Source organism: Sceloporus occidentalis, unplaced genomic scaffold (genome assembly GCF_023333645.1).
Source record: "Sceloporus occidentalis isolate IW3139 unplaced genomic scaffold, rSceOcc1.0.p SCAF_129, whole genome shotgun sequence".
NCBI lineage: Eukaryota > Metazoa > Chordata > Lepidosauria > Squamata > Phrynosomatidae > Sceloporus > Sceloporus occidentalis.
Genome location: NW_028317109.1, coordinates 1,330,312 through 1,474,490, shown reverse-complemented (window position 1 = coordinate 1,474,490; position 144,179 = coordinate 1,330,312). Strand labels below are relative to the sequence as shown.

Sequence of the window (144,179 nt, the reverse complement as noted above, 5' to 3'; positions counted from 1 at the left end):
ACATATTTTTGGGTAGAAGGTGGAAGGAAGGGGACTGGTAGCACCAATTATTGAGATAATAATGAATAATAGTGAAAATAATAAATTAATATATATTTAATATTACAGAATATTAATATACCCCATAAAATATTTTGTCTGCAGTTAATGTTATATATTAGTCAAACATGATATAAATCAACCATTTCGTTTAAGAAATCAATTGACAAATACATTTTGCACAATTTCTAGCAAATGCACAGATCAAAACAACTTCTTGCCCAGAGGCAATGGGTATTCCAGCTTCCAATTACGCCCTGAATGCTCTCTGCCCCCTTGCAGTTCATCTTCTTAAACTTTTTAAACACTTTGGTATTCATATTATAGCCAGGCAAAAAGTTTCTTTCAAATGCAAAAAATGGCGGAAGGCAACAGTTTTTAGCCGGTGGAAGAGCCAACGTTTTAAGTCATGTTCGCGGCTATGTTAGGTCATGTGACGGATGTGACCTCTTCTGAAGCATCTTAAATTATGTGTCTTTACTTCACTTGTTACTTGCAAAAAGTGAGGATTTAGTGATAACTCCAGTAACCTGTGATAAACCCTGACAGTAGACCATGAGGATTCCCAGTGCTACAATTCCGGTTTCTGTGTGGCTCATATTGGATATTCTATTTTTTTTCCATTAAAGGATCAAGTAACTATGAAGAGCCAATATCTGTGCCCAACCATGCCAGAAAATGAGGTTCACAATTTCTTTGAACTCACTTTTTTATATACATATAAAGCTGCCTTGTGTTCAGACACCAATACCATGACTTCTGCAATTTAAATTTTGGTCTTTTTGGTCTTCTTGGTCCCCTGTACTCCTTCTCACGATCATCGACCTTTTTCCACGTGCTTTGTAATGTGGTAGATGTTCATGCAGGGCTCCAAGTATTTCACCTCTTTGTTAAGAAAGAAGTTCTATCGCCATGGTCCTTTGTGACGGTAGACAGCATAGAACGTCCTCTGTTCTAGAGTCCACCTCAAGTGCGACGAGTAATCCCAAATAGATCAACGTTGTCTCATGGCAGCCTGGTCTACCCTCTGTCAGTAAGAGTGGATACTCTACATGAGTGAGAACGAAATCATAGTTGACCAAAGTACTAAAAATGCTTTGGTCTGTAGAGCATGAAACGTCCTTGGTCATTAAGGGTTTAAGTTCTATGTTATATTACTATTGTTGCCTGCTCTTGTTGCCCTGATGAAGACCCTTGTTGTTGGGTCAAAATGTTGTTGTTGTTTTACTTAATTTGACAATCTTCATTTTCCTGAATTATTGTAAACATTTTGTTTTTGTGTATTTTGGCCGCATTATCTGCTTTCTGGTCCTCCTCCCACAAAAGATGATATTTCCGTGTTGTCTTACGGTGCCTGCATCCGATATTATGTATTGTTCTATGTTAGGATTAAACGTAAATGCAAAATAAACCAGGGATTCCAACCTTTATTGTACTTCAATGCTGAACATTAGAAGCTTCATTTAACCAAACCAATGCAGGATTTCCCACCAAACTCACAAACATCTCGGCAAGTCAACGTCAACGAGGACTACAGGGTTATTGATTACAATGTAACCAATTATTGTTCATAGTTTGGATAAACGTTACAGTTTCTGCCGAGTAGCAGGTGCTAATTGAGGTAGTTACGTGGAGTAAAAATACCAACTGACACAAACTGGGGAAAGATTAAAGACGCGAGGGACAATTGGGATTAATGTAATTGAGTTAGAACTCCTGAGGACAGCTGTTGTAATTACGATGGGATTCAGTGCTTTACACGTTAATATGCATCTCATCGGTCCATCGTTTTAAGGATGCATACTGGAACATATATATATAATTTACATATAAAATACATATTATATATATATAATATATATAATATATAATATACTGTAGTCCAAGGTGCTTGCACTCCCAGACAGGAACTAACCCTTCGTCATAGACCACGTGGCCACCAGTCTTCCATCTGAACAGGAGATAGAGATCAGAACACAGACAGACCTTTTGCTAAGCATGTTTTATTACTCCAGCACCAGCTTCTTTCATTATGGTTTGTGACCATAGACCAGATTCCACCTTTACCCAGAAGAGGTGGCCGAGGAAGGAAACCACCTCAACGAGAGACATTCTAGGAGAAGGCTAATTGATGGTTAGGAAACCCTTTTGTAATTACGTTACAGCCATAAATTTCCTTGTTTTCCATGAAAACAGCTGAGTGACCCAAAAACCTTTGAACGGTAGTGTATATTACTTATTTTAGTCTGTAATCACATAGATTTCGTTAATGTAGAGAACTCAAAAGTATATTATTTGGGGAAAAGTGACCAATCTGCTTTTAATTTTCTTTGAACCTATAACCACGCAGCATCTAAAGGATATTATTAATTCCATTAATTATTATAATAAATATTATTATAAATTTAATCTTTTTACATTTTTTCTCCATGGAATCTTGTGTTTTCATGCCCCAAAGAGGTTCAGAAGATCATCGGTGTCCTTTGCTGTACCAGGGGTATTGCTGTCATCAAATTTAGATTTCTTGTCTTCCTTTTGAATTTATGAATGAATCAAGCCTTTAATTAACATTCCCCTGGGGAGAAATGCATATTTTTTTCTTGGTTTTATTTTCTTCAAGTGCCTGGAACCTGATTTCTTACACCGCACAAAGCCATTTAGAATCAGTGTTAAGAACCGCGTTAAGGTTACGGCTCTCACGAGATCCGTGGAGCGGCGTCTCTATGAAGACCCCCCACCGAATGAGAAGCCGTGTAACTAAGGTGAACTCTTCCATTGCTGCCTCTCCGTATACGAGAGCTAATCAGCTCAGACAGGTTGGGATGACGTTAAATGAAGCATCATGTCTGGAAAGCTAAAGGACGCGGAAAATAGCGGAAAATAGGACAGCGAGTTGATTGGTCAATAAGATACTGTCAAGAAGTCTGCAAATACCAGTAAGGTATTAAAAATTAGAATAAAATAACAATAAGAAAAGTTAACGCAGCAATTGTTGCTCTGATATCTAAATTAGCTGGAAGAGCTTCAAATTTTGAACTGAATATAAATCGTCGGTGTCACGGAGCTGGCTAGTCCGACCGACTATCTCCGCTGTCTTGTGCTCCCTTAGTCTGGGACTCCACACTTTCCCCGGTTCCCCAGTCACTCGCCGAGACTCAGTGTAGGGTAAAACCAAACGAAGACTGATTTATTTTAGACACACAGAGCTGGATATATCCAGCAAAACACACATTAACATAAAACAAGATATTGGGACACAAACCGCCCCCTTAATCTGCCTCTCAGAGACAACAGGGGCAGTAACGGGATTAACAATACAATAGGGGGAGACTGATTTATACAACATTAAACATCAAAGAATGGTGGTCACTCCCTGGTGGCAGATCCTGGCTGTCTGCTGGAGATAATCCCCTCAGCCAGTGATGAGAGGATACTGCTGGGGGTAGCCACAGAAGTCTTTACAAACCCAGGGCCCATAGTCAATAGGGAGGAAGCTGGCAGTCAGGCTTCTCCAGTGGCCCCAGTGATGGAGGCTTCCGTCACAAATCTCCCCCCTTCGAATTGGACTGACATAGGATGAGACCCCAAACGGGTTGACTCCGTAGTCAGTCAGTTTATTTGGCCCATTAATGCCCTCCCAAAATTGGTGCTCCTGCTGCTGCTGGGGAGATGGGCCGGCTGCGCCATCTCCCGGGTACCGCTGGGGAGTGATGCCGCCTGCATCCCCTCCCTGGTGCTCCTGTTGCCGTTGAGGAGAGAGTTCCGGTTGATCCGGTCCTGGAATTAGGTTCTGCTGCTGGGGGGGCGGGTCGGCCGCTGTATCTCCCTGAACTCCTGCAGCTTTGGTAGGTGCTGGGCAGAGGCCAGCGATGCTCTGCCTGGTTGCCAGCACTTCAGCTGGGGTTAGGGAATCTTGTGGGTCGGCCTGCCGCTGGGGAGGGAGGGCCGGTTCCTCTGCTCCCGGACATGTGAGCTGCGCTGGGAAGATGGACCGGCTGTCACATCTCTCGGTTCCTCCCACTGCCGCTGGGGAGGAAAAACAAGTTCCTCCGCTCCCGGACATGTGAGCTGCCGCTGGGGAGAAGGGCCGGCTGCCACATCTCCCTGGATCCCTGTAGTCATTGCAGATGTGGGGCAGAAGCCAGCAGCGCTCTGCCCTGTTGCCAGCTCTTCAGCTGGGACTAAGAGATCTGGGCAGACTGCCCAGCATTCTGAGGCCCCCGGTGTGGAGACCGCAGTGTTATCCACCCCTCTTGGGTTAACATCCTCAGATGTAAAATCAGTTAGATCCACAATCTCTGGATCTGGTTGTGGAGCACAGTCGCACAGCTCCAGTATCGGATCTGGATTAGCTGCCCAGTATCCCTCTGACTCAGGGGTGGAGAACGCAGTCCCATCCACCCCGCCTGAGTCAACATCCTCAGGTGACCACTCAATAACATCCACAAAATCCACACAATCCCTGGACACCGGGGCATTCTGTTGAACTCGGTCAAATAGTTTTTTACACGCCTTTTCCAGTTCCCACTCCTGCATAATTAAAAAGTCTAAATCACCTTTAAGTCCTAGTGCATCTGGGAGGTCCCACTCCCTGAAATCCCGGATGTCCTCAATCCGCCACTCCGCTGTACTGCCGAAGTCCGGATCCTCCTGAAGACTATCCCATAATAATCCCGGGCCACCAAAGTCATAGCCCTCTGGAGAACAATCTTTCGCAGTTCCCCAATATGCTTGCTCTGTATACCACTGCAGAGCCCTATAGTGATCTTCCAGCTCTACCTCCTGTTGGACCAGCTGGTCCAATTCGGATACCCATTGCTCCTGGGGTTGCTGTCCCAGGAATGACATCCGTAGTTCCCGCTGGTCTCTAATCTTTTGTTCGGAGCTTGGAAGACACTGACCCCGGCGTATAACAGCCCTCTGCCATACTGACCGTCGAACCACTTGCCTCAGGTTCTGGTATTGTTCTGTAGGCAAAGCAGTGGTGTAGCAGGAGAGGATGACCCGCAGCAGCCCCTGGAATTCTGATACCACATCCATGTCCTTGTCAAGGCGACCGAAGTCTGCCGTCCTGTCGGTCAATCCCGGTAGAAAGTAAGTGTCCCTCAGACTAAGAAGAAATCCCACTGCTGCCACCAATGTCACGGAGCTGGCTAGTCCGACCGACTATCTCCGCTGTCTTGTGCTCCCTTAGTCTGGGACTCCACACTTTCCCCGGCTCCCCAGTCACTCGCCGAGACTCAGTGTAGGGTAAAACCAAACGAAGACTGATTTATTTTAGACACACAGAGCTGGATATATCCAGCAAAACACACATTAACATAAAACAAGATATTGGGACACAAACCGCCCCCTTAATCTGCCTCTCAGAGACAACAGGGGCAGTAACGGGATTAACAATACAATAGGGGGAGACTGATTTATACAACATTAAACATCAAAGAATGGTGGTCACTCCCTGGTGGCAGATCCTGGCTGTCTGCCGGAGATAATCCCCTCAACCAGTGATGAGAGGATACTGCTGGGGGTAGCCACAGAAGTCTTTACAAACCCAGGGCCCATAGTCAATAGGGAGGAGGCTGGCAGTCAGGCTTCTCCAGTGGCCCCAGTGATGGAGGCTTCCGTCACAGTCGGTAATGGGTCAAACTCACTGGGAAAGGGTGGTCAATGCCGCCAGAGCACAATGTCACTACTAGTCTCTGCGTTAATCCAAGGCAGCGCCACCTGCCCCCCCTCCGCACCGCTGTGCTTACTGCTGGGTGTTAGGATATGATGTCATCGCTGGGAGGAAGGAAACTATGGGGGGCTGCAATAACTCACCACAGCCCTCCATAATGTTAATGGACTATGATGTCATATGCCATCACTGGGAGGAAGGAAACTATGGGGGGCTGCGATAACTCACCACAGCAGTCCATAATGTTAACCTGCCTTTTACTGGCCCATCGAGCAGTGGTGCTAAAGGGAGCATAATTGCCCAATAGGGCAACTGGCTATCTATAATAAGGCAGAGGGGCTGCTGCCCCTATAGACCAGGCTAGGCCTGAATATGCCATTGGTCACAGCGGTGCCACCACGGCATGACCATGGTTCACGTGGCCCTAAGAGGCAGAGCCTCCCAATGTGGCGAAGTGCAGTGATGGGGACTCTCGTTTTCGTATAAAAAAAATAGTTTCCTGCCCAAATTCAGAAGCCTCTTTCGATTCCGAAACGTTGTTGCCACTCACGCTCTCTAACGTGTTCCTATCTCCTTTCCTGGGTCTCTTCTTCCTCTCTCTCTTCTTGAGAGTGAGTGAGAGCAATAAAATGCAACCGAAAACTCGGCGCTCTCTGCTTTGTTTTTGTTTTCTCTATTGGGGGTCCTTTTTCATTTCCGGAAATTTGTATGAATTAACAAAATTGCCAGATTTCATTAAAATTTAAATTTGTATGAATCCGAATGCACCAGTTATTATTATTTATTGTTTTATATAGCGCCAACAAATTCAGTAGCGCTGTTCAATGGGTCAACTAACTATCCTGAAAGATTATCTCCTATTCATGTAAACTTTTCTTGAGGAGCGTAATGTCATTAAGACTCTGTCATTGGCTTCTTATAATTCCCAATGACTGGTAATTGAAGGAGTCTTGGGATATTGCTTTTCTGCCTTGTAATTACTTTGCAGTCCTCTGCGATAAGTTTTTTAATAAGTTACCCATTTGGTATTCTGCTTGTGTCTCGATGATGATAAAATCTTGGAACTGACAGGGCCTTTGATCGGGTTTTGATAACCTATGGGGTAATATATAGGTGCTGACGAACAATGTTAAACTTTTCACACTATAATGGGAAGAATGAGATAGTTGCGTTCGAAATATCAAAAGAAGTGTTAAAAAAATGACTCAATATTAGTACATCTATTATAATACAAATAATTTTTAACTTTACTGGGAGAGCGGTAGATCAATGGAACAGCCTCTTATCAGAGGTGGTAGAGGCTAATACAGAGAGGGCATTTAAGTGAAATGAACTCCAACATCCTTTAAAAAATAAATATTTCATATATATATATATATATATATATATATATTTAGAAATATTTTTTTAAAAACCCTATATATATATATATATACATTTAAGGGGATCTAAATGTAAATTTTAGTTTGCAATTTTGATGATGGTCTATTTTTGAAAAATGTTAGTATTTTTTCGTTTGTTTTTTTTTCTTTTTTAGATTTTTTTTTTTTTTTTAAATGTACAAAATAAATAAAAAATTATGCAGTGTTGAGGATTAGACTTTTAATGTTTCTAACACAGGTATAAGACGGGAAACACTCGCTGGCGAGTTTGATAGTCTGCATAAAACCGTAATACTATCATGTAATAAGTACAAGATATCCACATGTAGCGTAAACAGTGTATTTTATTCTACAAGGATGACTTATTCAGCCAATATTGTTCGACTCAGTAACTGAAACTAAAACTAAATGAAAAAGGGCAAAATCCTTCTGAAATCTGGGTTATTCCGGAAAAAACATCGCCGCGTTTGTTGTCAAATTCTCCAATCTAGGTCACGCAGATGCGCGATTGTTTAGCTGTATATGGCTTGGAAATATCCCGTGAGCGCTAACAAGAAGTCAATCTAAGCTCCTTGAAGACAGGACTTATACAGAACGCCGAAGCTTGTGGAAAAGCCTTAAGCCGTGTTATGAAGAAAGACGCGGAGCTGGGTGGAAGGGAGGCTGGAAGTTCTAAGGGCTCTCGCAAGCTGCCCAGCTGCTCCACTAAATTAGTTCCCTCGGGAGATAGAAAGTCTAGAATAGGCACAAAAAAATGTCTACAGTCCAAGAATTTCCTTAAAAAAAATAAAATAAATTGTTTAAACATTCTAGGACCTTTCAAAACAGTAAATAAAAATAAAATAATAATTAAAGGTCATAATAAAAAAAAATATTAATAAAAATACAGGCGCAGATTTCTTGTGTTCCGCTCATTTTTTTATTGCCTATTTTTTGTTTTATTAATTACCGTATATCCCAAAGCACAGTGAATTTGAGATACTGGATTGGCAGTAACAAGCTATAAAGGAGTGTTTTTTTTTATTAGGAAACATAATAAGGAATTAATCATTAATGAATAACAATAATAATTAAGGTGGCAGTTACAGAGACGGCAGCTCTTCTGCCCCATAACTGGTTGCGTCTCGGCCTGTTGGGAGATCATACTGCCTGGCATGCACATTCTCCTTGGGCTGGTCGGAGAGAGACATACGTGGGAACTCTCCAGGTTTGACCCGGAGATCTCTGGGTGACGCACCGCTTCTCCTTTTCCCCCGGGTCAAGACTCGATTCCTCTGGGCCACAGGAGCATTGATGCTCCACTCTCCCCGCCCATTTTCACTTTAAATGGCTGTGTTTCCTGCTGACATCAGTGGGAACGCCCCGACATCAGCGAGAACGCCCACCGACATCATGGCTCTGCCTACTGACATCAGCTGCCCTTGACATCATGGCTCCGCCTACTGACATCAGCGGGACCACCCGCGAATTACAAATAAAATCTTCTATAATAGTAATAATGTAAATAAATCTAAATTAATCTAATTCAACAATAACCAAAGTATTTAGTTTTCCTCCTTGAAATGATCAACGTGCTATACATAGCAAAAAATAACAATTACCAAACCATAAGCTCAAAATGCAAATATCTAAACTAAAATATAATATCAAAAGCCAGGATGGGAGCGCAGAATTAACAAGCGCGTCCTCGTGGCCTTTCAATTGTTTTTGTAATCTGGGAATGTTTATCAAAGCCTAGAAAAAAATTCTAAAAATGTTTTTTTTTTATATTTTTTTTTTAGTCTGATGTATGCCTAAAACTCAGGAAGCAGAACGTTAAGATGGTGTCATCGTGACACTTTTTTTTTCCTGTTCCTGTTCTTGAACAACTGGCAAGTATCACCTAATGTTGACAAGTATGAAGTGTCTGTTCGGTGATGAGAAGTTATTTCTTTTTCTCGGCGTGAGCCAGCGGAGATATCAAATTGTCATTCAGGAATGGATCAGGAATCTCAGCCTGAAAAACCTTTTCTTTTTTAGTAAAAAAAAAAGTGCTCTATTAGATGAATTGATAAATTGTTCAATTTTGTAATAAAATAGCAAGGTCTTGTCTGAGATTAAAGTAAAACGTCCGTAACCTTCGTTAGTGAATAGCTGGACAGAGATTGGACTCTCCCAGCCGGACCACTGAACGTTGATGACATCATGTGCTGATGTCATGCACGCTACATTGCATATGACATCATCGCTGCAGTGTTCTGAGTTTCATGGGCTTCCATGTGGCGGGAGAAGATGCCGAAGAGTGACAGAGGATTATGTGTAGGTGACTATTCATGTTAAAGCTTCAGGTGAGTAAAAAAAGATTTTAAATTAGACTAAAATATTTGGTATATATTATCTAAATACAAAACATTTGGTTGAGACGGTGGGGGCCAGGGCTAGACTGAATTGCTGAAGGTCGTGATGAAACCTATGGTAACCTACTGTAGAATAAGTCATTCCCGAATAACTTTTAACATATATATAGAGATTTTAAGGGTTCTCAGTTCCGCCAGATCTGTTGAAATTAAGAATTGTGTTACTAATACTGCCTTCCGTTACAGATGTGTTAAATTCAACAGGTAGGTGGAACTGCGGCTTTAAGAAAAATAATTACATTTACCAGCGCCAAGGGTTCACCAGATGAATTCCTACAGCTATTTCCCTCTCCCGTCTAACATTACCGAGATAATATCGGACGGGCTGCTGTTCGTGGTGCTGCAAGCAGATCCTGTCTGCTGTTCGTTATTATTTTTTTCCCCAGTAAATCTGTATTTCTCAGCCTATTATACTGGTATCCATGCAGTTCTTCTGATAGGTCGAGAAGATAATTTAAAAATCCATTTTATTCCAAAATTAACTTGAATGCCTTTAAATTCCTTACATAAAAATTTCTTAAATTTAAATTTTTGTGGTGGCCCCTTTGCAATATATATAATATGAATATATATGTTAATAACAATTGGCATTTAAAAATGGTAAGAATTGGGTAATCTGCTGGAAAATCGCACCAGAATTGCTTATGTAATATTTTTAATTATTTGTAATTTTTACCATTTTTAAAGTGTAGATGTGCATGGAATATGATGGTGCTTTATAAATCAATTAAATAATGATATTACTAATAATAATAATAATAATAATGAGCACTAAGGTGCTTGGAAGGGGTATAAGCACAAATGGGCGGCAGGATATGAAAATAAAATGGACAATAAACGGGTGACAAAATGGGTGGGGTTCAGTAAAAGTGGGTGGGGTTGCCATTAAGTCCCACCCCCTCGGCTTCTAGGCAGTCTGTCTATCCTGAAATCAAGCCTTGCCGATTATATACAAGGCAGGCACCATGTTCATTTAGAATGATGTTTTTATACTTATTTTCTCATTGATGTTTGGGGGAGATGAAAGAGTCAGCACTAGATCCTCCGCTCTACATAGTTTCACGAATACCCAAGTAGATCAGGAAGCAATTCACCCACCCCTGGTCCTGATTCTTCTTCTAAATGCCCCCCTCAGTTACATAAATAGCCAGCAACAGGGCACAAAGTCACATAAAAAGTCTGGCTAAAGCCCCACCCCCACCCACGCCCCTAACCACACCCCCTAAAACTAAAGTGCCCATTTGAAATTTTGGGGGAGGGGTAAATGGATTCCAGTAATGGCTGAGCCCCAAGCTTTAGCGTTGCTCCGTCTCCCTCGGGTCGCACTGCGAGCGGCGAGTGACTTCATTATTCCGCCGGCTGACAGATCCTGACAGGTTCAGCCGCTCAAAGCTGCAAAAGTTGCTGTCGTGTTATATTTTCTGAATACCTGAGTTGGGAATACGGGGGAGAAAAAAAGCTATTTTTATGCAAAAGATCTTAAAGTGGGAAAACCCTGCATTAACCCTTTGAGAGTCAGAGTGTTTGCTGTACTCTTTTCTTGTGGTTTGAGAGGACGCACTGGGAAATATATATAAAAAAGGGGGGGCATTCTTTTTGGTTGCTATGGTAATTGCACCTTGTTAACATCTTTGCACCAAAATTTCTCTTTTTTGAAAATTCTGTTTTCTGTTTAACTCATTTAAAAGATATACAGTATTTAATATATTTTATTATTTTTTTATTATTATATTGTGATAAAATTAACCGTCTCCCGTCCACCTACATTTTCGATTTCCATATGGCGTTCCTACTTTGATTAATTCATTTGTGACACTTATTGATATTCACGTAGTACAGTAAATCAATCTATAATGCTGCAGACTCCAGTCTACTGAATATTGATCTTTTGGTGTTTTAAAGGGATTTAACCCTTTAGCATGCGAAAAGTAATCCTCATTAAAGGAAGACGCAAAAGTAATTTTTTCAAGCTAGTAACAATTGCGCTTCATTTTCATTATTACCAAATATCAATATTTCATTTTATATGAGACATACCTCTCAAGTGCCCCTGTTTAGTTTGGCCAGTCTCTCTTTGGGCCCCTGTAGCCTCTCCTGATGCCTTCTATCCTCCCCTGTGTCCCTTTTTCCTCCCCTGAATCCCTCTTTTCTTTTTCTTAGAATGTCAGTGGGTCACAAAGTCATATAAAAAGTCTATAAAGTCATATCCACACCTCTAACCACACCCCTAAAACAAAAGTGTCCATATTTGGTCATTTAAAATGTTGGGAGGAGGAGTTTGCATATGAAATAGAGTTTATCGACACGTGCTTATCGGATTAAGGTGGCACAAGGAAAAGTCTCTGTTGGTTTCTTCCTAGGGGCCAGGACTCCGTGTACATTCCTTCCACGACTGATCTGATTCCTTTTAGTTTGGGATTAAAAACTAGAATTTAATTGTTCTGTTAAGTGAAGCAAATCATTATATTCTTCATTTCCCATTAAATAAAATATTACCTTTAACTCTAAGTTCACCCTTAACCTACTCTGGTATTGCAGCTATTACTACTTAAAAGCCTTTGCCATGGCAATGAATGAGTTAAGAAATCTGGGAAATTTGGGAAAAATGTCCCAATTTTGATTTGATATATACTGAGCATTTTTTTTTTCTTTGCTTATATGGAAGGGATTATCTTTAATGGCATTTTAAATTACTTCGTTCTGCTTAAAACATTAAAGCCCTCTAACTATGATTCATTTAAACTCGCCCTAGAAAAGCAGGCTGGTTAAGAAATATGAGGCATTAATATTGCTATGACGTGGGTGTAGAAAAGATTATTTGGCAGACAATTTATTTACCATAATCTTTTACCCTTAAGCCCCTTTATAGAAAAATGTAATATAGGTTTTTCGAAATCAGATGCTGAAATTTCATATTTTTTTGGAGCTTTTACTCCCTTCATAACCATACCTGGGAAGACTCCAGGTTTGACTCAGAGTCTCCGGGTGAAGTATTACTTCCCTGAGTCTCTATGCCACCCTCTTTGTTCTCCAGGGCAGGGGAGTAATGCTTAGCCATGCCCACTCTCAACTCCTTTAATGCACTCTGGGGTTAGCCCCTCCCTCATATGTGTCTAGCCCCACCCACTCACAAATCCACTCCCTCAGAAGAGGAAGAGCTCCGAGAGCCTACTTTCTTAAGTTCTTAAACCATCCCTAAATGCTCTGGAAACATTATTATAGGTAAATAAATGGCGGTACAGCTATATTATTTGTTTGTGCAACGTTGTTGAATCTTACAGCTAGGCTTCTAGGGATAACATAATTTTTCTGGGTGTTCTGGATAACCCTTAAATATTTGGCGATTAAACATAAAATATACAGAATTATGCAGCTTTCACACAAATATACCAGAGTAATATATTTTATGTCTTCAAGACTTTTTCTTCTAAGGAATGCTTGCTAGAAGAAGGCCGGAGTTTATACTCTACCCTGATACACATTATCTTCTATGTATGTGTTATCATCATACTTATAACTTCCCAGGGTTGAGTACCCACAGCTCTTCGTCTTCTGGGGGAGTGGCTTTGTGTAGGAGACAGCCTTAAGAAGGTGGAAACTGTACAGGAAGTCGGGAAATGTGGGTGGTGACTGGGCACGGCCAAATGTGGCCAAACTCCTTGGAGAAAGAAGAAATTCACCCAGAGACCCGGGGAAGCACAGTCTCTCCTGGAGACTCTGGGTCAAGCCAGAGATTTCCCAGTTATGGTCACAGGCAACTTTAATATATAAACTGAAGTATATGGGAAAAATTTTGGAACTTAGTTCAGTAATTGACAGACATGAATTCCTATTTTAAGGATTCTGCAAATGTTCCACTAGACCAGAAGAAAGCAAGTATAATGCCGTTATTTTAAAATAATCACTTTCCGAGCATGGGAATTATAGGGCAGTAAGCCTAACATCCATAGTGGGAAATTTGTTGGAAGGATTGCTAAGAGATGCTCTCCAGGAATTGATTTTGTGCAACAGTATCAGTAGACGTCAGCATGACTTTGTGAGTAACAGGTCAGGTCCACCTAACTTGCTGTAATCCACAAGGTGCACCAGAAATATTGTATCTTTAGATATGTTTGTTACGACCATACTTTGGACACCATCTTCATGGAAATTCATGTAGGGCAGCTAATATGTAGAATGGACTGCCAAGTCAAGTGGTTTTGGTGGATTAAGTTAATACTTGGCTGTCTAGTGAACAAAAAAATTTAGGGTTATGACAATTCAATGTCAGTATATTTAACGTTGATCTAGAGAACAATCGTATTTTGAGTCTCATTAGGTTTTTGTGTCTTCTTCTGGATCAACAGGTATTGGTAAATGGAAGCATTTGCCTTGATGGAGTCGGGATGGATGCCACCCATTAGTGCAACCATCCATCTAATTCCAATTTGTGTTTTAAATTGCGATATCACTATTATAAATCATCTCCCAAAGTTCTATTTCAACCTATGTAATAAAGGTTGTCCCTGAAAATCCGGTCCTGTTGGCAGCTATGTATCATAGATTATATAACATGTTCACTCCTCTTTAAAGCTCTGAGCTACATGCTTCCAATACATCTGGTTACTGTGTCTATGCCAAGCAGAAAAGCATGAAAATGTTTCCTATTCCTCTTAGTATGAATGTTATTTTATCACTGTGCTTGGAGAGGGTATTACGGATTTAATTTATGATAATCTATGTTTATAATTAAATGGAAAGATATTTCAGCCATGTGCTTTCTTACACAAATTATCCTGCTGAAGGATATATTGATTTATTTTCAGCAGCAAAAGACAATTTTTAAACCATTACTCTAGGATGAGGTTCATGGAGTAAACATAGTAAATGCTATTCAGTACTTTGCAGAATGTTGTGCTGGTGTTGTATGGGGTGGAGTTATGATGTCCCGTTCGCTGCTGTGACATCACATAATGTTCCTCCAATATTATGCTGCGGTCCTGTTCATTTTTCATGAACTCATTTTAGCCAAAAATCAAGCATCATCCAATTCATAAACTCTGTCCAATCCTACTGCTTTGTAGTGTTTCAGTGGCAGCCCCAATGTGTTATGATCCAACCTTGGCTGGTCCAGATTCTTCACACTGGGTCATACCAACTTGGACCAGTCCACTCACAGGAGAAGGAATGCGATGGGGCCATGTAACTTGACTTTATGTGACCCTGTTGTAGTAATGCGGCCACTCACACAGTCCTGACAACTGGGTTCTTATCCTTTAATGGTCTATTCACTAAACGCTGAGTTAACAGAAGAGTTTGCTGGAGAGCATATTGATGTTCCTATATTCTACGAAGAGTCAACCCTAGTGAGCTTTTGCTGCAGAAAGAGTTTGGCTAGCCCTGTATAATGTATAGTAAAGTCAGTGTGATTTGTTCAAAGCCTCCTCACCTGTTGAATTATACATTATGCAGGGTCACCTAAGCGCATCTTGCTGGAGAAACCTGCCATTGTTGGTCCTTCTGACAACTCCACCTTTAATAAATAAACCTCAGAAGGGATCATGTATAATCAAATAATAATAATGTCTGAAATATATGGTGCTAATATTGTACCCTAACTTTGTTATACCCAAGGAAATGGTAATCTAACAAACCAGCATTAGAAACATCATATATATATGACGAGTTTCGTTAAGGACGAAACAGCTGTCCATTAGCGGTGATCTGGCTACTGCACCTCTTCCCGAGTTTTGTCTAAAGTCTTGTACAGCGGGCAATTACTTTCAAGGGATCCATGTATAAAGTGGATGTAGAGGCCAAGGTGAGAATTATTAACCTTATTTGCATGTGCCTACCCAGAATCCCTTGTGGTTGTGGCAGCACCATGAGATTTCTGAGGGAAAAACAAGCCTTCTGGTTTCTCTGAATTTTAGTGGAAGGGTTTCCATCACCTTTACCCACCATAACTTATCTAATTGTGTTTCTTAGCTACCCCAAACCTCAAGTACACAGTTAGCATTACAACCTCATGCTGGTTGTACATGCATGCTTTTGCTTTTTGGTCTTTTGGCTAAGATCAAGTGTGGGTCCCCTTTGAGAAGGGGGGGGGGGACTATGCTGATTCTCTGGCCTTAGGGTTTGGGATAGCAGATGGAGCCTAATGTGAAATTGCCCTGGCAGGAATGCTGGAGTCACTGTGTGTGGTATTGCGCGCCACTGCACACGGTGAGCGCACGTTTCCACTGGCGGCCTGTCAGCACTACCTTTTCCCCAGGTACCTTCTGGTCCTGGGGTTAAGTTTTTATTTTTGAATCCGGCAGGCCAGCAATGGTCTGTCCTTAAATTATTTTTCTTTATTTATATAATTCACTTCGTTTTCACGAGTGCCTATTAATTTGCCCCCCTTATTTGATTCACGGTTGAAATTCACAGCTTGGCCCTCACGATTCTATGGCACACGTATTTGATCCCACGTTTTTGGACACTGTTTTCTTTTTAAGAGGCAGTGAAGCCTGGACTTTGCTGGAAGAGGATTGGGAGCCTTCTGGCCCCTTCCTCTCTCTACAAACTCAGCAAGGAGTCTCACTCTTCTGGGTGAGACTCAAGATCCGACCCTCCCATGGGGGGGTTGGAATTTGTCCGAGTTCTCCGTGAGGGAACTCGGAATCGTAGTCTGGCTTCTGTTGCCTTGTGCACAGAATGCGGCACCAAAGGAGCACGCACCTCGGGCTTCCAAAAAAAAAAAAATGCAGGCTTTGCACTTACTTTTCCCCCTGAACCATCAGGTCTTGGGGAGAAGAATTTATTTTTGAATCTGGCTAGGCCAGAAATGGCTGTCCTTAAGTTATTTTTTCTAATTTATTCATCACTTTGTGATTTCATGAGTGCCCATTAATTATTTTCTCCTATTGCTTTCACGGTTTTTGGAATTCATGGCGAGGCCCCCCACTTTGAGTTGGCACATGTTTTTTGGCACCTTTGTTTTGGACACTGTTTCTTTTAGATGCAGTGAAGCTGGATTTTGCTGGAGGAGGATTGGGTGCTTATCGCCCCTTTCCTCTCTTCAAATAAGCCCAGCAATGGAGTCTTACCCTCTGGGTTGACTCAAGAGCCGACCCTCCCATGGAGGGGGGGAATTTGTCTGGGTTCTCCGTGTGGGAACCCAGAATCGGATCTGGCTTCTGCTGCCTTATGGCACAGAGTGCAGCACCCAGGAGCACGCACCTCGGGCTCTTAAAAAAAAAAAAATAAATAAAAAAAAATGGAGGCTGCCTCTTGCCTCTTGCCATCAGCAGGGCCTTCTAAGGGGTTGCTGTGTTCAGCTCTTTGATTGTGCCTTCTGGCTGGGCACTTGTAGTAAAGCTGGATTGAGTAACTCTTTAGCCAGGCTGCTAAAGTAAAAAGCTGTCCATGAGCGGTGATCTGGCTATTGTTTTATCTAAAGGCTGTCCTGTACAGCGGGCAATTACTTTCAAGGGATCCATGTATAAAGTGGATATAGAGGCAAAGGTGATAATTGTTAGCCCTATTTGAATACGCCTACCTAGAGCACCATGAGCTTTCTGAGGGAAAAACAAGCCCGTCGGGTGTCTGTAGATGAGTGTTTAATAATACTTCTACTACTCCTATAAATATATATATATATATTTTTTTTTATTTTTTTTTTTTATTTTTTTATTTTTTTTTTTTTTATTTTTTATTATTATTATTATTATTATTATTATTATTAATGTTATATGTTTTTGGCTGGGAACACCTAATTGTCATGTGACACAAAAGTGGGCACTGATAGGTTGTTGGGAGCTATGGATTATGAGCCAACGTAAGGAGGCGCTCATTATCTTTTTCTCTTTGTTTAAATATTTCAACTTTTTCATTTTATTATTAGATTTACGTATCAAGTTGCATGCGTGATTCAGGTAGTCCATGTATCATGGACTGTATCGTATATGATCATATCAACCATCATAAGAAATTATTAAAAAAAAAAAAAAAAAAAAAAAAAAAAAAAGCTTTGCTTCTACTTCGGGCGTCATCGTAAATAATTATCTTTCAATTCCTTCCAAGGTAAACCGCAGAGTCGTTGGAAAAATAACATGTAAAGTCAAATCCTAATATAATCTTTTTTTGCCTTGGTTTATGTCAAAATATCTTTTAGGATATTTTGCAGCCACCTCGAATATCTTTTTATTACCCAAGTTATAGAAAGGTGAGCTGAGCTATAAAAATGGTAGCAATACAAGGAAATTGTAATGACAATTTAATTATTCCTGTGCCGGGATTAAAATATATTGCCTTCATTTCTTTATATGCAGAAGGAAGAAGAAAATGTTAAGAGCATTTTAAAAATGGAAAAAAAAAAATATATACATTGCTGTATGTAGTAATGCAGTTTAGCATTAAAACGTTTTATATAATTTTGTTCCAATAAACTTTTTTATCTGGAAATTTTTAGGCTACGTTGGTTGTCAGTCATGTCATAATTTTGGTGTCTTTCCCTGCACAAACAGGGCACTGAGATCAGTTGTTACATATATATGTTAATGAAGTCCTTTTCCCATAGGCCTTAATTAGTTAGAGAGTCCAGCTGGAGTCAGGGTTTATATTCTGTGAAAATAGAAATATTTTTAAAGAAAACACCAAATTATTTTAAATACTTAAATGTCATACAAGAAATAAAAAAATGGGACATCCTACCTTTCCAAAGCCAGTTATTCCCTTTTTTTATTTTTTTATTTTTTTTTAGGCATCAGTGAAGCAAACAGTCTGTGCTTCACTCATGTCATTCTTTGACTTGAATGCTGCCTGTTCGCTTAACTACGGTGGCTTCTGCCTGTCTTTGTTGTGGCTGAAGGCGTGACCTTGACATACAACCATATTTAAATATAAAAATTCAAATAAAATTTAATTTTGCGCTCGATATGGGAGCTGCCATCTTGCTCCCCCATGCCGTGGTTTAACTTGCTACCTTATCACAAGATATTTGTGATAATAGCTTTACAGATGAGTGATGCGCATAGAAGAAATCTCAAGTGCTAGCCGCTTTAGGATTATGGGAACTGAAAGAACATTTGCATATTATGCCCTGGCTATGGTCTTTGGTTGATTTTAGGTACATCTTAAACTAGGAGGCTTTCAGTGATCCAGATCCACTCGTTGCATGAACTTTATCACTCTTGACCTTCTAAAATAAAAATAGGAGTACAACTCCCTAAACCAGGTGGCTATAACAAAAAAAAAAGCATCATTCTGCACATTATTTTTTTCCAACCTCCTCGAAAACCCACGACGCTCCTCGCTGAAGTACTCGCCGATTGTGCGAAGCTGTTACAATGTTTCAGTCTCTCTGGATGGCATCCAGGGGTATTGTGAAGACTTGGGTCATGTTGGAGACCTTTGTACTCAGCCGGGTTTCTCTCATTTAAAGGCAGGCGACGGAAGGCGCAATAATTTAATAAAATGGTTTGAAGTGTGGAACGTTTTCACGCTGAACCACAGAATAGTCAAAAAGGAACATGGAACATGCGCCAACAAAATTTCCCACGGCTTTTCCGTCTTCTGCAAAAAACCCACCAAACGTCAACAAAATAAGACTCCTTGGGTGTTGTTTATTGTGTTATACCTTGTTATTTTCCGTGCTAATTGTACGCGATTGTCTTTTTTTCTCCCCCAAAGTGCTTGCATTGAGTCTAGACAAACAGTGATCAATGTTCTTATATGCTTCCCAACCTACAATTAATCTGTCACCAACGTTCCTCGCGCCTCGCAATATGATTATTAAAGGTTATCAAACAGAGAAGTGGTTAAACGGAACCACTTTGTGCTCTCGGGAGTTTTCAGATCCATCCATGCTGAGTTAAAAGCTTTTTTTCCCGGAATCGCAGGAAGGATTTTACTGGTTTAATTAGGGGGCCCAACTATTAATATTTTATTCCGAAAGCCTTTTATTTATTTTATTTTTTATTACCATTGATTAGGAGAAGAAAAGACTTTGTTGTCAAAACCCATTGAATAAAAGACACGGCAAAAACAAAAATGTAATGATAGATTTCGGGACACTTGACGGATTATTTATAATGGTATTAATTGTTGAACGCGAAGACTTCGCCTTCGGAGGTGGCTCTGGAAATGTTGTTAATTTCTGATATGTGGTATAGGAGAACTCTCAATGGTCCACAGAGGAGAACTCTTTTAGTTGAAGAGGCAAAGGTGATCATTGTTGGCCTTATTTACATGCGCCTACCCAGAATCCCTTGTTGTGGCAGCACCATGAGATTTCTGAGGGAAAAACAAGCCTTCTGGCCTGTCTGGTGTCTGTAGATGAGTGTTTAATAATTGCTTCTACTACCCCCTTAATTTTAAATGGAAGGGTTTCCATCACCTTTACCCACCATAACTTATGTAACGGTTTTTCTTGACTACCCCCAGCCTCGCCTCACCTATTTTGCAACCTTGTGCTGCTGAGTCCTGTGAATGGTGGAACAGTGATCTGGCTTTCGAGGTGAAATTGCCCTAGCAGAAATGCTGGAGTCACCGTGTGTGGTATTGCACGCCACTGCACACGGTGAGCGCACGTTCCACTGGCGGCCCGTTTAGCACTACCTTTTCCCCAGGTACCTTCTGGTCCTGGGGTTAAGTGATATTTTTGAATCTGGCAGGCCAGAAATGGTCTGCCCCTAAATTATTTTTCCTTAATTTATTTAATTCACTTTATCACGAGTGCCTATTAATTTGCCCCAATTTTTGAATTCACGGCTACCAAACTTCACGGCTTGGCCCCCACTATTCTTTGGCACACGACTTTGACCCCACGTTTTTGGACACTGTTTTTCTTTAAGAGGCAGTGAAGTCTGGACTTTGCTGGAGGAGGATTGGGAGCCTTCTGGCCCCTTCCTCTCTCTACAAATTCAGCAAGGAGTCTCACTCTTCGGAGTGAGACTCAAATCCGACCCTCCCATGGGGGGGGGGTTGGAATCAGTCCGAGTTCTCCGTGAGGGAACTCGGAATTCGTAGTCTGGCTTCTGCTGCCTTGTGCACAGAATGCGGCACCCAAAGGAGCACGCACCTCGGGCTTCCAAAAAAAGAACAAAAAAAAAACAGTGATCTGGCTTATTTTTGAATCTGGCAGGCCAGTAATGGCCCGTCCTTAAGTTATTTTTCTTTAATTTTTATAATCACATTGTTTTTTACACGAGTGCCTATTAATTTCCCTGTTTTGGAATTCACGGCTTTTGATAGTCACGGCTTGGCCCCATGACTCTTTGGCACATGTGTTTGTAACCATGTTTTAGGACACTGTTTGCTTTTTAGAGGCAGTGAAGTTTGGACTTTGCTGGAGGAGGATTGGGAGCCTTCTGGCCCCTTCCTCTCTTCAAGAAGGCCAGCAAGGAGTCTCACTCTTTGGGGTGAGACTCAAGATCCGGCCCTCCCATGGGGGGGGGTTGGAATTTGTCCGAGTTCTCCGTGAGGGAACTTGGTATCGTAGTCTGGCTTCTGCTGCCTTTGGCAAAGTTGCGGCACCCAGGAGCATGCCCCTTGGGCTCCAAACAAAAAACAACAAAAAAACCAAAAACAAAACAGTGATCTGGCTTAAGATCACATCCTCAAGTTGACAGGTCCTATTAAGGACAAAACATCTGTTTAGTGCTTCTCTGCCTTTTTGCTAAGATCAAGTATAGTATCTCTAGGACAGGAAGGGGAAACACTTGATCCTCTGGTCTTAGGGCTGGGATAGCAAGAAGTCCGAGGTGCTGCTTTGCCCCAGCTAAATGCTGGCGTCACAGCCTGCATGCCACTGTGCAATGTGAGCGCATGGGCTCATTTGAGGTTTTTCTATGCTTTTCCTTCTGACCCTTATGGGCTTGGGGATAAGCAAAGTTTTTTTTAATCTGGCCAGACTAGGAATGGCTGGCCCTTACTTATTTATTATTTATATCCACTCACTTTTTGCACAACTGCCCATTAATTTGGATTGAAATTTATGTTATTGAATCCACAGCAAGTTTGATTTAGATCACTGTTTTTCTACATAGTGAAGCTTGTCCAGTTGGAGGAGGTGTAGGGAGCCTTATGGCCCTTCCGGGAGAGGGAGAGGGAGGAGAGGGAGGAGAGGGAGAGGGAGGAGAGGGAGAGGGAGAGGGAGGAGAGGGAGGAGAGGGAGAGGGAGAGGGAGGAGAGGGAGGAGAGGGAGAGGGAGGAGAGGGAGGAGAGGGAGAGGGAGGAGAGGGAGGAGAGGGAGAGGGAGGAGAGGGAGAGGGAGAGGGAGGGGGAGGAGAGGGAGAGGGAGAGGGAGGAGAGGGAGAGGGAGAGGGAGGAGAGGGAGAGGGAGAGGGAGGAGAGAGGGAGGAGAGGGAGAGGGAGGAGAGGGAGAGGGAGAGGGAGGAGAGGGAGAGGGAGGAGAGGGAGAGGGAGAGGGAGGAGAGGGAGAGGGAGAGGGAGGAGAGGGAGAGGGAGGAGAGGGAGAGGGAGAGGGAGGAGAGGGAGAGGGAGGAGAGGGAGGAGAGGGAGAGGGAGGAGAGGGAGAGGGAGGAGAGGGAGAGGGAGGAGAGGGAGAGGGAGGAGAGGGAGAGGGAGAGGGAGAGGGAGAGGGAGAGGGAGAGGGAGAGGGAGAGGGAGAGGGAGAGGGAGAGGGAGAGGGAGAGGGAGAGGGAGAGGGAGAGGGAGAGGGAGAGGGAGAGATCTTCCTTTCATGGAAGGCCAGAATAGTCCTCAGGCTTCTGCTGCCTTCCAGCACGGTTGCAGCACCAAGTTGCACGCACCTCGGGCTCAAAAAAAAAACAACAAAAAAAAACAGCTGTCCATGAGCGGTGATCTGGCTACTGCACCTTTTCCCGAGTTTTGTGTAAAGGCTGTCCTGTACAGCGGGCAATTACTTTCACGGGATCCATGTATAAAGTTGATATAGAGGCAAAAGGTGATAATTGTTAACCTTATTTGCATGCGCCTACCCAGGATCCCTTGTGTTTGTGGAAGCACCATGAGATTTCTGGCTTGTCTGGTATCTGTGGATGAGTGTTTAATAAACCTTAATTAACTACCCCTTAAATTTAAATGGAAGGGTTTTCATCACCTTTACCCACCATAACTTATGAAATAGTTGACAGCCTCACCAAAAATAATGACTATTAAGGTGCTTAATGAGTACTTTAATATGCATTTTTGTAAAAATGAAAAATATAAATGAAGCATTAGGTAGAAGCTGCAGCTTCCCCTTCTTTTCCATAGTCTGACAATTAACTGATTAAGTCTTTACAGCAGGAAAAATGGGCTGATTAGATGGGGGCCCAATAGGACTGATCAGCTGGCAAGTTCTATGTTTCTATGTAACATTATGGTGTAAAAACATTAACTTTCGGGTTGTGAAAAAAAAGTTGATGATAACTTTTCTAGCAATACGTAGCCAGCTACATTTGGAAGAGTCAAGGGTAGCCCTCAACTACTACATGCTAATACCCATGCTTCCATTGTATCAGAATCCACTATGGCAATAAGGTAACTTTGAAAATTAAAATTTTGATGTCATTAATGATGTCAGTAACCCTTTTTTCTAAATCAGTGAAGCACAACATGATCAAGTTGCAGTTAACTCTCCCTCCAGAAACCATGTCATCTCTCCTTCCACTTGGGTGCCACCAGTCGTCGTTGACCAACTCACTAATACTTAAAGATGGTGCCTCTGTTCATTAACTCCAGAACCTTACGTTGCTTTGAGAAGACAAGTGTATGATCTGCTCTTGTAGACAGGTCCGTTTTATGATTTAGCTGTATCTTGGTTGTAATACGAAATCTTTGAATCCCACGGATATAAACATTGGTCTGCGTTGTAGCTCACGTTGTGTCCTGACGACTGTGTTATGGAATACGTTCTGCTACCAAGCTGGTCTGCCGAGCGTCTGTTTATTGCATAACTAACTCACCAGCTGTTATTTTTCTCATTCTGGCAAGAATTGGGGAACTTGTAGGAGTTAACTGCAGAACTATGTAGGAATGGTAAATACTGCCAGGGTTTAAGTAACTTATCTATTTTTGTGAAGGACACACGCAAGGAGTCAACCAAAGTATCACGTTCGGGAGGAAGACTTTGATGTCTGCAGATACATTAATGTTTCTGATGCATTAATATTTGCAACTGTACTGGCTCTCCTGGTATCATTTCATCTTTATTGAAACATAGACTTTGCCGGCAGATCGGCCCCATTCGGCCCCATCTAGTCTGCCTGTTTTTCTTGTTGTAAAGACTGCAACCTTAAATAGTCGTATGCCTATCCCATGTATGTTTAAATTCCCTCACTGTATTAGCCTCTAACCCTTCTGCTGGGCAGCTGTTCCACTTATACAAAAAACAAAATACTTGACTGCTTAAACCCATAGCAAGGTGAACAAACAAGAAGAACCAAATAACCCCACCCAAACCCCCCGAAATAAAGACACTAGACACCATTGAGTGGGATAGGGCATTTGGCCACAGCTTTATTAAAACCATTCCCCCGGCCAGCGGAAACCAAACCTACACATCTTGAAAACAACCTGCCAGCTGCTGAGCGCTAGGCCCAACAGGCAGTTAAATTACCACCGATTGTACCAAGAGTCCCAGCCCTGCAGGTGCCATGAGCCGCCCGCAGGACACGCCTCCCCAAGCCCGCTATGGGCAAATGATCCAGGTTGCCTGAAATTACCGCGCTGGCCAGGGGACCAGACCGCTGCTGTGACAATAAAGAGAACAAACAGGAAAGAAAAACAAAGCAATAAACATAATACAACACAAAATATACATGACCAAAATTGAGGGGCGGGCGGGAGGGGAACGTCTGGAAGCTGCTGTTGGTACAGGAAAAAGAGGTAAGAGTCACCTCTTCACCTTCCTATAAACCCTGATAGCTGCAACATTGTTGCAGCTACCCACCAATGACAGAAACCTACTAAACCACCATGCATGGGCCAGCAGTCATGATCCCCCTTTCCTATAGGTCCAGGGGGCCCCCTTGACTGCTTAAACCCATAGCAAGGTGAACAAACAAGAAGAACCAAATAACCCCACCCAAACCCCCCGAAATAAAGACACTAGACACCATTGAGTGGGATAGGGCATTTGGCCACAGCTTTATTAAAACCATTCCCCCGGCCAGCGGAAACCAAACCTACACATCTTGAAAACAACCTGCCAGCTGCTGAGCGCTAGGCCCAACAGGCAGTTAAATTACCACCGATTGTACCAAGAGTCCCAGCCCTGCAGGTGCCATGAGCCGCCCGCAGGACACGCCTCCCCAAGCCCGCTATGGGCAAATGATCCAGGTTGCCTGAAATTACCGCGCTGGCCAGGGGACCAGACCGCCACCGCGACCCGGACCAGAGACCACTATGGGCCGGGAAGCGCCCCCCCCGCCGACAGCGCCCTTTCATTACCCGACTGAAGACCCAAATTAAAAATATCAAGGCCAATAGAATTCAGGTGAACACCATCCTTACGCATGAGGTTACGATTATCACCCTCCAGCTCTCTATGACGAACCACCACGCCACCTATACTGGAGACAAATTTCGAGACAGAATGATTAAGCTTCCTACGACACCTCTCCAATGGCTTAAGCCTAGGTTCATTAGACCATACCGGGCGAGGAACGACCTCGGACCAGACTAGAGTAACACCTGAAAACAAAGAACAACATCTGGCCAAGTCATCTTTGATCTGATGAATGAGGGAAATTGTCTTAACCTTACCAATGTCATTCCCGCCGGCGTGAATGACTAAAATAATGAATTTAGGCGCAAACCTGTGCAATAAACGACACTCATGAAACAGACGATCCCATCGAAGACCACGAAAACCACGCCAACGGATGCGGGCCACGTCAAACGAAAAACCCAAATTCCTGCCGTAAACACGCGATTCCGCCCTCAGAGCTGCCCAGTGAATATAAGAATGCCCGATGATCCAGACCAATCTTGGGGGGCCTAGGAAAGAGAGAGACAACAATTACAGCAACAACTGAGGGCGAACATAAAGCCGAAAACGATTAGAGCGCCACCTACCAATACTACGAATTTTACCCGAAGAAAAACCACACCTATACGCTTCAGTGGCAGCCCCTATACGAAAGGAGTGTGAGGAAAAATGACTAGAATCAACCCCAGCTACAGAGAGACAACGCTTGAATACCGAAGAAAACTGATATCGAGTCAGTGGGATACCATCAAGATGTACAAATAATGGGCCACCAACCAATGGCCTGACCCTCAAGAATGCCTCTAGCAAAGCAACTGGACACCACCAATTCTCCTCAAAGATACCAAACAACCACGGCCTTGCTGATCGGTTTTGGATCTCCGAATTTTAACAACCAAGAGCCCGCCAGAGATGGAAACATCTTCCCTCAAAATGCCTCCGGGGGAACTCTTATTAACCGACACAAGTTCACCAATGCGAAAGGCCCCAAAGAAGGCCAAAGAAAAAACGGATTTAAACAATGCGAGTTCAAAAGCTGAATAACAAAAAGACGAGATATGACACAGTATAGACCTTAATAAGGACAATGAGACTGGTCGCCGGCGATCCGGCTGCTTACCCCTCTTCCAACCTTTTATTATTTTACGAATCACAAAGTCCTTGGTAACATCCTGCCACCCTAAGGCTTGAAACAAAAAGGATAAAGCAGACAAGTCACGTGCAGCAGACGAACCCGAAAGACCCGACATTCTTAAATTCTCGAGATAACACAAAGTGGCCCGCATCCTACCGTCATTATCCCGAAAACTGGAACGATTTTCCGCGAAGAGCCACCAAGACTTCCACACCTTGCAATAAGCCTGGATCGACTGTGACGACAACGATCTACCCAAGAGCTTCAGGAGGCCTGAGAAACGAGGGTCCATAAGTGCGTAGGGCAAGGAAGGCCGGACACCGCTGCTGAAGGAGCCACCTCCCGAAAACGACTGAACTGCAAACGAGACAATGAGTCCGCAATGACATTTGAAACTCCGGGAATATGTCTAGCCTTCACCCAGATGTTGAATTGGAGACAGCGAAGAACTAAGTGACGCAACAAAGCCAACACCGGGAGTGAACTGGAGGAACAACGGTTGATAACGTGAACGACGCTCATGTTATCAGTTCTGAATACTACACGCCGATCAGCAAGTTCATGACCCCACAGCTCAACAGCAACTACAATAGGAAATAGCTCCAAAAGAGTTAAATTGCGTCGCAAATCTGAAGCAACCCAATCAGCAGGCCACTCATGTGCACACCACTGACCTTGGAAATATGCTCCGAATCCGATGGAGCCGGAAGCATCAGTGTAAAGCTCAAGCTCTGAGCAAAAGCACTCAGCCTGCTGCCAACAAGTCTGCCCATTGTACTGATCCAAAAAGGTGCGCCACACAGAAAGGTCTTCCTTGACGGCTCTAGTAACCCTAATAAAGTGCCTAGGGTTCCGCACACCCACTAACGATAAGGACAGCCTCCTACAAAAAGCCCGACCCATGGGCATAACACGGGATGCAAAAACCAGGTGACCTAGAAGAGACTGAACCTGTTTCAATTGAACCTTTTGAGCACCTAAAAACCTTTCCAATAGCTGAACCAGAGTGTCAATCTTAGCCTGTGGAAGGCGAAAAACCATTGCTAACGTGTCGATTTCAATGCCTAGAAAGGACATCGTCGTGCAAGGGCCCTCCGTCTTATCTTCCGCCAGAGGAATATGAAATTCCTGAGCAACCGAGCGGAATTCGTCCAACAACCGCTGACAAGCTGAAGTACCAGAAGGACCAACAAACAAAAAATCGTCCAGATAATGGAGCACCGAATGAAGACCTGACCGGAGCTTAACCACCCACTCGAGGAACGTTGCAAAAACTTCAAAATAGTAGCAGGAGATAGAACACCCCATGGGCAAAAACATGTCAAAATAATAGTAACCCTGAAAAAATATACCCAGCAAGTGAAAACAGGCTGGATGGATAGGAAGGAGTCGAAAAGCGGACTCGATGTCCGCCTTAGCCAGAAAACAACCCGAACCCGCTTCACGAACTAACTCGAGTGCCCTATCGAAAGACGCATAATGAACCCTACTCTCAGCCTTGTCAATGCCATCATTGACAGAGACACCCGGAGGGTATGACAGGTGATGGATGAGGCGGAATTTGCCTGGCTCCTTCTTGGGCACTAGCCCGAGCGGAGAGACTCTAAGATTGGCGAAAGGAGGGGAAGAAAAGGGGCCAGCCATCCTACCAGCCTCTACCTCTTTTTGAAGCTTTTCCGCAACTACCTGCTCATTCAACCGAACAGATTGTAGGTTTTTGGAAATGGAAGGGGAATCAGACGGAACAAAAGGGATCCAGAAACCTCTAGAGAAACTATCCTCCAACAGTAAAGCATCACGCCGATTAGTGTACTGGGCGAGCCACGGTCGCATCTTTTGGACGCTCACCCGCGTCTTCACCCTTACCTGAGTCATCCTTTCCTTGCTTACCCCCGGAACCTCTACCTTTTTTAAAACAACGCAATGCTGGGTGCGCTCCCCCACAATGGGAGCATTCATGTCTGAACCTGCAGGAATTATACCATCTACAATGGCTCTCATTGTAGAGCCAGCAGAGTCCCCTCTTGGAGGCCGCCGCCGCCGCCGTTCCTGAGGCAGCAGCGGCGGCACCCCGAAAGGGCAGAGGCCTAGCAGGAGTCATAAGCAACAGCCACAGGTTGCCATCCTGCATGTCAAAACGCAAACCAGGACGCACCGCCATTTTCTGGCGGAACTGCTGATCATACAGGAACCAGCACTGACCACCGTAAACTTTGTAAGCACCCCAAATCAAATCAAGATACGCAAACAACGAAGGACTCCGTTCTGGGAACTTTTCACATAAAATTGCAGAAAACGCCGAAAAACCCTGCAACCAATTACCGAAGCTTCTGGGAAGCTGTTTAACCTTATCCGAATCGTGACCCTCCGACCTCCGTGGTCTGTCAACCGATTCCCTATCAGGGGGAACTAGTGTCAGAACATCAACAAATTCCCCTCGCCAAATTTTTTCTTTAATGTCGGCAGGAATATGCATGCCCAAAGGTGACAACTCACATGCAGAAGCCGGAACAGAAACCAAAGGAGCACCGTCTCCATGACCTAAGACAGCTGGGTTACTATTAACAGCTGGACGAAGGGTATCAAGCCTGTCCACCACTGCCTTTAGCAGGTTAACCAGATCACTCCCACCACTCTCAGCCGGAACCCCTGGACAACTAGAGGCAACATCCCATGCCCTGTGCTCCCAAAACTCACCACCAGGGGCAGCTGGAGATGTGACAGGCAACTGAAGAGGCTCATGCAGATCATCCTCAGAGGTGTGGAGGTCGAGATCCGGATCCGGGTGTGATGGTCTAGGAGATGCCGTCCGTCTTCTAGCCACTCTCGGGTGAGAGCACCGCTGGGGGGATAAAACCGGGGCCATCCGTTCGCTAGACGGACGCCCATGCCGCGGAATCCCCTGTGACATCACCGTGATCTGCGGATGCTCCGTCTGCCTGCCAGCAGACGAGCTCTGGCGTCTGCTCCCTCGTGGCCGTAGATGCGCATGCGCGCTGACGTCAGACGCTGTGCGCGTCATCAGGAGCGACGTTCGTGGGCTTCTGGAACGCCCCCGTCTTCGCGCCGAACTGCTGGAAGCGCGGCCTGACCTCGTGGTTCTCCGAACGGCCGATGGAGAAGCTGCCTGGCGCGGCCGGCTGACGGCCAAAACCGGAGGACTGGTCGTAGACTCGGCATCCTGAATCGCCTCCTCTGGAGCCACAGCCGAAGACGGCACTCCTCCCCCTCGTGCCCGCCGGACCGGGCTTGGGCTAAGACGTACCGGAGGGCGGGAGCGTCTCGTTCTTCGCCCTCTCACCGCGGGCACCACTTCTGCTGCAGCCGGCGAGGCATCCTCGCTTTGTGCCTGCAGCATCAGGTCTTGTAGAGACGTTCCACCATTAGCTGCAGCATATGCTCGCAGCAAGGTGACAATTTGGGTAGCGTCCATAGCAAGTACAGGAGTAGGCTCACTGTCACCTATCTTCTTCTGTTTGAAAAGTTTTTGTTTTTTTTTTTTGTTTTTTTTTTTTTGCAGGTATTAGAACCAAACAGCAGAACAGGAACTCCTGGAACGTCTGGAAGCTGCTGTTGGTACAGGAAAAAGAGGTAAGAGTCACCTCTTCACCTTCCTATAAACCCTGATAGCTGCAACATTGTTGCAGCTACCCACCAATGACAGAAACCTACTAAACCACCATGCATGGGCCAGCAGTCATGATCCCCCTTTCCTATAGGTCCAGGGGGCCCCCTGTCTGCGCTTCTCACCCTAATAAAGTTGGCAACAAATATATAAACATAATATAAATGAGAGGTTTTGGTTATATGAATTGGCCAAAGCATAATTAAGCTCACCCGCCACGTCAAGGCACACTCTCAATAGGGTGAGAACCGACTCTCACCTCCTACATAGTGGGCACACAAAGCAGTTTATACGGCTACCAAAACCTTATTAATGTGTTGGGGGAGGTGCAATTAAACCTCCTCCCATTTAACCCCTGGACAGCAAGCTGCAACCAGACTGATGAGGAGCCAACAACCTCAAATATGTGCAAACAGGGAAAAGAAAAAATGTTGGTGCGCTAAGCTAGTCTCAGGCTCAAATAATACAAATGTATAATATGAGGCCTACCAAACAGTGTGAGCATGCTGCAAATACAGTGTGCTGGCTGTACAATGTATACAAAAAACAAAATACTGTCTGCGCTTCTCACCCTAATAAAGTTGGCAACAAATATATAAACATAATATAAATGAGAGGTTTTGGTTATATGAATTGGCCAAAGCATAATTAAGCTCACCTGCCACGTCAAGGCTGTTCCACTTATCTACTGGCCTCTCAGTAAAGTAAACCTTCATTACATTACATCTATAACCCTTTGATCCATCTGTTATGTTGCCGTCTTCACATACGGCTGTAAAGTGGTCTAAGGTGCTGAAGAACTCTCGCAGGTGCTACTGCATGAAACTTGAATTGGACTGAAATCAATGGAGGTGTTTCCCGTTCAATATTTGAGAAGGGAACAAAATCGTGATAAACATTTGCATTCTCCGGTTTGCTGGCCCTTTTACGTTGGTGATAGCAGACAAATCCTGGTCGGTATAATGTCACAGCGGCAGGGAGTCTGCGGATCATTAGTAACTATTCGCGTTGGCCTCTGATCTTCTGCTCGGTTATCCCTCTGCTGCAAGGGATTAGCTCGTAATACCAACGGGCAGCCGGCAAAGCAAACGCAGCTCGCGTGCCAGGGATTCCCCTAAACACACGCCATTCAGAGTCCCCTCTAAGTAGCTTTGACTGCATGCCAAGCAGCCCTCTACGGTTATGGCATAATTATCGCTGGAAGGATTAGCGCTCAGTATTGCTTAATACCTTAAAATAAATATTAGAATTTAAACTATTCTATTATCTCACAAGTGTCCTTATTTAGGAGGGACAGTCCCTCTTTGGCCTCCGAATCCCTGTGTCCGTCTTTCCTTTCTTGATGACCCTCTTCCCTCCTTTGTGCCCCTCTTTTTTCCACTGATATCCCTCTTTCCTCCCCTGATGACCCTCTTTCCTCCCCTGATGCCCCTCTTTCTTCCCCTGTGCCCCTCTTTCCTCCCCTAATGCCTCTTTCCTCCCCTAATGCCCCTCTTTTCTAGGCCCTCAGAATGTTTGCTGGGTATGAGGGCATCACGGGGTTCTACAGCCCTAAAAGCCCCGATAATGTGTATAGAAACAGCAGGGAATTCCTTTATAAATTGAATTATGGGAATAATTAGCAGAATTCCCCCCAGACATTGCTGGGCTTTAAGATATAAGAGCAGAGCGATATCGATTCCTCCGGTTTCAATCTGTATTTAAGCAGCTTTGTAGCGGCCGATCAGCCGTTGCCCTTATTTATTTTCCCTCGGGATCTGAGATTGATTTCTCATCCTTGCGTGTCGTTACTATACGACTGAAACATACCCCATATGTCCGTTTCGCGAAACACCCACTTTTATAAAGTGTTCTTCACAGTTGAAAGCAAAGCGGCAGACGTGAAAACTGGAACTAATATATACAAATATATTTCACTCGAAAACACAAAGTAACAAACTCCCGGCACGCTCGCTCCCCCCGGTCCCTTGTACGCTAGACAGTCGGGAGAATCTATTAAGGGGAACGGTAGACAGTCTGGCAAGGTGGATCTCTATCCACTTGGCCTTCTAGAGGAGGGTTGGCATCTTATGGCCCATGGGCCAAATAAAGCCAAGTGGCGACAGCCCAGACCATCACTGATTTTACAGCTCCCCGGGCTGGTCAGGGGAGATCACAGAATCATCCCAAACGGCTCATGATCCCCACGGCCCCCAAACAGCCGGGCAACGGCACAAAACAGTGGGTCGGTAGCCCAAAATTGGGCTTGGGCAAGAGGCTCATGTAAGCACACAGAGATCATGGGAAATACAGGAAAATTTACATATAAATTAGCAATTTTGCTTTTTGGTAGACGTCATAAAAAAAAAATCTGAACTAGAATTTGGAACATTAAAAAAAGATTATAAATTATTATTGTAAATAATAAACAAAGGTACTAATAACGAATGATAGAACGTTGCTGGATTTAATTACGGTTTAACCTGGATGCAGTTGTTCCTCTGCGAGGTGACTGGCCTTCTACCGGCTAATCCCGACGCCGGGTCAATCGACTGGATATTATGTATCCAGCGCTGATTTTGACTCGTTATATCGACGACGTCTCCCTTGAACAGATGGCTCTGCGCTTGTCTGCTGCGTCTGTCTATGGGAAATCATGGACCAGAAACTACAATGGATTAATCAGCAACGAATCTCCTTTTTCAATCCTTTTTTTCAAAAAAACTTTTTACGTAACCTAAATTTACCTCCGAGTAAAGTATCGTTATGACCTTGCCCTATTTTCTGCGTTGCTATAGTAATCTCAAGACCTTCTAGCGGATTATGAAGGCAAATTCGGCAGAGGATAGGAGTTATTTTCCATTAGATAAATCCGGCATTGTCTTTATTATCTTACGAGTCAAGGTGTTTAAATGTTTCTACTACTACTGCTGCTGCTGCTGCTGCTGCACCTCTTTGGTCGTACTTACTCACGTACTTACTCACGAAAGGTGAGCCCAGAAGGTGTCAGGGAACGCGGCCAAAATAAAACGGAGATTTCACTCGCCGTACGCATGTGTACAGGATATAGATGTTACGACTGCCAAGCAATATTTTAGATGCTGAAAAGTTTGATCAAAACAAGCTTTTTTTTTTTTAAAAAAATAAATTTTTTTAAAATGGAAAAAAAGGGATGAAAACTATTGTAGCCAGAGAATTCTAAAACCTCAAAGTCTACATTATTTAAGCTCCTGAATCTAAGATGAGACCAGCGACTGATTAAGGTTTGTAACATTTCCAATAGAATGGATTTATTAAGTGGCTATAGAGGCAAAAGGTGATTATTGTTGACTTTATTTGCATACTAGTTATTACTGTATACAGCGCTGGTGGTTATATTACTGTATACAGCACTGGGGTTATATTACTGTATACAGCACTGGGGGGTATATTACTGTATACAGCGCTGGGGGTTATATTACTGTATACAGCGCTGGGGGTTATATTACTGTATACAGCGCTGGGGGTTATATTACTATATACAGCGCTGGGGGTTATATTACTGTATACAGCGCTGGGGGGTTATATTACTGTATACAGCGCTGGGGGTTATATTACTGTATACAGCGCTGGGGGTTATATTACTGTATACAGCACTGGGGGGGTATATTACTGTATACAGCGCTGGGGGTTATATTACTGTATACAGCGCTGGTGGTTATATTACTGTATACAGCACTGGGGTTATATTACTGTATACAGCACTGGGGGGTATATTACTGTATACAGCGCTGGGGGTTATATTACTGTATACAGCGCTGGGGGTTATATTACTGTATACAGCGCTGGGGGTTATATTACTATATACAGCGCTGGGGGTTATATTACTGTATACAGCGCTGGGGGGTTATATTACTGTATACAGCGCTGGGGGTTATATTACTGTATACAGCGCTGGGGGTTATATTACTGTATACAGCACTGGGGGGGTATATTACTGTATACAGCGCTGGGGGTTATATTACTGTATACAGCGCTGGTGGTTATATTACTGTATACAGCGTTGGGGGGTTATATTACTGTATACAGCGCTGGGGGTTATATTACTGTATACAGCGCTGGGGGGTTATATTACTGTACACAGCGCTGGGGGGTTATATTACTGTACACAGCGCTGGGGGTTATTACTGTATACAGCGCTGGGGGTATATTTCTGTATACAGCTCTGGGGGTATATTACTGTATACAGCGCTGGGGGTTATATTACTGTATACAGCGCTGGGGGGTTATATTACTGTATACAGCGCTGGGGGTTATATTACTGTATACAGTGCTTGGGTTATATTACTGTATACAGTGCTGGGGGTTATATTACTATATACAGCGCTGGGGGGTTATTACTGTATACAGTGTCAGGGGTTATTATTGTATCGCTGGGATTTATGTTCAAGGAGAATCATTTTTTTCCCCAGGGGACTTCACCTTTAAATTTCCATCAATTTTAAGTACAATAAACGCATTAGAAACATTTTTTACGCATAGTTTTGCTCTGGGATATTTGTTTATGGAATACCTTCGCTGAAACGGCTTTGGAGAGTTTTGCTTCAGGAATAAATTTCTTATAAATCATTTGGATCTGAGATTTATCTTGTTTATTAAAAAATGTCAGATGAATGTGGACTGTAGCGATGAGTGCCCGCTGATCAAAAAGGGGTTTAATTGTAAGCTAATGTACTGAGAGACGGATCCGCAATTTATCTCCATTAAGGACCTTCCTGGTCATGCCTGAGAGGCACACGCGTGCGTCGGATATTTCTTCCCCTGCATCCCGTCTGTAGACTTCCACACGTAAAATACATGAAGTTCCCACTTAAAATATTACATATGTTCTCCTCCTGACTTACTGTAGCCTTTTTCTCTTCAATGTATAGCCTTTTTTTTACTGTATGCAAAGACAGAGCCGGACTGGCAATGACAGGATGGTCCTGGCACTTTAAGGCTAGTGGCCGTCCGATGATGTAAGTTATATCACTTAGTAGTTGCACGCTTCAGTTTTATATTCATGCAGTGTGCGGGGCAGACCTGCATGCCGCAGCACCGACTCTGCCACTGGGTATTTGCCTGGTGCGCCAGTCTGGGCAATGCTTGAGGAAACATCTCAGCTTCTCCGGGTCAGCACTCAAATCCTCTGGGTCGCAAGAGCGGGGTCCTGACGCGCCCCACCCCCGTCCAATTCCCCTTTAAATGGGGGTGTTTCTCCGCGACTGACCTCGGCGGGAACGCCTACTGACCTCGGCAGGAATGTAGCAAACACTCAGTTATGAAAAGAGAGAACATCTCTTTCACCATTCATATTTTTAAACTAAACTTTCTCACAAACTATGCATTATGAAGTGGCAACTATGGTGCGTTTCTCCATCCTTCCATCTCCATTGGTATCGTATGAAAGTATTAGACTTCAATACAGACGCTATACATTTTGAGGATGCCAGTTGGGGCTTTACTTCAGATTGATATTCAAAGAACTATATAGCTGCTAAAGGCTCGAAACTCGATGGATAATGGAGAGAGAAAGAAGTTGCCTCGCTGTGTTCGGTAACATTAATTCAAACCAGCAATTAATAGGCACACGTGCAAAATAAAAAAAACTCTGTACATTCCACCAGCCCATAAGGGTCAAGGGTAATAATGCATGCAGGGTGGCAGAGACTTCAGTACAGATCTTACACACACCTGTCAGAAATGCAGACTACGGTTATAACACTAGGGCAAATAAGCACCTTGGGCTCCTTGCCATCTCAGCCCTGCGGCCAGAGAATCCAACATTTCCCCCCCTCTCCCTAAGGATGCTATACTTGAGTTTAGCCAAAAGGCTTACCACAACACCAAGCCAAGACTCATGTTTCAGTAACACAGACACTCACTTTATTGAAGACGCAATCACCACCAGCCTCCAAGAGCATTTCAATAAGGCGGTGGTGAGCTACAACCAGCATGCATCACACCATATGTAAAACAATATGCAGATCATATGCAAATTAGTTGTAACAGCACACAAAAAAACACATGAACACAATCCTGCCATCAGAACCAAAATTACTGGTCAGACAAGCAGGAGGAAGGGTGAAACTGGGATCTAGAGAGCTCAGGCCCTCTCACTGTTGACCCCTAATCAGATACAGGGTGATCCAGATATTGCTCTGTAATTAGTGTCCACAGTTACCTGCTGGAAGTATTGTGACGGATCGTCCTGTGCCCCAGACTGGACACATCCGCCCGTCAGCTCCTTCCCTCTCCCAGTAAGCGGACGCGCTGCGGCTGTCCGAAGAAAGCACTCACAGACCAGCACTTCCCTCAATCATGAGACAGGACTTCATGCTTTGAGGTTAAAAACAGAACCCTCTTTATTACAAACACACAGAATTTATATACAATCTCCATTCACTGTGCACCGAACCCAACCCCCAATCCTATCAGCCACATCCCATGACAAATCCCATCAGCCACATCCCCTCACAAATCCCATTGGTATACAGAGGATGTATCAGGTGAGGGGATTAAGGGATACAATGGGTTCCCCCACCTGTGTTATCCCCCCTGTAGTGCGGGTGCCGTCTGGGCAGACAGGGCTGTGCTGGCTGATTAAGAGCCCCAGCCAGATTATAGGATCGTCTCTTTGAAGGCTGGAGCTGCAGCCACATTCAAACAGGGTACAAATAAATATAATAATAATAATAACAGTGAAGATCAGACATAGGTTCTTCACATTACTCCCCTCTTGTGCAAACGTCCGGCAGACACAGCCGGATCCCTAACGGATCGGCTTGGGGATGACCGGGCCTCTACTGTCTCTAGTCCTGCGGGGTAGGGAGAGCGGGCGTGCGGCTTCTGGGGCACCCTGGCAGCCCCATGTCAGTCACCCAGGCTCCTAGGCCTGGCCCGTAGTCAAAGGGTAAGAGGCCAGCCCAGAAGCCTCTCCAGTGGGCAGCCCTCTTTAGTCTCCTCTGCAGGCATGGGAGACCTTTCTCCAGGGCTTCCTTTCCCCTCTGGGCCCTCAGCCCAGACTCGGCTCCCTCCCATCCTGATGGAACCCTCCCATGGTTACCCTGACTACGGGCTTGTCCCGAGTCAGCTCCACATTCCCCCACCCAAACAACAAGAGCCCACTCCAAAGCAGCAGCAGTTTCACTTACCCCTACCTGGCTCTCCGAGCTGGGGCTCGTTTTGCCCACTGGACCATGCCGCTGGGGAGGAGTGCCGGTTGCCCTTCCTCCCATACTTGGTGACAGCCGCTGGGGAGGGTCGCCACCTGCGCCCCCTCCCAGATGCTCATGCTGGGGAGAGCCAGATAATGGGGGTGTAAGCTGTGGAGGGCAGAGGTCAGCTCTTCCGCTGGTGGTTCCCTGCTAGCAGGTGGGGACCCTTCGCTGTGGGCGGGCAGAGGCCAGCAGCACTCTGCCCTGTTGCCGGCGTTTCAGCCAGAGCGAGGATTGCTGGTGCAGGACAGAGGTCAGCAAGTATGTAATGCAAGCATGTAAGGCTGAGCTGGCCATGTATGAAGTTAAGTAGTAAGATTTAAGTGAGATTTTTGAAAGTCAACTTTCATTAGCGGGAGAGTCAGACTGGGTGGTTAATACAGAGGCATTCAATTGTTTCCCGCATGCAGTATGATAAGGAGTCAAATGGCTAATATGCAACTGCCTTAAAACATATAATATAAGAACTTCCATGCAGAAGAAGCTTCCATAACCGGCCCATTGTTAAGAATTCTACTTCTTGAAACTCTAATGCTCCACACTCTTCCGACTATCATTTACCTGTAGCAGACGTATCAAAGTTGAGCTTCTAATTTAGTAAGTAGGGCGATCATTTTAACTGTAATGTGAAACAGGAGAATTTTTTTTAATGTTGCAGTTAGCCCACGGCAGACATATGACCTTGTGTAACGAAGGAGTTATTGCGGGTGTGAAGCTCCTACAATATTTCACAAGGAAAACTCCCTCCGCCGAACTGCTCCTTTAAAAATGTTAAATTACGGCCATTCTCATTGCTCGGTGCTCTCCATTAACTCTCCCAGGATAACTTGCCAAACGCCATCATTTTCTTTTATGATGTTGCTGAGAGCTGGTTCTTCATGTCTGTGCGTTCACTACCTGACTTGGTTAGTTCAAGTATTAGCGACATTAATAGCATCTATCTATCTATCTATCTATCTATCTGTCTATCCATCTATCTGCCTATATCTATCTATCCATTCATCTAATGATCGATCTATCTATCTATCTATCTATCTATCTATCTATCTATCTATCTATCTATCTATCTATCTATCCATTCATCTAATTATCTATCTGTCTGTCTATCTATCTATCTATCTATCTATCTATCTATCTATCTATCTATCTATCTATCTATCTCTCTATACATCTGTCTATCTATCTATCTATCTATCTATCTATCTATCTATCTATCTATCTATCTCTCTATACATCTGTCTATAGGCTTCTGCCTATCTATTCTATCTATAAACTTCCCAGGATAGGCTACCTGGAGCTCTTCCTCTTCTGGGGGAGTGGACTCATGACAGGGCTGGGTTAGCTGCATATATGGGTGGAGCTAGTCCCAGACAGCCTATAGTGGTGAGTGTGTGGGGAAGTAGGCGTGACCAAAAGCTGCTCCGCTGCCCGAGGATTGATGAAACTGACCAGGAGACTCCGAGTCAAACCTGGAGAGTTCCTAGGAATGCACATGTATCGCCTAAAACCGGGACCGGCACAGAGCGCCGTACGATGGGCGCTATTGCTGCGTATGAAGCATGATTGGGGTGGCAACTGCCAAGCCCGTGATTTGAGCTTCTATTTTGTTCCTTTTGGCTCGAATGGAAGCTCAGCTTGGAAGATAAAAATGTTCACAGCAGATAACGGAAATCACACATTGTACGTGTAGATTGGATAAAATAAAATACACCAAAACATACAAGATTCACTCTGATCCATGAATTTCAAGGTTTCTGAGGATCTCTTTCGCTGGCTGCGTAGCAGTAAGAATGTAGCAGAACAGGATTCCATTGGCTAGTGGGAGATCGTAATATTATATACTGGAGACTGGCTGCTGGGACCCAGCTGAGCCATAGGCTTTTGGGCTGGCTTCCAGATTCTATAAATGATAGTCAGGGTCATAAGAACCCAGCTGGCGTTCCTTAGTAAATTTGGCATATTTCGCTATCACCAGTTAGACTTCTCTTGGAAGCGAAACATCTGCTCTGGGATCTCAGAAGCACCAGAATGCTATCAACTTCAGATGCTTCGTTATAGAAAATTTATATTTGTGAAGGCACTTGTGTTTGTAAGATTCGGTAAAAGAGGGTCAACACTTTTAGTAAATATCTCTTAGGATAAATGAGGATAGAAAAATGCTTTTTATGAAATCAGAGCTTTAAGCAGTAAATATAAAATATGATTAATTCATTTTATTTGATATTAATTCCAGAAACTCAATTTACTAAAATCCGTACTCCGCTGCAGTTGACAGATGGAGAATGGAGTAAATAAAAATGATGTTTTGTTTCAGAGGGCGTTCTGACCGATATCCTGCTACTGCTTTTCACGGTAACTTGAGGAACGCCGATGCCCTCGAAAGCAGTTCATAAAAATTTAAATATCTGATGACAACGCACACAGAAATCGGATTTGCTTTGTGTAGTGAGATGTAAACATAATGTCGCATTACGGCATAATCGTTCATACCTGGGAACGTTCTGGGTCTGACCTGGGGTCTCCTGGTAAAGGATGCTTCCCTGGGTCTCCGGGTCCCCTGCATCCTTCTCTGGATATGGCGGCGTTACATAGTTACTTTTACCTCTTACTCCAATCCCATTCAAGGTAATGTGGGGCTAGCCGTGCCCTGAGAATAACTAGCCCCTCCCCACGTATGACTAGCCCCTCCCCATGTATGACTAGCCCCTCCCCATGTATGAATTGCCCCACCTATCTTGCAACCACTCCAAAAGATTTGGGAGAACTCCGGGTAGCCTACCCTGGGAACTTTCTAGGAATGATCATGATGTAAATGAGTCGACCTGGAGACTATTGAAATATTAACTTTTTAACAGCCCATCCGGAAGATAGAGACTCGCCAAACGTGTTGCCCAAATGGCTCTAATACCGGCCCTCGTCAAAGATACAATTAACAGAGTCATCTGCATTGAAGCAGGGATATCACGCATAACATACTGTCAGAAAAGGTCTTACATATCACAGCAGTGTAAAAAAGGAAGGAGTCGACTCAAGACCCTGACAATCTGTCTCTTCACCCTGAGAATGGGGCGAAAACACTGAGACTCCGGGGCAAACCGTGAGTTCCCATATATGACGATAATACATAGTAACTGGCTGCAAAATACAGTTTTAACCATGAAGGTTTCCACGGTGCGGAAAGAGTAATTTTCCGTCAGTTTTAGAATATTGGCAAATTCCAAAGCTGCATACTTGATCTACGCAACATAGACGCGAGGATTCTGAATTCTATTTGTAACAATCAGTACTTGGTATTACATGCTCCATCATATGCTCAAGCACCATCGGTTGACCTAGTTGTCTTCAAATCCAAATTGCCAGCCCGATTCTGATATGAAGCCTCTACCTTATTGTGACAAATTGAGTTTTATCTCTCTCAAACAGTCAGCCGATGGAGCAGCGCGGGAACACCTTGGCTTAACGCTCTAATTCTTCACGGTTGAAACGATACGCTGATAATTAGGTGCTGTAAGTGTTTTTTAATGTGTGCGTTTCATAACGATAGAGGTAATGCGGTACCAGAGCGGCAAGATACACGGAACCTTTTCTACGGGGAATGACATTTTGTCTCTCCCCAACCCTGTGAGAACATCCAACCCGTGATGGAAGCTGCTGCTAGTAATTAATAAGGGCAGGGTGGAGAAGATCCAGAAATTCCAGGAGTTTAATGAAACATTCTCTTACTTCTCAACAAGTTCTAGGGATCTTAGAGGAAATGTAGGATCTATTTTTCAAGGGTTTCTAGAATCTTAGAGTACTTAGAGTGAGCGTGGGGTCAATCAGGGGAGATCAGAGGCAACTTGATCCCCACCGCGTGCAAAAGTGCCACAGTGGGGCAGGTACATAGGACAGTGCCCCCAGGAGTGGGACTGTCCATAGAAAAGCATGGCACTTGGGAGGTATACCTTCATAATGCATAGTACTATCAGGGCATTGGAATATCTTGCAAACGCCAACTTTAGTGAATAAACCCCACTTTGTGTTAATAGGAAACCGCAAGGAAATGATAAAGGGTTTTGATATTGTCTTCACTAGTCCCTACTTATGACATCATCAAAGCACACCAGATGCAAATGCACTATTTTGGTTGGTTGGAAAATAATACATTTGAATATGATGCTAAAAGGTGATATCACTAATGAGAGGTAGTTAAATATTTACGTTGATTAATGGAGATGGTACACGTGTCTTCTCTCTTCTACTATAGCAGTGGTAGCCAATGAACAGCCCCTATATGTTGTAGTACTACAACACTCATGATGCTCAGCTGGCCTCTGTTACCACAGATACACGTTGTAACAGCTCCACAAAACATAGTAGTTTAGGTTAAATTCCATCTACTTCAACCACTGATCCTTCCTGCCTTTGATCCCCAATTTAACTATTTTTGGAATTTTGTCACTTGGGGGGGGGGTCCTTCTTGACTCCAAAAGGTTTTCTCCTCTGATCAAGCAGCTTTAAAAGATTTCTGTTTATTCTGTCCTTTATACCCCTGTACGTTCTGCTTTTACCCTTTTTTTGAGGCATCCGGTGTATCGGATAGAACCCCCTCTCCCAGCTGTGGATTTCGTACCTTTACTGCCCTCACTGTACAGAATCCCTTCCTTTGTTGTGTATGAAATCTCCGCTCTGTATATTGGCTTTGCCTATGTTAAGGTTTATCTATGCATCAAACTTAGTGCAGGTTGTACTGGGTACCCATCAGCATTTGCTACATAATGTCACCAATACTACAAACCTACCCGCCAATCAAAAAAAAAATTAACTCAATACCAAAACTTTCATTTCTCGCACTTAACATTTTACACCGACGGAAAATGTTTTTGTTTTTTTTAAGGTCAGCAACACGCACATCAATAATACTTTAACCAGCCAATCAGTGGCAGGAAAGAGCTTCCATTGAGATCAATGGGAGCACTTTCCATGCATGCGCATCAGATCCCAGCCTACAGCTTTCACAGAGCCAGTGATCTGGTGGTCAATGTATCAGTTGGAGGGATGTGGAAAGGGGCAAATAAACAAGGAGAGGGACTGGTCCTCCCAAACAGGGACACTTGAGAGGTAGGAATTTGGGACACTTATGACAGTCAATCGGAAAAAACGAAAGCAGAAATGATGGGATGAACGACGCGTTTCATGATAGGAGTTTAATGATGGGCTGAAAGACGCGGGGTGTTTGTACAACAAAAGAACATTAATAGACAGGACAATAAAACCATGTGATTTTTATGACGGAAAGCCCCGTTATGCGGTCATAAAAATCCATTTCTCTGCCAGGCCGGCTGTAGAGCTCCATATAGCACATAGTGTCTGTTTTAAGACGCTCTCCCTTCATAAACTCATAAATAGATTGTGTCATAAGCAATTTTCAAAATCTTATTACTATGATGAATGTGGATCCACGTCAGGAGTAAAAATCAATTATCGGATAATATCGCGCTCCTCAAAAGCTTGAGTTACCTCCATTAACCACAAGAAAGAGACGGAAGAATGATTTATCGTCAGGGCGAGATTACAGGTTTCATTAGCGCCCAGACGGCGGGGGAACCCGCGTCAAATTCACAGGCGTTACAGGTTTGTCAGCGATAAGACGTGTTTTTATGTTAAACACGGGAGATACGTTGTAAAAGCAATCTGGCTAACGGTGGCGATATAGTGAATGAGACGCGTCCGAGGCGTTAAAATCCTGGGTCTCACGCAGTAATCTCCGCTGTTGCATGTCTATATTGTGCGCTCTCTCCGATCGTCTCTGTGGTTGAGGCTGTGTCTGAGTGTGTATGCGCACAGTGTGCGTGTTAGTATGTGTGCATGTATGATTATTTTTGTATGGGGGATTTTATGGCCAGCGGCCCTCCAGCTTTTGTCCAGATGGCCAGTCCATGCCTTTGGGAAGGGAACATATAAAAATTACATTCCTCAGACCTTTTTCCGGTTAATAATAAAATTTACCTGGATTCCTCAAAAATAGGTTTTGTTGTCTGCGTCGCCGTCTGATAACATTAAGAATCGATATTTCTGTCTGACTGTTTGACAGACTCTAATAAACTCGCTTCATGGCTCAGTAGACGTTAAAGGTCCAAAGCACCAGATTTGTAGCCAATATCCAGGGCCTATTTTTATCTTGTTCTTGTATTGTTTGAGATTGTGAGAGTTTCATTAGTCCCCTGGCTCACCGCGGGTCGTCGGCTTGTGATCTTTTCACATTTGTTCTTTTTAGACCGGCACTGATGCATTCTGTCAGTAAATGTGTAAACTGAGTTTATTTTTGCCTTTTTCCCCAAATTTTTTTTCGAAAATAATAATAATAATAATAATATTAAAATACATTAAATGGATGTCAATTCTTGCCTTTAAAAAAAAAAAAGTAAACTATATTAAAAAAATGTCCATTTTTCCCATTTCTTAATTTAAAAAAAGTTAAAAACATTAAAATACTTTAAAAATATGTTTATTCATGCCTTTTACTGAATAAAAAGACAGCAAAAAATGCAAAGGTTTAAATTACGTTAAAAGTATGTCCATGCTTGTCTTTTTCTAAATTATAATACTGTTAATAATGTTTATTCTTGACTTTTTGATAGATTAAAAAAATTATAAAAACATTTAAAATCTGCCTTTATCATATTGAGGAATCTCAATTAATTGTGTATTATATTCTACTTAATTAGTGTCCTGGCATAATTATAAAAAATGTTTTCTATATGCTATATTAACAACGAATAGGTGATACATTGTGTTCATCAATAGGTGAAACTTTTTTGTTATCCTACATCAAATATTTAGAACCGTTTTAACTGAGAGAAAAAAAAAACTAAATTTATCTTGCAGCTAATTATGTGCTTTTTATTTTACACAAGGGCTGGTTGAGAAGTGGAACAGCCTCCCAGCAGGAGTGGTAGAGGGTAATACAGTGAGGGTATTAAACATGCATGGGATAGACATAAGGCTCCCGAATCTAAGACGAGACCAACGACTGATTAAGGTTTGAGTCTTTACAGCAGGAGAAACGGGCGACTAGACGGGGGCCGGATGGGTCTGATAAGCATGTATTATACATTGACTTGGTGGAAACATTTGAAATGTCTTGAAACCATACCCCCTCCCCAATGCCCCATTACTTATTTTGTATACCGTAACAGAGGACGTTGTAACCTTGAACCTAATTCGGTGGCTCCTTCTCTGTGTGCAGGACTTGGACGTAGATTGGGATGATTTATGGGACCAATTTGATGAAAGGAGATATCTCAACGCTCAGAGGTGGAAGCCCGGAGAAGACCCTTACAGGCTGTTTGCATTTAACCAGCGAGAGAGTGAGAGAATTCCCAGTAATCGAGCCATCAAGGACACCAGACATCACAGGTTAATGTCTTTTACCATTTTTTTTATCATTACATGTCTTTGTAGAGTATCAAGAAAGGGAAACATAATAACCAAAAAAGTGTCTTCACCGAGGTCCAAGCTCAACCCTTCTTGCAGGAGAAGCTCATGATATATATTTCATGGACCAAAACTATTTATATTGCTAAGCTTTAGATATTTTTCATTTAAAACAATGTTATTATGTTTTCTCGATGTCCTCTTTTGGTTTGGTTTCTACTGTTGGTGGATTATATAGAATATCACAGATATGGCAAAAATCCTCAACACTCCAGGACACCTCTGTTGGGGTATGAGGTGAGAGACGTTGAGGGGGCAACCTTTGAGTTCAGCGGGTCTGACTTGGAAGTGTGTGGGGTTGGAGGCAGAATCACTGCCCCTGCCCTAGCCCAACAACCACCTTGTGGTGCTCATCTTCAGAGTGTCACGAGGTGATTGATTTTACAGCCCCCTGGACCAATCAGAGAAGAGATCAACCCCAAAAAGTGGGGCAGCTACGCAGACAGTACCCGACAATCAGGACTGTGTTGCAAAAACTGGAACCATTGGGAGGTATGGTGTTGTTTATTTACAAAGAGAGATTCTAATACTTGTTTTTGGGGAGAGGGGGAGAGGAAAGGCAGCCGCAGAGTGTTTCCCATCGATATCTTCCACTGGGAGGCAGCAGGGATTTTAATAGTTAAGGATAAAGAAATGATGTACATTCCTTTAAATTAAGAATCGCTGGGAAGAAGCAAAACCTTTTTCTGTATCAATAGTTAATTTGTATCAATGGCTAAGATACATGGACAACAGTGGGGGGAAAAAAAAAAAATCATCTGCTTTTGGGCGAAAGAAAGCGAATGAGGACTTAATAATTTTGCAGATTTATTGACTAATTACACACGGCATGGATGCGCTTGCTTTAGACTCGAGCAGGGAAGGAATTTCTCCGAAGGCACCGTGGGACGGATAAGAACGTCACTGTAGCTATCGAGGAGATGACAGCCATCTGGTAGAACCTTTGCTTGCCACTGGGAATGAGACATTTAAAAAAAAAAAAAAAAAGGAAATCTAAGATGCAGAAATTTTAGGTCATTGTTCAGCGTTGAAGGTTCCTGCAATTTATTTATTTAAAAAAAAAGGAACAATCCTCCTTTTTTGTTAATAGAGATGAATGAATGCCGTTTCTGGAAGAGCCGATAATTAAATGCATTCTTATAAAGAGAGGCAACATTCTCGTGATACAGCGAGAGGCAAACAGTCGGCAATTAATATGGTGTCATTGTTTTGTATTAGACAGTATGCTTTAGTTCAGCTGTTTTATTTGCCCGTTAGGCTTAGTTGCCCCTAGGCATGATTGCCATGTAGTAGCTAACCATGCCAACATGTGTGGCACATTTACATAGCATGTGCAGAAATTATCGGTTCAACCATCTATGACATCATACTACCTTCTAGGCATTATGCATGGAGTTGCATGTGATGTCATAAACTGTCTTTGGTCCCAGGCATTTGCCCAATGTGGCAGATGGCCGGTCCAGGCATGTTGTCCTATCATTAGAATGGACATAAACCATTTCTAAAGTAAAGTCATTTTAAACGACGGTGGAGGGGGAAAGTTATCAGCCTCTCATTACTGGAAAGGACGTTCCAGCTGGAAGAAGGACATTAAGTCCATGAACTAGCAGCGTACGGCATGCGTTATCTCTGTAGAGCCAAAGCAAATTGTGAAGTTACTTTAAATAACTGCAGGCTGTAACCTCTATTAAAATCCCTGAGGTGGAATGAGAGCAACCTGTCTATCCAAAATATATAACCAGTGGCGAATAGCTAAAGAAATCACCCCCCCCCCCCCCGGCAGCAGAGCCGACGCCGCTCCTCCGCTAGGAGCTTCGTGTTCCGAAACGTGCATATATCAGCATATTTTAACGATAATAAGAACGAGAGGTTGGGTAAGGGTGGTTGGGGTTGATTCAGTAAATAGCGACTGAATGTAACACTTTTCTAAATAAATATCCAGTCCAGTGTCAACGAAGAATGCATATTAAAGTAGGTTAGTTTTATGTACGTTCTTCAACCTGCTTGAAAATGACTTATGCCTAGGAGAAGCTGAAGCTGCAGAGCTGCAGTGAGATGCCTTATCTGTGGTCTGACTGCTTTCTGAGGGTGCATGAAGTGGGTGCAAATGGACCAAGAAGGATTCAGACTCGTTTCTTGCTTCATTCTTGGTCCATTCGTTTCCAGACAACAACCTTTCAGTTCAGAAAAAAAGTTCTACGGCTTTTTTGCATTCGGAAATGAAACTCGTTGTCCCTCTCACGCCCTCTCACACTCTCTCGTGCTCCCGTTCACTCTCTCTCACGCTCTCTCTCAATGTCTGCCTATCTTCTACGCCAACTGCTTCCCATCTTCGCTTCGTCTCTCGCCTCTTCTTGTTGATCTGTCTTCTTTCTTCTGTCTTCTATCTTTGTCCACTTCTCACCGCGTTGGATCTTAACGTAGGCTTTGGTAACACTATCCCAGTTATCCTTTAACAGACAGACCCGTCGCTCTCATTAGAGCTGCTCGTCTGAAGTTCACTCCGTGTTCTATTTAAATTTTCTGTATTGTTGGGATTTTTCTGACTGCATCGCACTCCAGTTAATATCCTCTCATTTATCTTGCCTTCTAAGGCTCTGCTTGTTGAAATTTTCTTTCGCCATGGTGGGATTACTTTGTTTCTTGTCAGTTACATAAACGGCTCTTCTATTCTCATCAGATTTCCCTTTATTCTCTCTTCCTGATATTACAGATTCATACAGCGTTCTCTTAGCTCTAAGCCTGTATTGCTAGAGTTTTTACTTGTGGAAGAGTTTTAGAGAAACAGAAGTGACTTTTTACAGTGTGTTACACAACGTTCACGACACTTAAGAATGTTAAACTAAAGAGAGGTTCCAGCCGGACTGGTGACTACGAGGCAGCACTGCCGCTTTAAGGCCAGCTGCCGTCTGATGATGTAGACACAGCAGACAGATGGATATACGTTTTATGCATTTACCGAATGTGCCAGATGGCCGGGCCCACATCATACCTAGGAACTTTTCAGGACAGGTCACATGGACTTACTATCTTCTAGAGGAGAAGCTTCATGTGGGGTAGAGTTAGTTTTGGGTTTGGGGCAAGACTGGCTTTGGTCGGAGGCAATGTAGGCTAGGATCCAAGGAAAGCGGGTGGAATATGGACAGGGTAATAGACATGGCCACACACCACTTTCCCTTCCCAGAGAAAAAAGAAGCTGACCCCAATACCCGGGGAAGTTGGGCTTCACCCAACGACTCCAGGTCAAACATGAAGAGCTTCCAGTTATGGTCCTCCTGCATGGCCTACTGGCATATACAAGGACTTTTAAAGGCAAATCATGTTATGCCCAGCGTGTCGAGCCTTAGGTATTGCCTGCCTTGCTTGCCCACCTTAAGGTAAAATGTGTAAGGGTGGATTATTTTCCTCTTATGTTAGAAAATAAAAATGATGAGGTTCCATGAATCAGATCTGTCACTCTTCCCTCATATTTTACTATCCTATACAGTAAATAAACCTGTGCTCTGTCTTTACAGGTTACAATAAGGAATGTATCTGTTTTCTTTTCTTTTTCGTCTTGTTGTCAACTTGTCGATTGGTTCTGGAAGCCTTTATAATGGTGAAGGCAGGAGAAGGTGGAGAACTTCAGGACAGAAACTTTATTAGATAACGCTGGCTCTGCCACATTCAGACGCCAATTATTCCTCTTCCATAATAGTAAAATTTATACAAAAACATTACACAGATCGAGAAAAATAAAACACAAGCTATAGGTAGTTTTAATAAATGAATGTCGTCATAGTTAAAGCTGTGATGGCGAGGGTTGGCCTCTGATGTTTGTAGCCAAAGATGTTACCTCCCCTGGTGCCCCTCTTTCCTCCCCTGATGCCCCTCTTTTCTAGGAAGTCAGAATGTGTGCTGGGTATGAGGGTATCGCAGGGTTCTACAGCCCTAAAATCCCCGATAATGTGCATAAAAACAGTAGGAAATGGCTTTATAAATTAAATGGGGTAAATAAAACCCCATTATCAATTGCTCATAATTCGCCTGTATGCCATACCTCCAGTTGTCGAGTACGAGGTTGTCGGAGCTTTCAGATCCGTAGCCAGAGCCTCTTTACGTCTTTGACTTTGTGCTGTTTTGAAATGCCTAATTTAGTTACACGTGGAGGTGGCATCTGTACCCCATTTATCATGTCAGTTATTAAAGTGTTGAACCATTTCGAAGGAATATTGATAGTCTTCCTTCTTTAACCGAGGCTGTAATTCTAGCCGCCTGACAGCATTTCTCCCCTCTCAGCGATAGAAATAATCAGCGAAGAAAATATTACATGGCCGTGCGTAGGGATGGGAGTTATCACAGGGGTTACTGCTATATCACGTTCTAAATCCCTGCCGAAAAAAAGCTCTTATCTGCAAATAATATTACACGGGACACTTAAATGTAAAATACAGGATTACGAAAAACTGGTGGTTTAATGGACTCCTTTTTATGGAAACAGAGCGAAAAAAATTATTTTTTTAATAAAAACCCTAAAAAGACCCATATTCACCCAGAAGCTCCAACAAAGCAAAGCTAATGACCTTCCGGTCAGTATATATGAGTATATATAGAGTTTGGCCACACCCACTTCCTGCCCCCTTTATCATGTTAGACCTGCTTTCAATATTTTATATTATTTTTAATATATATATGCTATTTATATTTTACGGAAAGAAGGACCGTGTTGAGATCGGCCCCATTCGGCCCATTTATTCTGCCCCTTTCTCCTGTAAAGACTCAAAGCTTAATCAGTCGTTGGTCTCGTCTTAGATTCAGGAGCCGTGTCTATCCCGCGCATGTTTAAATCCCCTCACTGTATTAGCCTCTACCACTTCTGCTGGGAGGCTGTTCCATTTATCTACATCAACTTATGCCTTGTGTCAGATGATTTAGATGTGTAAACGCATTTTAGATTCTGAAAACCTGTAAAATTGCTCCTAAACTACTCAAAACTAAAGTAATAAAAATGTTGAATTCCTTAATCTATCAAATTAACTTGTAGTATATTTTGCAGAGCATTTATTTACAAGACCTGCAGGAGCTCTGCTTCCAACTCCCAAATACACAGGTTCCATAGATACTGCATATAAATTGGATCCTGCCATATATCAGCCCAAGAGAATGTGAAGCATTAAAGTTGATGTTTGGCCAGCACTGAAAAATATCAGCTTTTAGTCGCTCGGAGGTCAACTCCTGAGAATGTGAAGAAGAGACCTTTGAAGAAATCTCTCTTTGAAGATCCCAAAACCTCATGTGACTTCACATCTTTTTCAGTGTTGGCCAAATGAAAAGGTGTCAACTTCAACTAAAGACCCCAAATATTTATAAGAAATTAGACTTTTTTATTTTAATTTTTTTTATTTTCTATGAATATTCACTCGTTCCCGTGTTCATTTTGGGTGAATATTCGTATATGTTCTTCGTATTCATTTTTCTCTTAATTTCCTGGCGGTTTTCTAGCAGGGGTTAATACGGGGTTAACACGGTAACAGTTAGCAGCAGCTTTGGTGCCAGGATTTAAAGGTCAGTAAGAGCGGCTCTATCGCTTTTCATCAACCAATGAAGGGCAGCTGCTCTTCACTAAAATCCCTTTTCCTCCCAGGCCAAGTTGCTCAGAGTCCAAGCCAACCTCTCTGAGCAACTTGGCCTGTGAGGAACGGAGATTTTAGCCCCCCTGGGAAAGGGCAGGTCACGATACATCTTAGAGCCTGGGGAGACCAATGGCTTTGGTGCCATGATTTTAAAGGAACAATGGCATGATGTGGATTCCCGTTAACCCCTTCTATACTATGAAGGCTTAATATAGGCTAGAGGCAGTATTGTATTGGGGAAAGGACCAGGGAGAATAGCTAGGAGATATTTACAAAAACAAACGCGAAGACACAAAACATTCGTGTTCTTTTTCATGTTCTCCCAAATACGAATGCGCAAGTTTAATAGGAATCTCTTTGGCTCAATTTTTTTTTCCTGTATAATTTTTATATATTTTATATATATATTTTTTTTATATATATATATTTTTATTGTTAAGAGAACAATCATGTCGTTCTTTCTGATGTTTTTTTCTGAATTCTGCAGCCCCTAGAAGCTCCGTAATAGCGTATCCTTCTATAATGCGCTAATACTATGGACAAAATAAACACAATGTTCCATTTTACACAAAAACAAACCATATTGTAGATACGATAACAAACATGATGGAGGCTAACCTTCCGCCCTGCCCGTTCCAGGTTCCTTTGTAGCTCGGAGCTTTCATCTCTATTTTTTTATATCCAGGCTGCTATAATTCAGCAGTGAATCTGGATTGAGGCATTACCCAACGCGGTGTGCAAATCATGATGTGATCCCCCCGGGGAAGAGGTTACAATGGAAATGAAAGCACGGGTTATTAGATTTCTCTTTAAATAACTGGATTCATCCATCAAAAAGTCATATTCGGTAAACACTTCAAGGGAAAAATGCCCTCGCACCGACGTAATGCCGTACTTACAACCCAAAAAAATATTAAGATATTCCAACACAACAAGAAACGAGCAGCGGAAACATTTTACCCAAATTTTATTTTTATTTTCCTAGTGTATAACATGTTTTACGGACGAATATGGCCTCCATGTCGGGAAAAAAAACCCCATTATATTTGATATATAATGGTATAATTTTCGTGGGTAAATATCTAAATGATAAAGATGAAAATTAGGGTGAAAAAAGACGTTGAAAAACCCAAAACATTACTCTGGTCCTGTAGTGTGAAATAACCACGGTCCTTAAGGGGGATAAAAAATTAAAATAAATTAAATAAATAAATAAATAAATAAATAAAAGGATATAAACCAACTTTGATTTGAATTTAGGGACTCTTTCTTCACTTTATATTTTTACAGACATGTAATGGAATTAGTTGATTAAATACTTCAAACTTGTATCGGTTCTCAGTCGCTGAGATACTTCTTAACTTATTGCAAAACGGCCTTCAATGAGTCCTCTGAAAGTGGTCAATATATATTATTTTTTTATACTTTAAAGGTGACCGAGCATTATTGTCCCAAATGCCTCTCATTTTCTGGAGAGTGGAAAACATATTTAGAAAGCAGGGTAGATTCTAGAGGCACCATTGTGTATTTTTTATATGAAAATAATCAGAAAAACGTATCGGCTCCTGTAGCATTTAAATCCCATAATCTGAAAATTATTATCTAATACAGAGGTCGAGTAGGTGGGCCCAGTGGCTCTTATCTATTTCCAAATCCTGTGTTTCTATAACAAATCACAAAATCATATATTTGTTTCATCTAGAAGACACTGGTCGTGTTATTGGACGATGGAAGTCTTATCTGGTCAGTCTCACAGTATGGTTTTCCAATGGATGACCAATGACTTCCAGGACCATGAGCACAATATGGTACCAGTGATATAGGACTACGCTGGAGTCTCCTTTTGGTCAGTACCCAGCGTTTCTATATTTCTATATTTATGTATTATAATAAATATCATAACCCTTGTACATTATCGGACAGCTCATAGTTTGGTGGAAATTATCATGTGTGTGGTCGGCAAAGAGTTTGCAGGTTGAGTTAAACCTTCCAACTACTAGCCTCCACTATGGATTATGAAGGGCCAACCCCAGCGATGAAGTCTGTGATGTACCTAGGTCCAGGGGCTTGGGTCATCTGCCCCCATGTTGTATCTCTGCTCAATAGGCGAACTACAAAGGAGAACTCTGATCTACCCAACTGGTCCATTGACGCTATGGATGACTCTATAGGATACATTAAAAGTGGCTTGTCTCAATGGCCTCATACCCCAATGCTCCGCAATGAAGATGGCGGCCGTAGAGGAGGAAGGCTGGGGTGAAGACACCGCTGGATGAGGTGGCACTGTATAATACAATGTAATTGTGAAGAAATTACTTAAAAGCCACCAACAGATTTTACTATACATTATGGAAGCCTTTCTTGTAGGAAAAGCTTTATTTATTTAATTTATTTTAATATGAATTATGGGTCAGCACTCCATCAAATCAATGAATTCAAATGCCCATCTCTCCAGGGAAACCCTGGATTAGGTAATACACTGTTATAAGGTCATATAGAATGTGGTTCATTACCCTGTATGTTAAATTTTAGAACTATATGATATTAACTGACATAATACAGAATAATATCATGCAGGGTATCAGTGATCTGTTGCTATCACTGTAAAAAAAGTCAGTTTTCAGAATGTTCTCGTGTCGCGAATAAAAAATAGCCCTGATTAATTTATTCTGAAGACACTTCATCGTTCTAAGAGACGATAGGAACATATTAAACATTTTATATTAAACCTCCGATCACCTAAAAAATATTAAGCCGATGGATCATATTCTGGCTGTCATTTCATGAAATTAAGGGTGATTGATAACACGGTCTGGGAATACCTGAATACTAGTATAGAGCAGAACGTCCTAGAGGTCTGCCTAGGAGAAATATGGGGAAAAAAATAAAACCTGCACCTTATTTGTCAAAGAAATGGAAACCAACACAAAAGAAAGATGATAGTGTGGTCTCTAGCACTGCATAGAAATTTGGGGGAAAATACATGTATATCGTAGTAGGGTTTATTTTACATTATCTTGGGTAGGATTTCAGGTTATTTGAGGATGGAAGAAATAATTATATAGATTTATATAATTAAGTAAGATCAATTACATATATGTTGTCAAGTACTGCACATTAATGAAAAAATAATTATGTATGTATATATATATATATATATATATATATATATATATATATATGTATGTATTAGACTTGTGCATTCGGATTCGTATGAATTGCAATTTTACAGAATTTTGGTAAATTCGGCGCTTCGTATGTAACACAGAAAAGAGCCCAGACCCCCCATAACATGGGAGTATCAGTGACATCCTGCCTAATCCTCCAATCTGGGGAGAGGACGTCAACGAAAGCGCCAATATGAAATGGTGACGTCCTCTGCAGTCCTATAATATTGCACATGTCAAATATATATACCGTATATATATATATATATATATATATATATATATATATATATATATATGTGTGTAGTATATATATATATATATAAAATAAAAACCCCAAAAATAATCTTATGCAAAATTTTTTAAAAATGTATATAAAATTATTAAATGAAACTTTACATTTTCAAAGTTAAAAAATTATAATTTGTAAAGGGCAATAGTGATCGAATATTACTTGCTCCTCCCCCAACGCCTTCCTGAAAGTACGCATATGGATGGGGGGTCTCAGAAATGTTATAGTTGATGATTTGGATTTATATTCAGTTAGTTTAGAAAAGATATTACGTTGTACAGAAGGATTGGTAAAGCTATCTCTGGCGTCCAGACACTTCAGCCGAATCTTATTTTATGTCCTCTAAGGGAAAATCATTTCTTATCCTTCTGGGATGTAAAGAAATTTATATGACTTTTTGGCAGAATGATTCAAATTATGAAAAGTCCCTACTGCGAGATAACAACTTAAACCAGACTAAATCAGCCGAGAAGGGGACCTTAGTTGTCAGAACATCCATGTTACCCTGGGACTTAAATTCAAGGCGAAGCTTTAAAAATTGTATATAATTATGTTTTAAATACATTATTTTTATAATATATCTTTCTAATCGAAGCTACCAATGCTATTAAGTGCTGATATTGTGAATTTGATGTCTGAAATATGATTACTTAAAAAATGCAGGTTTTTTTTACATACCAATAATGTACTTTTCAGAGAAAATTTCATGGAAAAAATAAAGTTGCCACTTGGGGATTTTCCAACGATTTCTAATTTTACTTTTTATATTTGTTTTCTAAAACATTCTGTGGTTTTCTTTTTTTAAACCTGACTCCTTATCATACTGCCTGTGGGAAAAATAGAATTACTCAGTCTTAATCACATAGCTGGACACTCTGGCTGATAAAAGTATATGTAGAAATGGACTTCATTAGCATCGCCATAAAGCATCAGCTCAGTGTGGTGTTTCATCAGAGAAAGTCACCCAAAATATCACATGACTGACAGCAACGGCGGCTCTAGGTCTGCAGATAGAGGGAGTTTATTGGAACAAAATAAGATAAAAACAGGTTTTTGTCAACAATGACCGACATTACTGTATACAGCGCTGGGGGTTATATTACTGTATACAGCGCTGGGGGTTATTACTGTATACAGCGCTGGGGGTTATATTACTGTATACAGTGCTGGGGGTTATATTACTGTATACAGCACTGGGGGGTTATTACTGTATACAGCGCTGGGGGTTATATTACTGTATACAGTGCTGGGGGTTATATTACTGTATACAGCTTTGGGGGTTATATTACTGTATACAGCGCTGGGGTTATTACTATATACAGCGCTGGGGGTTATTACTGTATACAGCACTGGGGTTATATTACTGTATACAGCACTGGGGGGGTTACTTATTACTGTATACAGCGCTGGGGGTTATTACTTTATACAGCGCTGGGGGTTATATTACTGTATACAGTGCTGGGGGTTATATTACTGTATACAGCACTGGGGGGTTATTACTGTATACAGCGCTGGGGGTTATATTACTGTATACAGTGCTGGGGGTTATATTACTGTATACAGCTTTGGGGGTTATATTACTGTATACAGCGCTGGGGTTATTACTATATACAGCGCTGGGGGTTATTACTGTATACAGCACTGGGGTTATATTACTGTATACAGCACTGGGGGGGTTACTTATTACTGTATACAGCGCTGGGGGTTATTACTTTATACAGCGCTGGAGGGTTATATTACTGTATACAGCGCTGGGGTTTTTTACTGTATACAGTGCTGGGGGTTATATTACTGTATACAGTGCTGGGGGTTATATTACTGTATACAGCGCTGGGGGTTATATTACTGTATACAGGACTTGGGGTTATATTACTGTATACAGCGCTGGGGGTTATATTACTGTATACAGCGCTGGGGGGTTATTACTGTATATAGCGCTGGGGGGTTATTACTGTATACAGCGCTGGGGGTTATTACTGTATACAGTGCTGGGGGGTATATTACTGTATACAGCGCTGGGGGGTTATATTACTGTATACAGTGCTGGGGGGTATATTACTGTATACAGCGCTGGGGGGTTATATTACTGTATACAGCGCTGGGGGTTATATTACTGTATACAGCACTGGGGGTTATATTACTGTATACAGCCCTGGGGGTTATATTACTGTATACAGCGCTGGGTTTTATTACTGTATACAGCGCTGGGGGTTATATTACTGTATACAGCGCTGGGGGTTATATTACTGAATACAGCGCTGGGGGTTATATGAGTGTATAAAGCGCTGGGGGTTATATTACTGTATACAGCGCTGGGGGTTATATTACTGTATACAGCGCTGGGGGGTTATATTACTGTATACAGTGCTGGGGGGTTATATTACTGTATACAGTGCTGGGGGGTATATTACTGTATACAGCGCTGGGGGGTTATATTACTGTATACAGCGCTGGGGGTTATATTACTGTATACAGCACTGGGGGTTATATTACTGTATACAGCACTGGGGGGTTATATTACTGTATACAGCGCTGGGGGTTATATTACTGTATACAGCGCTGGGGGTTATTACTGTATACAGCGCTGGGGGTTATATTACTGTATACAGTGCTGGGGGTTATATTACTGTATACAGCACTGGGGGGTTATTACTGTATACAGCGCTGGGGGTTATATTACTGTATACAGTGCTGGGGGTTATATTACTGTATACAGCTTTGGGGGTTATATTACTGTATACAGCGCTGGGGTTATTACTATATACAGCGCTGGGGGTTATTACTGTATACAGCACTGGGGTTATATTACTGTATACAGCACTGGGGGGGGTTACTTATTACTGTATACAGCGCTGGGGGTTATTACTTTATACAGCGCTGGGGGTTATATTACTGTATACAGTGCTGGGGGTTATATTACTGTATACAGCACTGGGGGGTTATTACTGTATACAGCGCTGGGGGTTATATTACTGTATACAGTGCTGGGGGTTATATTACTGTATACAGCTTTGGGGGTTATATTACTGTATACAGCGCTGGGGTTATTACTATATACAGCGCTGGGGGTTATTACTGTATACAGCACTGGGGTTATATTACTGTATACAGCACTGGGGGGGTTACTTATTACTGTATACAGCGCTGGGGGTTATTACTTTATACAGCGCTGGAGGGTTATATTACTGTATACAGCGCTGGGGTTTTTTACTGTATACAGTGCTGGGGGTTATATTACTGTATACTAGACTTGGGCACCAGGGGGCTCTTCGTGTTCGTCTTCGTGCTCGTCTTCGGGGAAAAAAAAATCTTCGTATTCCGCGAATATTCGCCCGTTCCTGTCTTCTCTTCGGGCGAATATTCGCGGACATTCTTCGTGCTCGTTTAATCTTCGTTTTCCTCCTGGTTGCCTAGCAGGGGTTAATACGGGGTTAATAACACATCACAGCAGCAGCAGCTGCCGTGAAGGTACGTGTGTGCAGCTCTATTGGTCGTTTCGGCAGGGGGCTGGTCTGGCATCAACGAGTGAATTGCAGAACTGCAGAATGCACTTCATTCGTTGATGGCAGGCGAGCCCCCTGCCGAAACGACCAATAGAGTTGCACACACATACCGAGGTGTACTGTCCATAGATGTTTAATAAAAGAATAGGGAATATTTTACATTTTTAAATTGATTTTGGACCACTTTACATGCCTAACATTTGCTACCTATTTACAATGGCATACTTTGCAACAACCCAACTTACTTATTGGACAGGACTGGAAAATAGCAGGACTGTCCACCAAAATCTTGGGTGTGTTGGCAGGTATGCTGATGGAAAAATGTTGGACAAGAACTAAAAAATAGCTTAGGGTTAATGTACGGTTATGTTTAAGATTAGTAGCAGTGCACTGGTTTGGTTAAAGATGGATTATGTCTAAATAATAATAATTAAATTTTAATGTTTTTTTTTAAAAAAAAATAGGGGTTTATTTAAATGTATTTTAAAGTTAGATTTATTATTTAGTACTTGATTATATTTATTAAATGTTTATAGTAGCGTTACCTACCGAGCTATAACTACCTATGTGTATTTGCATTTTGCATACCTAGTTTAGCTAAATTAGATGGGACAGGACTGGAAAAAAGCAGGACTGTCCCTGAAAAAGTTGGGTCTGTTGGCAGGTATGTGGATGGAAAAATGTTATAGGGTGAAGTGTGAGTTATAGTGTTAATGTAATGCTATTAGTGAGTGAAGGCCAGGGCAAATAACAAGGAAAAGGTCCTTGTGTTTTGTGCATTGTAAGTGTGTGTGTATGTGTGTTATGTGTGATGTCACTGTGTGTTATATGTGTTATATGTGTTATTGTGTGTGTTATGTTTGGTTGGTTGTGTATCAGAAGGAAAATAATGAAATGGAAAAGGAAATGGGAAAGGCAAATGAGTGGGCAATTGGCGACCCGCTCACCTGTTTCACCCCAGGGCAAAGCACCCAAACACTGTCAGTCTTAGACGTTTGGCAGCAGACTTCCAGAGCTCAGACACAAGGCCCTAGCGTAAGCTGGCCACTCCGGCGGAGGTAGCAGGCGTTGCCACACCGCAAACAGAGGCAGCCAGGGGGGAGAAACTGCCCTTACCATTAGGGACATTTTGGGCATGACTCTAGCCAGGAAGCGAACTGGCAGAGAAGAGATGCTGGCACCACCACCAGCAGCAGCATTGAAAAGGCGAATGAGTGGGCAATTGGCGACCCACTCACCTGTTTCACCCCAGGGCAAAGCACCCAAACACTGTCAGTCTTAGACGTTTGGCAGCAGACTTCCAGAGCTCAGACACAAGGCCCTAGCGTAAGCTGGCTACACCGGCGGAGGTAGCAGGCGTTGCCACACCGCAACAAGTGCAACCAGGGGGGAGAAACTACCCTTACCATCAGGGACATTCGAGGCATGACACTAGCCAGGAAGCGAACTGGCATTGAAGAGAGACACTGGCACCACCACCAGCAGCAGCAGAATTGGGAAAGGCGAATGAGTGGGCAATTGACGACCCGCTCACCTGTTTCACCCCAGGGCAAAGCATCCAAGCACTGTCAGTCCTTGGCGTTTGGGAGCAGACCTACAGAACTCAGACACAAGGCCCTAGCATAAGCTAGCTACACCGGCGGAGGTAGCAGGCGTTGCCACACCGCAGCAAGTGCAACCAGGGGGGAGAAACTACCCTTTCCATTAGGGACATCTGAGGCATGATTTCAGCCAGGAAGCGAACTGGCAAAAGATACTGGCACCACCACCAGCAGCAGCGTTGGAAACGGAAAAAGGTGAATGAGTGGGCAATTGACGACCCACTCACCTGTTTCACCCCAGGGCAAAGCATCCAAAGACTGTCAGTCCTAGGCGTTTGGGAGCGGACTTACAGAGCTCAGACACTAGGCCCTAGCGTAAATTGGCTACACCAGCGGAGGTAGCAGGCATTGCCACACCGCAGCAAGTGCAACCAGGGGGAGAAACTACCTTAAACATTAGAGAGAAAAAATTTAACTTTCCAAGCTAAGAGCTGGGTAACCCAATTTGGGCAGATTGAATTTAAGAAAGGCAATCTGCTCCATCAGATGAGGTGCCATGCGTGAGCGCTGTGGACTCAGTATGTTTCCAGTCATAGAAAACACGCGCTCACTTTGAACAGTGGTTGGCGGACATGATAGAAGCTGCTGCGCAACCCATGAGAGTGCAGGCCACACACTCTTCTTTTCATCCCAGTAGCTAAGAGGATCAACATTAGGAGCAGAAGGAACTTCACAGAGGTAAAGTTTGACCATTTCAGCAGCACTACTCTCCTTTCTGCTGCTAGCTCTGTCAGATGGTCCAACTATACTGCCAAGTGCCTCTTCCCAAAACGCAGCTGCTCCACTCAGCTGTGTTGTGCTGCTTGTGGCACTGCTGCTGATGCTGCTGCTAGGGGTAGCAGACCACATCATCTCTTCCTCCTCCTGCACCTCACCCTCCTCGGACAGCATTCCCATTTTACGCTGCCAGTCACGCACCTTGTTGACCAATTGCTCCCGGTAGCTACTGAGAACATTGAATTTCAAAGCTAGCTTTCCCTTAATTCTTGGATCACAAAGGCACGCTAGCATCATTTCGGGACTCTCTTCCATTCGCTTGCGAAGGTGTACTTTTAGCAGATCCTTCAGCTTCCTGACTATGGCTGCTACGTCAGGATGTAGAGTGCCACCTTGAACAGCCTCACGGTTTCCAAGGAACACATCCATCTTGCTGCCTAGATGGGAGAACACTGGGATTACCTGGGCCAGACTGGCAGTGTTTGAGCTTAAATTTTCTGTGGCATCCCTGAATGGTTTAAGGACTGCCACTAGCTGGGCGATCACTGTCCAATCCTCCCTATTCAATGGAGAGGTAATCCCAATATTGTGCTCTGAGGCAAGATTATGGATTGCCCTCTGCTGCTCCAAAATCCTCTCTAGCATGTCTAACGTGGAGTTCCACCGTGTACTGACATCCTGACGTAGGCAGTGTACGGGAAGACCTGACCTCTCTTGCTCTTCCCTCAAAAGTTGGCTAGCCTTAACACTATGGTGAAAGTGCCCAGCGATCTTTCTGCAGCGGGACAGAACTACTGCTGCCACATTAGTTCCTTCTGACATTGCTGCCTTCACTACAAGATGGATGATGTGGGCTGCACAGCGCACACCAACAATATGACCATCTCGCAGCGCTTTCACCATATTGGCACCTCCGTCAGTTACCACAAAACCAACTTCAACATTGGTGCCCGCCTCTGCTCCCACCCAAAGGCTAAACATTTTCCTAATCGCATGCAGAATATTTTGGGAAGTGTGCTTTTCATCCATCACTTCTGCATGGAGAAGGAATGATCGGTAGCCTGCTGCAGCAACTTCCTTAGACACACTGGGCTGCCACCAGTGTGCTGTCAAAGAAAGAAAGGCATGCTGGGCGCTAGGTGCACTCCACAAATCTGTAGTGAAATGAACACACTGACCAGCAGCCTTGGAAAGCTCCTCTTTCACTGCTGCAACACAGGACCGATACAGCGAGGGGACAATGTTCCTGCTGAAAGTGGAACGTGACGGAACTGTGTATTGTGGAGCCACAGCCACCATCAATTGTTTGAAAGGCTCCCCTTCAATCATGGAGAAGGATGCCCCTCCAACAGCAATGAACTGACCAATAAGTCGCGTTACTTTATTGGCCTGCTGTTTGGGCATCGTTCTCTTGGAGTGGAATGCCCCAAATTCTTCCAGGGTGGGCTGGGCATGCAGTGCTCCAACCTGCCTTGGTCTCTGGCTGCCAGCACTAGTTGCTGCTGCTGCTGCTGCTGCTATTGGCTCAGAAGAAGAAGCTGTTGGGGTTTTTCCACGGCCACCAGCTATGCTGCCTGCACTAAGTTTTACCTCTGCATCTTTCCCCAATAGCACAGCGTTGTGTTGAGTGCTGAGGTGATGCTTCATGCTAGCACTGGTAAAATGGCCAGACACTTTCCCTCTGCTTATTAGCTTCCCACAATGTTTGCACTTTCCATAGCGCCCTTCTTCAACATTTTCAAAGTGCTCCCAAATTGGGGCGCGCATAGCCTTGGAGTGTGCCTTGGGTGCTGCTCTTACTGCTCGGGGTGGATGAACAGAGGCAGAACTAGTGGTGGTGGGACTGGTGGTAACAGTACTGGCCATAGTGGGACTGCTAATTGCTTTAGATTTGCTAGGTTTTGCTGCTGCTGCTGGTGGTGGTGATGGTGATGATCGTAGCGGAGAAGGTGGAGGCTCAGGGGAAAATTGTGCACTAGTCATTTGGACACTGCTCCCTGAGGAATCTGATTCCTGACCACTCATCTCCTCTACTTCCTCTGGCTCATAGTCTAGCTCTTCATTAGCCAGATCGAATGGAATTCCTGCTAGGCTGGAGCTAAGACTGATATCGTCGTGAGACTCGTGACTAGTAGTAGTGCGAGCAGGAAGAATAGACTCTGCACTTGGCCTCTCAGTCTCAGGCTCCTCTGCTACCTCGCTAGGTGGAGTTCCACTATGTGTAGCCCTCTCTCTAACTGTCTTTACAAAAATTTTGTAAGGACTTGGTGGCTTGCTAGAGGTACTAGGAGGACATGGCGTGGCGGTACCAGTGGGAACAGTAGGCGCAGCACTAGTGGTGGTAGAGGCGGGGGTGGTGGTGGTGGTGGTTTTCCCTACAAAGGAATGAGATCGCTTTGGTTTGGGACCCCTCTGAGTCTTGCTGCTAATTTGGCTCTGCTTGGTACCTTGCATGCTGCTGGTGGATGGGGAAGATGCTGCTTGGGGCAAAAGGCACTTCTTTTTAGTCACTGGGCTGGTACTACTTGTGCTACCCTTTAACTTTGAACGTGCTTCTGGTGCTTTAGGCTTTCCGTAAAAAACCATAGAGCTTGTGGGCCTAGCCGCACTACTACTGCCTGCTTTTGGTGCCTTTCCTTTACTTGATGATCCTTCAAGCAATGCTTCCCCAAATGATAAGCGAGAGCTTGGCCTACTTGGCCGACTAGACTGACGCAAAGGCTGCATCTTAGAGCTGGTGGTGGTGCTGGTGGTGGTGCTGGTGGTGGTGGTGGTGGTGGTAGATGGAGCTTGTCCCTCCTTAGTCCCAAAAGGAGGATCCATTTCAAATTTTGTGTTGTGTGTGTAGTGTAGTGTAGTGTAGTGTAGTGTAGTGTTTAAAAAACTATAAAAAAAAAAATAAAAAAATAAAAATAAAAAAAAGGAAAAACGAATTAAAGACAAAAAAATTAGAGGAAGTTCTCTTCAGTGCTACTGCTTAAAAAGTAAAACTATGCACTACTGCACTGTGCTGTGTGCAATCTGCCAAAATCCTAAAGTTATTGAAATTATTAACTCAAGATTAACTATTTAATAACTAGCAGTATTTTATTTTTAATTTGAATTTACACGGGCCTAAGAGCTTAGCCTACCACTATGCTAGCCTAAAGCTATATTTCCTTACTATAAGTCTACCTCTAGGCAGACGCTCTCAAACCCACTAAGCTAAAGTGAGGTTAAATCAGATTCAGTATATGATTTATTAATTAATATTAAGTTATATAATATTAATAGATTAGAACTAATTTACTTATATATTATGTATTATAGATAGAAGAATATAGATTATGAATTAGAATTTAGAATTAGAATTACTTATATTATAGATTATGAATTAGAATATTATTATTTATAATATATTATAGATTAAGATTAAAGAAGATTAGAATTATTTTAGTACTACAGCTAGTAGCTTGAAGCTTTGCTTAGTACAGCTCGTCACAGTCAATTTTTCTTGAAAAGAATTAGAAATAAAATAAAATGTCACAGCAAAACAGTTATCTTCACTGCTTGCTGCACTCACTAGCCCAACAAGTTCACTTCACTGATGGACTGAGGTGAGCAAAACACTAAGGGTACTTTTAATAAAATTGAAATAAAATGTAAAATAAATGAGAAAATCTTTGCAAAACAGTTAACGTCACTGCTTGCTGATCAAAAAAAAACACAGCACTTATGCGGCTGCACTCACTAGCCCAACAAGTTCACTTCACTGATGGACTGAGGTGAGCAAAACAAATGAAATAAAATGAAAGATTAATTAAGAAAAATTGACTTGGTCTCTTACTGTTGCTAAAACAAAGCACAAACTATAGAGCTGCAGCACCAGTACTAATAAGATTAGCTGAACTATACGCTAGTAGTAATTAATTAATATTATTACTTTTATTTATAGCTAATTTAATTAACTATTAAGATAAGAAAGAATTAGAGAATTATTGATATTACTGATTTTAGATTAGACACTAGTAGATGTTCTGAATGTCTACAGTACACTCTACACTAGTATACTATTACTAACTATAACTGACAAATATATATATAATTTTATAATGAATTCAATTATTAATTATATTAATTAATATTACTGATTTTAAATTAGACACTAGTAGATGAATGTCTACAGTACACTCTACACTAGTATACTATAGTATATATATATATGACTGACAAATATATATATATATATAATATTATAATGAACTATTAAATTATAGATTCTATTAAATTGTAATTTATAAATTCTATTTAATTTATTTAAGCAGGACAGGCAATAGGCACTAGTGCCAGCCCAGGGCAAGGGCACCCCAGTGCCACTGAGGCACTGGGTGCACTGTCAACTCAACAGCACTTACACTAAAGTTGATGACAAATTAATTTTAAAAAAATTAAATTAATCAAATTATTATTATTAAATATATTAATTAAGTAGCACTGAAGTGAGGATGAAGTACACAGTGAGAAATGGCAGGCTAAGGCTTACCAGTCTCACACAGAACAGAACAATCTCTCTCTGTAACGCTCGGATGCAGCACAGCAGTGTTGCCAAAGCAGTCACAGCGAAAAATGAATGGATCTCTCAGGCAAGCTCTGGTCTTATAAAGGCGCCTTCAGAATTCAAAAAACAGCAGCACAGGCATTGGACGAGACCCTTAGCGTTACGTCACAAGAGTGAGCTGATTGGACAGACGAGGATCAGCTCACTCCTGTTTGAAATTTTGGCGGTTGCGCGGCAAAAACGAAGACGATCACGAAGAATCTTCGAATCTTCGTGATTGTGAGTCTTCGTCTTCGCCTACGGTTTGCCGGCACTGTATTCTGTTCTACGTTCCTTCGGAACGAACAAAAAAACGGCCTCTTCGTGCTCGTTTTCATGTTCGCCCGAAGACGAATGCACAAGTCTACTGTATACAGTGCTGGGGGTTATATTACTGTATACAGCGCTGGGGGGTATATTACTGTATACAGGACTTGGGGTTATATTACTGTATACAGCGCTGGGGGTTATATTACTGTATACAGCGCTGGGGGGTTATTACTGTATATAGCGCTGGGGGGTTATTACTGTATACAGCGCTGGGGGTTATTACTGTATACAGTGCTGGGGGGTATATTACTGTATACAGCGCTGGGGGGTTATATTACTGTATACAGTGCTGGGGGGTATATTACTGTATACAGCGCTGGGGGGTTATATTACTGTATACAGCGCTGGGGGTTATATTACTGTATACAGCACTGGGGGTTATATTACTGTATACAGCCCTGGGGGTTATATTACTGTATACAGCGCTGGGTTTTATTACTGTATACAGCGCTGGGGGTTATATTACTGTATACAGCGCTGGGGGTTATATTACTGAATACAGCGCTGGGGGTTATATGAGTGTATAAAGCGCTGGGGGGTTATATTACTGTATACAGTGCTGGGGGGTATATTACTGTATACAGCGCTGGGGGGTTATATTACTGTATACAGCGCTGGGGGTTATATTACTGTATACAGCACTGGGGGTTATATTACTGTATACAGCACTGGGGGGTTATATTACTGTATACAGCGCTGGGGGTTATATTACTGTATACAGCGCTGGGGGTTATATTACTGTATACAGCGCTGGGGGGTTATATTACTGTATACAGCGCTGGGGGTTATATTACTGTATACACCGCTGGGGGTTATATTACTGTATACAGCGCTGGGGGTTATATTACTGTATACAGCACTGGAGTTATGCTCAAGGAGAAAAAATACTTTTTTTCATGGAAATCCCCCTTTAAATCTTACGTTTCTATAGTAAATACATCTATATAACGGTTTATTAGAAAAATCCACAGGAGCAGCCGTGTTAACTTCCTGTTCTTGTTATCTGCATGCTTGTTCCTCTTTATTGCTGCTCCTCCTCTTTGATTGGCTGCAGCAGCCTTTGTAGGGGTGGAGCCGAGAGAACGGAGGTCACTTCACATCAGGTTATCCACGTTTTGGCAGACCTGCCGTTGGATCTTCCCGTTGCTTCCCTTCGGTTTCATGCATTTCTACACACTTCTGTTTTCAAATATATTCAGAATCCCGAAGAAGCCGGAGAGTAAACATCAATAATTACCGGATAATTCTGAGAGGCTCGCAGTTACAAAGATATCTAAGTGTTCTATTTCAACCGGATTGCCATTGTTCTCATTCATTATCATTAATTATCAGACATTCAGGGCCATAACTATCTCTTTTCTTCTCTGCTGGATCTTTAACCCCTTAGAACCCAATTTCACTGCTTTACAAAAACTACTAGATGAGAAATCCTGCAGAAAGAGTTAAAACTTAGTTCTATGCCCATTCTGCGGATTTGTAAGTAAATAATTAAATATGGTATGAAAATACTAATGAATTTTAAAAGTGATAATATATAAACTATTTTTCTTTGAGCGCTGGATATACCGTATAGGCCGCACTTTTTCCCCCCACTTTAAGTCTTTAAAGTGGGGGTGCGGCCTATATTCGGGGTCTAGCGCCCGACGCCCGGGACATGCAGTCCCGGGCGCCGGGCAGGCAGCGGGGTTAGGATACAGATCCCCCGCAGCGGTGCAGGGGACCCGCATCCTACTCCCCGATACGCTCAGACGGCCTCCCCTGCCAGCACTTCCCACGGGGGGGGGTGCCGGCACGGGAGGTTGTCTAAGCGCATCGTGCGGTTGTCTAACCGCACGATGCGTTTTACCTCTGGCCCCCCGCCTGACTTACCGGAGCAGACTCCCGGGTGTCTTGCGGGGCCGGCGGGGGACATCTACGCAATACGCGTATACAACTTCCGGTGCCGGCAAGTCGGGGGGCAGAGGAGGACAGTGGCAGCATATCTCGGGGGGCAGAGGAGGACAGTGGCAGCATATCTCGGGGGGGGGGACAGTGGCAGCATATCTCGGGGAGGGAGGACAGTGACAGCATATCTCGGGGGGGGGGGCAGAGTGGCAGCATGTTTTTTTGGTGCTTTTTTAAAGAAAAAGCACCAAACTTTTAGGGTGCGGCCTATATACGGGGGCGGCCTATATCCGAGCCAATACGGTATTTAACCTCTTTTTATATATATCTTTTTTTCAACCATTATTTCCCTCTTTCTCATTAAGTGAAACCACGCAAATTTTATTACAAAATTTAAATTTATATATTATTTATTGATTTTTAAACCATATTCATACATATAAGACTATATTTTTTATGATTAACGATTAAAAGATTTTTTTTTTTTTTTTTTTTTTAAAAACCCATGTTTTTCACCGTTTTACCGATATATAAATTATACAAAGCTAGTAGAAATGGGAAAAAAATACCCAAAAATATATTTAATGTTCCCTGATTTGGAAACCACCCTACATTCCCATATCAGTTTCTTTTTTTTTTTTTTTAAAGTTTTAATTTATTTGTTTAGATTTTTTGGAATTGAAGAATCGGGGAAAAGGGTGTGCCCGGAAACGGAATTCAAGACCTCCCGCCATTTTGCATGAAGATAACTTATGTAAAAATGCGAGGTTCCAGAGGAAGTGCCGCCATTTTTGAAGAACTGCCCTGGGAGGTCTTGAATTGCGTTTCCGAATTTAATAAGCCCCCCATTTTCAGCAGAATCAAAGGGGGCAAATAGATATGAGGGATTCTGCAGAAACCATCCATGCGATTCCAATTTAAAGGGATCATTCATCGTATGCATTAAAGGGCCGTTGGAACACAGGAGTGATGGGAGTGATAAAGGGCCATTGGAACACAGGAGTGATGGGGGTGATAAAGGGCCATTGGAACACAGGAGTGATGGGGGTGATAAAGGGCCGTTGGAACACAGGAGTGATGGGAGTGATAAAGGGCCATTGGAACACAGGAGTGATGGGAGTGATAAAGGGCCATTGGAACACAGGAGTGATGGGAGTGATAAAGGGCCGTTGGAATACAGGAGTGATGGGAGTGATAAAGGGCCATTGGAACACAGGAGTGATGGGAGTGATAAAGGGCCATTGGAACACAGGAGTGATGGGAGTGATAAAGGGCCATTGGAACACAGGAGTGATGGGAGTGATAAAGGGCCATTGGAACACAGGAGTGATGGGAGTGATAAAGGGCCGTTGGAATACAGGAGTGATGGGAGTGATAAAGGGCCAGTGGAACACAGGAGTGATGGGAGTGATAAAGGGCCATTGGAACACAGGAGTGATGGGAGTGATAAAGGGCCATTGGAACACAGGAGTGATGGGAGTGATAAAGGGCCATTGGAACACAGGAGTGATGGGAGTGATAAAGGGCCGTTGGAATACAGGAGTGATGGGAGTGATAAAGGGCTATGAAGAGATACCATTAAAAATCATCTATTTCCAGCTACAAAAGTCATTTACAACATTAACCTTGTCTGTGCTGGATCTCTGATCCGTTTCATGTTATTTTGAGAAAAATAGAGCACATTCTCTGTTAACAAAAATTGAAATTATTCTATATTGTTATTGAAATTATTATTCTTTTTTTAAAAAAACCTCATAAAAATAGCTGCACAAAGACTTTCCAAAAGCTGCATTCTGTGCACGTTTGGTAGCAATAATGTAAATTTCTATCATTGTCCAATACATAACACTGCCATGACACCGGTAATTGTATAGGACAAGGCACTAATCAATACAGCAATTTCTCCGGGAAAAAATAGAATTCTGAAATGTTTTGCTTAACTAAACAATATAAACACGAAAAAGGAGTGGAGTCTGTTACAGGGTCACCGTACCCAAGGCTGGGTCCCCCTGTTTGAGGGCTGAGGAATCACCAGTCAGTCCCTCATACGGATCGCACTCAGCTATCCACGGATCATCCAGACCACCATTCACAGTAAACCAAGAAGAACTCTTTATTGCACAACAAAAACAAATTTATATAGATCCTTAATTCAATGAACACAAAACCCAGCCCCCAATCCCATCAGCCACATCCCATCACAAATCCCATCAGTATACAGGGGATGTATCAGGTGAGGGGATTACAGAATACAATGGGTTCCCCCACCTGTGTTATCCCCCCTGTAGTGCGGGTGCCGGCGGGGCAGACAGGGCTGTGCTGGCTGATTAAGAGCCCCAGCCAGATTATAGGATCGTCTCTTTGAAGGCTGGGGCTGAATCCACATCAGTCTCTGGGCCGGTTACACAATAAACACAATATAATATATTACCGGGTCACAGTATACAGAACCGGACACAAAAGTGCTCCGTGACCCGGCTAAACTTCATATGACACATGAGCCAGCTAGCCTGGCCCTGTCACAGAGTCATTACGTGATAAAGCACCGTATACATACATTCTACAGAAAGAAACGTTCGAAACGTAGAGCCCGATGATAATTCTACACAGCTTGGTTCTTACTCGGGAAATTGCTAGAAACGCATTTGCGAATGTTTTGGTAATTATCAGTCATAAAGTTTCTATTAAATTCACATCTTTAAGATGAAAATGAAGTTGCCGGTTTTATTGCGAATAGCTTAGGAAACGATGAACATTTTAGTGCTGTTTGGAATGGATCACGAGGACGAATTGGAAACAATTGTTCCTGATGATGAACATCACCATTAATTTTTATTACCATTTGAATTCCAAACATCGTTCGCTTCGAAGCGAGACAGACAAACGGCGTTACGGAATAATAATATTTCTTTATCAGAATAAAAACTGAAGCATGAGAAAAAAAAACATAAAATAACAAAACGCAAACAAAATAACAAACAAAAATTTTGGAAAAGTTTGCCATGGTGATGACCGGGTGACATGACGGGACCTAGTGCTGTATACAGTAATATAACCCCCAGCGCTGTATACAGTAATAACCCCCAGCGCTGTATACAGTAATATAACCCCCAGCACTGTGTACAGTAATATAACCCCCAGCACTGTATACAGTAATATATCCCCCAGCGCTGTATACAGTAATATAACCCCCAGCGCTGTATACAGTAATATAACCCCCAGCGCTGTATACAGTAATATATCCCCCAGCGCTGTATACAGTAATATAACCCCCAGCGCTGTATACAGTAATATAACCCCCAGCGCTGTATACAGTAATATAACCCCCAGCGCTGTATACAGTAATATATCCCCCAGCGCTGTATACAGTAATATATCCCCCAGCGCTGTATACAGTAATATAACTCCCAGTGCTGTATACAGTAATATAACCCCCAGCGCTGTATACAGTAATATATCCCCCAGCGCTGTATACAGTAATATAACCCCCAGCGCTGTATACAGTAATATAACCCCCAGCGCTGTATACAGTAATATAACCCCCAGCGCTGTATACAGTAATATAACCCCCAGCGCTGTATACAGTAATATAACCCCCAGCGCTGTATACAGTAATATAACCCCCAGCGCTGTATACAGTAATATAACTCCCCAGCGCTGTATACAGTAATATAACCCCCCAGTGCTGTATACAGTAATATAACCCCCAGCGCTGTATACAGTAATATAACCCCCAGCGCTGTATACAGTAATATAACCCCCAGCACTGTATACAGTAATATAACCCCCAGCACTGTATACAGTAATATATCCCCCAGCGCTGTATACAGTAATATAACCCCCAGCGCTGTGTACAGTAATATAACCCCCAGCACTGTATACAGTAATATAACCCCCAGCGCTGTATACAGTAATATAACCCCCAGCACTGTATACAGTAATATATCCCCCAGCGCTGTATACAGTAATATAACCCCCCAGCGCTGTATACAGTAATATAACCCCCAGCGCTGTATACAGTAATATAACCCCCAGCGCTGTATACATGACCCTTGCACTGCCCATACCCAGGAGGTTCCCCATTTCTCAAACCCGAAATAAGAGACAGACACCAGCAGGATTGGATTTAGAAAAGGCCGAGACATTTATTTAACAAATGTCTCGACATAACTTTATTTAACAACATATAAATTATTATAAAACACTTTAATAATAACTTCTGTATAAATACTATACAGTCTTCTGTACACCTGTGTACAAACAGCTGAGGGTTCCCAACCTAAACACCAAACAATGGCTTCACACTACCCCTTCCGCCGGATACCACAATCGCCCAAGCGACCGCGGGTCGGATAGGGGAGCTCCACCTTAACGCTTTGTTTAATCCTGTACAGGGAGGGCATTAACTCTAACCTCTAACCAAAACCATCAACTTGCCACTCCCATTATCATTCAAACTTCTCCAGGGAACTCCTCCGCCACAGCAAAGAAAACGGATCCTGCAAAAAGAAAGAGGGAAAGGGGGAAAGAAAAAACACACAAAGCCAACACAAAAAACACAAAGCAAAAGACAAAAAGAGGGAGGGCGGGCGGGAAACTGCTCCTGTGGTGTTCAGTAATTGCCCCTTGCACGTGTGCTTAGAGGGGCTTTATAGCCCTGTCCCCTTCCCCCTACAGTCACGTTCCTTGTGACTTCCCCCACGTTCCCTGTGCATTCTCACCTCGTGCTAACCCTTGCTGAGTTAACCCTTTCCTGCCCTAATACCATGTGCACCGTCCTGTAGTGCTGGCAGGGTCATGTTCCCCTTACGCCTATGACTCCAGGGTTTCTGTAATATAACCCCCAGCGCTGTATACAGTAATATAACTCCCAGCACTGTATACAGTAATATAACCCCCAGCGCTGTATACAGTAATATAACCCCCCAGCGCTGTATACAGTAATATAACCCCCAGCACTGTATACAGTAATATAACCCCCAGCGCTGTATACAGTAATATAACCCCCTGCGCTGTATACAGTAATATAACCCCCAGCACTGTATACAGTAATATAACCCCCAGCGCTGTATACAGTAATATAACCCCCAGTGCTGTATACAGTAATATAACCCCCAGTGCTGTATACAGTAATATACCCCCAGCGCTGTATACAGTAATATAACCCCCAGCGCTGTATACAGTAATATAACCCCCAGCGCTGTATACAGTAATATAACCCCCCAGCACTGTATACAGTAATATAACCCCCAGCACTCTATACAGTAATATAACCCCCAGCGCTGTATACAGTAATATAACCCCCAGCGCTGTATACAGTGATATAACCCCCAGCGCTGTATACAGTAATAACCTCCAGTTATGAAGAAAGGCTGGAGATGCTAAATTTGGTTACATTAGAAAAAAAAGGCATCTTAGAGGGGTTATGATGTCATAATACAAATGCAGACGGGGCAACGCTAGTCGCTCTCTGATGATCACACACTAAAACACCAAACACAGTCACGTGCATTCGAACCATTTTCTAGAACATAAAATGGAAAAAATTAAATAAAAATATTAATAAATCATCTGCCATGATTTGCGGGAATCGATCTGCAAAAGAGACAGGAAAACAAAATGATTAAATCTGTGCACAATAAACTAAAATTTCCATTTAATAGCATTTTTTAATAAAAAGGCTAAAGTATCGATCCAAAGCATTGAGGATATCTTACTCTACAGAACCGCTTAGCAAATGCAGAATGTCCGGGTTCTTTCAGTCGCCGTCTCTGCGGGGAACGCGTTTTATGCTCTTTATTATTTGGTAAAGCATTTCTTTTGCTGTTCTAAAGAAAAAAAAGAGAATAAAATGGGACAATCACAGAAGAAGAATAACAATAAAAAAGAGGACGAAAGAATACATCCCGACAATAGACACGAAGCAGCGAGGTGACATTTCAGAAGAAAAAAATGGAAAGTCTGCGGAAAACAAACACCGGAGGAAATGTTTTTCTAGAAAAAAATGTGAAAGGGCCAGCATTGTCCTCAACTTTTTCATACAAATGAGAGTCTATCTTCCATTGACGCCGATACACGTAACAATATGTCACATAACCTGGAGTCAGCGGGGTGTTTATTTACCGTTCGCCTTCTATACCAGAATATTCCGCCGCTTGGAGTGCCGCACTCTCATTGGTGTATAGAGAAGAACGCCGGGGTTGGTGAGTTCTTCTGGATTCGTAGACTTTGATAAGTAATCTCAGCCAAAATGATTATAGAATTTGTGACGTGAAATTAATATCTGAGGTTAATTAATATCTGAGACTAAATCGGAATTGGTCACAAAAATTGCACTTGACCCCGCAGGTCACCTTTCCACCAGGAATAAATCAGGAGCTGAGATGTTCAACTACCCTGGGAACCTTAATTCGTAAAAACACCACGTTGGGTTATAAAGGATCTACCCTGGGGAGATTCTTCTTCCAGAAACACAGGGTTATCCCTGAATCATGCATTGATAAATCAGTAAGGTTTGTTGAACGTTGGTCTCGTAGTTCTTGTAGAAGAACCTTTCCAGGGTTGGTCCTTCATGACGTTGAGTTTGAGCTTCACCTCCATCATCTTAACTCACTTCTACTTTAGGGAATAAACACATATCCCGACGCCGATCTTTATACAATATTTCTTGTCATGGGAAGCAGAAGCACATCAAAGGGCCTTGCGTTTGGAATTCTGTATCAAATCACGATCAAGGTAGACATTTATTTGTAAAGAACCTTCACCGTAGCCTTCAACGGAATGGTCGAGTCAGCACCACAATTCAATTGGTTCCCATGGCGATAACATCAAACTTTTCAAACTTTGTGCCAGAATTCCATTATTTTTTTTTGGAACATACAAGCAAACTCTATATTTTTACTTAACACACCAACCCCCCCCCCCGTAGAATGTTGTCTCTCGGCCGTAGATTTCTGCTTTCTCAGCAGTAAGGGCTTTGCTATTTCCGCACGGAAAGCAGCTTCGCATTATCCGAAGATATAATTGCAAACAGCTAAGAAGAACATCTGCAGGACGTAAGACAGCTTGGCACAGCCACGCGCATTTCGCAAGTTCTGCGCGTCGGCCGCTTCCATCGCCCGGGCACCAAGACGTAAATGTCTTCCTTTGCTCATTGCAAGTACAAAATCGGATCTGTTATTTAGACGAAATCGTCGAGTCGCGCTCCTGTCTGTATCGGTGGAAAGGTGCCCTTGGGGGAGGATTGGCTCTTGGCAGCTCTTCAATAACGCAGGGTACTCCATAGAACGACCTACAGTAAAAAGAGAAGAGAGAAAAAAACCCAGAATCTCCTGCTGTGTTGACTTTATGTTCTCTCTCGTCTTTGCTGCTGATAAAACCGAGCAGCTCGCGCATTAAATGTATTGTTTCTCGATGGAGTCCCAACGGCCCCCGGAAGAAATCTTCTCTTTTGTGTTTCTATATCAGCGATGTTCACACCAATAGGAAACCCCGGCGTTGGTGAGAAATAATAGGAGAACGGGATTTTTAATATAGATTTACATTTTTTTGGAGTTAAAAATGTAGTATTTGTTTGGCATGCATCAGAACATCTTGGAATTTCAGCTCTTGAGCGCTCTCTTCCAGAGACCTCTTTCGATACGTGGCTTGGTTGATATCTCTCGAACCTCTAGGCACTCATAAGTGTTAAAGTACCCAAGCCCTGCCACGTTCACGTAAATGGAAGCGTGAAGGGTCGGGAGCAAGGTTTCTATCGTGTGCAGAAGAAGTAGGCAGAGCTTTAGAAGGACTGGATGTCCTTCCGGTCTTCGGTGGTTTGCCTCCCCGGCATTGATAAAATGGTGGCGACGTTTAGAGTGTTTGGGGGACACGTTAGAAGGCAGAAGTTCCGGCAGAGCTCGGCCAAAATTGCAAAGCAATGGTGTGTCGGGAGCACATCCCATCCGGCCCCCGTCTAGTCTCCCCCTTTTCCTGCTGTAATGGCTCAAGCCTTAATCAGTCGTTGGTCTCGTCTTAGATTCAGGAGCCATATGCCTATCCCATGCATGTTTAGTAGCCTCACTGTATTACCCCCTACCACTTCTGCTGGGAGACTGTTTCACTCATCTACAACCCTCTTAGTAAAGTAAAATATCCTAACATAACATCAAAGCCTCTGATCCTCTAGTTTTAGATTATGTTCTAACATTTTGCCTTCTTTGAAACTTTCCTTGGTCAATCCAGCTCTCAGAAGTGTATCTCTACATACCCAACAACCAAGGCTGGAGGACGAGGGAAAGATCTGGGTTTCATCGACCACCGACTCCCCAACTATAGATTTCCCCATTTGGTGCTATTAATGGAATTATTAAGCAATCCTTTTTTTATTAAAAAGTAGGATTTCCTTACCTTGAGAGAAATCCCCCTTTCACTTACCTTTCGATTTCCGATCGAAACAAAATGTAAAACGCGTTGCCGGAACTTCACTCTTGATTGAGCTTCTTATGTTTAAAGAAACTAAATATATATTTAAGATTTTAATAATACTATTCTCACAGTATCTCACTCCCATATCCTTATAACCTCATTTTTGGGGGCGGGGTTTGGTATGGTAATTCAGAATTTCGGCGTGAAATTAATAGGTTTTTTTTAAAACACATTCATTAAAGTATCTTGTTAATTCTCTCGATATTTTAACTCCTGATAAACCACAACTTCCTAGCCCGATGGTTGCCTGTGCTACAAAACAATAAATATTCATAATGAAACTATTGATTACAGATCAATTTGTTTAAAGTAATGAGTTGGGATGATAAATTGTGAAATTTAGATTTGCTGAAACTCAATTGATTTACTAATGATCAAATTTAGATTTTCCTCCATTTATTTAAATACATTTGCGTAAATATAATTATTTGCTATTTCATCAGACAGGTAATAAATACTTCGTAAAAAGCTATGGTTATACTATGTATGTGACCGCGACCAATCAATCCAGGTCAAGATACCCCCAGAGTAAGCGTGAGAGGGTCGTAAATTAAATTAGGTTTGAGATATTAGGGTTTGGACTACAATTAAGGCAGTAGGGAGAGGGTTAATAAAAGTTGCTGGTAACAAGGCACCAGAACAACTCAGCAGGATGAGTCTCGCTCAAGGATTCGGAGAGATCCTGGGTCATGACGTCGGGACTGATGGTGACTTCCAGGTGCGTCTGGAGATTGAGGTGGCACAAAGACGCGGACACAAGGCATCTGGTGTCTGTTGTCACGTTAGAATGATGTTCTGCCGCTTTTTACGCAACCTTGCGAAGCATCTTGTTGCAGCCAATGGCCAGCATCCACACTCCACCCTCCTGGTGCACTACGTTACCACCCCACCACCACAATCAGACGTGCAAGGTCTACCATGACAACACAACAGCGTGATTCACTCTGCCACAGTCACACCCCACTCTCTACTCCAATAACATGACACAGCGCGTGCCATGAGCGCGTGGAATGAGGATTTACGGTCATTGGATTGGGATTCCAAACCGCAGGCTGGACCACATGGACGATAACGTGATTTGTTAATTTACAAAGTTCTATCACTTCCTATTTTCATCCAACATGGATAATGCGCTTTAACTCGTTTGGCTTCCAAAGCCCAGTGTACCTTTACACATTCAGTTAATTGATGGTTTTCCCCGTTACCTACCAGGGAATCACACTCAAGGGGCCAATTATGCCGTTATCAGTCAATCTTCTGTAATGTTAACCGATGAGGCCATCTCTCTGCTTGTGTTATATTGGCGGTGGAGCAAATTAGCAAACTTCCAAACAATGGATATAGAATTGTGAAGTCAAAAGGGGTTAGTAATTTGGACTGAAGTATATATATTTTCCTGGACTGAATGATACCTGGGAAAAAAAATCTGCATTTATTAACTCCGACTGTCAGAGTCTTGGGAGAGCAGATGGCTGCAAACTGAAACCAAAGGGATTATAGATCCATGTCCACTCAGCCTCTAGCGATTTTTAACCCCTTAAGGACAATGGGCGGTCCCTAAATCCAATGAAAACAATGCATTTTGAGCATGTATGGGCTTTATCATTAAGGGGTTAATTAGCCGGGAGAGAAACTTGCCAGCAGATCGGCCCCCGTCTAGTCGCTCCGTTTTTCCTGCTATAAAGACTCAAACCTTAATCAGGCTCCAAACACTATACACTGTTGTGTTCTAACACCACACACAAAAACTCTAACATAGTAAGCAAAGACACATTCACTGTAACAACATCCACACACTCACCTTAATACATACACTAACACTCATACACATAAAAATATACTTTAACACACTCACTCCGTAAACTAACATGCACACTAACTCTAACCACATACAGCAACACACACTAATAAGATACACTGACACCCACATTCAGTCTTAGTGCCATATAGTAACACACACACTTCTTGTAACGTCATATGCTAACACACACTCTAACATACAGACACACACTCTAACATACAGACACACACTCTTACATACAGACACACACTCTTACAGCATACAGACACATACTCTAACAGCATACACTAACACACATTCTATCAACATACACTAACACCCACACGCATTTGCTAAAACATCATACGTTAACACATACACTCCTTCTAACACCGAATGCTAAATGCCATATACACACTCACACTTACCACATAAGCTAACACAGATACATTGTAACATCATACATTATCACACACTTTCTTAAGCATCAAATGCTAACACACAAGCTAACACCCACACAAACACCATACTCTAACACCATACCCTAACACACACTTATTCTAACACCATGAACACCTACACTCACTCTAACATCTTACTCTAACCCACACTCTAACAACATACTCTGTTATAACACACATTCAAGAAGGTTTCAGATGTTTATCCCTTAAAACATTAAGTAGAAACAGAAAAATGGATTAAAAAAGAACAGACGATGTGCCAACTGCATTACTATTCTTAGGACCAGGCTACTAGATGCAGGAGGACTTCCAATTCTACTGATACAAAACTAGTTGCGGTAAATACTCAGCTGCTCTTCACATAATAAGAATCATTGACACGGGAGACCTGACGGCAGCGAGAACAGTTACTGAGGGAACAGATGCTCGGCTAATTTTTATTTTATGATTTTGTTAACATGACAGAAGCTATAACCGGGCTTAAATTTCAGAAAATGATTCTAAAAGCTCCTTTTAGTTTTAAGTGGAAAATTGACAAAGAAGAACATTTTGTTTTGGTCCCTGGATACCTACTTATTATAAAATATGGACTACTCGGTCCATAGACGGGACAATCGTACAGGTGGCTCGTCGATATACTGATGTCTAGTAGGGTGACACAGAATCTATAAGGACGGAGAGGTGTTCCAAGGGCATATACTTTCTCATAGAAGCATCTCTTAGATGATTCATTGGTAGGTAACATGTGACTCTGTCGTAAGATCCTCCCATGAGCCCACCTTATGAGGACAGGGGCAAGCCTAGGGTTAGTCTGAGTGCAGTATTTATTCAGTCCCCCCTATAACTAACACGCATACATACAAAACACAAACTCACTTTAACACCCACTCATGGTACACTTACATAGACACATTCTTTCTCATGCTCCCAGGCACCACTAACCTTAGGCTCACCCTTGACACTCCAAAACTATGATAATACACACACATGCTAGCACCATACACTTACACACTCTATAACGCCATACTGTAATAGTCACACATGCACACTAACATCATATGCTCACAAACATTAACAACTTACACTTTCATACACACACACACACATGCTTACACTATACTATCCTTGCGTGCACGGGATGTTATGGAAAAGGTATTGGTTTGTTCAGCCCAACCCTCGCTACGCATATAAAAGCATAGTAATAGACAAAAATCCTGAAATACTGGTAGCATTATTCCATTTTATTTACACAGCACCAACAGTCTAACAGTCTAATACAACAAGGTTAGAACACAAAATTAACAATAACATGAGCAAACATAATGTATACCGCTACACAAGAAGCTTACAGTCTATTAAATACCCCACTCCCATATGTACAACTCAAAGGGCAGATACTTACCATATGGCTCAATCAAGTCATGTCAAAGAGTTTTGAGTTAATTTTTAAGAAAAATAATTTATTTTTCAAAAATATGACTCCCCCTCCCCCTATTTCTTTTGATCTTGCTGTTTTAGGTATAATTATGAGCCCTCTCGACAAAGAAAACACAAACAGGAGAATAATTCCAAAAAAATGGATTTAAAAGCATAAATACTTTTGGAAATCATAACCTATTGAAGCAATACTATATCATTAATGCAGCAATTTAGCTAAGCACTCAAACGACTGTTAAGAGCGCGGCCGAAAACCTACTTTTCCCTTCCAGTCTTAAAGACGTGCCTCTCGCAGCTAAGTATTTTCATTTTAAATTTGCCTGCGGAAAAATACAAAATTGATCAGACCTGCTAGTGAGATTGGCTTCGCTGACTTCTTTCTTTATGTACGGAATGCTAAAGTATGGTGAGAAAAAAAAAATCATCAAATGTATTTGCTAGACTATGAAGATTTTTCCCTGTGCCTCTCAAATTGACCTTTTGAGCAGAAATAGGCTCAACGTGGTTCCCGGCGGACATTTTTAATGTACTGGACTCATTGAAGGACCCTCTTATAAATTTTAAGTAATACTACATAGTCCTCCTGGGTTGAAGCCCAAAACAGAAACAGTAAAGGTTATGCTGTCAAGACTTTTTTTTTGGCCGATTTGGCGATTCGTACAAAGCTCCAAAGATGAGGTCAGACCCCCTCATGAAGACCCCCTAAATGTTTCCCTACATTCTCTGCCAATCACTTCTGCTGACCACTTCAGCTTCCGCATCTGCTTGTTCTTCATTTTCTGTCTTCTCTCTTTTATCTTCTCTCTTCGTCGGCATCTCTGCGGACATAACCTGGCATGAACTTCCACCAAAATGGTGGCACTTCCGGTGACTTCCTCTCGCCCGATCCTTAACTCAAGTGGAAGGACATCACCGAAAGCGCTGTGATTTTGGTGGAAGTTCACCTTAGGGTGCTGCCATTTTGATGGAAGTTCACGCCAGGTTATGTCCCATTCTCCAATTGGATGAGAGGATGTCACCGAAAGCGTTGCTATTTTGGCAGTTGTTTACAACAGGATATGTCTACAGAGATGCGGAAACAGATAGAAAAGAGAAGATAGAAGATGGAGAACAAGAAGATGCAGGAGCAAACATGGTCAGCAGAGAAGCTAGGTAAACATTTAGAGAATGTGAGAGAGTGAAAGAGAATGAGAGGCTGAGAGAGTGAGTGAGTGAGGCTGTGAGAGAGTGAATGAGAGTGAATGTGGGCTACAGGATGGGTAGGGAACCAAAACAATGAGTCCGAATTGTCTTTGGCCTATTTGTACATCTAGTACCAATATTCATTCTTGCTCTTACACATCAACATCCTAGAATTCATTTGCCCTGTCATTGGGGTCTTTCCCACAGACACAACAGGGAGATACCACAAAGTGTGTTGTATTGAGCAATTTATTCAGAGTACAAGTGCACAAGAAGAATCACCAAACACAAAATGTATTTTATATACACAATTTACTTGATAAAGTGTTTTTAAACACATTATTGTGATGTTTAGGGCTACAGAACCCTGTGATACCCCTTTTATAGAATAGGTCCTAAAGAGGGACTGGACAAATTAAGCAGGGACTCTTGAAGGCATTCTTTGGTGGCAATGGCACATAGGGGTAAAAATTGTGAATACGGTACTTAGCCGACTAATCGGAACAGATACAAATATGGAATTTCACCCAGAGGAGAGGCTCACTGCAAACTTCAAGTTTTGGCATTAAAAGCAGTGACCTTTATTGCATGTCATAGCAAGTTGCAAAGGATAAGGATCAGTTATATAAAGAAGTATATATGTATGCAAAAGCGGAATGTAATAGAGTTTTAACATTCCGATCACTGGGCATGACAGGTGGTAAAGTTAATTGCTTTCAGCTTCGCAACATGGAAGTGACACTTTATTTTACTATCAAGATATAGAGATCGCCAGTCATTACCTTAGAACAGCTGGTATGTGTTCCCTGACTACATCGAGTGGTAATTGTATGCAGAGTTTATATGAATATGATTTCTAGACTCGTATGTTAATTTTAATTTCCCCCACATTTAGCTAATTTGTATTGTGGATTTTGGTTTTCTTTACATTATTTGCTTTTTATGTAAAATGTGTATATGCCTCACATAGGGAATGTTCACTTAAAAATGCAGTTTCTCATGCCCAAAATGTTAAGAAAGAGTGTTTCTCTGCTGATGTGCATGCGCCTAGTGCATTCTCCCCTAGAGCATACCCTGTTAGCTTAAATGTGTAGATGTGTGTAATGAAGGTGTATGTGTATTAGCATGAATGTGTATGTAAGAGAGTGAGTGTGTCTTAACATGAATGTAAGTGTGTGTGAAAGGGAATTTGTGTGTTACCATGAGTGTGTATGTGTGTGTGTGGTAGCGTTTGTGTAAGTGCCATGGTGCGTCTAAGTATGTGTGCTAGTTAGTTGGAAAAAGAGCTGATGAAGCCACTTGGATTTAGCCCAGCGAGCTATAAAATCAATGGAGGTCTTTGCTCTTTGGGTATGGTGCGCTGGTTGTACTTCCCCGGCCACATCCCCTTGTGGGGCTATCCATGCCCGTTCTAGGTCTAACCAGGCCCCCACTTCACCACTAGCCTCACCCCCCAGACAGATGTCTCAATTTGGGCACCTGAAAGGGTTGGGTGGGTATGCCAGCGGCTGGGTTTACGACTGGTCCTTGCAGCACCCTGTCCATGCCATCCGTACACTAGCTTGTTTCATTGTCCTTATTTCAATATTTATACCGTATCAACTACATAGGCCACTTTATACTAAATATAATCAGTGATAAAGGGGAAAAACATATTTAGGAGATGGACAGATGTCTACCACTTGTGATGGGAGGCTGTGCCACTTATTAACCACCCTGTCAGAAAAGCATTTTCTTTACTGATTCTTTACTTTGAGAATTTGGCATCAACATTTCTCCTCCTTTGAAATAAACTTCCCTTCTGTACTTTGTTAAATTCCTTTATGTATTTAAATGTTTCTATCACTTCTCTGTTCTCTCCCCCAAACCGTACATGCTATATCTATGTATCTATCACATGAATAAATATATTGCAAAATATCATTTTTTAAATCAAGTCATCTACGTCTAACCTATTTAGTGTAACGTGGATGTGCAACATCAAAGGGTTAAGATTCCATTCAAACTCTAGATAAGAAAAGAAAAACACTCAGGACCTGAAGGAGCGCTATCAACATTGACAGAGATTTTATTCCCCCCCCCTGAGGCTATGGATTTGTTGGAATGTTTGTAGAGAGCCTTTATTTTAGAGACAGACAGATGCAATCCCATAAAACAGAATGCTGGCCCTCTGCAAACCTGCTTGAGTGTCTGTGCTCTACACGGTCCCTGGCTGGGATGTCACTTTCCATATGTCAATCCATGTGTCAATATGTCACATTATATAACAGTAAGTGTGTGTGTGTGAGAGGGAATGTGTGCTTTAACATGAGTGTGTTAGTGTGTGAAAGAGTGAGTATATGTAAGTGAATGTTAGTGTGTATGTGTCAGAGTGAAGGTGCCAGCCCTCCCCTGATCCGCCCAGAGTGCTGTAAAAGTCCTTGGAGGCTTTTACTGTTGCAACGTAGACCTTCATTTCAGCTCCCACATGGCTCTTTGGGTACGGCGAAGAGGTGGTCTTGCCCTGACCTCATCTCTTCATGAGGCTGTCCATGTAGCCCATATAGACTATCAAGCACTATGCTGAGTTGGCACTGGGTCCATAGTAAATTCAACCCGCGCATGCAGAGCACTGGGATATGGCATCATATCCAGGTGCTCAGTATGGAGGATACTGGCCGGGATGGTGGGGCACCAGGTGAGCTGCCCAGGGTAAAGTCTAGGGCATTGCTCAGCCAAGATACGTCATTTATAGAGCACCAGCATATTCCATTTTCTTACTTAAGTAGTAGACTTGTGCACATGGACCAAAAACTATTCGGACATACTTTGCATTTAGATTTTGGTCCATTCGTTTTCGTACAACAAATTTCGCTTCCTGCCATTTTCTGTCCGGTGAAAAACGGAGGACTTTTTATATTTGGAAACAAAATAGATACTCACACTCATTCACTCTCTCATTCACGTTCTTTCACAGTATCATTCACTCTCTCACGCTCACTCACTTTCTCCCTACCTTCTCTGCTGACCGCTTCCATGTACCTGTCTCTGTGACACGCAGCTCTGCTTCTTATCTTGCATCTTCTTGTTGTTCTTTCTTCTATCTTTTTTCTTCTGTCCTCTTTTTTCTGTCTGCTTTCTTTGTCCGCTGCTCAGAAAAAGTCTTCATTCTTTGTACATACCTGCATACCCTGAGACTCTTGAAATATTGATCCTTTACTAGTCCATCATGAAGATTCGATTCAAACTGACCAATTGTGTTACCAAAATGGCTCTAATACCGGTTCTCATGGAAACCTTGACTTGTCATCATTTAAAGATACACTTAACAGAGTCACCTGCATTCAAGCAGGGATATCAACCATAACATACCGGGAGCTAAAGCACCAACTGGGAGGCTCATATATGATCATAGCGGTGCAGAATAGAAAGGGGTCAGCTCCAGACCCTGAGAATCTGCCCCTTCACCCTGAGATTTGGACAAAAACCCTAAGACTCAGGGTCAAACCCTAAGAGTTCCCACCTATGCACTTAAACTGATTTAAAGGTGAGAAACATTTACTCGTTAGCTATAAGGGGCAAATGAAATGGTTACAAAGACATCTCATATCATGGTTCATTTGCAGCCTCCACGTTATAAAGCCGGACCACAATACCATAGAGATACCCTTCATGTGAGGTCATCTTTAAAAGACCTTATTACTGAGGCCCCGTAAAATACAGATTGGCAGCATGGTCCATGAACAGGGTTATTACCGCAACGCTGCAAGGCACTATTTTTCTCGGGAAAAAAAAAAAAGAACAATATGAAACAAAATGGTTTCAATTCCACAGACAATAACCAGAGGCACCAGGAAGTGATTTATATCTTCTTACGGGGGGGGGGGCGTCCAATTTCTAAGGAGAAAGGGAAATGTGATTTCCACCCCTGATTCCAAACACTAAGAGGAGCAAGACGATTACAATAAATTATCCAGAAAAAAAAGAAATGTTTCCATTTGTTTTATTTGAAGGATATGACTTTTTTTTTATATGAATCTGTTTCAAAACCATGAAATTTTGAGTATCCTCAAGACATCTATAAACACAAGAACCATAACAACTGATATGGAGGTCATTCGTGATTAAATACCTTCATATACCTACACAGTGCAAAAAAGGTGGATTAGGTCGTTTTCACGCTCCTGGCCGTGCCTATAACCCATGAGCTCAATCAGTTGGACAACAATGTTGACTCTCTGACTACATTTACTGAGATAAGGGTGGATAACTGGAACAGCCTCCCAGCAGAAGTGGTTGAGGTTAATGCGGTGAGGGGATGGAAACATGGATGAGATAGGCATTTAAGTGGATATGATGGCTGGAGTGTCCATTTAAGGGGCATCACTGTATTTCCTTGTGTGCTCCACTGCATGCATTAGACCTTATTAAATGTTATTAAGCAAGTGGGGTACCTGACCCAACCCCACCAAGATCAGATGCACACCGTAAAATTGCCCCAGGGCCCCAGCGTTCTGAGGGGCCCTGCACCCGTTGCTCCAGGGCCTCTGTTTTGACGGAGCCATAGCTCTCACCTGTCCCAAGAAGTGGCAATCTGCTTAGGTCCCACGACGTGCGGCAATCATCCTTCCATAGTGTGACACTGCTCACCCAGAAGTGATAAATGACATCATCTTAATAAATGACATCACTTCACAGCGTTCAGTGAGGGGGAATGATTGCTGCACGGGACCCCGGTCAGGTCGATGAGGGAGCTGCGGGCCACAAGGAACTGGAGGATGCGGTGTATGTGTGTGTGTATATATATATATATATATGTGTGTGTGTGTATATATATGTATGTGTGTGTATGTATGTATGAAAGTACGTGTATATGAATGTACGCGAGAGGGCAGAGCAGAAGTTTAAATGAAAAAGTGAATGAAGGCAAATTAAAAATATAAAAGGGAGACAAACGAGATAAAAGAAAGAAGAGGAAGAGAGAAAAAGATGTAAAAAAAGAGACGGGCAAAAGAAAGAATAAAGCCAAATGTAAGACAGCAAGAGGCAAAAAAAAGCTGAGAAAAAAGAAGATAAAATAGGAATAAAAAAGAGAAGGGGCCCTTCCTTTATAATTGATCCAGGGCACAAAGCTCCTTAATCTGGCTTTGGCCGTGCATCATGGGATTTGTGTTCCACGGCTGCTGGAGCACATGCACTTTATACTTGTTTCTGATCCCCGCATTGACAGACTCTTGTAAGAGAAATGAACGCGTTGGTGGAGGCAGATGGGGTGGCTTTGTTTCTCCAGAAGTTGTATCGATTTTGATTATATTGTTACAATCCAATTTCCAATCTCATTTAATTTTCTAGTGGATTCAGGCGCTCTGTATTCTTTAATGTCTTATTTTTATCGGAACAGAAGCAACAGACAAACACAGTACATCGTTTAGGATTGTAAAAGATCCACCAGATTTCTATATTCTAAAAAAAAATGGGGGTCAAATAAGATAAATGGTCTAAATGTGGGTGGTTTTAAAACTATTGGACACCACAGACAATAGGTAAACTATGGTGGTTGTCCAAATCCCTCAACCAGGGTCACAGTAGTCAAGATAAGAGATAATGAGGTCAAGAACAAGAGCCAGGTCGGAGGCAAGGGTGACACCAAGACAGGAGAGTGTGGTGATGGGGTGATGGTTGCCCCAAGGAATTCAATTGAGGGAAGATTAAGTTTTAGGAACTTGGTTAGTTGGGTAAATAAGTCCTTCATGAAGCTTTGGAGGGGAGAGGCCACATTGGTGGGGTCAAGGGAGGACTTTTCCAAGATGGCAGTTATGGTAGCATGCTTAAAGGAGGATGGGGTGGATCCAGTAGAGAGGGAGAGATTGAAGATATAACTGAGCGTAGGGATAAGAGTGGATGAGAGAGACTGGGTAAAATGTGAAAGGATAGGTTCGAGGGGACATGTGGTTGGGCAAAAGGAATGGAGAAGAACATAATCTTCATCTTTAGTGACCAGAGGGAACATATGTAATGCAGTGGAGGAAGGAGAGTTCAGTGTATGTGAAGCGGCAGAATCTGAGGAAGGAGGAAAGCAGGAGGGAGACTGTGCAGATATTTCATGTCTGATCATTTAAATCAGTGATGAAAGGGTAATGATGACAGAGCGAAGAAAAGGATGGAAGGTACCGAAGAGGAGTTTAAGGTTATGAGACAAGGAGATAAGAGAGGTGAACATTAAAGCTTTACTGAAGGCAAGTGTCAACTGGACACTCTGACTAATGAAACTCTATGGAGCATTTTAAGCAAATTTTAAGCAAATATAATTAGCTTTAATCCAGACTTAGGTATTTTTTATTTTTATTTATTATGATTGTTTTTTTTTTTTCAGAAATGTATATTAAATTACTAAGTCCTTTCCTCATTGGTGGGGTTTTATAGGACATTAAGCCGTCCCTTTAAGTGAACCAAGGACCTCTAACAAGCACAGACTGCCGCAGGTCAAGTTTTGTCTGCAGATGGGCTAATGGATACTTTAGGATCAGCTAATTATTGGGTCCCCTAACGGCTGTCCTTAATTGCATGTTTCATCTAATCTTTCTAATAGGAAAATTCTGGTTAATTATAACAAATGGGGAGAGGGAAAGACGCGGCATTAATGATTTCATTGCTTTTCTGAGGGCTGGAAGTTTGGAGGTCAGATAAACGGCTTGGCGTTAGAGATACCGGTAGTTAACAAATATAATATTTTTGCAGAGGAGGATAAATAAATTATTTGTATAAAAAATGTGTAGCAGGGTATTTGCTAGTATTTTAACTATTAACCCTTGGTAATCATTTTTGGTCCATTTACACGCATTTGTATGCTTTTCATGTCTGCAAAGTGCCCCTGCCAAGGAGTGCCAGTCCCTCTATATGACACACACCCCTGTGCCGCTCTTTCCTCACTGGTCTCCTTCTTTCCTCCCGTCTTCCTCTTTCTTCTCTTAATACCACTCTTTTATAGGACTCTAGAACCCTGTGATACCCTCATACCCAGCAAACATTCTGACCTCCTGATGATTGGAACGGGGCAGAAGAAATTCTTAATTTCCAATCATTTTACTTTGTTGCATTTAATTTTGTATTTTTGCCCTAATATTTACCTTTGGTGGTCCTCATAGAATCAATTTGTCCCAAAAAAAAAATTACAAAAAAATGCAGGAACCCCCCCCCATATATTTTAATGCCCCCCCCATCTACAGCCCTTTTTGTAAATTGGTGTTTTTTGTGTATAACATCTCGATTTCCGCTCTCTGACTTGAAATCGTGCCTTTGGGGTCTCGCATTAAAACTGCTTCCCCCGCTGAACTTCTTCTAACCCCTTTCTATGTAAGGTGTATAACGCCGCCATCATTTCCACTACCTCTGCAAATACTAAATTATTATGACATCTGTTGCTATAGGGATACAACATCCTTTTTTGTGTCTCAATAGAACATTTCTGTAGAACATAAATATTAAATTGTAGCACAAAAGAAAGTTAATAATTCCGAGCCGCGTTCCGCCGGATTCATGAGATCTTTATGAGAAGCCGTGTCAGCATTCATATTTTATAGAATGTTCTCGTCGATAAGGGAGAGAGCTGCTTAACTCTTTATTATTATAATAAGCGCAAGAAAGTCCCAAAAGGATTGGGTGATTCTCCAGTGGGAGTAGGGGAGTTGAGTTTTAGCTCCACCCATTGACTTCCTGTTTGCACCCAGTGTCTTCCTGTTTCACTCCCACTCGTGGCCAACCATCCTCTCCTATCTGCCAAAGGGCAATGAAGGCCAGCTAGAATTACCATCTATATGGTACTGTATACAGCGCCGGGGGTATATTACTGTATACAGTGCTGGGGGGGTTATATTACTATATACAGCGCTGAGGGGTTATATTACTGTATACAGCGCTGGGGGTTATATTACTGTATACAGCACTGGGGGTTATATTACTGTATACAGCACTGGGGTTATATTACTGTATACAGTGCTGGGGGGGTTATATTACTATATACAGCGCTGGGGGTTATATTACTGTATACAGCGCTGGGGGTTATATTACTGTATACAGCATTGGGGGTTATATTACTGTATACAGCCCTGGGGGTTATATTACTGTATACAGCGCTGGGGGTTATATTACTGTATACAGCGCTGGGGGTTATATTACTGTATACAGCGCTGGGGGTTATATCACTGTATACAGCGCTGGGGGGTTATATTACTGTATACAGCATTGGGGGTTATATTACTGTATACAGCCCTGGGGGTTATATTACTGTATACAGCGCTGGGGGTTATATTACTGTATACAGCATTGGGGGTTATATTACTATATACAGCATTCGGGGTTATATTACTGTATACAGCCCTGGGGGTTATATTACTATATACAGCATTCGGGGTTATATTACTATATACAGCATTGGGGGTAATGCTCAGCAAGACAAATCTATTTTCGGACCTTTCCTGAATCGTTACAAATGTTTCTTTTTTTCTTTTATAAATGCGTCTGTTTGCAGGGAGGATGGACGGATCTGATTAGTCCGTACATTAAAAAGATAACGGTGAAGATCGGCGTTCCGGTGAGCTGGGCGCCTCTGCGCATACACATGGGGCGAGCCGGTATGCGGAGAGCTTTATCTGCTTAATAACGGTAATCGGAGAGCTATACTCGGGGAGTTTGGCCGCTGTAAACGCGCTCGGTACAGAGCCAGCTATTTAGGCAGCATTAGCCCAAGGTAGCGAAATGATCACTTACGGATTTTTGTTCATTGTTAGAACGCATTTTCGGGCTGCAGGCTGCAATTTTCGCTTGCGGGGAAGGTATTCAATCGCAATTACTCCAGATGTAATTGCCACGCACGATAATTATGGACATGCTGAATTAAATGCTCGTCGAAGCTAAGGCTTCATTGCCGAGGCAAAACTGAAAACGACCATTGAATTGCTGAACGGACATATGCGTTGCCGGGCTTTTTAGCGGTCGTTTCGGGGACAGACATTTTGACAAAAAAGTTCAGTGCGTTTTTTTTCTTTGTTTGTTTGTTTTTTTGAAAATCGCAGAGATTTTTGATAGAAAATGATATCATTTGTGGATCTGTCAGCAGTATACCATACGTTATCATAATTATGATGTAACACTTTTTATATATCATGTGCTGTGTTGAACATGCCTGCCAAGTGTCCCCGTTTAGTTGAGACAGTCCCTCACTAACGTACCTGGGAAATCTGAGGGTGAAGGGGCAGTTTCTCAGGGTCATGCCACGGAGAACCTCTGGGTTGCCCACTTACAACAGCAGACCACCCACCGATGTTAGCGGACCACTAAACGACAGCAGGACTGCCCACTGACATCAGCAGGACCCCCCACTGACATCAGCAGGACCCCCCACTGACATCAGCAGGTCCGCCCACTGACATCAGCAGGTCCGCCCACTGATATCAGCAGGACCGCCCACTGACATCAGCAGGACCGCCCACTGACATCAGCAGGACCGCCCACTAACCGCCGACCTTCATTCTAAAAAGGGATTCCTCCGGGGAGACACCTCTGACGTGATGTCAGAGGTGTCTGTATGATGTAACATAACCCCTGCAGCGCGTTTCGCCTTTTTTTTTTTTTTTTTTTACGAGATGCTTGCTCTCCGTTTTTATTCCGCTCGGTTTATATTTTCCACCCATAAATAATTTGAATATTCAGGTTTTTTTTCAAAATGTATTTTCCTAGTGTTAAAAACTATAAGTACCGGGAGCGTATCAGCTCCCGCACGGCTTTGACTTTCTCGCTTAGCGGTACGAAATCGTTTAACTATGAAATCTGCGCCCGTAGACGTTTTCTATAGCACAGTGCATTTTTTTTTCATCGTGTTTCCAATTAATAACTACTGCATCAATTAAAACAATCACATTTCTGGAATGTGAGCGGCAGTTAAATGCAGACACAAAAGCCAATTTACATTTAAATACCACAGTCGGCGGCACGCCTGGATCCCCCGAGAAATTAAAATGGAATTTAAAATGCACTATTAACCATGGAAAAAAAAGTAACTGAAACAGCATTTTAATACACGTTAAATCTAATTTATCTCAGATTGTTGTATGTTGACGTGACCTAGTTTAATGTCGTCTTAGAATCTTATGATCCAGATACAATGTATATTTTGAGCATCTGAATTAAGGAATATATAAGAAGTACGTCGCTGGGGGTTTAATGTTGTTTAATATTTATAATTCAGAAAAAAATAAATTCTGAAGAATTGGATCATTTTTACCGCTTTCTTTAATACCCCCTTCCCCCAACGTTTTAGGTGTCCAATTGAGCGCGACAAAAGATGTTGAGGGGTGGGGACTCCTGCTGGGAATGGGTGGGGCCAGTGTCTTAGCCAATGAGCCACCTCGTGGCGCTCTGCTTCAGAACGTCATGAAGAGGCCACGTGGGAGATGCAATGGAAGCCATGGGATGCCCCAAATGGTCCATGATCTCCATCGCATGAACAAGTGGAGCAGGCCAGCTGCCAAAAAATTGGTACTGTCCTAAGAAAATCTGGACTGTTGGAAGGTATAGAATTAATTAACACGGAGTGCTAATGTATGTGGTTTCCCTTTAATTGGCTCTTATTTGGAGTGTAAGTTTAAGCCACAAAGTTTTTATTTATTTATTTTACTTGCGATTCTATCTGGAGCAGTGAACAGTAAAGTAAGAGATGGGGGGGGGTCACAATTAAGGGGGGGTAATTGCTGCTGTGTTTACCTGATATGAAACTTAGATGTTACCAAGTCTATGGGGACAATAGTCACGCAAACAATGGCCAACAGCTGTAACCCAAACAACTTTACAAGCTCAAAAGAGCCAGGGATTGTCCCTTTTAGAGTCTTTCCAACATTGATGTCATAGATATTGAACCAAACCCTCTCCCCAGATTGGGAGTTGGGAAAACATCAGATTCTGTAAAATATTATATATTTCATATCAGAAAATGGAATACCAGAGCTGTGATTGTTAATTTGACAGGTCCAAGGAAATGTTTTTATTTATTTATTCAAATTATGTATCTATCACTTGTCATATTAGACCAAAAAAAAGCGATAGTCCTCAAGAGGAATGGCAGTTTTAAGAAAGATAGAGAAAGAAAGAAAATGTGAAAGAAAGAAAGAAAGAAAGAAAAAGAAAGAAAGAAAGAAAGAAAGAATAAACAAACAAAATAAAAAATAAATCAAGAAAGAAAGAAAAAGAAACAAGGAAGAAAGGAAGTAGGAAGAGGGAAATAAAATATAAAAAGAAAAAGTAGGCAGGAAACTTCCGTCACTGGGGCTTTTGTGGTGGGGGGGGGGCTGATGGCTAGCCTCCTGGCTGCTGACAATGGGCCCTGACATTAGAAGGGGTTCTGTTTTTGGGGTAGTGCTTACAGGGGCCCCCTTTCTCCTGATTTTCCCTTGTTTCATGTTTTACGACATTTCCCACACCGAGACTTAGAACTGTAAATGCCAGCTGGGCATCCTGGTGTAAGAAGAAGGCTGGTTATCTGCGTTGTGAAGAAACGCGTATTAATGGGTTACGTGCCAGACGTTGGTACTTTCCTGCCCCCCACTGTCTATTGTGATGTCAGGATATATGTGTACCCCCTACTGCTGTGTATACAATTACCAAATACACAGCCAGTAGCGTTGTGTCCTAGCCATCGTCTATTTCAATGGGCAGAAGGAAGCAACGTCTGGCGGGTGTCCCCAGTCGGGGTGCAGGTCATTCCTGCCACAGTAAGAAAAAAAAATAAGAAGAAAAGGAAAAAAAAGAGAAATGCAAGGAAAAATACAGATTCCCACTAAATAAATGTCATTATCTGCCAGTAGAGTGATTACTTACTGTGATAATAATAGATCACATTATAACATGAAGCCATATCTTATCAACATTCATCAGCAGTAAGTGACACTTTCACTTATATAAAAGGTGTCTCGTAATATGTAATAACAGAACGGGTATTTATGTGAGTAATAATGATAGCATCGTTCCTAAGAGTTCTAGAATGTATATAAACGTATCACGGGCTAGAGCACTTTATAAATTTACCGTTTTCTGTAAAATTCTTACAAGATAATAGGCTGCACTCTGTCATTTAACAAATTGCAAGTAAATGTCTTCCTGACAAGTATAGTTCAATATCCACGCATGCATAAGTAATATCGCTTGTAAAACGATGAGCCGAGCACCGTGTCAGTCCTAGACAACATTTTCTGTGATACCTACACGAGGGAACAAGAGTTCACAGTCGGCACGGATTTGCTACAGTTAGAGTAGTAAAGATGTGGAGTTCACTATTTATACTGTGAAGGAAGAGCAGATACCTAGACATTCCACGGGAAAGGATGGCCATGATATGATCGTACGCCCAATGTAAGTTGAGTCATAGGGCTTACTCACAAGCCTGGTAGTTTGGATCAGACTCACCTGGCCCCATCTAGTCGCCCGTTTCTCCTGCTGTAAGGACTCAAACCTTCATCAGTCCTTGGTCTCGTCTTAGATTTAGGAGCCGTATGCCTATCCCTGTTTCAACTTCTTGACCTCATTTTGCTTTTGCTGTATATGAGGACAACCTCACTGAGTTTTATCTAAAAGGTTTGTTTGACCCAACGCAATGTGGAGTTAAAGCAATAAGGGTTCTCGACCATAGAACGATGCATTGTAGAAGTAGCCAACCTTTGTTCATACCTCTCGCCATTTTGAACGGCCAAAGACGGACACTTCTTTTAAGGGGGGTTATTAGAACAATGGGGGTAGGACCGAATTGAACCTTGAAACCTTCCAAACCACCTCCTCCTCGCCACCGCCTACCAAGCATGTTTTGCGCAGCACCTACGGCCCGTCCATAAGAGTTAAGGCAGTAGATGCTGAGCAGAAGCATCTAGGGAAAACGTGTTGGGTCAAAGTGATTTTTTCTTGAAGATCGTCACCCTGATTGATCTATACATAATGCAGGGCCAGCTAAGCCTTTCTTGCAGAAGAAGCCTACTGGGGTTGGACTTTGGTAATGTAAAGTGAGATGGATTTATTGAAACAATATGGGGTAAGCGAGCTACATTAGATGGAGATTCCATACCTCATTCATTTCATTCATTCTCAGTACCAATAATCAAGGCCAATGCTTTCATCCAACCATACAGTAAGTGTATAAAAAAATATAAAATATATATTTTTTGCATAGTGTTGAATTTTTAATAGCATGCTGTAGAATTTACCGAAACTAATAAAACCAATAATTTTGCAGAATCTTTTCTAGAACGGATGCGATGATGTAATTAAGACAGTGTTTGTTTCTAACTGTGAATATGTCGAAGTGAGTGAATCATTTGACACTCTGGGTATTTCATGCGTGGTGAGAAAGTAATAAAATATTTAAAAGACCTTTTCCTTTTATATAAAAAAAAAAAAGATTAATTTCAATGCTTCGTCTCAAAGCTTTGATGTGACGGAAAGGAATTTCTAAGCAGCTGGTACAAAGCTTCGGAGGAGCGTGAAAATCGAGACTGTTATACAATGCCAGGGAGGGATGACTTCTATCCGGCCATTCCGAGGTCTTACATTCATTCCGTTGTTATTAAAACTTTTTATTTCTGTTCAAACACAATCAGCTGGTTGGCTACTGGAAACGCGGCTATGGAACAGGATGAAACACATTGTATCGCGTACCCTGGAGACATGACAGGACTGCCATTCGCTGCTATTGAATCTGCCAGTCTTTGGACAAAGCTGCTAGTCTGGCAACAGAACATGAGAAATTTCTATGTCTCAGGAAATGAAACCTCTTATATTCCACTAATATACCTCCCAAGTGTCCATGGTTAGGAGAGACAGTCCCTCTTTGGGCCCCAAATCCCAATGTCCCTCTTGACCGGTGGAACAGCAGGCTCTCACGGCATTCCTTTGTGTATACTTTGGCCAATGGCCTCAAGACGCTTGCTTTCTGGCCCGTCACCCCACATTTCATAGTATGTCTAACTCATAATGCTCAGTTGCCCCACTTTTCCTCCCCTGATCACCCTCTTTTCTAGGTGCTCAGAATGTTTGCTGGGTATGTGGGTTCTACAGCTGTAAAAGCCCCAATAATGTGTATTATATACACAACACTGGGGGGTTATTATTACTGTATACAGCGCAGGGGGTTATATTACTGTATACAGCGCTGGGGGGGTTATTACTGTATACAGCGCTGGGGTTTATTACTGTATACAGCACTGGGGGTTATATTACTGTATACAGCGCTGGGGGGTTATATTTCTGTATACAGCGTAGGGGGTTATATTACTGTATACAGTGCTGGGGGTTATATTACTGTATACAGCGCTGGGGGGTTATATTACTGTATACAGCGCTGGGGGTTATATCACTGTATACAGCACTGGGGGTTATATTACTGTATACAGTGCTGGGGGGTTATTACTGTATACAGCACTGGGGGTTATTACTGTATACAGCACTGGGGGGGTTATGTTACTGTATACAGCGCTGGGGTTTATTACTGTATACAGCACTGGGGGTTATTACTGTATACAGCGCTCGGGGTTATTACTGTATACAGCGCTGGGGGTTATTACTGTATATAGAACTGGGGGTTATTACTGTATATAGAACTGGGGGTTATTAATGTATACATTGCTTCGGGTTATTAATGTATACAGCCCTGGGGATTATGATCAAATACAAAGGTATTTTTTTTTACCATCACACATCCTCGTTTAACTTTTATAGAAAATATAGAAAAAATGCTCATTGAGTTTCATATAAAACGGAGAGACAATACTAAAGTTTGTTAGGTAACGGAAAAGCACATATAAACTGTACAAAATGTAATATTTATTTTTTATTGTTAATCCCTATTGTAATGTCTGCCGGTGGAGTGATATATAGCGCTTTGTCGCTGCTTCCCTCTTGGCACAAATGAATGGCTTGATGAATGAAGCTTTCCTTGAACTATGATAATGCCATTCCTATATAATGTATTCTCCTCTAGCGAGTCAAGGCTACTAAACCGTGACGATTATCATAATGACTCTAATATGTCATTGTATATTCTATTTATTACAAATAAGGTCAGATGTTCTGTAGAATTATAATTTGGACGGGTAATGAAGTCAGTGGTTCACCCGCTGTAATTCGCACTTGCCTCCACCATCTCATTAATGGGTTAAATTTCACAATATAATGATATTTATTGCTGTAGTAAATGTTATCTCTGGCATGAGGATAGGAAAATGGGATTAAGGATCAAACGTGCCGTTGCCGGATCAGATGGGATAAAGGGCAACAGGACTGATGTAATACTAAACACTTTCCATTTTATTTAACTCTTTAGTTTTATAAAAGGGCCCAAAAAGCACTGAGAGTTATATGGATAAAGTATAGAAATGGTTAGTATGTAGCCCGAGGTCTCGCGGACTTCATTTGGCGTCTGCTGGCCTTAAAGTTCCAGGGCCATCCAAAATATGATCTTTATTATATATGATAGCCAGGTGGGTCCTTTGAAATTTTTAGCGTAGTCCTCTTTTGGATGGGGGGTTCTGCAGACCATATGTAATGTTCCTTTTTCCACCTCTGCCAGGTCCTAAGCTTGCGGGAGATGGGTTTGACTGAAGGGCAAAGAGCATGTGCATTATAATCACCGCTACCCGGATCCAGGGCTGGCTCACCCAGGAATTCTAAGGGGTCTAACAAGACCCCACAGTGCATGATTGGCCAAGTAAAAAAATGCATATAAAAATACTTACAGAGTACTCTTCGTTGATGAAATTCCCTGAGACACTGGAGTTTCCCTTTAAAATTCAGCAAATTCATACAAAGCCCTTAAAACGAGGCCAGACCCCCCACAAATCGGACATAAAAGAAGCAAAAACGTCCGAAATTCGTGGGTCCACATTCACTCACACTCTCACTCATTCTCTCACATTTTCATTCTCGCTCACTTTCCCTACCTTCTCTGCTGACGACCTCAGCTTCTGCATCTTCTTTATCTTCTATCTTCTCCATTCTCTTCTCTCGCAAACGGAATGGGCAGGGAAACGAAATTAGTTGCCCCAAAACGAATGGGCCAAAAAAATTTAGTCTGAATTGTTTTTGACCCATTTGCACATGTCTAATACCCACTACTACTCCTTCCGGCATTCAGATTATTAGAATTGTTTTGAAAACACATCTTAAAGGTTCGGCTGGAATAAAAAAACTTTCTTGCCGACACAGAAATCACTCCTTTAAGTGCAATTCTAAATGAGAATTATTTTTATAAAATGTAGCACTTAACGTTCTAACATCCTTCTATTGCAGATGTACTGAATTACACTACTCACCCGATCTCCCTCCTACGAGCATCGTCATCACCTTTCACAACGAGGCACGATCCACCCTTCTGAGGACAATCAGGAGGTAAGATGCGCAGACTTGAATTTGCCGGGTGTTACCGCCGAACACGACGAGCCGAGCGTTCGGTTCACCTCTGCTGACGTTCCAGGGTCACCTCCTGAAATACTTCCAATTAAAACACAAACTGTCCACAGGAACGCGCTAGCGTTGCTGAAATGTGGCGACAGGTAGCGACAAGGTCGGGGCAATCAAAGCGGCCTTCTTCTACGGTCGGATTCCCTTTTTGTAATTATTTTATCTTTGAAGTTACATTAAAAACTGTCGGCAAGTTGTCGGGGATCAACTATTTTCTAGGTGAATGAACCTGTCCGTTTGTTTACTGTATACATTTAATGAATCTTGGCGATAAATGATGTGCTCAAAATATAAAATTCAACAAAAAGGGAATCGGTAGAACCCTCTCTTAATCACAGGTGTGTTCTCTTTCTTTGTATCCCTGTTTATTTCTTTGTACGCTGTCCAGAGATGGTAATTCTTCTCCTGCGTGAAAAACGGCTGTCACCCAACAATGACTCTTCCACAACCGCCCTTGAAAAAAAGCCCATTCTCAGCAACTTTAATAACATTATTTGTATTGTTTTTTTATTGTCTTTTTTTCCCCTTTCGGTTTCACTCAGAAACAATTCCTTACGTCCCTTTTTTCTATTACGATCTTTTGAGATGTGACACAGTGTGAGACGGTTAATCATCCCGCGTTCCAATTACCATCGAGCCGTCACCGGTTCCTTTTCATTTTTTTTTTATTTTAGCGTGGACCGGAATTTGTGTTCCCACTGCGCACTGTGTATTTTATTTGTAAAAAGCACACAAAAAAATAACCCATTGAGTGCCGACGGTCTGGACAAGCTTTTGTCCGTAGGATGCCGGGGGCGGTTTTCATAGTTTTGGTCTGGTTAGTTGACAAATATATTGACAGCTTACCAGTGTAGCCCACAGGACCCCAAGGTAGACACACATACAATGGGGTTATGTAAAGTTGACGCCAAGAGCCACCACGTATCTCATATATGGTGGCACTCTAGGGTCCCCTCTACACGACCGGTACAAGCAATGGCAGGGAAAACATTTCTACAGTATATGGGAGGCTGCCGATCAGCTTCTTGAGCCCACCGGCAGCCATCTTCATCCAGGGGAAGTCAAGTTCTTTTAACAACACGCGCAAGACTTTAGGTAAAGAGGAAAGCCACACTTGTAATGGTAAGCGCTGGTCAAGGCTTAACTCAAGGCACCCCCACCAGCTGCCCCTTTAGAACATGGGGCACTGGGTGGCAGGAGGCTATGGAAGACTGTGCCGACATATTAATGGGCCGGTTGGAGATATCAGTGATCCTCCTTAACTAGCCCAATGAGTAGAGGCGCTCCAAGCGATTGATTGTCTCCAATAGTGCGATCGTCTCCTTGTTATCCACCATCGGGTCTGCCGCGACACGCCTCGGCCGACCAGGGAAAATGTCAAATCCTTTCCTCGCTGCATGTTGTGTATTGCGCTCGTAGTCCCCGCGGCCTTCAGACGGTTAATCGCAATCTTATTAGAATGTCTGGTACGCCACTCACCTCGCCGCCGGTAACCTTTCGCATTCTGAAAGAACTCAAGGTTTCTCTGGGACGCAGCCAGCAAACAAGCTCATTAGACGCCTTGTACTGGACATAATGGGATTTATGTCGACGAGATTTGCTTTTTCTTTTTTTACATTAGAGGGAAGTATCGCTCCGACGCTCCGTTGCGTTTAATTTCCTAAGGCCAAAAGAGTATCCAAAAATTTCCAACAACAGAAGAATAACTCAGAGAAAAAAAGGGCAAACGAATCAAAAGGGAACTAATTAAGATCGTACATAATAATACAGACGCTAAGCGGAAATATTGCATGACCACATGAAAGGGGAATTTAAAGCCAATTCAATTTCTCGCCAATGATACTTGATTCTCTTCCTGGAATGAAACATCCCTGCGGACCTCTCTCTCTCTCTCCGGTACATATATTTTTGGGGTAAAAAATTTAAAATTTGCACACCTGGGGCGCCTTACTCCCCCATTGTAAATCCCCCACTCTCCTATACCCCCTTCCAGTATTTCAGGTGTCTAATCGGGATACCTGTGTTGGAGGTGTGACAAGAGAGGGGTGTGGTTGTATCATAAGTAGGTGGAGCCTGAGGCGTGGCCACTGGTCCACCTTACCCTCAGAGCGTTGAGACATTGGAACCAGCATTTCAGGTGTCCTAATCGGGACCCCCTGTGTTGGGGGTGTGGCAAGAGGTGGGGGAAGGTACTAGAATTGGGTGGGGTCAGAGATGTGTCCACCCGCTCATCTTACCCTTAGAGCATCACATGGTGGCCATGTGGGAGATGTAATGGAGGTCTGCGCTGCAACAGATCTCCGCAGCTGGCCCAGGATCCCCGCAGATTCAAAGAAAGATATTTCAAGCAAAGTCACCTGTATTCAAGGATAAATTAGATCTGTGATAACGCAGAAAGAAAAGCACCAGCTGGGAAGCTCAGGTATCATTTAATTAGAGCAGAATATAAGGGTGTCAGATTGTGCCCCCCCGAGGATCTACCCAGAGACTTTAAGATTGGGGTAAATACTAAATACCCTGATGCTTCGGGGCAAACCTACTCTTTGGATATAAAAAAAAAAAAAGAGAAAGGCGTTAGACATTAGTCCTTTACAATGACGGACAGTATAATGTTATTTATATGATAAAAGATGTGAATTAATGAATCCAGAGAAGAAAAGTGACACTTCTTAATTTTCAGTGTTCCCAGGGAGGGATTTTTGGAGATTTATTTTGGGGATTGGTTTGTTATTAAGACAGGATATTAGCATAAGCTGCATCTGTTTGAAAATGTTAATATGACATTTTGAAATCCAATAAATCACAAAGAGATATGTAGGACGGCAAATTATCCGTCAAAATTCCAAGCAGAAAAGGCACTCTCTATATCTCATCTCTTATTTTCCCCCTAAACATCAGTTTCTATTTCAATTTGTTTGACAGCTTCTCCTACCAGATAAGTCTGTAGGAACCTTTACTAAGGAGTCTAAATTGTTAACCCTTGCGTGCTAGATGGATTGATCATGACTCTGGCTATAATGTCACATAATGCAGAATGAAGAACAACCTAAAAGAACACCTCAAGACAATATGACCAAAAGCACGTGGACAACTGGCCATCACATCTATATGAGCTTGTTGGACATTCCAGTCCAAAACCATGGGCAATAACATGGAGTTTTCCTCCTCGTTGCAGCTATTACAGCATCCGCTCTTCTGGGAAGGATTTCCATAAGATTTTGGAGTCTGTCTGGGCGTTTGTGAGGTCAGGCACTGATGTCAAGGCTTGGCTAGCAATAGCCTTCCAATTCATCCCAAAAGTGGGGTTGAGGTCAGGGCTCTATGCAGCTCGAGTTCCCCCACACCAAACTCATCCAAACTTGTCTTTATGGACCTAGCTTTTTGCGCTGGGACACAGTCATGCTGGAACAGGTAAAGGCCTTCCCCAAACCGGTGCCACATTGTTGGACGGACACCATTGTCTAAATTGTCTTGGTATGGAGTAGTATTAACATTACCCTTCACTAGAACTAAGGAGCCCAAACCCATGAAAAACAGCCCCAGACCAGTATCCCTCCTCCAACAAACTTTACAGTCGTTGCACTCCTGTGGGAAGCATTCTCACGGCATCCGCCAAACCCAGACCCATCCATCAGCCTTCCAGATATTATTATACTAATAATAACAATAAAAGCTCTTACAGAAATTGTACAAACTGACTTGCGGCAAAGGTGTCATCCTATGACACAGCACTAAAAAGTATGTTACATTTCAATAAGAGTGAACTATTGTATTTAGAGTATAATGTATGCGCAGTCATCATCGTATCTGGGAACTCTGAGTTTGACCCGGAGTCTCCTGGTGAAGCTCTACTTCCCCGGGTCTCCAGGTCGATTTGTTCATTTTATACAAACAGATCTGCAGGCTCAGTCCATAGGTTATCCAAACATCTTTTACCTCCAAAATCCCTCAAAGGGTGCCCAGACCAAACAGGACCAACACCTCATATGCCCTGGAATTCACTGGTATATGCAAATGAAGGTCGGCAGCTCCAGATGGAACACAACAAATCCATGTTGGCAGCGTGATATAATAATGTATCTCTTTTATTGTAATCCAATATAGGTAAAAACAACAATAAACTCGTCACAGACACTAAAACCCATTTTTTGTCACAGACACTAAAACCTATTTTCATATTCTAAATCGTTTGAAAGAAAGGAAATAACACCAAAAATAGGGTCGATCAAAAAGTCAAGATTTATTCTTTGTAGACCCTCATAATTCAGACACGAGCTAAACAACTATGTGCTCCTGATATCCAAACAAGTATGCTGCCCCCCCCCCACCTAGAGATGTCTATCAAAGGTTAAGGGGATACAGTCATAGTTGACGTTGAACTCATCTATAGATGAAGCAATATTTATATTGTGGCCGGAAGGCACAGAAAGGCTGGGAGGCACATAGATTTTTTATATTAAAAATTAAAACAATAATAAAAGGCTTGACTGTTGGTTTGGAGTCTCCCGAACACACCTTTATGATCCACTTAAGGTTATAAAGCAGGTACCTTTCGCTGCTGTGCTTCCGCAATAGAAGCAAATTCAATTTGGAGTTATCTGTCCCATTTGTGTCATATATTTTCGACGATTCGATTAATGTAACGTAATAGTATTTACATTGTAGCTGCTTGTTACAATTTCAAGGCAAATAATCAAACCAATTACGTACGATGTAAAATGATGTACTCGGCCCCATGAATCAGGGCTTACCGTTGTTTAAACATTTGTTTGCAGAGAAAGAAACCCCATACATGTGTAGCATTTATTTTTACGCTCCTATACAATAAAATATTTCTGAGGGATGTGCTGCAGCAATGGCTACGAGCAGGGGTATCTTCTCCGGAGGGCAAAATCATCATCTGCTATGGTCCAATAACTTCAAGACTGAATGATCTGCCAAGGAGCGGCCCCCACTCATCATCTTGTGGTGCTCCAGACTGCCAATGATGGAGGAGCTTTTGAGCAAGTTGAAGATCATCCTGCGTTGGTCTCGGAGAGTTACCTGTTCCCTACCAAGGATCAGGCGGTTCCTGGGAGACAGCAAATGGCCCTTAAGACAATGCATCGGGTTCCCGGCTTCTTCATTGCCACCCGTTGTGTGCGTTCCTCAAAAGAGTCCATCGCAAACTGAGCGGTAGGAGAGGAACTTTCTTGCCCCAGAGACTTTGAGCTCATTTTCCATGGATTTCAACGAAGACCTGGACTTCGTAGAGAAAAGGGAGGCATCCTGAGGAGCATACCTGAAGAAGCTATTTGTCTAGAGAGTCTGTGGTCCAACTTGGAGAGTTTTTGGGTAGGTGAAGGAAAAAAAAAAGAAAAGGCAATTGTGCAGTTCCATAATAGAATTAGATTAATTATAATTTATTAATATATAATAAAAGTAAGCAAACAAGTACTACACTTAAGATAATACCGCTATTGAGTGCTATCCCTGAGCACTCTTATTGTAAGTATTACTATAATTGCCACAATGTCTCCTTAACCGAGACGTAATCCAGCCTGAGTCTGACTTGCAGCGGGGTTTCCTACCCGAGGATCACTAACTCACTAAAACGCTCTCCTGGTCATTAACTACACAGCTTGTGTCCTACATATCCCCACGAGCTGCCTATAACTCACTGTCTCTTTAACTTCTTCAATCCTTTAAAATTCTAAGGATTCATCAGAATGTTGCAGCATCAAATAGTTTCTAAAAGTCAACCTAAAAAGTTCCTATTATGTATGTTTGGGTTTTTTTATAACTGCTCCAAGACCGCACAGCACTTTCACCTTACTTTATGGCTTTGAGTAGCTGAGACTAAATAATGACATTCAATAAGCCATTTGACAGAGATTTAGAACCCTCTGAGCTTACTATCAGTCTGTGAACTGATAACCTGGGGGTATTGCTAGAGATATACCAAAGAGGAGGAAGGGGATACCAGGGATGTTTAGATATTGGAGAGAGGCACTGGGGAACCAGAAACTTCCCTCTGTTGTAAAGATAACCGTTTGTCACTACAGCCAATGAGCAGCAGAGTGTAATGTAAGGAAGGTTTACTTTACAGGAGGGTGCTACATAAGTGGAACAGTCTCCCAGCAGAAGTGGTAGAGGGTAATACATTGAGGGTATTAAACATGCATGGGATAGACATACGGCTCCTGAATCTAAGACGAGACCAACGACTGATTAAGGTTTTAGTCTTTATGGCAGCAGAAATGCCATATCCTTAGTAACATTGTAGCATTTTTTTGTCTCAACCTTCATACTTTGTGCATTTTTCCTACTACCGTTAATGTGTTGGACACACGACATCATTACTGTGTTAAAATTCGCATTTTAATGTTTGTTTTTTTATAGCTGTAGTAAATGTCATTTCTGGCATGAGGACAGAAAGGGATTAAGGATCAAACATATCATTGCCGGATAATGAAGGGCAACAGGACTAATGTAATACTGAATACTTTCAATGTCCTTTAACCCCAAATTTAACCCTCACTAATTTGACAGAAGGGCCTATCAAGCACTAGGAGTTCTATACAATGGTAAAGGGTTTGCAGAAATAAATTAACAGGAAAGACTAAAGGATCTCAATATGTCCGGCTTGGGAGAGAGAAGAGAGAGGGGGGATGGGAGAGAGACATTTAAATACATAAAGAGATTTAACAAAGCACAGGAGAGAAGTTTATTTCCAAAGAGTAGAAATGTTACACTAGGTAATCTAAAACTAGAGGGTCAGAGGCTTAGATGGAATGGGGGGAAGTTTTAAAACTTTACTGAAAGGGTGGTAGATACGTGGAACAGTCTCCCAGCAGAAGGGATAAAGGCTAATACAGTGAGGGAATAAAACATGCATAGGAATCTAAGATAAGACCAAAGATTGATTAAGGTTTGAGACCAAATGGGCCGAATAGGTCTCATCTGCAGGCAAAGACTAATTAAAACCAAATATTAAATCAGTAATCCTTCTCTGATGTAAAAAATTGCATCATCTCACATATGTTTCTGTTAAAGCATTCAGCAATAAATCCCTCTTGGGTCTTGGACTAGTTACAATTGCCTTTAGCCGTATGGAGAACGCAGAGGAATATTCCCGTTGAATAACACATGCCCAGCCTGTATTGTAACATCTTGCGGGACCCATGAGTGATACAAGTCATGTGTTTTCTGCGGGGCGGCAGATGGTCGGATCATTTCTTTGGGCCTCTCGTTATTCTTTAAGAACAGGGAAAGATGTGCATCCATATGATGTATTGTGTTGGAATATTACAAACCAAATGTTTGCCAACAATGTATACAATCGGGGTCCCAATGATTAAGTCAAGTAACGCAGATAGTAACAATGTACGTACGGGAGGGAGACTAATTTCAAAGGAGGAGAACATGAGGTCATAATCTAATGGGTCTATTCACTAATAGGTCGACCGGTTAGTCGAGTTACAGTCACATACACTCGCATGCTAACACTTCCAAAAGATTTCCTAATCTGCAAGTTGTTTGCGAGTGGCTGTGACTTTAAGTTTTGTGAGTTTCAGGTGAAGACATGTGAGTTCCATTTAAACTTGCATGTTCTTACCTGTAACAAAGTAAACCCCCTGCTACAGTAAATAAATCAATAAATAATAAAGGAAAAAAGCAATAAATAATAAAAAAGAAGGGACGATCCCCATTACCTCTTATTAGCCAGGGGGGGACAATGATTTGCCTCTCTCTCCCCCCACCCTCCCTCTTAGGGGGGTATCTTTACACTCCTGTCCCCTACTATTGGGATAAGGGCTTACAAATGAAAGAAAATTCCCTTTTAGAGGGCACAGATCCCTATATTAGCAGATAACTCGCAAATTAGCGATATCCATTAGGTTGAAGGGGTTAAAAATGAAAGCTCATTCTATAGGAGCTCAGAATGTTTGCTGAGTATGGGGGTATCACAGGGTTCTACAGCCAATAATGTGTTTAAAAACAGCAGACATTGGCTTTCAAAAATTGTATGAATTGGTTGTAAATTTGAAACGTTTTGGTAAAATGGTCCTTATTAACCCTAAAGCGTAACGATTGTTTGTACCGGAGATAAGGACATCCATTGTGACCTCGTTAACTATATTTTATACCCTGCATTGTGTTATCCTTTCTTCCGAAACACCGAGTATAGAGAGGCATAAATCCCATATGTGAAATTACACCTTAATCATCTAATACACAAGTGTTTTTTAAACCGAATGATTTTATTGAGTGTGTAACTCATTAAAAGTTGTATTTAAATCTGTTCATAGAGAGGGCATCTCGGGACACTTCAGAGATGTCTAAGTCTTAAACAGAAAATCAAAAAAGATTTCATGAAAAAACATCCTCTTTATTTTTTTTTGTGGCAAAAGTATTTTTTTTAGGAAGGAAGGTGAGACAGAATCTTATTTTAATTTTACACAAACATCATTTTTAGCTTTTTGAGTTGGTGGAGAATTAGAGACATTGTCTTGCCTTAGGAATTTCTACAAAGAGTAATTATCACTCCAGAAAGCGAGTTAGTCTTCTATTGATACTTAAATACCACGTTGGGCAGTGTTTCTCCCTGTTCTGCGGGTACTGGGGTATTAAACAAGGTTAAATTAGACCCCTTTCCATCCAAGCTGCCCATGATGGGCCTGGTTTGGCATTGTCTACTTGCCATCGGCCACTAGTCCGACTCTTGAGACATTGGTCAGGGACTAGATGAAGAAACTTTCACCCATATTCCAGCGTAGGACTTTCCATGTAATAAAGTTTTCGGTTGTCCTTCATTGACTACATGTAAGATTGTTGTGTTTTGATTGGATGTGTTACTTCTTACCCTTCTTCTTGGCTGAGTATATTTTTTTCTGTATTTTTTTTTTTTTATAATATTAATATATCTTGACCAGTTTATATTTTTTGCCAAATACTAATACAATCTTGTTTTCTCCGCAGTGTGTTAAACCGAACACCTATGCACCTTATCCATGAAATTATATTAGTGGACGACTACAGTGAAAATTGTAAGTCATGAGATCTTTAATTTATATCATAGCTAAATGTATAAATATAGTTATATGTGAGTGTGTGTATATATATATATATATATATATATATATATATATACACACAGTACATCACATTTATACATCATTATACATTTATACACTTTTTATAATTTATTTTTGATATTTTTTTAAAATATTTTGTAGTTCTTTTACCTAATATAATTGAATTATTTATTCAGAGAAATAAAATTGGATCAAACAGTTATATGAAAATATCTTGGATTAAAGAAAAAAGCAGGTTCTGCTAAGACCGACAATGCCAACAAAAATAATTTTATATCTAATTATTGAAATCTTATTTTCGGTGAGAAGGGACTTGCTGTTAATATATAACCTAATATAAATAATAGACTGATAAATTGTGGTCTTGTCACCATAGCAACCAATCGGACTAATGGACCACTCGATGAGTTTCCACTACAGTTTTCTATTTGATCTCTTCAGATTTTCATAACTATGTCCACCAAAGCCAAAATTATTTAGTTTAAAGACTCATCACTGTCTAAAGCCTGGCTACAATTAATTTAAAACGTAAAAAGGCTCATTCTTGTTGATTTAAAATGCTATGTTTTTATTTGGCCTATGACCAAAACAAAACACACTAGTTAAATTCCAGGTCTTGGCCGGGGTAGAATTGGCCTGATAAGTCGATGAAGGTAATGGCACACATGATAATATACAAAAATGTGAAGAGTTACCAGTTTTGGCTGAACTGGTATTATACTGGTTTGCTTTTGTTAAGGTTGTCACCAAGTTTCACCTGAGCTGACATAAAAACATGCTTACTTATAGAGGTCAATGGGCGATCTACTAGGTTGACCAGGTCATTTAAGGCACATGGTTTATATCCATTTCCTTGGAACCTACTTGGATGGAACCTCTTCTCAAATAGTAAACGGTCCAGACTCAACACAGGACCCCCACTTAGAGACAAAACATTTAACACTCATGTGACGGTAAAGGGTCTGAGATCATAGGTGGTGGGCTTTGGTTCCCTTCTCATTTACGTCCCATGCCACTAAGGTCTTGTACATTGCGCAAGAGAATGTCTAGCTTGGTTGGACAGAGATAAAGTAATGTAATTGCCCACATATTTTACCAGGCTCCCTCTAAGAGGAATGATTTCCACATGGAGTTCTGTATGGCAAAGGTAGCCATTTTGAACCATTATGGTGGCCCAAGGGTTCCTGGGCCTTGAGTGAACGGCAAGAGAAATATCTGCTGACAACTTTTAATTGTATTTGAGATCCATTAGGCAAAACCTATGGCTTTATAAATATCTGAAGATACCTTGGGTGATACAAGTTAGCACAGAGCCCTCTTTAACAAAATATAATTACATTTTTTTATTTTTTATTTTAATTCAAGCGGTTTGAGATGTTATTGGCAGTCTAATTTTCCTTTTTTTCTGTGTAAAAGCTGGTAACTAAATAAACTCAAAGGAAGTGATGAATTACACTTAACAGAGTCAAATAAGAAAAAGCCACTTCTGGTGGAAAATAATTAGAACCATTAACTACTTGGAAACGGCAAAAAGATTGAAAGATGCCGTGACTCGTCGGGAATAGATGTTCCTTTGAAAATACGCCCGTTAGAAATATATGAAGCTAATAACGTTCAAAGGACTCATTGCAAACCCCTTAATTCCGCATATGAAATTCGTGAACGACAATGAAGTATTCTGTCAATGTCTTTGTGCTCGGGTTAAATAAGAGGGTTTTTATTTCCTCTCTATTTCATTGTTAAAAAAAAAAAAATAGAATAAAAAAAAAGTTGAGCGTCACATTAATTTCAGGGTTCTATTTTTTCCATTTTTTTAAGAAAAAAAATATAATAAAGCACCGTGGCAGAATTAACTGCGGGGTGGTTTATATAGAAAGGTTTCCGCTGATTTCAAATTATCGTTACTGCTAAGACTCTTAATAATAGTCTTTTTTTAAAAATGAATTCCCAGTAAAAAAAAAAAATGGAATTTAATTAACTTTAATTGTAACTTTTTTTACATCAATCTTTTTATATACAGAGTTGTAGACTTTTGAAATGCATTAATAAATAATAGTAATAATAAGTAGATATCTTCTTTTTTCTTAACCAGAACTTGCTGCGGTGGGGTTTGTTTTTTTTTGTGATAATTCTTTTACTGCCATGGATAAATTACTGAACACTCTGTAATTATTGCCTTAATCAGATTAAATGATATGGAGGTAACTCATCTATCGCTGATAAAAGAATGAAAGAAGTGTTCGGCCTCTAGAAAACGTTTTTTTATATATATATATAGATTTTTTTTTTCCTAATACAATTTAACTTTTTTTTATTAAATTATTGTACATTTTTTTTAAAATGAGTTGCATAGAAATCTATGAAGTTAACAATAATTTAAGCGCTGGCTAGGCAAGGGTTTTGGGGAGATCCTTGGCCACATGCGGAGAAAACAATCCCATTGGTTTCCGTAGCAGCAGTTACCTGCCACTGATTGGTTGCTTAAAGCAAAAAAAAAAAAATCAGTGGCACAAAAACAGAAGCGGCGTTGCTCTGCAGGTATGGAGCTGCAACTTCTCCTAAAGATTATCTCATTTTTATTTTTTCCTACAGAACGTATATTACGTACTGACAACGTACTTTTTTTAGCTATTCTTCATTAGTGATGCACAGTATGACACCAGACTGTCCCTTTTTTAAAACATGTTTTTAATGACAAAAAAAGAAAACGAGGAAACAAATGTTTTTGTGTAAAGGCATTTTTTTTTTGGTTCCTCCTCATCCCCCATTGCAAGGCTGCAGTACTCGAGAATCTGATTTAAAACCAATTTAACGTTACGCGTTTCCCTCAAGAGCGCTGCTTAGTCAGTCTGGGCCTCAGGGTTTGTGTGACAGCTCTGATAGGTAGATTAACTTCTGCGAATTGTTAATTGTTGCCTTTTTTTTCTTGTATAAGAACCCACAGACATGATTCCCGTCAGTGTTAGTTTAGGACAATAGGGGGCTTCGTATTTAAATAGACTCTGACAGTAAATATATTTGATGTGATTAATATTCTCCTGACATATATTGTGCCGGTGCTGTGTTTATCCGGAATGAAATTCCTTTTCTTGATGGAACACGTGCATTCCGTTATCGTCCCGCTGAATGTCATGGTCGTTTGTCCCACGCTGATTGTAGACCTCATGCGTAATTTTTCTGCCAAACAATTAATAATCAGGTGCTCGCGGAACTGGATAATTCCGATGACCGGTCTTTTAGATAGTATTTTAAATGATTAAAGATCTATTTTGTCACTTGTCTTTTCTCATAAGGCATATTAGGCATGTACTTAAATCATACTTTAAAGGCACTCCGAGAGCAGAGGAGGGGCTTAAAGTTAGTCCCACCCATCCTCGCATGGCAATCATTAACAAGCTCCACCTACTTTCTCATTTACCCTTATTTTTTTAGAGCACTAGGGGGCGACTGTGGCCTTCATGCCTAGATATGTCCTGTGAATCGGCTATAAGAACTGTTTTTTTAAGCCATGTTAAACTTTGCATAGGAACTGTTGGGGTCTTGGCAAGGTTTAGCCTAATAATAATTGCTCATACTTTGGCAGGAACGGCACCTTGTGGCCTGGGGTCAAATGGCCCAGTCTGCCCCCTCGCACACACACTAGCACACCTATGTACACACACTTACACAAACTTATGCACTTATGTTAACACACACTCCTTCTCATACAACTTACATATACACATTCATGCTCACACACAAACACTTACACATAAACATTCATGCTCATATACCTATTTATACCCAGGACTGTATCTATAACAAGGGGACATCCTCTACGGCTGGAGGAAAGAAGGTTTCTACACCAGCACAGACGGGGGTTCTTTACAGTAAGAGCGGTGAGATTATGGAACTCTCTGCCAGAGGAAGTGGTGATGGTAAACTCAATAAAAGAGTTCAAAAGGAGCCTGGACGTGTTTCTTGAAAGCAATAATATTACAAGTTATGGATATTAGATTAATAGGGACAGAACGTTGATCCAGGGATTTATTCTGATTGCCATATTTGGAGTCGGGAAGGAATTTTCCCCCTGGTATGGGGCAATTGGCATCTGCTTCATAAGGGTTTTTTGCCTTCCTCTGGATCAACACAGTAGGGACACAATATGTATATAGGTTGAACTTGATGGACTTTGGTCTTTTTTCAACCTTATGAACTATGTTACTATGTTACTATATACACTTACACATACACATTCATGTTAACACAAACACTTATACATACATTCCTATTCTAACATACATACATACATTCATTCACTCGCTTGTTCCCACACTCTCGCATTCCCCACCTTACCGGCAGCTTACTTTCTAGAACAGCCCCGTAGGGAAAGAATTGGACGGAGGGGCCCCATGAATGAAGTGCCGGACGAGGTACCCCGTTGAAAGCCTAGTGTTAAGGCATGACTAGGCAAAATTTTAGCACCTAAGGTGTTAAGCCTTTGAGGCACGTGCAAGACCAGAAGGGAGGGGGTAATTGCCCTCCCTGAGGGGATATATAAAGGGGGGGTTTATGCTATAGGGTCAGCATTTTAAAAAAATATTTTCCTGCCCATCCCTCCCTGATTTTTGCATTAGCCGGGGGCTCAGGTTTTTAAGCTTGTGCGGTGCAGGAGTTAACCATCTAGGTGCGGTTACTTGTGGTGCACAGAGGTGTAAGTGCAGGACACTCCGGGGGCAGGCGCCCCTGTGAATCGTATGGTCATGTGACTGCCGCGCTGGGGGACGCCGGCAGTTCCAGCAGGGATACAGGTGGACACGCCCACACCAGCAGGTGACTTCATGGTTATGATTGGTTATCATTGTTGTTGTGATTTTGACGGTAAAATGTTTATATACTGGGCCAAAATATGTTTGGCTAATAAACGGTTATAAAGTTATCAATGATGTAAACATTTAATAAAGGTTGAGTGTCGCGGCGCTGTGTTATATGCGGTCCGCACCGCGGACAAATAAAATCCATAGCTGACAATTCATAAAGTTTTTGAAATAAAGAATTGTCTCTTGTTTTATTTAGAAGGGGGGGGGGGGACCAAAACTGGACACTACTTCATTCAGGTGACTTGCACAGAATGCACACAGCCTCGATTTTAACCTCGCATTATGTGACCCAGCTGCCCATCTGCCTCACTGTGTCAGTGCAAAATTGTTCACAAAGGGCCAGTCCGACCTTGACCAGCTCAGTCCAGCCCTTTGTGAACAATTTTGGACCAGCCAACTTACCTCTGTGCTCAGGATTTGCATGATTATTCCAGTGCACACCTTCTCCTCTTAGAGGCCGAATTACTAGCAGAAGCCACTGAGTTACTAATCTATATGTTGATAAATAAGCTGCCAGACTAGACTGGCCTCTCCCCAAAACCTTCCATTTTACAGTTTAGTGTGCTTAACGAAGCTAATGTTTTAACTATATCTATATCCAGAAAGAGCTGGCAAGTATTGAAGCCAGCTTTATGTATATAACATAGGAGCTGCCACCTTACCTCTGTGCATGATTATTCCTCTCTATTAATATAACGCGCCCACTTTGAAAGCTGAATCCGGTAGCTTTAGTTGGATGAATGAAGAGAATGAAGTTAAGTTTATGTCAGGGGGAGTAATACTAGTTACCGGCCAACCCGGAGGCCGCCATTGTTGTCAGTCATGTGATATTTTGGGTGACTTTCCCGGCTCAAACACCACACTGAGCTAATGCTTTATGGCAATGCTAATAAAGTCCGTTCCTCCATAGACCTTTATTACACAGAGTGTCTAGCTGAGTGATTAAGACTGAGACATTCTATTGTTTACCACAGGCAGTATGATTAGGAATCAGGATGTTTGTCTAGTAGATCGGGCTCAGATAACTAGAACGCATACAAACGGGATACTATATTTAACTAGGAATAAAAATGTGTGAATTTTACTTAAATTATGCACATTGGCTCCCATAAGTATACATTCGTTATTTGAGGCTATGAATAGGATAGCAAAGATACGCATAGGTTACAACATAGATTATCTACATTGACCGTATATCAAAGATATTGTTATTAAAGCCAGTGTACATAACACTACGCAGTAAGTTTCAGACAATCCCTTCCTTGTAGTTCATGTTGATAAACTTTAAATGAAATACGGGCGTCCCTATCCTCCAAAGCTTGCACTCACATCAATACACTCTTCTGCCATGGCGAACGCCGTTAATCATACTTCCACACCTACGCGTCGTCTCACATAGCGCACAGTGGGAAATAAGTATACGTCCCCGCGCTCTACATACGGAGCGTGATTTATGAGAAAGTTATAATAGTCTTTCTTATTGTGTAATCAATCATGAAAAGTGTTTTCATGCAGCTGGGTGTATACTGTAAATGGTCCGCGATACGCGACATACTTAATGGGGAAGCGCAAACGGTATTTAAAATTAACATGCAGGAACCTTGTGGTTATGCGACGCTTTCAATTGAGAATGATACAAGTAAATCATCTTTTGTGAATTTATTAGCTTTCAGGGTGATACGAATGTTACAAAAATAACTTACAGTAATACCCCAAAACCTTGCTCCATTAGATGTACAACATGTAAAGTGAAAAAACTTCATGGTAACCCTCAAAAAAAAGAAAAAAAATAATAAATATATATATGTATGAAAAAAAATATTAAAGTATACAAAGGAAATAAAAATATATAAACAAAAAATAAAAGTATTAAAAAATATTTTAAAAAATATATAAATTTCTATTGTGGGTGATTTTGTTTTCGTACATAAAATGTAATTGTAACAAAATTTACGCGTGAGACGGTCTTGCACGGAGTTGTCCCTCCAACCTCACCCAATTCCTCTTTCTTTGCGCTGTTATTTTTTTATTGCTGCCTTAACCTATGATGTAATAGCTTTACAGAGGAATTGCGCAGCTGGAAACTATCTCTGGGACAGTTTAAGATTCAATGTTTGTGGTCTTGTTTGTTGATTGCCTTAAAGGCTTGAGGTATTGGATTTTCTAGAACAAAATTCTGTTGGAAAAGTTGAATTTTATTGTTTTTTTGCCATTCTCCACCCAAACCAATGTATATTTTAAATTTAAATCCTACCTCAAAATATTGATAGTCTGGAGGACAGTGATTGGAGTGATGAGTTGATCAAGCTCTTCCCGTACCAGAGCTTAGTAAATGCGACCATAGATTTCTTACCGCATTTAAAGTTTGCTGAAAAATAATTAATTGCGCATTCATAATTATAAATATTTGATGAATACAGGTGCTCTGTTGATATGTTCTATGCATCTATTAAATACTGCATCCGGGTTTCATGGAACCCATTAATGTTTCATATTCCTAATAATACAATATAGCCTTATGTCGCTGCGACTCTCATGAGTGTTTACTCATTAATGCCTCTTTATTTCGACAGCTGATGACTGCCGTCTTCTGCGCAAGTTACCTAAAGTGAAGTGCTTACGCAATAACCAAAGGGAAGGTAAGGGCTTATGTGCAAATACAAGTAGCCATGGAAAATAGCTATTTACATATTCACTAATCTGCGAGTTGTTTGCAAGGGCATGCGAGTGCCTGCAGCTTAAAATGTTGTGAGTTACAGATGAGGGCATACGAAGGTATGAGTTTAATTTGAACTTTCATGTTCTTGCCTGCATCTCACAAAATAACCCCTAACCGCTACATTAAATAAACGTAACACACTTTTTTTTTGTTAAATTCATCTACGTTTTTACATGTTTGCATCATATGCTCGGTCTACTCTCCTCCAACCCATACGTATTTGGGTCTATTCACCGGATCACTCAAGTTAAAGGTTAGCTCAACTGAACAGACTTGGTTTCAGTCTCATACAGTTGCATGCTTACACTTGCAAAACAATGTGCAAATTTACCCGAGTTGTTTGCAAGGGCATGTAAGTGTCTTCAGCTTTAAATATTGAACTTGCATGTCCTTGCCTGCATCTCGTAAAATAACCCCCACCAGCTACATTAAATAAATATACCATTTTTTTTTTATGAAACAGGGGTCTCTAGCCCTTTAAAAAAAGGGGGGGGGGCAATGATGTTCCCCCAACTCATGCATTATAGGGTGATTAAATATTCCTTTGGGGGTTAAATACCCCAATTCCCTGCAAATACCTTTTCAGACAATATTAAACAAAAGCCTCATTGTTTTGTTTTGTTTTTTTCTCACAGATTTGGGTGTTTGAAAGGGTTACATTTGTTGTGTTTTTGTGTTGTTCACCCCCCCCCCCCCGCCTCAGCAACTATCCTACACTATAATAAAATTGCCATTGAGAAGTCACTGTTTACTATGGTGACAATAACCGGGAAGTGTCACATATCACTACATCACACCCAGAACACGACTGATCTTTCGTCTGTAACATGTTTCCCGTGTAGCTGTTAAAAGGAAAATCACGCTGATGATTCATATTGAGAAAAAAAAATAAAAAAAATTCAAAGCTGTCTTTGGGTTATTTAGCGTGGAATAAGACAATTTAGCCAGCAGAAATTACATTTTCATACAAACCGCTGAAATAATAATTTAGCGAGCAGACGAAGATGCTATTTGTTTATACATCATGAATTCAATCATATTAAATTTATATTATTCTTTTTTAGTATTAAGCAATTTGTAGACATTACTGATTTCCCAGCTTTCAAAACCATCCACTTTAAAGACTTTGCATGCAGGATATGAAGTCGTATTTCATTTTCTACGCAATGTGACCGCTAAATCTATAAATTCTTGATTCGCTGTCAAATTACATTTTAGTTCAGTATTAGGAGGACACATTCCCCCCCCACCCGGACCAGTGATTTATGTTTTTATAGCCATTTTCCTGAGAACTATATAGCATCTCGCTCACCCGGGGGCTTCTGTTCATGCGCGTCCTGCTATACATATCCATGCAGAAACATACATGTCCCGGTGTCATTTTGACTCTTGAGGCTGGGCCTTTGTACAGCGCTACGGAATTTGATGGCGCTATATAAAACAATAAATAATAATAACAATAATAAGTAGGCACCGTACCATGCCATCAGCATTCTAGCCCGCTGGACAGATTAGGGTTAATGTCGGGCTTAATAGCTATAGGGACATAGAATCTGCTGGCAGATCGGCCCCATTCGGCCCCCATCCAGTCGCCCGTTTCTCCTGCTGTAAAGACTTAATCAGTCATTGGGTTCGTCTTAGATCCAGGAGCCATATCCCTATCTCATGCATGTTTAAATTCCCTTATTGTATTAGCCGCTACCACTTCTACTGGAAGGGGGTTCCATTTATCTACCACCCTCTCAATTAATTAAAACAGAGTGTTTCTAATAAATAGGGTTTAGGTTCCCAAAGAACGACTGGCAGCTGGTTAATAGCGGTCTTCTCTGCCCCCCCCCCGCCTTACAAATCTGCAACGGCAATCAAGAGATTCATTAACGAGGAGGAATAAATGAACCCGCATTCATAGATATATATTTATATTTTTTTTTGCTTCCACGGTCTTTACTTTTTTAGGTTCCGTCGTTTTCCTGCACGCACCATTTTTATTCATACCCTCCGTGTCATTACCTTCCCATTACCAGCTCTTCCCCGGCCAGCCTCCCGTTTTCGCATTAACAGATGGATTCTTTTGTCTAACGATCCTATAACCGCATCGACGTCCCATTTTCCTCTGGGTCGTGTAAACGGCCTCAGCTGCGCGGCTCTCGTTAGCGAGAACGCCACGTGAGTCTCCGGATATAGAAATTCAGAGATATTCTGATTACACATTTTTGGAGCTTTCCACACCTAGATCTGCAAAAACCAACACACTTCTGGTAATTATCTTACAGCAATTAATTTTTCAGATAGGAAAAGAGCGTTGTTGACTTTAGTTCAGATCATCTGGGTGCTGATGAGCTTTGGCGTCAACGCTCGACTCATCGCGGGAGAGATCTCTGCTGCAAACATTAAACGGAATATCTCCCGCGTTTAAAGGGACAGTGATGATACACACTGAGTGATAAAGGGCCATTGGAACGCAGGAGTGATGGGAGTGATAAAGAGCCATTGGAACACAGGAGTGATGGGAGTGATAAAGGGCCATTGGAACACAGGAGTGATGGGAGTGATAAAGGGCCATTGGAACACAGGAGTGATGGGAGTGATAAAGGGCCATTGGAACACAGGAGTGATGGGAGTGATAAAGGGCCTCTGTACACCTATCAAGAGATTCCATTAAAAATCAGCCGTTTTCAGCTACAATAGTCATTTACAACATTAACCCCGTCTGCGCTGGATTTCTGAAGTTATTTTAATGGGAAAAAATAGCTTTTCTTTCAAAAACAAGATCTCGAAGGGCTTTATAGGACTTTCTCATAGTTATGTTACTTAGACATTTAGACGAAGAAAATATAAATTAAATACGCTTTATTTAATTATTATTTCTTTCCCAGCAGATCGGCCCCATTCGGCCCCCGTCTAGTCGCGCGTTTCTCCTGCTGTAAAGACTCAAACCTTAATCAGTCGTTGGTCTCGTCTTAGATTCAGGAGCCGTATGTCTATCCCGCGCATGTTTAAATCCCCTCGCTGTATTACCCTCTACCACTTCTGCTGGGAGGCTGTCCCTCTTAGCTACCACCCTCTTATATGACGTTCGTTATTTATCCCGTTTAATTTATAAATACACATTATCGGGGCTTTTATGGCTGTAGAACCCTGCGATACCCTCATACCCAGCAAACAGTCTGAGCTCAGTTCGTTAGGAAGCCTTGGATTTCATCTGAACCTCATTAGTTTTATTTTAATTGCTGCACCGTTCATTAAGCAGGTTTGATCCGGTCTCGCGTTAGAGGGGCAGATGTCGCCGAGGCCAACATCCTCACTTTCTTGGACAGTCATTGTGAGGTTAATAAGGACTGGCTGCTGCCTCTTCTGCAGAGGATTAAAGAGGTAAGAGAGAGAGTGTACACAGTACTTTACACTTTAAATGCACAATTATCCAAATATTGCGCTTTCTTTTTAAAAACAGTTCTGTTTTTCGCCCCGTAATATAATGTTTTTCGGGCAGCTGCATATCAGCCGTTTGTATGATTCTCGCTCTGTTATCTGACCCCCCAATTTACTAAACCCTCCGACCCCTTATCATACTGGCTGTGGGAAATAATAGAATGGCTTGGTCTTAATCACCCAACGGGACACTCTGACTAATGAAAGTATACGAAGGAACGGACTTCATTAGCATTGCCATAAAGCATCAGCTCAGTGTGGTGTTTGAGCCGGGAAAGTCACCCAAAATATCACATGACTGACAGCAACGGCGGCTCCAGGTCCAGGTTTATTGGGCCAAAATTAGATAAAAACAGGTTTTTATCAACAGTGACCCAACATTACTGCGGGTTATATTACTGTATACAGCGCTGAGGGGTTATATTACTGTATACAGTGCTGGGGGTTATATTACTGTATACAGCGCTGGGGGGTTATATTACTGTATACAGCGCTGGGGGTTATATTACTGTATACAGTGTTGCGGGTTTATATTACTGTATACAGCACTGGGGGTTATATTACTGTATACAGCGCTGGGGGTTATATTACTGTATACAGCACTGGGGGGTTATATTACCGTATACAGTGTTGGGGGGGTTATATTACTGTATACAGCGCTGGGGGGTTATATTACCGTATACAGTGTTGGGGGTTATATTACTGTATACAGCGCTGGGGGGGTTATATTACTGTATACAGCGCTGGGGGGTTATATTACTGTATACAGCGCTGGGGGGTTATATTACTGTATACAGTGCTGGGGGTTATATTACTGTATACAGCGCTGGGGGGGTTATATTACTGTATACAGTGCTGGGGGGTTATATTACTGTATACAGCGCTGGGGGGTTATATTACTGTATACAGCGCTGGGGGGTTATATTACTGTATACAGTGCTGGGGGTTATATTACTGTATACAGCGCTGGGGGGGTTATATTACTGTATACAGCGCTGGGGGGTTATATTACTGTATACAGCGCTGGGGGGTTATATTACTGTATACAGTGCTGGGGGTTATATTACTGTATACAGCGCTGGGGGGGTTATATTACTGTATACAGTGCTGGGGGGTTATATTACTGTATACAGTGCTGGGGGTTATATTACTGTATACAGCGCTGGGGGTTATATTACTGTATACACTGCTGGGGGGTTATATTACTGTATACAGCGCTGGGGGGTTATATTACTGTATACAGCGCTGGGGGGTTATATTACTGTATACAGCGCTGGGGGTTATATTACTGTATACAGCGCTGGGGGGGTTATATTACTGTATACAGCGCTGGGGGGTTATATTACTGTATACAGCGCTGGGGGGTTATATTACTGTATACAGCGCTGGGGGTTATATTACTGTATACAGCGCTGGGGGGGGTTATATTACTGTATACAGTGCTGGGGGGTTATATTACTGTATACAGTGTTGGGTTATATTACTGTATACAGCGCTGGGGGGTTATATTACCATATACAGTGTTGGGGGGTTATATTACTGTATACAGTGTTGGGGGGTTATATTACCGTATACAGTGTTGGGGGGTTATATTACTGTATACAGCGCTGGGGGTTATATTACTGTATACAGCGCTGGGGGGTTATATTACTGTATACAGTGCTGGGGGTTATATTACTGTATACAGTGCTGGGGGGTTATATTACTGTATACAGTGTTGGGGGGTTATATTACCGTATACAGTGTTGGGGGGTTATATTACTGTATACAGCGCTGGGGGGTTATATTACTGTATAAAGCGCTGGGGGGTTATATTACTGTATACAGTGCTGGGGGTTATATTACTGTATACAGTGCTGGGGGGTTATATTACTGTATACAGTGTTGGGGGGTTATATTACTGTATACAGCGCTGGGGGGTTATATTACTGTATAAAGCGCTGGGGGGTTATATTACTGTATACAGTGCTGGGGGTTATATTACTGTATACAGTGCTGGGGGGTTATATTACTGTATACAGTGCTGGGGGGGTTATATTACTGTAGACAGCGCTGGGGGGTTATATTACTGTATAAAGCGCTGGGGGGTTATATTACTGTATACAGTGCTGGGGGTTATATTACTGTATACAGTGCTGGGGGGTTATATTACTGTATACAGTGTTGGGGGGTTATATTACTGTATACAGCGCTGGGGGGTTATATTACTGTATAAAGCGCTGGGGGGTTATATTACTGTATACAGTGCTGGGGGTTATATTACTGTATACAGTGCTGGGGGGTTATATTACTGTATACAGTGTTGGGGGGGTTATATTACTGTATACAGCGCTGGGGGTGACTCTTTAATTATGACAGGCTCCCACTTGGTAGAGCTTACTGAAGTTCAAACAAGTTTGCAATATGGCCATCTGCTGGAACATTCCACACTTCCCTACCTGCTGATTATCCATTTACTGATAGATAGATAGATAGATAGATAGATAGATAGATAGATAGATAGATAATGGATAGATAGACGCGTTTGTGTATTTCTATTTCCTGCCCTTTGTCATTTTATATAGCTGTATTTTCCGTGACCCTTGTATGGCGATCGTTGCATCCACTTGTTTTATTACCACGATGTATTTTAAAATAGAAGACGTGAGCGGCAGAATCATCTCATGCTTGTCTTCTTTTCCTAGAACCCTACTCGCGTGGTCAGTCCCGTCATAGACATCATAAACTTGGACACTTTCGCTTACATAGCGGCTTCGTCGGATCTTCGAGGAGGTAAGTGTGGCCATGGGGGCGAAGTTTACCAATGTCTGTAGGGGATCTGTAAAGGCCTCAGTCTTATCCAAACTAGATTCCTCCATGCAATGCCTTTGTCCAGCCTGATGATCTTCAAGGTATGCTGGCCAGAGTCAACTTTTTTGGGACCTCTTTACGACCTTGACGTTGTTTGGTTGCAACCTATTTAAGCTTCTCAACCTCATTGGATTGAGAGGCCATGAGGATAGCCATCGTTTTTTTTGTAGATGTTCTCCTGCTGTGTCCTAAACCTCGTACCAGCTCCTTATTTCCACATTCTGAGGATGCAGCATTGTAAAGAATTGTATCTTCTTTCACATTCCTGCTTCTGCCTTTGTTCCCCTTTGTAGGTTTAGTTACACCAACTAATCACACATCAGTTTCACTCTCATGGTTGTCATTTTTCGCCAGCACAGTCATTCATAAAGCTGCATTTCAATCTATTCCAACTCATCTAAATGTGCAATCCTTATCTTCATGACGCACCGTTCTCAATCCCAAATACCATTCTATATCTGGTGACTCGGACAGAAAAAAAAATCATTTGAATCCCTAAGCGGAAATAAATGGAGAATTTATGTCTTAGGTTGTTTTATCAAATTCCAAGGAAATTTTAACACACAATTACCCGGAAAATGCATTTTCACAATGTCCTTCGCACATCCCTGCTTATTCTAATCTTAAACAGCACATATAGCTCCCAAACAGAATTTAACGGGAACAAACAGTGGCTTCTACAACCATCATGGAGATCATTTCTTGTCGGGATCTGCTACTCTAGGTACCCATTAGTAGACAACTGAATTCAGTGGAGACCCAAATTCAGTCTATGAGTCAAACCAAGGCTGGTCAAAGTGGATATTGGAAAAGGTGATGGAACCTTCTAGCTGTTAATTCCAATCCAATGGGGTGGACAAAGAGACTGCTGGCACCTTCAGCTACACGGTGCCCATAATATAGGCATGTGGTTGTATTTATAGTGCTTGCTTCCCCAGACCTGACCAGGGCAAAGTCCTCAGCAGGCCCCTAGGACTTATCTCAAGGAGGACCACCTCATTGTGCTGGTCATCATCTGGGCCGAGCACAAGGATATGATGTCAAATTCTGCTGGTGTCTCAGAAGGATGCACGGGGAAAGAGATACCATGAAGGATATGCCTAGTAGAATTCCTTTGTGTAAGTGACAAATTGGGTTCCTGTGGACTTGACGTCCTAGACCTAGGCTACAATATGTTGCCATTGAGCACCTCATCTCAGCCCCTTGAGTTCATAAAATTCTCAAAATGTGAATTTAATAAATAACAATGTCGCCGCCATCACAAGCACTAGAGCGCACCGTCCGCTGTAGGCTCCATCCAGGAACTTGGTTACAACTTCCTGTTTGGGAAGAGAGTTGGGTTCCAATGCAATTGTAGCTGAGGGCTCATGAATAACGGAGGGCAAAAATTGCATGAAATGCCGTAAACCTGATGACAAAGCTGGAAAGCACAATTCTGAGACTGACAATAATAATTTTAATGTTTTGGGTATGATAGATTTAAAGGGGAACTGGCACATCTGACACGCAATTATATCCGAGTCCAGAACCGAATGCAAATTTGATGTGAGATGTGCCAGGTCCAAAAAAATGAAAATGATGGGTCGGTGTAAATAACCAGGTCTTATTCCGATTTAGATTTTGAGCGTTTGAGTCTCCGAGTGGGTAAAATTCATGCACCTGTTTGTAGAAAGCATCGTATTAAATGGAGTGCGTCCAAATACATTATAAATGAGCAACATGCAGATTCTTACCTCGCTTCCCAGCAGCTGTCCTCTGCTCCGTCGGCGCTGCAATTCACTCAGGAGAGCTTAACGTGTTCAATGTTTAGTGGATTCAAGCAGAATAAATAGCCGATGCTGACGAGTCCACCTGGGGTGGGGGGGGTATAGACAGAAGATTCAGGAGCAGCAATTTTCCTTAATGAATCATAAAGGAGCAGAGATAATTAGTATGAATTGTTAATGTGTGGATGGGCTAAAAAAAAAAAAAGAACCGACATTTACAACTTATAGTCCAAGGCAAGAAACGGAAATATTTGTTTCTGTAGAAGACGAGCTATTTGGCCATCTAGTCGGTATATTTATCAACTTCCCATAAGATCTCATACTGTCCTCGTCTTATATTCAGGATAGCCTCATGCCTATACCATGCGTGTTTAAATCCCCTCACGATATAATCTTTGATCCATTCTGCTGGAAGGCTATTCTATTTACCTTGTACGTTCCTTACAACCTATACCTTCCGCTCCTTAAGTCTCCTTCTCATCTCTGTACGTTCTTCTTCTGTTCTTGCACAGTCTACTAACTCAATCATTCACAAGAATGGACCCACTCACAACCTAACTTTCTCTAGCTCAATCTCTCGTTCAGGGGTGTCCAAGCTGCGGCAGGACTACATCTCCCATACTCCTCAGCCAGCCCCTTAGCTGAAAGAGCATTATGGGAGATGTAGTCCTGCAGCAGCTGGATGACCGCAGGTTGGACGCCCCTGCTCTAGTTGATGGTTCTCTAACACACCTGTTACCCTGCTCCCCTACTCTACCCCTTCCCCTGTCCCAAACCTCCGACCAACCTTATACCCCAGGATTCTGCACCGATGAACTGCTACTACAGCCATAACTCTACCTTTCTCTGCAACCCCATCTTTGCATCAGTTGTTGAGAAACATGTCATGTCATGCTCTTCATTATTTCTCATCTTGACTATCGGTGTGACCTTAACCAGTCTCCCAACCCAACTCAACCCATATTCCCTCTTACAGTCCATAATGACTGCTGCTGCCAGGCTTACCCATCACTCTACTAAATGAAAATCACGACTCTACTCATCTAATGATCGCATAAGTCCACTATTCCATTGTCTACCTCCAATGCTCATATATTTCTCCGGTACCCTATCATGAAGACTGCCCTACCTCAGACTGCCCTACTTCACCTTATCAGACTCCTTGTCTGCGGTCCTCCAAAAAAAATCTCTTAAGAACCAATACCCGAACAAATAACCAATTAAACTCCTACTTTCACTTGCCACTACTTAAGGTCTCACTCACCCCTCTACTCAAAGTCTCACTCTTACTCTCACAAAGCCTTCTACTCTTTAGTCTGTACATCTATCTAGTAATATTTCTTTAACAATGTTTTCCCCCGACATACAGTTGGGTGGTGAAACCTTTTTCACTCATGTAATATATCGTCACCTCTTTCTAGATTGTAAGCTCACTTGAACAGGGCTCGCTTCACTTTTTTTTTTTAATCCAAATTGTTATGCGTATTATGTCTTGCTTGTCTATTGTACACCGCCACGGAATATGAAGGTGCTAACTGAATCATTAAATAATAATAATGCATGTGGCTAAGCCTTCAATCCAGTTGAGTGTTCCTAATTATACCATTTATAATGCATGTGAGCTGGTGATTTGCCTTGAAAAATGTATTTTTCTTTAGGTTTCGACTGGAGTCTGCATTTTAAGTGGGAACAACTTTCTATGGAGCAAAAGGCTAAAAGATTAGACCCGACGGAGCCCATTAAGTAAGAATAAATCACAAATTTGTGAAACAAAGAATCGCGCTGTTCAAAACATCGCTACACAAACCACTGAAAATAAAGAGAAACTCTGATCATTTGCATTGCACCGTGCAGTATCCGTAACACATGCTGGCACCGTGAAGCCTGAATATTTTTATAAATAATTATAAATAATATACAAGGTTCTAAAACTTTGTTCTGAAAAATGTAATACACTCAGACACACACACTAACATACACAGATACACACAGATACACATACACACTAACATCCGCAGCCACATACACATACCCAGATAAACACAGACACACACACTAACATACGCAGCCACATACACATACCCAGATAAACACAGACACACACACTAACATACCCAGACACACATACATACCCAGATAAACACAGATACACATACACACTAACATACCCAGACACACACACATACCCAGATAAACACAGACACACACTAACATACCCAGACACACACACATACCCAGATAAACAGACACACATACACACTAACATACCCAGACACACATACATACCCAGATAAACACAGATACACATACACACTAACATACCCAGACACACACACATACCCAGATAAACACAGACACACACTAACATACCCAGACACACACACATACCCAGATAAACAGACACACACACACTAACATACCCAGACACACACACACACTAACATACCCAGATAAACGCAGACACACATACACACTAACATACACAGATACACATACACACTAACATCCGCAGCCACATACACATACACAGACACACACACTAACATACCCAGACACACATACATACCCAGATAAACACAGATACACATACACACTAACATACCCAGACACACACACATACCCAGATAAACACAGACACACACTAACATACCCAGACACACACACATACCCAGATAAACAGACACACATACACACTAACATACCCAGACACACACACACACTAACATACCCAGATAAACGCAGACACACATACACACTAACATACACAGATACACATACACACTAACATCCGCAGCCACATACACATACACACACACTAACATACCCAGACACACATACATACCCAGATAAACACAGACACACACACTAACATACCCAGACACACATACATACCCAGATAAACACAGATACACATACACACTAACATACCCAGATAAACACACACTAACATACGCAGCCACATACACATACCCAGATAAACACAGACACACACTAATATACCCAGCCACACACCCACCCAGATAAACACTGACACACATACCCAGATAAACACAGATACTAACATACCCAACCACATACACATACCCAGATAAACACAGACACACACTAATATACCCAGCCACACACCCACCCAGATAAACACAGACACACACTAATATACCCAGCCACACACCCACCCAGATAAACACAGACACACACTAATATACCCAGCCACACACCCACCCAGATGAACACTGACACACACTAACATACCCAGATAAACACAGATACTAACATACCCAACCACACACACATACCCAGATAAACACAGACACACACACTAACATACTTCATACTCCTTTCTTAATAAGTTCAAGTAAAGCCAATTCTTGTGTTTCATTTAATTCACAGGACACCTGTCATTGCTGGGGGCCTGTTTGTAATTGATAAATCGTGGTTCAATCATTTAGGCAAATACGACACGGCCATGGACATCTGGGGGGGAGAGAATTTTGGTAAGTGCCATGTTTTTAATGCTCTGCACAGGGGCAACGTATTTCCGTGCACACACTTGGATTATGTGATGTACCTATTTTTCAGCTAAAGAGATCAAAACAACATCAGAATCAGGAAAAAAACACCTTTGTATGTGTTCTACATAATATATTCTGAGCTCCAGGGAGCAGGGTCCCTTCTCCTTATTATTTATCCTTGTTATTTTCTTTCACCTCTATTGTAATAGTGCCATAGAATCTGCTGGAGCTCTATTAACAAATTAAATATAATATAATATATACAGTAATTTCTATAGGCATCTATAGGACTTTTCTTGACTTATGGTTCACCTTTATCTTAACTATTCCCAGTAGCCATCCCCGATTCAGAAATAGTACATGAGACATAAAGGGTCAAAACCAAACCTAGGGCTTCTAAGAATGGGGGAAACTGTGGAGAATCTCTCTATGGCTCCACCACACAAAAAGGAGGCGAGCGTGAACAAAGGTGTTATATGCTACAGAACTTCCGCATATTCAGTTTGTAAGTCAAACTATCAACCGTCACATACTACAGAGATACATAGCTAACTGCTAGACATAGACATGCTCCTCTGGAGTCCACAGCGCTTCCACTTAACAGATACCAATCCTTGATTGAAAAGGATCTCTGTTGGTTTCATTGCTAGGTTCTCGATCCCAAAAGTAGTTTATAAAAACTATATTTCTTCATAACATTATTTCAGAAACTCTTTCTTGGAGTTGTTGGGATTTCTCAAGTTTGTTAGCTCATTTTAAAGGGTGCGCCATGACATCTTCAACCTATATGGCTTCTGTGGCCGGCATCACCAATGGTCACCTGAATTCAGGCAGTGTTCTCCATTATAGATGTGTGTACTTGATGAGATTCTCCGCAAGGACCCCCTCTACATGGCTGACCCATGATATTTTGGCACTCAAGACAAACTGTGATTTTGACTTTAAGCCATTTTATTTATTTTTTTTTATATGAATTCCCTTTAACTTAAAAAACTGCCACATCCTCTTCATCAAGGGAAGACAGTTGGTAGTTCTATGTGATTACTGCACCAAGTCTCAGGTGGCCTTTAGTTGGTTGTCCAAAGTCCTGCTGGCCAACATCCCTGATGCATTTCAACACTACGTACATTCTATCCCTTTCTGGATCCTGTGTCACCTTGTTGAACTTGCATGCCCTCACCTAAAAGTCTCAAAATGTAAAGTTGCCTGCCCTGTCAAGGCATGCAACGTTAGTTGGGTGTAAACAGTCAAGTTAACCCTTAACGCGACTGATCGCTCAACAAGTGTGGAGTTTCCTTTTTCTTCATCTCACTTTACATTTTGAAGGACCTTTTGAAGGATTCTTATCAAAAAATAGCTTGGATAAACCTCTATACTTCATATTTAAGTCAGTTTGATTCTTTCCAGACTATGAATTGCTTCATAAGTGACTTATTCCTGGTGTATTGGGTTTTATACACATTTTAAATATAGCAAAAAGAATAGAGCCCAGTAAATCATTAATTGGCACCAAACATGAAGTCTGTTTTACAGAATCGACCTCTGTGCTGCACACATTACCACCATTATCTTCATATCCAAAATCCACTTAAGCTAAATTTGCCCAATCGTAAAATATAAATATTATAATACAGCATAAAATTATTCAAACATCTCACCAAGATACATTTTTAAAATATTCAGTTTAAATTTCATGAAACCTCATTAAATACATTAGTATTTACTAGAGATAGGGTAATGTTCTACAGGAATAGAAAGTACATAAATCACAGAGGTGATTTTATGAAAAGAGGCAAATCAATTCAAATGACTTGTTATTTTTGGTGTATGTTAATCAATATATTTCCTCTAGGGTTTTTTTTTCTGTCTGGAATGCTAATCTTCCTGCAAAGGAAAATGATATTGACTTGGATTAAATCACATCTGAAAAGGGCCATTATGGTAACAGCTCTTCAAATCCACCTGATATAATAGTTAGAAAATGAATGTGCCTAAATCGTGACTGTAATGTAAATTTTAAAGAGTCTAAATACTGTAAAGAAAGTGATTTAAAAAAAAAAAAGTTTTATATTGGGTGGATGTTTTTTGGTGCCTTTTGAGATCAGAGAGTTTTGCTGATGATTGTGATATCAGAATTTTTTTTTTTAAATCCTAAGGACCCCTAAAATGTTTCTTCTATTTACGTGTTTTTTTTTAAATAAGTGTATTGCGAAAGGGGGGGGGGTAATTTTTGCAAGTTCTATGCAAGGGCATGCGAGTTCATGTTGACCTTAAATGTACTTGCCTAAAGGCCTCAAAATTGAAGACCCAATGCCCTCTGAAGGCATATGACCTCAGTTGGCTGTAGTTAACCCTTAAGTCAACAGATCACTCATTTTTTTTTTGTGAATAACCCCTTTTGTCGTCACTGATCAAGTACACTACTAAGCGTTGTAGCCTGAGGCTAGATTTCCACTTGGTTTTTCTTTGCTAAAAACGCCCATAATAACGCCGTGAAAAAACGCTGCGGCCAGATGTTAGCTGTTCTATAATAGGAAATCGCACAATGCCAGATCCACTTGGCGTTTTTCTGTTTGGTGTTTTTTTTCAGTCCTCTTTGGCGTTTTTCTGCTTTTTTGGGCTCTGTGGCAGTTTTTCAGAATCGCAGCATGTTGCGTTTTTTGCAAGGAAATCTTGGCGTTTTTCTCCAATAGAAGTCTATGGGAGAGAAAAAACACCATGAAAAAGCCATGTGGGTTTCGCCTTGGCGTTTTTTATGGCGTTTTTTTCCACAGTTCCAATGCAGAGGATGGACCCGGTATCTGTGTGTCCTACGAGAAATAGGCGGGAAACAAACAGTTTCACACAAAACAAAGTTCATACTGAATTTTACACCATTTGGAACAAACATCCATTACAAACAAACCAACTGGATCCTGCCTGCCAAAAGCAACAGCAAACCATTTGCAGCATCATTTGGGGCCAATCTTCCTAGAGGAGCAGACATTCGGAATAAAGCAGGCCTTACAAACCACAGAAAAGAGACAGAAGGGTCCGCCGGGGCGTAGAACTCTACCAAGGAAATGACATCAGGAGGGGGCAGATACTCGCCATTTATCCGAATCCCTTTCAGCTGGGTGACAATTCCAACGTGTAAAGGCTGGAAAAACTGCCTAAGGTCAAAAAAAGCAATTTCCACAGAAAGGCAAAAACGCTCGGAAAAAACGCCAAAACGCAGGAGAATGCAGTGGGAGTTTTTTCTGGCGTTTTTCCTGGCGTTTTTTATCAAGAAAATAACGCAGGACAAAAACCCAAGTGGAAACCTAGCCTGAGGATATTAACAACGTGCTTTTGTTGGTATTGAGATGATACATTATTATATTGTCATCATAAAGGTATTAGTTTGTGTTTACTGAGAGGGTGGTAGATACATGGAACGGCCTCCCAACAGAAATGGTAGAGGTTAGGGAATTTAACCGACTTGATGGGTCTTAGATGCCGTCAGATTCTTTGTTTCTTTGTGTAAAGTAACTTGGAAATGTGTCCTGTTTTCTAAAATGCATACGGATTTAATGAGATGGAGAATGAAAAAAAAAAAAAAAAACTAGTCCGTGTCTGTCATTCCACTGACAACAGCGCGAAATAAGTGGAATTACTTAGAAACAGGGCCGTATCTTGAGTCCGTAAAGAGGCCGTGCTTGGCTGCACCAGAACAAGCTGATAGTTTAAAGAATGACACTTTCTATTAAACAACCCAATCTACTAGAAGACAGCAAATCCGGAGCCGCTAACATCGGCGCGACGGCGCGGCGGCGAGAGTGATTAATGCCACTTTTCACCCAACTCCTTTCAACACAAGAAGAGCATTAATAACAGTACAGACTACAAAATGTTACAAACCCCTTTACAGTGATCACTTCTTTTTAACTTATCAAAAGCCTATTTATGAGAAAATGAGAATTTATGGGAAGTTAATCAATTATAATGTAAATATAAGAGGGAATAGTCAGTTTCTGTATATATACCGTATTTGCTCAATTATACGCCTACCTGGGAACTCTCCGGGTCACAGGAGCGCCCATTTTCCCTTTAAATGGGGGTGTTTCCCGCTGCCGTAAGTGGGAACGCCCCCAACGTCAGGGGTCCGTCTGCTGACGTCAGGGAGACCTCCCGCCGACGTCACGGGACCTCGTCCATCTGACTCTCTGATAACAGTTCGGAAGGTGTTTCTAAGAAGAAGAATATATTTTATTTATATAGTTTAATTAATAAACACAGTTCCTGCTGTTTCTATACACATTATGGAGGCTTTTAGGGCTGTAGAACCCTGCGATCCCCTCATACCCAGCAAACATTCTGACCTCCTAGAAAAAAAAAAGAGAGGACTTCAGTGGAGGAAAAAGCGACACGAGGACCTAAAGAGACCGCTGTACCTCCTAAAAGAAGATAAGTGATAGTAAGACTTTTAGTGGCACTATGGCGTTGCCAAGAAAGACTTTAAACTTTAAGACTTTATCCTTTCCCTTTAAATCTGCCTGCAATGGGTTCCTCTTGATAACGCAGAAACTTTTATTATAAAAAAAAAAAAAATGTATTCTGGGAAAACACTTCCATACTTTGCACGTCAGTCTCTCTTTAATACATCGTCTCCTGGACTGTGTTCGAAGAGAATGGCGCAGAGCCTGTTCCCGTCAGCCGTATTGAGATTGACAAATTAGTTTATGTAGCAAGCAGAATATATGAATCAGTTTAATCAGTTTTCTCTTCTGCATTCGTTTTTTATTTTTTATTTTTTGCCCTGATAATACATTGACTCATCAAATGAATATGTCCTCCTGCGGGATCTCAAAGACTAATATGGATGTGTTATCTTGCGATATGTGTGTCGAGCGCAGTCAATATTTTCCTGATTGAATTTTAAGCACCTGGCAGAGAAACGCCACCTACTAAAAAAAAAAATTAAAAAAAAAATAAAAAAAATAAAAAATAAAAAATTAAAATAAATTTGCTTTGCCTACGAAAACGCGTACCGGGGAGACGAAAGCCGCGCACCTTTGAGATAAGAGCTCTTATTAACACATTAAAAAAAAAAAAAAGTTTATTGTTTGTTTACTGCAGGGAGCGGATTAAATGAGATGACTTGCAATATATTTTTATTGGAAAATATCTCAAACTTATTGCCGGTGGCTATAGCGTTTCTAATATGCTATACGGATGCCGCGTACCTGCAATTTTAGTTTTTTTTAATAAAGTAACTCTTAAAATCACAATCCTGCCAAAAATTTTGTGTCGTTTTGTTGTGTCCCATAATTTGTTTAGTTTAAGGCAATTTCAGTTAGAATGAAAAAGAGAAATAAGAGAGAGAGGACAATGACCCCCCCCCCTTCTTTGATCTCTACATTAGGAGCTGACAGATGTAGCTTCGACTCACGGGCCAGGCTCGGCTCAGCTGCTCAATTAAATAAAACACCAACACACAAGATGGGTTTGAAAAGGCCACAGCCGTTTTATTTAACAGTCATTGCCCTGTAAAACCTGAAATAATAAACATAGATGCGTTAACAGAGACAATGACGTAACCAAAACCAACCTAGCTTGCCAAGTTATCCAGATACCAAACCACACACCAATTTTGGGAGGGGACATACCAGGATGCCCCAACCCGGACCTGAGGTTCCGAGCACCACTCCTTGCAAGGAACCTCCCACCGGTTATGACCACCAATGATCATACCACCACATTAACCCCTTGGATACCTGGCAAGCTACCGCCCACGACTGTGACTAATGCAGCAACACCACTTCACAAACTCAACCACATAAGGGGAGGGTGGGTGGGACAAACACCACCAGGTAAGGTTAAACAAAATGGATCCTTACCCCTGTGATCACCAAACTTAAATATCCTCCTACCAAAACTCCTCCCCTAAAATCCACAATTCCTGCCTTAGCCTAGCCCTGCTCAGCACTCTGTCAGGGCCCACTCTAGTCCATTCTGGCTCCCGTGGGCTTCATTCTCCATGCTGAGATCCTTTAGTCTTTCCTGATCATTTTCATCCTGTGGACCGTTATCCATTTTAGTTGCCCTCCTCTGAACTCACTCCAATGCGACAATATCCTTCTGGAGATGGTGGGGGTCTGTGTGATGATGGGGGTCTCCAGAACTGTCCTCAATACTCTAGATGAGGTCTGACCGGAGATCCATAAAGTGGCAGAACCTTCTCCATCTTCCTACTACCACTAATGCCTCTCGCATAAATCATGTTTTTTCCCACCGAGTTGCCGCTGTTATGGAGATCTGAGGATACTCCTTTAACCGACTCCTGGAGCTGTTGGAATGATGATGGTCTGAAGGTCTGCGTTAAAGACCTAAATCATGGTTCCAATGTTGGCTCTCCTCGATCTACTACTACTAAAAAAAACAAAGATATGACCCCCATATAATCTGCAATCTGATCCAAAAGATAGAGAAGTTTAGGTATTTTTGGCCATGTCCCACTTCAAGAAACCTGAAATATTAGGGAGTATATTCTCACTATGACGCCCAACTTGGTCCTTGTTGAAGGCAGAAGACTCTCAAGGGTGTTTGTACGGCCTCCTTACCCTTGAAAATACAATAGTTTTTTATAACGTAATATCAAAGTGTTAATAATCTCTTGCTCTCACACGGCAAGGAAGTTTAAATGTGTTAATTAGAAATGAACTAGATCAATTAAAAGAGAATGGAATATTTACACGGACCAAACTTCCTCTCATTTTTTATCTGCAGACCTGAAGCCGCCGTTGCTAATGAAGTCCGTTCCTCCGTAGACTTTCATTAGTCACAGTGTCAGACTGGGTGATTAAGACTGAGCCATTCTATTGTTCACCACAGGCAGTATGATAATGAGTCGGGGGGGGGTTTGTCTAGTAGATCGGGGTTCAGATAACAGAGCTAGATACAAATGGCTGATATGCAGCTGCCTGAAAACATTATATTATGGGGGTAAAAACTACAACTACAATTAAAAGAAAAAGAAAAAAAAAATAGTTTACCTGGTTATTTTTTTTAGGAATTATCTTTTACTTTTCTTCCAAAATGGCCAAAAAAAAAAAATGTTTCATGGAAGATGAAATTTAGTTTTTTTCCCACTGAAGATAAGGAGTTCTATCTGTCAGAAGAGATCTGGTTCACCGAGTCTCGAGTTACAGTAATCCTGATTAGACGTGCCCTCCGCTGCACAATCTGTTTAATCCATAGTATACGCCGCGCTGGTCTTTCCTCGACTTGGCTAATAGGAATAAGACGCGGCTGAACTTCGTTTCTTGCAGAAATCTCGTTCCGTGTTTGGATGTGCGGCGGGAGTTTGGAAATAATACCCTGTAGTCGCGTCGGACACGTTTTTCGGAAGAAGCATCCTTATGTCTTTCCGGAGGGGAACGTTAATACTTATATCAAGTAAGTACGGCCTTTTCAGATCTGCCAATTAATACAATTAATGCATTATGTATTTCCTTTCTGGAAGTAAAAAATTTGCATTTTTTTTATTATGGTTTTATATTTTTATAGTAATTATTATTATTATTATTATTTTTTTATTATTATATAGTGCCAACAATTTACGCAGCACTTCTTACAATACAATATATTCACGGTATATGACAAGACAAACCGATACATTTCGTGGAGAGGGCCTGTCTGTTGATTTTTAGATAGAATTTAAAAAGAACGGCAAGGACCGTTGGAAATAAGCACATTTTTCCAGGATTTTAGTCCACTTAATGGGAAATTATCCCAAATGGAAATCAGATGTGATGTCATATATCACCTATAGAGCTACAGTAGCCTCTGATACAGATAGGGTCCTAGGCAGGTTACCAAAAGAAAGTTCTGTCGTACAGGATCCACAGTTCTTTGTATTTGTGGAGACCCTAGGCATGGTAGGTAGTCCTTCAAGCTCAGTCGGAAACCGTAGGGTCTCCTGGAGCCCTGCCTAGTTTAATGCCGAAATCATTAGGAAGAAGATCCGAGGACAAACTTGTCCCACCAGTTACATGGTGCTGATAAATATATCGTAACCCCATATTAAATATCATGATGGTTCTTCCAAACCATTGACAAAGTTAGGTCCTGTAGATATGCAATTGGAAAAGATGGCTGAGATACCAACAGAACGTTCCCGTTCCTCATCATTAACCCAATGGAAGGAGCATTGGCCTACGAGAGATTCTTAATTTATATAAGGTGGCCATAAGATAGAGATACTTCAGCAATAAGGAAGGAAAAATGCTACGATCCTGATGCCCACGGGGGGGCAAGAATGGGCCGGAGCGGGCCTTGACTGGGATGCCCAGTAGGGCTAGGCCTGATGGCATTTTTTGAGTTTTGGGGTGGAGTACTTGGGAGGGTTTTTAAGGACGGGTGTCATTAGGTTAGGGGCTATTGTGTGTGTCACCCTACCTCATGTCGTTCTTCCCTTTCTATTTTTGGGGCATTTAAGTGGGTGGTTCATTTTGTCACAGTCGGGGGCAGAAGCTTACCAGGCATCTACTAGGTTAATGTTCTGGGGGAGAGCATTTGGTGGTATTTCGGTGGGAGGTTCCTGGCTGGTGGTGCTCGGAACCTCGGGTCTGGGGTTGTCCATCCGGGTTTGTCTTCCCTTGTGTTGGTGTTACCTGGATAGCCCGGTAAGCTTTATTATTATTATTTATGTTATCTACTGGTGTTCAGGTTAGTAGTCATTGCCCTGGTTTGGTTAAATAAATCAGCTGTGGCCCACTCTTGGTGTCGTGTCAATTATTGGGTTATTAATTTGATTTCGGGGGGTCTGGCCCGGCCATCGAGGGTACATCGGTCACGCTCATGGCGTTATCCGCTTTCACGGGAGCTATAATTGTACCTGCAGCTCTATGTAAAGATTTTAGCGTGGGTTGCAGTTTCCAATGCCCTCCGCTAATGCGGAATCACTTGATAGGAAGCTAACCTGATTAACCCTGACCCACGGTCTGCAACCGCGGAATGTAAGACACACAAACCATTTTCTCCTGCAGGCCACGTATAGATATATGTATATATACAGTATGTACATATATATATATATATATATATATATATATATATATATATTAGTGATACAGAGAGATCTAAAGATCCATTTTTTTATGGTTTGGCCATCCACATACCAATCGTCACTTACCATTAGGGGGCGCTGCGCCATTTTGCTTCCGGGGGTCCGAGCCTCCGCTTATAATGGGAGATTTGAGTCTGACAGGTCCTCCGCCCAGCAAAGGAGTCTGGTATAGAGACAAAGCCTTATAGATGAGGGGCATGGATGGGTTATGGCTACACAAGGGGTTAAAAATGCCGGATCACTTCATAAAATTATTTTGTAGATGGAAGGACAAAATATTACGAAAAAAGAGATTTCCTTTAATAATTCCATTGTTTGTTTTTTGTTACCGCCGCTGATGGGAACCGGACCGCACCGAACCTGATTTCCATTTTAATGAATTTCGGTATCCGGGGGGGGGGGGCGCGCGCCGCATCTACCTCCGGCCGAGGGGCCCTTCCGGCGATAAATAAGCTTTACTTGAAATGCTTTAAGAGACTGTTTACAGGGGAAGGAGGGATGTTTGTCTCTGCGGAGAGGTACCCGTTATCTGTTATATGCAACTGTAGGCAAACGTGCAAGACAAATATAATTGCTAAAATCGCCTTTTTTTTTTTTTCTTCTTTCCTGTCGCTCTTCAGAAACACCAAACGCACGGCTGAAGTATGGATGGATGAATTCAAAACCCATTACTATGCAGCAAGACCGGCGGCCCAAGGGAGGCCCTACGGAGAGTACGTACCCCCTCCGGCGGAGTGAACAGGCTCCTCGTAGCGATAGCTTCCCGATGTGTATTCGTTGGCGTACGGAGCAGAGGTTTCCGCGGCCGGAATGTTTGCTTTGTTACGCTTTTATCTTTCTGGTATAAAGACCTGTGAAGCATCATTCCTGGCGGAATTGCACGAGATAGAAAGTATCGTCTGGGCATTTTAATCAGATAGCCGTATTGTATGCTTTCATTGTAGAAATTGTTCATCTTTTGGAAGTTTTACCTTACAGAGATGGTGGTAGATAAGTGGAACAGCGTCCCGGCGGAGGTGGTAGAGGGGATTTAAACATGCACGGGATAGGCATATGGCTGAATCTAAGACGAGACCAACAACCAATTAGGTCTCCGGGTCAGTACGAGGGTACTCCGTGCCATGGGAGAGCCCTGGGCTATTCACTAAAATCTCAAGTTGTTAGTTGATTTAAGGGTTAACTCACACTCACACTTTAGTGAATAGTCACTCCATTCAAACAGAGCGATATCTGACTCTACAGACCCTTGGCACTGAAATGGTTCACCAGAGGGGTTTGAAAAGATCTTTATCTCTGTGGAATGGCTGCTGTTTGGCAATTAACAGGTTAATTGGTATCATCCATTAGTTCCACCTTACTCAATGCACGCTGATTGTACTAAACACAGCACTTCTTCTTCCGCCCCGCTTAAACCCTTTGATTAGGAAATGGTTGAAACAAAAGAAAGTGAATTGCATAAAAAAAGAAGTGTGTTTTTTTTATTTTTTTCATTTTTATCCACAGTTGTAGCTGCAAATCATCTCTTAATTATATCTGAAAGCGAGTCTCATATTCTTAAAACGTTACCCATTGGATTCTTTTTTAATTAAAACTCGTACAGAGATGAGTAAACGATTGAGAATCTGGAGATTTGCATTGTTTTGAGGCATTTTTCACGCGCAGTATTGAATCGCTGTAGCAATATTATGTGTTTTCACCAATTAAGTTGTCTTCTCGGCGGCTCGTGATGCTAAATAGCGTAGAATTTTTTTTTTTCATTACAAGTTAATTACCACCCAAATCAGAAAAGGAACTAAACTTTGCTTTTGGTACTTGGGGGGGGTCGAGTGCCAGTATGGTGTACAAGACAAGGACGTGAAAGGGTTAAAGTTTTTTTTTAAAAAAACTTTTGATATACTTCTCACCCTAACTCAGCTCTATATAACCATAGCTGGAAGTTTGGGATCTCTTAGAAATGAAATGAATCAGAAATCCAGCACAGGCGGGGTTAATGTTGTCATAATGTTATGGCCCTTTATCACTCCCATCACTCCTGTGTTCCAATGGCCCTTTATCACTCCCATCACTCCTGTGTTCCAATGGTCCTTTATCACTCCTGTGTTCCAATGGCCCTTTATCACTCCCATCACTCCTGTATTTCAATGGCCCTTTATCACTCCCATCACTCCTGTGTTCCAATGGCCCTTTATCACTCCCATCACTCCTGTATTTCAATGGCCCTTTATCACTCCCATCACTCCTGTGTTCCATTGTCCCTTTATCACTCCCATCACTCCTGTGTTCCAATGGCCCTTTATCACTCCCATCACTCCTGTGTTCCAATGGCCCTTTATCACTCCCATCACTCCTGTGTTCCAATGGCCCTTTATCACTCCCATCACTCCTGTGTTCCAATAGCCCTTTATCACTCCCATCACTCCTGTGTCCCAATGGCCCTTTATCACTCCCATCACTCCTGTGTTTCAATGGCCCTTTATCACTCCCATCACTCCTGTGTTCCAATGGCCTTTTATCACGCCCATCACTCCTGTGTTCCATTGTCCCTTTATCACTCCCATCACTCCTGTGTTCCAATAGCCCTTTATCACTCCTATCACTCCTGTGTCCCAATGGCCCGTTATCACTCCCATCACTCCTGTGTTCCATAGGCATGTTGTGTTTGTTGATCCTAGCTTAAGTTAAAAAAAAAGGTTAATTGATTGTTATTGCCTCGTTTTCCATGAAAACAGCTGAGGTGCCCCAAACCTTCGAACGTTGGTGTGTATGATGTAATATTCATCGAATAACGTCCACTCCTGTCCAACATCCATCATTCAAAGGCATCTCCATACAAATCCTAGAACAAAACGTATAAAGAAAATAAAAAAACAGAACAAAGACTGTTGTATATTTGGTTTATGGAAGGGTTTGGTGCCTCTGCGTCTCTCGAGACATTTTTACGGTGTGATGATTGAAACCGATATCTCACAACCCAGCGGGAGACGACATAAATAACTTTGCAATTTTGTCTTTTATTTTGTAGCATTCAGAAGAGATCGCTACTCAGGAAGAATTTAAAATGTCGCACCTTCAAATGGTATTTGGAAAATGTTTATCCAGAACTCAAGTAAGTGCCAACGATTAAAAAGCCATATTTTTGTGTGACGAGATTATCGATAACCACTTTTTGTATAAATGGAGTCACCATCCCTTATATGGAATTCTGTCGCGGACGCAAAATAATGTTTTTTTTTAAGTTTTTTTTATGGTGTGATGGGGCATCTGTCCATCTATAGATCTGATTTTGGGGCGTTCGGATTTGTACAAATTTTACATAAATTTGACAATTTCCTCAAATTCCTATGAATGTCCAAAAATTAATAGAAGAAAAAAAAAAAAAATGAAAACGAAGCAGAGAGCTCAGAATTTTTATTTGCATTTCGTTGTTGTTTACACTCTCTCTCACACTCTTTTCCTGCACCTGCGCTTCTTCTCTTGCCTCTTCCTTGTCTTCTGTATTCTTTGTTTTTTTTTTCTTGGTCGCTGTTATCAGCTTCGTTAACCGCGTCTCCCGGAGCGCTTCTGCAAATGGGCGGAGCCTCCAAAACACACCCTACCCACCCCTTTTGGAGCAACGGGGGAGAGGCTGTCCCTGGTGGCTCCGCCCTTTTATGGAAGCGCTCCCAGAGGCCAGAGTAATGCAGACAGATTCACAGAGATTCTATTCATGTTTTTTTTCACCTTTTATTTCCCTAAACTAAAAGTATTTTTGCAGGTTATTATTAAACCGAAAATCCTTTTTTTTTTTTTTTACCCTTCAGAATCCCAGCCAAATCTTTATCAAAATCAGGAATCATCAGGCAAAGACAAAGATGTATTGAGTCTCAGAAGACCGGCGGTCAGGAGCCTCCTTATCTTAATTTAGTACCTTGCAGTAGCCTTAAAGGAGCCTCTGAGCCATCTCAGGTACGATCGGTATTTTTAACGCGTAAAAACACACAATTGGCTCTGATATGTGGCCGACACGTGGACTAAAATGTAACGTTTCTTATTGAAGATGGGGCTTTTCTCCCATTGGTTTTGGCCTCCATTGGCGGTTAGAGCTTGGTTGGCCCTTTCGATGGTTGTCTTGGGCAGCAGGGACCTCATTCACAAACCTGGGCTGATCTTAAGGGAAGGGAAAGAGTCCCCCCCTGGAGTCATTTTATAAACATTAGTGCTAAAAAAAACCCTTTTTTCTGGTATTTTCATTGTATACGGAGATCCTTTGCCCTGGGAGCACTCATTTGGGAAGAAGGAGTTCCATTCACCCCTGATTCTTTCTGACTTGAAGATTTTGAGCCTCTGCCTTTACAATTCCACACACAGCCACCAGGGTGTCTATAATAGCGCGGGGGGGCAGCAGTTACACCACGACTGGATACTTACTGTGCTCCTTTATTAGAAGTCCATCTGAGATAAACTGGGATGAACAGAAGATAGAACGCAGTATACATTTGAAAGCCATTTAACCCTTTATCCCCTTATCTTGTACTTATTATTATTATTATTATTATTATTATTATTTATTTAAAAGGGTCACACTGACCAGTAGGACGTGCTCTTGTTCTTAATTCTATTACACCGAGGGGGGGGGGGGGGTAAAATGCCCCAAACAAAAGTGCTGGCAACGAAAGGAGGGATCCCTCAACGTAACAGATCCTGCTGATCCTCCGATGATACCCGTCTGCAGCAGATCCTACACACCGATCTGAATATCTGAATAGCAATCCAAAGATAAAATAAAAAAAATACATAAAAAATAAATCGGAAAAGGGGACACCACTAGGGATAGCCTCTAGTTTCAAAATTGATCATTGGGGCCTACAAAGACCCCAAGGCAATCGCTAGTCATGTTGCTCTTTTTTCTGATAAAGAAAAGTGCAAAAAATGTAATAAAAAAATAAATTAAAAAATGGAGCACTTTGGAGACCGTGACAGTAGATATAAAATAAAAACATCTAAAAAAATTTCAGTTTGGTCACTCTCGGGTTAAATGGATTTCTACACAAATACTTATCTTTTGTTTGAAATCTCAGGCTGAATGGGCAGATTCTCATTGCGCTCTATTTAAGCGGGCAGCACCCTCAGCCACCCCCTCTGACCTACATATTAACCTTATCTGGGGGGTCACACGGCCTGGAGCCAACTCCACCATACACTACTCTGAATAAACCATATCAGAGCATACCGGTTGGTGCTTTTCTCATTGCTATGTCACGGCTGAAATCCCTGCTTGAACGCAGGTGACTTAATTCATAAAGACCTTAATCAGAATCATTATTAATGAGTTAATACAATACAGACTCTCAGGGTCATTTGACTATCTCTGTCCCCCTGCCTGCGCATGTTTACCCTCTAAATATGCAAATGGCTGCATTGGTTTTTTTTTTTGGTTTTTTTTTATATTATGACCCCCATGACTCCAGTGTATCCCCCCCCACACACACACACAGGGTTAAAACCTGCGACCTTCTCCTGGCTCTCATTCTGCCGTATAAAGCGTTCACTTAGCCTCGGCTGACTTAGTGTCAGCCGTTTAGCCGAAGCCACCTTGTTGCCGACCCGTGTCGCCGGGGACGCTCTTTATTCCGGTTTCCCATTACTACAAATAGATCGTCTCTCGTTTCTCTGAACACTAAACCGCTCGCCGCTAAAACGTTTCCTCAACGATTTCCTTTGCAACAAACAAACTCTTTGTCCCTTTTAATACAATGTAACTCCTGGAAGAGACACAAAGCCGAGGTCAGAGGTACTAACACCGCTTCAGAGTCACATAAGTCAGCATCATTCTGGCACTAAAGGGGTTAACACATTGGTAATTGGGTTTGTATGGAATTCTATGTCGTCCGAACATAGAAACCTAGAATCCGCCGGCAGATCGGCCCCATCTGGCCCCCGTCTAGTCGCCCGTTTCTCCTGCTGTAAAGACTCAAACCTTAATCAGTCGTTGGTCTCGTCTTAGATTTAGGAGCCGTATGTCTATCCCACGCGTGTTTAATCCCCTCACTGTATTACCCTCTACCACTTCTGCTGGGAGGCTGATCCACTTATCTACCACCCTCTCTGTAAAGTAAAATCTCCTTACATTCCATCTAAGCCTCTGACCCTCTAATGTCTAGTGATTATCACCGCCTGTTCTCTCTCTCCTTTTCTCCTGTCCTTCTCCATCACATCTCTTTTATTCTCATTCTCCTCTCTCTCTCTCCTTTTCTCCTGTCCTTCTCCATCACATCTTTTATTCTCCTTCTCCTCTCTCTCTCTCTCTCTCTCTCTCCTTTTCTCCTGTCCTTCTCCATCACATCTTTTATTCTCTTTCTCCTCTCTCTCTCTCTCTCTCTCTCTCTCTCTCCTTTTCTCCTGTCCTTCTCCATCACATCTCTTTTATTCTCCTTCTCCTCTCTCTCTCTCTCCTTTTCTCCTCTCCTTCTCCATCACATCTTTTATTCTCCTTCTCCTCTCTCTCTCTCTCTCTCTCTCTCCTTTTCTCCTGTCCTTCTCCATCACATCTCTTATTCTCCTTCTCCTCTCTCTCTCTCTCCTTTTCTCCTCTCCTTCTCCATCACATCTTTTATTCTTTTTCACCTCTCTCTCTCTCTCCTTTTCTCCTCTCCTTCTCCATCACGTCTCTTTCTCCCCTCTCCAAATTGTACATATTTATCTCCTACATAAAAGGGAAACTAATTTCAAACTTTCAAATTTTTATATACATATTTTATATCGTTTTCCTTCACCTTTTTATTTAATTGGTATAAAAATATATCATTTGTTTGCGAGGCGCCTCATCACGCATCCCCCGGCAAAAACACTATTGGTAACAGACGTGGTGACGCATCTCCTGTGGTTCCTTCTAAGTGAGAGATGCCCGACATGAAGGTGTTAACGGCCGTGCTTTGTCTTACAGGAATGGATTTATACTCGGCTCCAGCAGATCAGCCAAGACAAACTCTGCTTCTCAGTGCACACTTTGTTTCCCGGGACCCAAGTCGTTCTGTTGCCCTGCAGAGAAGGAGACGGGAAACAGGTATATAAATATATCCATTTTATAAAGGACAGCTAAAAATGTCAATTATTTACACGGTAACGGTAATTAAGGTAGAAAAAAGACCCCACAGGTTCCTCCTCGCTTTTGACCCAGAAGAAGTAAACCCCCCCCCCCTCGTTGAAGCGACTTCCAATTGTGCCTAAAAAAGGAGTATTGAGTTGTGATTTGTTTTTCATTTATTTTCTAATTCCTCTAAATGGGGGGGGGGGTCTAGTTTTCTCTTTTATATATAAAACCAGGAAGTCGTGTCCTAAAAAAATTAAATTACGTTCACGGGTGGGACGTAAGACAGGGGCTCAGGAACCAGCTGTAGGAGTTGGGTGGATCGAGGACTGGAGTAGATTTAGCCGCACCAACTTTCCTCTTTCTGGCCGCTAGAGCTGGGGACAAAAAGTAACATTTTCTTCAAGCTAGAACGAATATTTGTGTTTATTCATGACTTTTTCTGTGATGGGAGGGGGCATCTTCTGCTGTTTTTAGAACATGGGCAATCTTCTTCCGCCCTCATCCACGTGTGAGGAGTCTGACCCAGCTTCAATTGAGCTAACCAGGTTTTGATACATTGTAGTTCGAAATGCCAGCATGCACTCGCTTCCTAACGTTAGAACGAGCCTCAGCTCAACCTTCTAGGCATATCCGCGACTCCAAAAGGCGAATGTCTCTGACTTCTTAACCTTCCTTTTGCGTTTCTCGATCACCAGAGATGGAGCAAAGTGGGTTCTCGCATCGAGCACATGGCATCCCGGTTCTGCCTAGATACAGAAATCATCGGAGATTCCGACGACAACAACCGAGAAGTGGTGATCAACCCTTGCGAGACGACGGCCATCAGCCAACGATGGGAAATGGTGCTTCACGATCTGCACTGAGGAGAACGGGACTTCTTAGGAGGAAACCTGACGGCATCGAGACACGCCGGCGAGACCTGGACCGTTTGGACTTTCCGGTGGACTCGGCAACCGAAGACTTGAAAGAAGAAAAAACAAAGGAAAGGAGAAAAGAAAAGGCTCGACGGAACGTTCCGAACGACTCAAGAACAATTTGAAGTTCGAGCTGACCTTTAAAAGTCAGTCTAAGAAAAACTAGACAATTACGAGGCATGATTATATTTTTATGACTCGAGGAAAAACAGCGCTTTGTGCTAAATGCTGACGATTTTCCCGTGACCGAGAAATACAATGAAGAAAGCTTAAAGGGTACGAAAGAAATCTTTCTCAAGGGAACGTCTCGGAACGAAAGCACGTGATTGGCCGGGAGACCGGGTGCGTTTAATAGTAACGTACCTTAAGCCTAAGTGTTTTCCATTTCTGTACTTAACCCCTTCATGACAAAGGCCGTATTTTTAATGGACTTAAGGACAACCCATCGCCCTTAAGGGGTTAATAGGAAACGTTGGGTCTGGAGCAGAGCTCTAGAATTCACTTATATAAATATATAGATATTTTTAATTCAGATTAATATATATGTCAAATTTCTGATTAAATGGCAAATTAAGAAACATTTGGAAATAAAATGGTTTGGTTTTTTTCCCCGTTTGCCCCGAAAATTGTATATCTGAGCTCAAAAATTGTTTAATCTGAGATTAAATTTAGTTTTAAAATAAAATGTTTTTGTTTTTTTTGTTTCCTGGAAATCACAGATGGGAAGTTCTAGGAAAAAAAAAAAGGCACAAAGATTTTATTTTCTGATATGTGGTTCGCTAATGCACCGTGGCTGCTGGAAATAAAATCATTTTTCATGAATGCTTTTCATCTGGTCTTTGCGTACATGTACAGTAAGAGTGGTGGATACACTGAACAGCGTCCCAGCAGAAGTGGTAGAGGCTAATAGAGTGAGGGTATTAAACATGCATGGGATAGACATATACGGCTCCTGAATCTAAGACGAGACCGACGACTGATTAAGGTTTGAACTTTACAGCACGAGAAACGGGCGACCAGATGGGCCGATTGGGGCCGATCTGTCGGCAGATTCTATGTTTCCATGTAGATATATGAACCAGAATGCTGCTGACATCACTAGTAGGAGTAGGTTCACAAAGTAGGGCTATTGCTCAGGAATATCAACCAATCGGGAGTCTTTTATATATGATCACAGCGGGGTAAATAGGTAGTCAGACGGTGTGACCCTGAAAATCTGCCCCTTCACCCTGAGATTGGGACAAAACCCCTGAGACTCGGGGAGTTCCCAGGAATGGTTATAATCCACCGCAGCAGAAGCATACTGACCTCCGAGGGGCGTAAGCATCATTTTAGCTAATAATAATATTATTTAGTCAATAATAACGTCTCTTTAGTCTATACACTAAAGTGATGGGAATGGTTCCACGGTGCCACATTACTTGTATTTTCTCCTGCTTTTATTTTTTTATCATTGCTTATATGCTAAATAAAAGTCTTACTTTTCCTGGTAAATAAAATAAAAAAATAAAAATCCGGCTAAAACAGTGAAACTTTACCATGGGACTTATGGACCAAGTGATGAATCAAACATATATATATATATATATATATACAGTATATATATAAATACGATATATATCTATAAATACATATATCTGTGTATTAATATCGTTTCAAGATCAGCTTGTGAATTAGGACCCTCGTTTCGATGTTCTGGTTATGAATAATGAGAACGCACCCAAGTCTCCTGATTTTAATGTAACGTCGCGCGACTGTATAATTTTCCCATGAAACCCTCCTAGTTTGCGTGAAATTCCTGCTTTTGCTCGGATTCCTGCTGCTTTATCGGTTGATAAGTGGCTCGTGGTTTGACATTTTATTTACAGAAACCTCCGACACGGCGACGACGCGGCCGAGAAGAAACCGTGTTTCTCGCTGTGTAGAGAATATCTTTTTTATGATTTTTTTATGAGTTAAAAAGTGGAGATGTTGTGAATTTGATCACGGAAGAACTGATGCATTTCTGAAACAAGTAAAGCTAAAGAATACGTTTAACGCTGTGCCTCGAGGACCACATTCAGTCCACGGTTTCTGGACAGCATGGACCTCTGTGTAGAAGTTGTCCATGTGGGACCCACGTGTGATGTTTTGGGTCGGATCATTGAAGGGCTCAACTTTCCTGACCTGTACGTTGCTTCTTCAGCTTTCAATAGATTTCAACAGTGCCACCCTTCCACCCCACACCTGTAGAGGACATGGACAACTGTTTCAAAGGTGGTTCCAGCATCTGAAGAAAGAGAACGTTGCTATTCCATTATTATGAGACTGGTCCAGACTCATTTGGCTTCTCCCCAACTGGCATCCTCCAAATGATCTCCATATAATTATCTCTCATATCAAGATTTGCGAGAATTCTAATAGATATTGAGAAATTCCGTTTGATTTGTGGTCCTCAACAATCAGGTGTTTACTTCCCTTCTTTGAATATCATAACCTAAATAAAATGAGATACGTCGGGGGGGCCTCCAGCAGTGGGGTGCAACCAGTACTGGCCTACCGGGACCGGCCAAACAGAGGGACCCAGCCTCCCAGATTTCTCAGGGGCCCCTCATTGTCTGGGACAGTAGGAGGAGCATAAGGCATGATGATGGGAGGAGCATTTGCAACAGAAGCATAAGGCGTGCTTATGGGAGGATCATAAGGCGGGGCCATGGGTGGAACATTGGTGCAAAAATAAGCAGGACAATGGGGTTGACATGGGGAGGGCTGATAGGAGGGGCATAGGGGCCCAGGGTTTCTGATAGCGGCCCCGAGGTATACTTCGACTTGCGTAACCCAGAAGGGAAATACTCAAAAGTACATTGATATAAACAAATCTAAAAAATAAGCTAAGCCTGGAAAATATCTTCATCTAGTCCTACGCTGTCCATCTTCGTAACGTGAAGGGCCACATACTATCCGGCAGCATACTCCGGGGCCACACGTACTTTCAAATGAACTTCAGAAGACCCAAGAGGACTGCGCTCTGACTTAATACTTAAGGTACCTTTTTATTTCTTTGTATTCTTTGC

At 42.0% G+C, this 144,179-nt stretch overlaps 1 protein-coding gene across 1 annotated transcript; it reads left to right on the top strand.

Moving 5' to 3' along the window:
- The first annotated feature begins 42,418 nt into the window (after positions 1 to 42,418).
- Positions 42,419 to 141,075, top strand: LOC149281673 (polypeptide N-acetylgalactosaminyltransferase 14-like). Its single transcript, XM_089499104.1, has 15 exons — positions 42,419 to 42,502; positions 44,118 to 44,287; positions 95,673 to 95,771; positions 104,805 to 104,872; positions 112,353 to 112,418; positions 115,749 to 115,870; positions 118,612 to 118,699; positions 122,202 to 122,286; positions 123,934 to 124,037; positions 131,345 to 131,471; positions 133,764 to 133,856; positions 136,166 to 136,249; positions 136,944 to 137,088; positions 140,066 to 140,185; positions 140,908 to 141,075. Exons 1-15 carry the CDS (start codon positions 42,419 to 42,421, stop codon positions 141,073 to 141,075), a joined length of 1,623 nt encoding a protein of 540 aa, XP_089355230.1.
- The last annotated feature ends 3,104 nt before the right edge of the window (positions 141,076 to 144,179 follow it).

Bases quoted from the DNA above. Each gene is read 5' to 3' on its own strand.
- LOC149281673 (XM_089499104.1), top strand. From the start codon at position 42,419: ATGATTTATCGTCAGGGCGAGATTACAGGTTTCATTAGCGCCCAGACG. The intron at 115,871-118,611 runs GTAAGAGAGAGA...TTCTTTTCCTAG, and splicing joins TTCTGCAGAGGATTAAAGAG to AACCCTACTCGCGTGGTCAG. The intron at 133,857-136,165 runs GTACGTACCCCC...TTTATTTTGTAG, and splicing joins CAAGGGAGGCCCTACGGAGA to CATTCAGAAGAGATCGCTAC.